Raw genomic sequence first — 144,179 nt, forward strand, 5'->3', positions numbered from 1 at the left:
CCCAAAAGATGGAAAGAGAAAATTCAAGAGAGATGCCTACCTTTGGATGAGGGGAAAAAGCTGGACAGTAGAAAGTGCAGGGACACAGGGGGAGGGGTGTGGACACAGTGGGCAGGTGCTAGAGAGGACAGGATGCAGAGGGAATGATGGTGGACATGGAGAGAAAAGAAATGTCAAATGGAGACCTTCGATCAGATCAGATCAGATGATGACTGGGAATTGAGTTGGGGAGTGTTTGGAGGGGAGACTATGGATGGGAGAGATGGAGAGAGACTTTTGAGGGGATAGTGAGGATCTGGCAATTCATAGGTAAGAGTGAGAGTGTGTTGATGGGTTTGGAGAATGACTGAGGGTGTAAAATGGGAGGGGGGAAGGCTGAGATATAATGTAAATGACCTGGTAGACAGGAGAGAGGATGAAGGTTGTAAGGAGGGGTAATGGAGGAAGGAGATGGGTCTCTGAAAGGGTTGAGTAGGGGTAGAAATGGGTGGTGAAAGAGAGGCAATATGAGTGGGGTAGACAGTAAGAAATTAAAAGCATAGCATGGAGGCAAGAGAAGAACGGAGAGTCAGGGATGGAGCTGGAACTGGTAAGGGGATGAGATGTAGTGCAGGGTTAGTGAGGGCTGAGAGGGAATGCACAGATGATACTAAGCAGACTGGATAACTCTTCAGGTCTTTATCTGCCATCATCTAGTATGTTACTATGAAATGGAGGACTAAGCAGGGAGACTAAGGGAGCAAGGGGAATGCTGGAGAGGGGATGAGAGGGAGATGGAAAAAGCCAGTAGGCAGGTGATATGAAAAAAGGAAGAGACCAAAATGAGGATGAGAGAAAGAGAGAATTATGCTAAAATCAAATAGGTAAATATAAAGGCAGAGGAGAGAAAAGTGGCAGACAGATACAGAGAAGGAAAAGATAAGAGAAGAGAGAAGAAATGGAAAAGAAAACCTGGGAAATAATTTTGAAGACTGACACAAGGGGTTAAGGGGGGAGAGATGTTCTGCATGAAGGGTAAGAAGTGAGAGTTGTGCTATATCGGGGGGGGGGGGGCAAGGAGGGAGAGAGGTGTTGGACCGGGAGGTCAGTTAAGGAAGAGAGAGATCGAGTGAGTTGAGTGAAAAGAGGGAGAGTGGAGAGGGAAAGAAGTACTATACATGGTGGGGGGGAGGAGAGAGGTTCTAGGGCCTGCAGGGAAAGAAGGAGGAGGAGAGACAATACCCAGTGGCGTTCCTAGCCTGGATGGCACCCGGGGCGGATCGCCGATGCACCCCTTCCCCTGGGTGCAGCGCGCCCCCCGCCTGCGAAATGACACCTTCCGCCCCCCCGGCGAAATGACCCACCCCCCCCGGGTGCACGCCGCTGGGGGGGGTGCCGCGGCGTGCACCTGTGGGCTCCGACTTCGCTAACTTCGCTCGTTCGCTGCAGCTCCCTCTGCCCCGGAACAGGAAGTAACCTGTTCCGGGTCAGAGGGAGCTGCAGCGAACGAGCGAAGTTAGCGAAGTTAGCGAAGTCGGAGCCCACAGGCACGCGCCGCGGCACCCCCCAGCGGCATGCACCTGGGGCGGACCGCCCCCACTGCCCCCCCCCCTTGGTACGCCACTGATAATACCACAGCAGAAAATGAGTTAAATGTTGCAAATATAGGGAAGGGAAGAGGGGAGACATGCTACACATAAAGGGAAGGGAAGAGGGGAGACAGGCTGAACATGAAGGGAAAAGGTGAGACATGCTGCATATAAAGTGAAGGGGAGAGGGGTGACATGCTGCACATAAGAGAAGGGAGACAAGCTGAACATGAAGGGAAGAGGTGAGATATGGTGCATATGAAGGGAAGAGAAAGGGAAAACAAGATAGATTTGAGAAGGAGGCAGAGAAATTGATGAAAGCTGAACATTAAAGATCAGTGCCAAACAGACATAGAGCAGGAGGTGAGAAAAGAAATTGCAAATGGAAAGGAGGCCCTGGAAAAGAGTTAAGAGCACAGACAGAGGAAAGCAAACCAAAGATTGGGAACAGGATGATTGGAATAATAAAATCACCAGACCACAAAAGTAGGAAAAATGAATTTATTTTCAGTTTAGTTTAGTGAGTGAATGATGCAGATGTTGAAAATTTACATCTGTTTGCTTTATTTTGCACAGTACAGGAGGTCATGCATTTCTTTTTATTTCTCTGGTGTTGCAAGACATGCAGAGTCTGGTATCTCTGCTCTCAGTTTTTGTTTTCATGTTTTTTTGCGTTTCTCTATTTTGTATCAGGTGAGAGTCATGTTTGCATATGCAACTAAGGTGAAGGATTGTGCAGGCATGTGATGTCTGTGTTGGAATCTGTAATAGTCTGTCTCGCTCCAGTTTCCCAGTAGTAGTAGGTATATTGGTGTTCTAATGTATTTCAGTAGCATAATTAAATTAAATAGCTACTTCTGAAGGTTACAGATATGGGTGGGGATGAAGGAGATTACTTGCAGGGATGGAATGGATCTTAGCAAGGACAAGCGGGTATGGGTGGATTTCAGTGGTGCACCTTGTAAGTGTGCTGCAAGATGAAAAAGTTTTGAAAATCACTGCATTACAGAGTATGCTTAGACAGTTGTGCACATAAATTCTAATTATGCCAATTAGTGTCAATAATTGCTTGTTAATTAGCAATTATCAGTGCTGATTGGCTTGTTAACTAATTAAGTTGCACCCAAAAATCCAGAGTATGACCGGATATGCATACGCAACTTAAGTCACACCATATAAAATCTGGGGGTTAATGCTTTGGTAGGGTTACCACATTTGTGGACACAAAAAATAAAAATGGTTGCTACCTTTGCTTAAGAAATATCCAGTGGTATTCCTAGGGTGGCTGACACCCGGGGCGGATCGTCGATGCGCCCACCCCCGGGTGCAGCGTGACCCCCCACCCCCAGCGAAAGGCCACCTCCCCCCGGCGAAAGGACACCCCCCCGGGTGCATTTTTACCTGCTGGGGGGGGGGGGTGCAGCGCGCCTGTCGGCTTCGCTCGTTCCATGCTCCCTCTGCCCCGGAACAGGAAGTAACCTGTTCTGGAACGAGCGGAGCAGACAGGCACGCGGCACCCCCCCAGCGGCGTGCACCCGGGGCGGACCGCCCTCACCGCCCCCCCCCCCCCTTGGTACGCCACTGGAAATATCTAATCATACCAAATGTGTAAATGTCTTTTACTTAATGAACAAACATCAATGACTGGTTTATAATTCAGCAGTAGATCATCTACTTTTCAAAATCGTCCAGATTTGATTTTGACTGAGTCTGAGCCCAAGTGTAATTTTTCAGAAGAGTGGATATCACTCAACAACTTTGGCTGGCTTCTGAGATATGTGTGAAAGTGTTTGCATGACATATGCATGAAGTTATGCTGCATGAACAATATTCCTTTGACAGATTCAACCAGCAGGAAAACAGAGAGGATATCAGCAGTGCCTTTCTCTCTCTTTAGCACCCCCATGTGTCCAGACCAGTGGCGTAGCTACGTGGGGCCTGAGGGGCCCCGGGCCCCCGCAGATTCGCCCCTGGCCCCCTGCCGACGACCCCCCTCCCGCCACCAACCCTCCCCCACCATCGCCGCCAGCCCCGCTACCGCATGATTTACCTTGATTGCTGGCGGGGATGCCGAAACCCCGCCAGCCAAGAGTGTTCTTCAGCGCTGGAGTTAGTAAACTCTGGCGCCTTCATTCAAGAAAGTTCGTCTGAAGGATCAGCTGGTTTTGACGCCTTACGTCCTGCACCGTGCATGTAGCCCCGTGCAGGACGTAAATGCGTCAAAACCAGCTGATCCTTCAGACGAACTTCCTTGAATGAAGGCGCCGGAGTTTACTAACTCCAGCGCTGAAGAACACTCTTGGCTGGCGGGGTTTGGGCATCCCCGCCAGCAATCAAGGTAAATCATGCGGTAGCGGGGCTGGCGGCGATGGTGGGGGAGGGTTGGTGGCGGGAGGGGGGGGGAGTTTAAGAGTGTCGGCGCGATCGAGCGGGAGAAGGGGGGTTGCCGGAGGGGGGGAAGCGGCTTAACAGTGCCCCCCCATCTCGGGCTCTGGCCCCCCCTCCTGGCAAGGACTGGCTACGCCCCTGGTCCAGACTGACTAATAGACCAGAAAATGGCTTCTCTTTTGAGAGTAGAGGTGTTGGTCATAGGCACATCAAAGAAAAAGAAGATGTTTTCCTAAATATTAAAAAAAAAAACCTGGAGGACATATATGAAGAAGTCCAAAAGGAGGACATGTCCTCTTAAAATGTTTGGTAACCCTAACCTTTGGGCGTTAGCAATATAAAGTTTCAGGATTCCAATTCCCTCCCCTCCTTTTGCTCAACTGAGTGAGCATTTGTTCACTGGGTCCTGCATCAAAGAGATAGGACTGTTCCTAAGTCACCTCTAAACTCTGCTAAATTAGTTCTGGCATGAGAACTGTAGGCAGATAAGAGAGACTGGCAAAAAAGCTGCCCTAAAGTTATTCAGATGACTTTATCCAGATCTGTTCAGCTTGCAGAATAGGAATACACACTCATTTGAAAACAAAGTGAAAAATGGAATGTGAAAGGCTGTTTTGTTTCACATTGATATCAACTGAAATGAAACACAAGTAGCAAGTGAAATATTTGTATAGTTTAAATTTTATTTCATTTGCCATTCAAGTCTAATGGTTGTTAAAAACTATGGGGAAACAGAAGCTCTGCAGATTTGTTTTCAACTCAGTCAGTCTGAAGACATTAATGGGAGATGGGGAAAGGAGCTGAATCTATTTTTTGCAAGCAGTTTTCCAAACAGCCAATCCCAGCTTGTCTCAAAATGAAACAAAAGTAGAAAGTATACAGCCAACATTTTGCAGTCAGTTATTTGTGTGAGAGCTAGAGAAAGGGCTGTCTGTTATCAAGCACTTTCTGCAGGGCTTCCAGAAGCTGGAAGGTGCGAGATCTAAAATTAGCTTGCAGCTTTGTTACTTTAGACTGATTCCGTATGAGAGGTCATTTTATAAAGCTTTACCCATATATAAAGCCTGTTTTACAGGCAGGCAAGGGCTTCATAAAAGTGTGGCTGTATACATGCATAAAAGTTAGGAATATGAAAAGTATGCCCACTTTCATACGGTCTTTTCATAGGCATTCCTGAGCAACATAATTGCTACAGACTTGTGTATTTGATAAAGTGTGCATTCACACGCAGAAGGCAAGTGCACGTTTTCAAAACAGGCGGAAGTTAGTGCATGGGCATTCGCATGCTATTAGAGATGGTTCTGGGAACCTGTTTTTTTTGAAGGGCACATAGGAGCCTCTATCATTAAACTTGTGAACATTACAATCTATATAAATAAAATCCCCCCTCAGAATTCTGAAGCTCACTCCATCTGTGGCAGTGAAGCCCTGAACTCCTGTCCTCCTGGTAGGCTAGGCTACTATTGGGACTACTCACCCTCAGTACTCAGCCACGCCCATCTGCTCCCTATAAAACTCACCCTCAACGTTCTATTGGCTTCTGACGTCACTGAAGCCAAGGTTCGTATGTTCGAAGCTCTGAAGCCTCGAAAAACACAGTCTCTGGGCCCCGCCCTCGCGTCAAACGTTATGACGTTGAGGGTGGAGGCGGAGCAATTCACCGCCCTCGTGTCAAACGTTATGACGTTGAGGGCGGAGGCGGAGCAATTCACCAACATCGACGACGAGTGGGGGGTGGCGGGGGGGGGGCCACAGGAAAGCCTTGCTAGCGCCCGTTTCATTGGCTCCAGAAATGGGCCTTTTTTTACTAGTAATATATAATGTATATTCCATTACATCTGCCAAGCATAGCATGCAATGCTTATCTCAATAAGTGATATTCAAATGGTAGAATGGACTGTTTCATCTAGCAAGCTTGTAAAGTCAAATAGTCTCACGGCACCGATGCTTCACCACTGTGTCAATAAAGCCAGTTCCTCATGGTGTTCCCTGACTCAGTTGGATTTCATCGATTACTTCATCAGGAGGAATCACCTATTCGAGTAGGAACAACTGAAAAATCAAATCTAACTCTCTAACATAGCACCTCAGTATAAGTATTGAATGAAGGTGCTGTTAGATAGACCTAATTTCTCCTTTTATAACTTGTGGAATGTTCAAAAGCAATCCCTAGAGTGGGTGGGATCCTGGCACCTCCATAAGCACTGGACCTTGCTTCAGTAGGCCATGCACCTGTGGAATACGGAGAGGACCTCCATCCAGCAGTTGAATCAGGTCTGTGTCCCATGATATCTGTGGCCAATCTCAGGCTATGAGAAATATTTGACCCTTGTGCAATGCAATCCTTTTCAATACTCGGCCTACCATGGGCCAAAGTGTGAAGACATAAAGTAGATGTGTCTCCAGCCAGGGCTGCGGTAGGGCATCGATCCCCATCGAGCCCAGTTCTTTCCAACAGTTGAAGAACTTGGGCACTTTAGGCATTCCTTTTTGTCACTATCAAGTCCAGAAGCAGAGAACCCCATCAGTCCACTATCATCTGAAACCCTTGGCTGGACAGTTTCCATTCCCTAGGTCCTAGGAGTGCTTGAATGTGGAGTCTGCCTCCACATTCAAGCACCCCATGACATGATCTGCTGAAAAACAGAGAAGATCTTTTTGCACCCAACTCATGAGGGAGGCTGCTCACACCCCTCACATTGCTGGTAATGGCACTCCCTCCGTCGGTGTAGGGCTGGGGTTCCCTTCAACAGCATCTCTGCTCTGCCTCCTTGCTCCATGGGGATTGGATCCCCATGACTGGTGTTCTGGTTGTCCATCTCTCAGCCCTTAACCTATGGGCTCTCTGCCCCGCCTCCTTGCTCCATGGGGATTGGATCCCCTTGACTGGTGTCCTGGTTGTCCATCTCTCAGTCCTTAACCTATGGGCTCTCTGCCCCGCCTCCTTGCTCCATGGGGATTGGATTCCCATGACTGGTACCCTGGTTGTCCATCTCTCAGCCCTTAACCTATAGGCTCTCCCTTGCCTCCTCTGCTCTTTCCCTATTGGATGCCTGGTTGCTTCCCTTGCTCTCTCTCCTTCTCAGCTGTTTCCAGTGAATGCCTAATGCCAGCACTATTTCTGTGGAACCCTTCCCTGCCTCAATGCTTCAGCTTCTATTTTGGTAGGTGTTACTTGCTCTGTAGTTTGCTTCTTCTCTACTTTGTCCCTCGTTGCTGACTTTGCCTGTACCTGGATTACTCTCTTGCCTGCTGCCTGCCTATTGACATTGCCTGTACCTGGACTACTCTCTTGCCTGCTGCCTGCCTACTGACTTTGCCTGTACCTGGATTACTCTCTTGCCTGCTGCTTGCCTATTGACCTTACCTGTGCCTGGATTACTCTCTTGCCTGTTGTCTGCCTATTGACTTTGTCTGTACCTGGATTACTCTCTTGCCTGCTGCCTGCCTGGCCGATACGTTCACCACCCTGTGTCCAGCTCTGTCTCGTAAGTCCTGCAGGCCACCCGCACCTAGGGGCTCAACCTCTAGGGAACGGCGGTCTGCGCAGGTGAAACCCAGGGTTGTCCAGCCACCAAGCAAAACCTGGTCTGAGTACCGGGCTCAGCAGCGCACTACTTGGTATAAGAAATCCCAAGTCTGACAGCTGCCTCCACCACCACTGGATGACTGTGGGCCCTGCCTTGCTTGTTGATGTAAGCCATCGTCATCACATTGTCAGACCGGGGCCCCCACCAGAAAGGGAGAGAAGCTGCATTATTTATTTATTTGTAACACTTATACCCCGTGCTTTCCCACTTATTAGCAGATTCAATGCGGCTTACCTAGTATAACAGGTTTACAGGTTTATGCATTCCGCAACTGCCCTGAGCTCCAAGCGATTTATCAACCACTGAGACTCCTGTTCCATTCAGGATGCAACTTGTACTGAGCTCTCCAACCTGAATTGCTGGCATCCATTGTCATCACTTCCCATTGTGTTATTGGAAAGGGAGTTCCAATGGTCAAATTCCTGAGCAACAACCAACACTACTTATTCTAAATGGCAACCAGTGTCTAAGGAAGATGAAGGTCATATTTCAATAAAAATTGAATGTGAATGCAAATCGCTTCTGCATATGTATACCTATGAAGTAACACATGTATGACTTGATTTGCACACACAACAGGATCTTGCATGCATACAACAGAATAGATTAGCTTAGTGTGTCAGGTACAGTCCTAAATTGGTTTTCTTCTTTCTTACAGAACTATACATTTTCAGTTATGTCTCATTCTTTCATTTCATTTACACATTCCTCACCTGTAGGGTCCCACAGGGCTCTGTACTATCACCCTTATTATTCAATATTTACTTGAGTCCTTTAGCTACTGTTATCCATGATTCTGGTATGTGTATATTACTATGCAGACAATATTCTACTGGCACATTATACTGATTCTGTTTACTCAGAGGTAATGGAGCACTGTTCAACTTAAATCTCTAATTGGCTCATGGAATGCTTAATCCCACTAAGACAGTTGCTTTTTGGTTAACAGGTTGGCCTTTCTGTACTACTTTTTCTCAGATTTGTTCAGGACCCCTGTTCAGCTGGTAAACTTCTTTTGATATCTTGGAGTCATTCTAGATCAGCACCTCTCATTCGAACAATACATTTCTTCAGTAGTTAAATGATATTGGGGAATGTGAAGTATTTATTGCTTTAAAATATTTATTAGCCGCACAATCCCACAGTACTTGGCAGCGAACAAATTAACATCCATAATAAAAATACAAATCAACTTAAAAACATACACAAACATAAAATACAAACCAACATATCATTTATAATAAGTAAAAAAAAAAGCCCTACTATCAAATCACTTTGATTATGTTTTGGAAATGGAGCGCCCCTTTTTACGTAGAATCCAGACTTCACTCCCATGTAGAAAAATGTGTTGAATGTTACAATCATGTAGTTATAATAGTAGTTTTATGGGGTAACTGAAATTGGCATAGGGTATGTTCTTTATGCAAAGAAGGCCTTTAGGGGTTTTTCTTGTAGTGTCTTTTATAGATAATTTTAAAGATGTGGGGACGGGAGCTATGATTTAAAGAAATATCACTTTTTCCATACCTAGCCAGCTGTTCTTCCCCTGTTGTCACCCCAAATACTTCTTCTTAGAGATGTCATTGGCCGTTTGTGAGTATAAAACACTTTTTACTCCCAGAAAAACCTTTTAAAATTAATGTTTGATATACAAATAAAAATTCACCTCAAGCGCATTTTGAAATCTGAAAATCAAAACTTTGCAATCAGTTCACAGGAGCTGCTACTGACATGAGATTCACATTTCTACAAGACAACCCCAAGTGACACAATTTAAAATAAATACTATAAAACATATCCTTACTGTGATATTATGTGTTGAACTAACAAGTTGAGGCTTGTGGTGTGATGTAACCTGTCTCCTGCAGTTCCAGAGTCTGTTTCCATTTACACTCTCATTGACTTTCAGAGATAATCACTCCAGGGAATGTCCCAGGCACGTGCTTTTCTTTCATGCCCAGTTCGACAAACCAAAATGAACAAACCTAGTGATGAAACTGATTTTCCACTTTAAAATGTTTACTTTTCATTCCCTTCAATTAATATGTTGTGATTTACAAAGGAAAATATACAAGGAATGTATTTTTTTATGTGAGGAGGGGGGACAGGACTGCAATGTTCTCTTTGTTTTATTAATGTTTATTAATTAGCTAACCCAAAGTGACTTAAGATACTGTATAAAAGATTTAATTACAACTGATCTCTATTTGACTACAGAAAGATGAGCCTTCAGGGGAGGAGTCAAGACTGTACGGCAGTGTGGAGCTCCACAATGTGGAAAGTAAGGGTTTTCCCCTCGGAGTCCCTACCGGACCCTTCTTCTCTTCAGTAAGGTCCAATGGACACTTTTATGGTGTGTGGAGTATCTGAACCCTAGGGATTTGGGAAGTCACCGGCTGCCTCTACACCACTGCCAGGAAGAATGGCATCGGGTTTCAGCTCAGAACTTACTTTGACCCCTGATACGTGGTCATCTCTACCTCAGCTACTAATGGGAAGTCTCGAGACTGGGAAGGAGACCATGACTGCTACTGTTGAAGGTGGTGTGCTGAAGGCAAAATTATTTGAGATACAGCTTCAGAAGCCATCTACGTTACCTTGGAATCGATATGTACTGCTGTTTCTGAATTGGGTAAGGTGCTTTCTGTACAGTTTGCCTTAATGTATGCTACTGTTTAAATCAAGTTACCCAAGTGACTCAATCCTTACAGGAACAAAATGATACGATAAAGAATGTTCAAATCGTAAACTTTGCTGTTATGAAAGAGAACATGGTATTAAGGAGGAAAGTTGAAAATCTTGAGAATTCCGTTACTCTAATCTTCGACTGATTAATTTCCCTAGTGGAAACTAGTCTCTCCTAGAGACATGTTTTCTCATTATTTGAAGGAGATTCTTTTAGTTCCTGATAAAGCTTTGCCTCCAATTTCTCAGATTTATTATTTACCTACTGCAAAAAAAAAAAAGAGTCTTTGAAACCTATTTGGAAGCCAACATCCTTAATGCTTCTGACATTTTGAAATCATCTGAGATGGAGATTCTGATTAAAACAACTTTGATTATTACTCTTCATTACCATCAGATCGTGACTGGTTGTTACATTTATATTTTAAGAAGAGATAAGTGCTTTTCTTGGGATGTCAAGTATGGATTTTTCCAGAATTGGCCAAAGAAACTCAGAGGAGAAGAAGAAATTTCCTGTTAGTTTAGACCAGCTGTTTTGCAGTTGGGTACACTCTTTTTTCTAAAGTTTCCATGAAAATGTGTAATAACATTAAAATCTATCAAATATGTATTCTATGAACCCTCTCAGGTCTCCGCTTTTGTTAGCAGTAGGAAGGTCACCATGAGTTCCCCAGTCAGAGATGTATCTACCGTTCTGCAATAATTTATTATACCTGAATGAGTCCTGTGCTGTTAGATTGCTTTAAGTTGTCTGGATATATTAGATAGGATATTCTTTCTTTCAGTTTTCTTGTGATTTTCACTTGCTCACTCCCCCACATTGGCGTGGACTTAGTAAGGAAGGTAGTATTTATTTTTGTCAATTTAAAATTGTTTGATCTTCTATTGTTATTTTTTTCATATTTCTGTACAAGTGATACTCCTTGGAAATTAGTATAATTTCAATAAAAATGTTTAAAAATGAATCAATTGCTATGATTGGGGCTCTTTCTTCATTTAGAACTTCTATCCATTCAGCTCAGTCATCAAATATAGTCTTCAGCCACAGAATAGACCCCCATCTGGAATCCTGTAAGCCTGCCCCTTGGGTCTGGCCACCAAGTTTTGCCATTGTACAATGCTAAAGACTTGAAAACTTTTCTTAAAAGGACTAGAGTTCAACAAATAAAGTGATTCTCTTACCCCGCAAAGACCCCATCACCCATAAGCCCCCCTCCCCAGGCACATCAGTCCCAGATAGTCTAAGAGGTCTGGGATAGGAGCAATCTCCAGTCGCTTCTGTCTCTGCCGAAGCCAGATTCAAAATGGCACCAGCAACTGCTAGCAGTATTTTTTCAGTCCTACTGCTAGGGTTCAACACTGCCATATAAGGGAGTTTTTCTGTATTTTTATTTTACTAGAGAAATGGTGGGCACGTATATGCCTTTTTCCAGTCAGAATTTGGCAGTGTTACAACACAGTATGAAATCAAACTCACACTGGATACTCTCAGTCTAACAGACAAAGTAAGTGGATGATTCAAACTAAAATACATGTTCCAAAAAAATGGGGCAGGGACAGGGAGGTGAGGAGGAGGGAAGAATTTTAAGTAATGGTTGTTAATTGGGGAGTTATTGTTCTTTGGCTGAAGACTGTAACTGGGTCCCATGGTTATATTTGTTAGCTGGAATAAACAAAAAAAAGTTAAAAAAAAAACCATTAGTTGAGGAACAAGGATGAACTGTAGTCTTACAGGGGTGTTAGTCCTAGTTAGAACACATTTCAGAAGGAAGAGAAGACATCTGAAAAGATACTGAACTGTTGTTGAGATTACACATGTAGTAGGCTGCCAGAATGTTCTTTCCTATCTAATAGCAGAACATTCTGGACCTCTGCTCAAGGAAGATGCCAAACAAATCTGACAGGAAGATCTATTCTGAGGAAATGCCCCAATAACACTGAAACTTTAACTCAGTGTTTTATACTTCACTCCAAGAAATAAGGGAAAATCTTCCTCTCTGGCAGAGGTCCAGTATGAAGCACACACCAATATATCAGCTTCTGAGTAAATGCTAATTCATTTAATTGGTGTTCCTTTATTTCTAGCCTTTGAATGTTGACTTTCTGAAGGGAATTAGTCCATTTGTATGGTCAACCCAGGCAGGAAGTATCTGGGGAGGTTCTTTAAAATTTTGCCAGCAAACAATGGTCTCTTATGATTGTTTTACTGTCCCTTTCATGACCAAATCTCCATGAACAGAATATAACCTTGCGTGATAGGTGCCATTGTGCAATATTGTGCTAATTAAGAGCACAACTTGTGCGATATCACCATTTAGCAATTGATTAATTTTGACAAGTAGTCCATCCCTATTGGCATAAGGGATCTTGACCTGGCTGACCTGAGCAATTCCATCCCAAGACCGAGGTAGATCTCTCCCTTGGCAAAGATCCCAGAATAGCAAATAAATAATTAAAAAAGCACTAAGCTGGAAGGGATAAAGCCCTAGAGATAAATCAGACACTGATCTCACAGCTAAATTCACCTTATCAAAACGCAAGGGCTGGGGAGAACTTGCCCTTTGCCAGTGACTATATTGGAATTTTTGTTTAATTGCACTTTGACAGCATGGAAACAAATTAAATCGACCCATGGGACCAATCCCTGCCTCCTTTTCTCTTGTCAATAAAATTAAGATTACTTGATTACACCTGATTCTTGCCATGCCCAGAGGATGCAGATTGTTAATAATGTCTGCAGGTCTGTACTGCTTTAGAATTCTTACTGAACAGTTATGTACCTTAATATCAATAAGGAAATTACATTATATCAGATATTATAAAATGTCAGAAACATACTGGGCACATAAATGCTATAGTCTAAGATGCTCCATGGACTAAAGAAATGTATATGCACACCAAGCACTGCTTAACAATTCACTGATCTTAGAGTGATGGAGCTGATAAAAAAAAAATTGTCAAAGCATACTTCCTGAACTGCATTTTAGGCCAATTCTCAGAGTGAATCATTATTTATCCACTTAAATGGCTTTGAACAATATTCTCTCCAAGGGAAACAGGCAGTTCACAAATTCTGGGATCTTTTCTGTATGCTAAATTATAACTCTTCATTTCTAGCTTTCAATTTATGGATAATGCAGACACTTTGTAAAAGGTAAGTACTTTAGATCACCTCAGACACCAACTAGAATTGTTTCAAAAGCAGAACTGTGATGGTAAAGAGCAGAAATTCTCCACAATTCCAGCTCTCATTCTTTGCGATGGATTAATATTTTGATGTATGTCAGAAATAGCTCAGAGGACCGCACTGAACTGCAACATACTCACATAGCTATGCAAGCATGAAGGGGTCTGTGCATCTCTCCGAGAAGAATGTACTGTGATGTTCTGAGTCATGAGTAGCCTGAGCCATTCGCTATGGTACTCCCTTCTAGCAGTAGCAACGATGGGAATTTGATGTACACAACCAGTGGTGTAGCTATGGGAGGCCACAGGGGGCTGGGCCCCCCAAATTGGCTGTGGGACCCCCGGTTTGGCTGACGTGGGTCCCCAACCCCTGCCAGCTAAAGCGTTTGTCCCACGCTGGTCTCACATTGCCTGGTGCCCTGTCCTGTTTTCAGTCGCTGTGCACACTCGTTTTAATGAAATTGAGCATGCCACTACCCAAAAGAGTTCAGTGCAGATAATACTAAAGAAAAACAGGCAAACCCTGTGACTGAACAATACAGAATCAATTACAGCGTGTACAATTATTAAGCTAAAAATTTATTTAAAAGAAATATTTTTTAAAATTTCCTAAAAACAACATAACTGGTGGTTCTTCTTATATGTAATGGAATGGAATTCCATATGGCAGGCACCTGATATAAAAAGACTGGCCAAAAATCTAGTCTTGGACTTAATCCTATTAGGAGTAGGAAAGTAGAGTTGAAGATTAAATCGAAGGCCTTTAGTTTCGATAACGGTTTGAACCCAGCAGGATAGATAAGCTGTTCCATGCACAGCTGTTCCAGTTAAGTTCACTAACTGATGCAGACTGCATCTTTGATTCTACAGTCTCTGGGCCATTACTAGCAACCAGTATACAGAGCCCTTGCTGGAGAAGAGATTTTTATTCAGTTTTGCACACAGCAGAAATATACTGCATGGGGATGGGAGAGAGGCTGATAAGTGGCAATGAAGCTGCTTGGTCCCGCACAGTGCTCTGATAACCAATGGCTGGTGGTAACAGTAAGCAATCTGTGGCAGAGACTAGCCCTAGAGCACAGATCTGACTGGGCATATAAATGAAGCATGAATAGTGATATCTGTTGAATCTTTTTTTTTTTAACTTACTACTCCCCTGGCATGCAACCTCAACTAGGATATCAGTTCACTCCATGCAATCTGAGATGCAATGCAGGTACATTCCTTGTGTATCTATAACTGTCTTTTAGTACAGAATGAAGGGGGAAGAGCACTCTTTTCTCCAGCTCACCTTTCTCTCTAGATCCTCACAGTTGACAGTCTCTTAGAGCTGGCACTTCTCAGACTCCTATTCATGGGAACAAATCCTCACTCTCTCTCTGCCCCTTTTCTATCTCTTCCAAAAACCCTGCAAAAACACCATGGGGTTATCCAAGAACCTTTATGAGCATAGGGGGTGGAACTTGATATACTACCTTTCTATGGCTACAATCAAAGCAGTTTAAATATTGTATACCGGTACTCATTTTTGTACCCAGGTCAATGGAGGGTTAAGTGACTTGCCCAGAGCCATAAGCTGGGAGCTGCAGTGGGAATCAAACCCAGCTCCCCTGGATCTCAGGCTCATGCACTAACCGTTAGGCTACTGCTAATGGCATAGTTCCTGGAAGTGATGCCATTAATCAGAGAGCATCAGGCATACTCTGATTGGCCCACAGTATATCAGCTGAGTTCTGGAGCATCTGCATGCAACTGTTTGATTTGGATTATAGAGTTAATTATTCACCTTTTCTAGTTATCACTTTGCCCAAGTGGACTTACAATCTAATTTGTGGATGAGGCAATGGAGAGTGAAATGACTTGCCCAAGATCAGAAGGAGCATCATTTGGTTTTCAGCCTGCTGCTTTAGTCATTATGCATGATGTCATTACCAGAAAAAAAAACAAAGCTGCTGAATGGCCAGATCTTGAAAGTAATTCACATAATGGCAGGCAAACAGCAGCTGAATACAGTTCATGGTATCTGCCTATTAATTTTTAGTCTTTCGGACTAAGAAATGGGCTTTGTTCATCCTTACAGAAGAAGGCGGACACTGAGGGAACCAAGAGCGCGAAGGGAAGGGAGACGTCGGCAGCGCTCCGCTTTCACTGACGCTGATGCGACCGGAAATAAAAGATTTAAAGGCCCCAGGGCGCGGAGGAAAGAGCAGAGAGGCATGGATGGGAGGGCATGGATGGGAGGGCAGAGAGGCATGGATGGGAGGCAGCAGCAGGGCCCAGGGAGAGGACAAATTGCTGGAAGGGGAGGGGAGAGAGGAGTATTGCTAGCTATGAATGCAGCAGGGAAGGGCAGAGAGGGACAAAGATGGACATGGGGGCCCAGGGAGAGGACAATTTGCTGGAAATGGAGGGGAGGGGAGAGAGGAGGATTGCTGGCTATGGATGGAGGAGGGAAGGGCAGAGAGGAACAAGGATGGACATGGGGGCCCAGGGAGAGGACAAATTGCTGGAAATGGAGGGGAGGGGAGAGAGGAGGATTGCTGGCTATGGATGGAGGAGGGAAGGACAGAGAGGGACAAGGATGGACATGGGGGCCCAGGGAGAGGACAATTTGCTGGAAATGGAGGGGAGGGGAGAGAGGAGGATTGCTGGCTATGGATGGAGGAGGGAAGGGCAGAGAGGGACAAGGATTGACATGGGGGCCCAGGGAGAGGACAAATTGCTGGAAATGGAGGGGAGGAAGATTGCAGGCTATGGATGGAGGAGGGAAGGGCAGAGAGGGACAAGGATGGACATGGGGGCCCAGGGAGAGGACAATTTGCTGGAAATGGAGGGGAGGGGAGAGAGGAGGATTGTTGGCTATGGATGGAGGAGGGAAGGGCAGAGAGGGACAAGGATGGACATGGGGGCCCAGGGAGAGGATAATTTGCTGGAAATGGAGGGGAGGGGAGAGAGGAGGATTGCTGGCTATGGATGGAGGAGGGAAGGGCAGAGAGGGACAAGGATGGACGTGGATGGGAGGACAGGACCCAGGGAGAGAGAAGAAATTGCTGGAAATGGATATAGAGCAAGAAATGAAGAAGAAAGGAGGAAAGTAAAGAAATAAATGGAAAGGAAGCCCTGGAAATGGAGTTAAGAGGACAGATAGCAGCAGACTCAGATACTGGGCCAGCATGATCGGAAAAAGAAAGTCACCAGACAACAAAGGTAGAAAAAAATCATTTTATTTTCATTTTAGCGTTTGGAATATGTCCACTTTGAGAATTTACATCTGCTATCTTATTTTGCAATGTATAGCAATTTGTTTCTAAGAATATTGCTGACAATTCCTGTCAGTGTAGCAAGTGGTGAGTGATCATTTTCACCAGGGGGGGGGGGCGTGATCATTTTCACGGGGGGGGGGGGGAGCGCCAACTGATAGTCTGCAGGGGGGCACCAGAGACCCTAGGCACGGCCCTGTATCCACACAGGAAGCCCATTTCTAGCATGGTCATAAATTCATTCTTTTTCTATTTCTTCAATATATGGCTGTGCGCTAATGTTAATATTAGCATGTAGCCATTACAAAAAAATAACATGGGAGCACTTACTGCCTTCTCTTAGTGCCTCTGATAAGCTTCCTCCCCCCCAAAATATAAACAAATTAATGCCATGCACTTAGTGCATCCTGTGTTAGGCCATGTTTTCCTTTTAGGTATGCATTAGCATCTAACGCAGCTTAGTAAAACAGCCCCAAGCCCTGATGTAAGGACCAGACTTTTGGAATTCCTGTCACAATAGCAAACAGCAGCAGATAAAGACCAAGATAGTCCACCCAGTTTGCTCAGTAGAGATCCATCCAATTTTGCTAGATGCACACACAAAATTTCTTATGCAACTCAACAACTCCTCCCTATGTCTTTTCTACCTGTTCTCTCAACCTTTTCAATTGTTGAATTCTACATCTGTCTGAAGCATGCCTAAAATCAGACATTGTGAAGGTCTCTACCATTCCTGTTAATGGGGCCATATCAGGTGTAGCCATCTTCAGTACTGCTTCCTGCAAAGCTAATATCCACATTCCCTTCTCATTTAAGCTTTGCAATGATCTCTACAACCACTAAGGTTAGTGATGCTGTGGAAAAACTTAAAGTGGGTTTCAACAAATTTATACAAATTTAAGATGTTATCATATAAATTAATTACTTCTGGAGGTTTCACTTGCAATTATGCCATTTTCATTAGACAGTTATCATGTTGGGCCATGCCATGTACCTTTGTAGGGTTCAGTGGTATCATTTTCTTCAATACCAAAACCACCCCATTTATACAAATGAAAGGAATAGGTACTTCACTATTCAGTAACTCCAGAGGCTGATTTGAAGAGCAGCGAAGAGCCACTAAGAGTAGGCTAATATGCGGAGCAGAAGATGAGAACCAGGGATGCCAGGGTTCATTTCTCCCTGACATTCCATGTGTTCTTAGGCAAGTCATTTAAGCCTCCATCACCTCAGGTAGAAATTTAGGGGTCAAGTCTATAAAGTGGTGCCTAGAGGTCAGTACCACTTATGCGCATCAATGGTGTCATTAATTTGACAGTTGCCTAGCAGGCTTATTTTCAAAAGAGAAGGGCGCCCATCTTTCGACACAAATCGGGAGATGGGCGTCCTTCTCCCAGGGTCGCCCAAATCGGCATAATTGAAAGCCGACTTTATACTTCCTCAACTGATTTCCGTCGCGGGGACGACCAAATTTCACAGGGGCGTGTCGGAAACGTAGCGAAGGCGGGACTGGGGCGTGCCTAAAACATGGGCGTCCTCGACCGATAATGGAAAAAAGAAGGACATCCCTGACGAGCACTTGGGCGAGTTTACTTGTTCCATTTTTTGCTACAACCAAGCCTCTAAAAGGTGCCCGAACTGACCAGATGACCACTAGAGGGAATCAGGGATGACCTCCCCTTACTCCCCCAGTGGTCACTAACCCCTTCCCACCCTAAAAAAAAACTTTTTAAATATATTTTGCCAGCCTCTATCCCCGCCTCAAATGTCATACCCATGACAGCAGTATGCAGGTCCCTGGAGCAGTTTTAGTGGGTGCAGTGCACTTCAGGCAGGCGGACACAGGCCCATTCCCCCCTACCTATTACACTTGTGGTGGTAAATGTGAGTCCTTCAAAACCCACCAGAAACTCACTGTACCCACATGTAGGTGCCCCCTTCACCCCTTAGGGCTATGGTAGTGGTGTACAGTTGTGGGGAGTGGGTTTTGGGGGGGGGGGGGTTGGGGGGCTCAGCACACAAGGTAAGAAAGTTATGCACCTGGGAGCAATTTCTGAAAACCACTACAGTGCCCCCTAGGGTGCCCGGTTGGTGTCCTGGCATGTCAGGGGGACCAGTGCACTACGAATGCTGGCTCCTCCCATGAACAAAGGACTTGGATTTGGTCGTTTCTGAAATGGGTGTCCTCGGTTTCCATTATCGCCAAAAATCGAGGACGACCATCTCTAAGGCCGACCATTTCTAAGGTCGACCTACATTTTGCGATTTGGACGTCCCTGACCATATTATCGAAACGAAAGATGGACGCCCATCTTGTTTCAATAATACAGGTTTCCCCACCCCTTCGACGGGATGTCCTGCGAAGACGTCCTCAGGAAAACTTGGGCGTCCCTTTCGATTATGCCCCTCCATGTGTACTAGGCCCTGTTTTATACGGTAGTGCCTAAGTGTCATAGCCCTTAATTGCAATGGGGGCAAACACATGGGTGGAGCATAGGCAGGCCATAGCCGTGCCTCCCAGTTACATGCCTGGTTTATAGAATACTATAAACTACATGTGTCACGTGGCACATCTAGGAGCACCAACTTATGCCTGCCATTGACATGGCGTAAGGGGGCATGCTTACATATGGTACTCTATATTGGAATCTTGGCACTAAGTTGCCATTTTAGAATTTGTGCTAAGTGCATGGCATTGGGGTAACTAGACTGAGGCACTAATTTATAGAATTGACCTTTTACCTATGAGCCCTCTGTTGCCTGCCAAATACCTGTTGTACCCAAATGCAACTCACCTGGAGCTACTATTGAAAAGACAAGAGCTAACGGCCAGATTCTATATAAGACACCTAAAAATCCACACAGTAAACATTTCCAGCAAAGCGTATTCTATAAGTGGCACCTACATTTATGCACAGTATATAGAATACACTTAGTTGATATCTCAACGCCTAAAATTACACACCTCCATTTACACCAATGAAAACGTGGTGTAGATTTACAGGCACTGGGCCATATTCTATAACTATATGTGTAAATTTCGGCATGCCTACAAAACGCCCATTTTCTCACCCATAATCACACCCTTTTTGAACTGCGTGCATTAGAATTTAGGCACAGTTCTTTACAGAATATGCTTAAGAGTTGTGCATGTAAATTCTAATTATTGCCAATTAGTGCTCATTATTGTTTGTTAGGTGCTGTTATCAACGCTGATTAGCTTGCTAAGCCAAGAAAAAGTTACTCTCGTTGTTATGGAATAAGCTTAGATTTCAGGACAGAGCGATAGGCACATGATATAGAATCCGGCAGTAAATCCAAATGAATAAATACAGTCACTCCTGGAAGTCCAAGGCGTATCTGCCTCAAATGTCGGCATGTAAGAGTGATATCAGTAATATGTGAGGGGGAGGCAAAACATCTTTTCACTTGGCCCACCTCTAGGTCCTCTGTTACCAAATCCCAGTTGAGGAAAATACAGTAGAGTTTTGCATTATTCATTTTGTAAAATGTTCTTTGGGTTCAGGCTGGTAGTGACAGTAGTTTCATTGGCATCTCTCCCTATAATTACTAGAAGTTTCTTCTGCCATTTTGGACTTATTATACTGTACCAGCAATCAGGGCCGTGCCTAGGGTCTCTGGCGCCCCCCTGCAGACTATCAGTTGGCGCCCCCCCCCCCCCCCCCCCCGGTGAAAATGATCGCTCACCACTTGCTACACTGACAGGAATTGTCAGCAATATTCTTAGAAACAAATTGCTATACATTGCAAAATAAGATAGCAGATGTAAATTCTCAAAGTAGACATATTCCAAACGCTAAAATGAAAATAAAATGATTTTTTTCTACCTTTGTTGTCTGGTGACTTTCTTTTTCCGATCATGCTGGCCCAGTATCTGAGTCTGCTGCTATCTGTCCTCTTAACTCCATTTCCAGGGCTTCCTTTCCATTTATTTCTTTACTTTCCTCCTTTCTTCTTCATTTCTTGCTCTAGATCCATTTCCAGCAATTTCTTCTCTCTCCCTGGGTCCTGTCCTCCCATCCATGTCCATCCTTGTCCCTCTCTGCCCTTCCCTCCTCCATCCATAGCCAGCAATCCTCCTCTCTCCTCTCCCCTCCATTTCCAGCAAATTGTCCTCTCCCTGGGCCCCCATGTCCATCCTTGTCCCCCTCTGCCCTTCCCTCCTCCATCCATAGCCAGCAATCCTCCTCTCTCCCCTCCCCTCCATTTCCAGCAAATTGTCCTCTCCCTGGGCCCCCATGTCCATCCTTGTCCCTCTCTGCCCTTCCCTCCTCCATCCATAGCCAGCAATCCTCCTCCCCTCCCCTCCATTTCCAGCAATTTGTCCTCTCCTTGGGCCCCCATGTCCATCCTTGTCCCTCTCTGCCCTTCCCTCCTCCATCCATAGCCAGCAATCCTCCTCCCCCTCCCCTCCATTTCCAGCAATTTGTCCTCTCCTTGGGCCCCCATGTCCATCCTTGTCCCTCTCTGCCCTTCCCTCCTCCATCCATAGCCAGCAATCCTCCTCTCTCCCCTCCCCTCCATTTCCAGCAAATTGTCCTCTCCCTGGGCCCCCATGTCCATCCTTGTCCCTCTCTGCCCTTCCCTCCTCCATCCATAGCCAGCAATCCTCCTCCCCTCCCCTCCATTTTCAGCAATTTGTCCTCTCCTTGGGCCCCCATGTCCATCCTTGTCCCTCTCTGCCCTTCCCTCCTCCATCCATAGCCAGCAATCCTCCTCTCTCCCCTCCCCTCCATTTCCAGCAAATTGTCCTCTCCCTGGGCCCCCATGTCCATCCTTGTCCCCCTCTGCCCTTCCCTCCTCCATCCATAGCCAGCAATCCTCCTCTCTCCCCTCCCCTCCATTTCCAGCAAATTGTCCTCTCCCTGGGCCCCCATGTCCATCCTTGTCCCCCTCTGCCCTTCCCTCCTCCATCCATAGCCAGCAATCCTCCTCTCTCCCCTCCCCTCCATTTCCAGCAAATTGTCCTCTCCGTGGGCCCCCATGTCCATCCTTGTCCCTCTCTGCCCTTCCCTCCTCCATCCATAGCCAGCAATCCTCCTCTCTCCCCTCCCCTCCATTTCCAGCAAATTGTCCTCTCCCTGGGCCCCCATGTCCATCCTTGTCCCCCTCTGCCCTTCCCTCCTCCATCCATAGCCAGCAATCCTCCTCTCTCCCCTCCCCTCCATTTCCAGCAAATTGTCCTCTCCCTGGGCCCCCATGTCCATCCTTGTCCCTCTCTGCCCTTCCCTCCTCCATCCATAGCCAGCAATCCTCCTCCCCTCCCCTCCATTTTCAGCAATTTGTCCTCTCCTTGGGCCCCCATGTCCATCCTTGTCCCTCTCTGCCCTTCCCTCCTCCATCCATAGCCAGCAATCCTCCTCTCTCCCCTCCCCTCCATTTCCAGCAAATTGTCCTCTCCCTGGGCCCCCATGTCCATCCTTGTCCCCCTCTGCCCTTCCCTCCATCCATAGCCAGCAATCCTCCTCTCTCCCCTCCCCTCCATTTCCAGCAAATTGTCCTCTCCCTGGGCCCCCATGTCCATCCTTGTCCCCCTCTGCCCTTCCCTCCTCCATCCATAGCCAGCAATCCTCCTCTCTCCCCTCCCCTCCATTTCCAGCAAATTGTCCTCTCCGTGGGCCCCCATGTCCATCCTTGTCCCCCTCTGCCCTTCCCTCCTCCATCCATAGCCAGCAATCCTCCTCTCTCCCCTCCCCTCCCCTCCATTTCCAGCAAATTGTCCTCTCCGTGGGCCCCCATGTCCATCCTTGTCCCTCTCTGCCCTTCCCTCCTCCATCCATAACCAGCAATCCTCCTCTCTCTCCCTTCCCCTCCATTTCCAGCAAATTGTCCTCTCCCTTCACGCGATTCGCGAACCGCTTAGCACTGCTTAAAAAAAAAAATTACACATCAGCAGGAACAGGCTGCTTCAGCCAATCCCAGGGGCCTTCCTTCAGCGTGTTCCGCCCAAGGGCTGAAGGAAGGCTCCTGGGATTGGCTGAAGCAGCCTGTTCCTGCTGACGTGTAAATTTTTTTTTAAGCAGTGCTAAGCGGCAGCGCGGTTCGCAAATCGCGTGAAGGGGGGGTGGGACGACGCGACGGCAACGAAGAGGAGAAACAAGAGAAGTGCTGCGTGTGCCGGTAAGCTGCTCAAAGGCACAGGGGACGCCGTCAACACTGCCAGGTGGGGACCGGAGCCGGTTTTAAAGGTCATGGTTGGGCTGGGGAGGCTTAGCCTCCCCAAGCCTCTTATACGGGGCGCCTATGCCTCTGCTCTTTCCTCCGCACCCTGGGGCCTTTAAATCTTTTACTTCCGGTCGCAGCAGCGTCAGTGAAAGCGGAGCGCTGCCGACATCTCCCTTCGCGCTCTTGGTTCCCTCAGTGTCCGCCTTCTTCTAGAAGGCGGGACACTGAGGGAACCAATGAGTGCAAGGGAAGGGAGACGTCGGCAGCGCTTTCACTGACGCTGCTGCGACCAGGTAAAAGATTTAAAGGCCTCGGCGGCGCGGGGCGAGAGTAAGCACCGCGGCGGCGCCCTCCAGAGGTGGGCGCCCCCCTGCGGTGCTTACCCCGCTTACCGCATCGGCACGGCCCTGCCAGCAATTTACATAAAAAAGACTGCCAGGTGCTACTCATTCTTCCCAGCTGCATGAAGGAGTAAAAAGACAAGATTAGGAACATGCCACGTATGGTTAGCATTAGTGAGGAGGCCAAACCTTAAGCCCTATTTGCCTTTTTTCATGAACTATTTGCTTTTGGGGGTGAAACTGAACATAAGCTGCGGCAGCAATTTCTTGGCTGTTATCAGATTACAGCCTAGCATACATTTCACTTATTTATTTTCACTTTGTAATAAAATGGAAGCCAAGGGACTATAGTTTCCAACTCAGAGAATGTTTTTTTGCCAGAAATATATTCAGCATAAGCCAATTTTCAATAAAAGAAATAAGCTTCTGTAAGCTGAAGGTGGCAGCTGATGCGTGCAGAGCGCATGTTTAATTGTGAGGATCATTTGACTGTGTTCGGTGGATTTCAGACAACTAATGCTGTATAATTGGGAGCAGTCATTTATAAATGGAGAATTTGAGGACACTTCAGCTGTAAAAACAAAAGTAATAGAAATTTTAAGAACACGACTGTGGAAAACAGTAAATAGAACACTTTCATTAGGGATGTTTCTAGTGATTAGAGGTTCCATTTTTTCTTGGGGCTCTCTTATTCGATCATAAAACTAGCCATACCATCTAGCCAGTGGTGTGCTGGTAAATGTTTAACAACAGGCTCTCTCCCCGGTCCACCTCTGCGCCCCCCCCCCCCCCCCCGTCCACCTCTGCGCCCCCACCCGTCCACCTCTGCGCTCCTCCCCGTCCACCTCTGCGCCCCCCCCCCAAATTACAGAGCAGGTTATAGCCGGGGAGAGAGCCTGGGGGGGGGGGGGGGCAATCTAATTCATGTTTAATGTGGGATAAAATGCCATAAATAAGTAAATAAAAATAAACTTTTAATGTTGAGCACCTGATTCTCAAAGTGGACATATTCCAAACACTATAATGAAAATAAAATGATCTTTTCTACCTTTGTTGTCTGGTGACTTTGTTTTTCTGATCATGCCGGCCCAGTATCCGATTCTGCTGCTATCTGTCCTCTTAACTCCATTTCCAGGGCTTCCTTTCCATTTATTTCTTTTCTTTCCTTCTTTCTTCTTCATTTCTGGTCCTCCGCAGACTTGACTGTCCAGTGGATCCAGCTTCAGCCTATTTTCTCCATCCATGTGCAGTTATTCTCCTCTCTTCCTTTTCCCTCTTCTCATCTCATTCCTCACTCTTCCCTCCCTTCCATTCATGTCCAGCATTTCTTCTCTCTCCCTTCCCTCTCCTCCATCCATGTCCAGCAACCCTCCTCTCCCCCCTGCCCTCCACGCACCCATGTCCAGCAGCAACCCTCCTCTCCCCTGCTCTCCATGCACCCATGTCCAGCAACCCTCCTCTCTCCTCCATCCTCCCATGTCCAGCAACCCTCCTCTCCCCTCCATCCACCCATGTCCAGCAACCCTCCTCTCCCCCTGCCATCCATCCACCCATGTCCACCAACCCTCCTCTCCCCCTGCCCTCCATCCACCCATGTCCAGCGACCCTCCTCTCCCCCCTGCCCTGCATCCACCCATGTCCAGCAACCCTCCTCTCCTCTCCCCTGCCCTCCATCCACCCATGCCCAGCAACCCTCCTCTCCCCTGCCCTCCATCCACCATGTCCAGCAACCCTCCTCTCCTCCCTGCCCTCCATGCTCCAACCACCCATGTCCAGCGACCCTCCTCTCCCCCCTCCACTGCATCCACCCATGTCCAGCAACCCTCCTTTCCCCTCCATCCACCCATGTCCAGCAACCCTCGTCTCTCCCTGCCATCCCCTCCATGATCCACCCATGTCCAGCAACCCTCGTCTCCCCCTGCCATCCCCTCCATGATCCACCCATGTCCAGCAACCCTCGTCTCCCCTGTGCCCTCCTCCCCTCCATCTGCCTTCTTCCAGCCCCCCCCCCCCCCCCGCTGCCCCGGTCGTCCATCATCCGTCTTCCCTGTGCTCCCCGACAGACCTGGTTTCCTCCCTGTGCCGCTGCTTGCCTTTAAAAATTTTATTTTCCTTCGAGGCGCGCCGGCGTTGAAGGGAAGGCAACAGGCTTAGCTCGGTTTCAGCCTTGCGTTCCCTTCCTGTTCCCTCGCATCATGGCTCCACCCTCGCGCATACAGGAAATACGTCAGAAGAGGGCGGAGCCATGATGCGAGGGAACAGGAAGGGAACGCAAGGCTGAAACCGAGCTAAGCCTGCTGCCTTCCCTTCAACGCCGGTGCACCTCGAAGGAAAATAAAATTTTTAAAGGCAAGCAGCGGCGCAGGAAGGAAACCAGGTCTGTCGGGGAGCACAGGGAAGACGGATGATGGACGACCGGGGCAGCGGGGGAGCAGAGGCGAGCCAACTCGTACTGGCCAACAACCGGCTCCCAAGATGCCAGTAAATTTAACAAGCGGCTCTTGCGAGCCGGTGCGAGCTGGCTCCAGCACACCACTGCATCTAGCCCAGTATCCTTATTCTGTTTCAGTGGCCAATTCAATTTGCAAGTACCTGGCAGAAACCTAAGTAGTAGTAGCAACATTCCTTGCTAGCACTCCCAGGGCAAGCAATGACTTCCCTATGTCTAGCTCAATAGCAGACTATGGACTTTTCCTCCAGAAACTTGTCCAAATCTTTTTTAAACACAGGTGCGCTAACTGCTGTTACCACATCTTCCAGCAATGATCTCCAGAGTTTAACTGAGTGAAAAAAATATTTCCTCCTGTTTTAAAAGTATTTCCATGTAACTTCATTAAGTGTCCCCTAGTCTTTGTACTTTTTGAAAGAGTAAAAAATCAATTCACTTCTACTCGTTCTACACCACTCAGGATTTTGTAGACCTCAATCATCTCTCTCCTCAGCCATCTCTTATTCAAGCTGAGCCCTAACCATTTTAGCCTTTCCTCATACGAAAGGAGCTCCATTCATTTTGGCCTCTCTTCTTTGAACATAAGCACATAAGCACTGCCACGCTGGGAAAAGACCAAAGGCCCATCAAGCCCAGCACTCCGTCTCCGAAAGCGGCCAATCCAGGCCCCAAGAACCTGGCAAAACCCCAAAATTTAATAACGATCAATGGACTTTTCCTTTCTAATTCCACTATATATTTATTTAGGGACCCTTTTACTAAACCTTGTTATGCACTAATGATTGCTTAATGAAGGAATAAAGCTTACTGCAAAATGCATGAAAGCATTTTGTCCCAATTATTTTAGGATGGGGCATATCATGGGTGGGGAATGGGCATGGAAGAATTATATGGCTAGCATGTTCATATCAGCATGCACTAACTGGAAAACACCGACAACACAAAAGCATTTAGTGCCCCCTAAACATGAGGCAGTATGTTCTCTTGCATTATTATTATTATTATTTGCAAGTCCCCTGTGCTAATGGAAAACTTAGTACAGGACCTGCAAAAAACAAACTGAAAAAATCCTTAACATAATGCCACGGTACATCTAGCACGCAGAAATGTCCCACATTAGAACACACTAAACCCAGATTTTGCTACGACTTAGTTTTGTTTGATCTAGTTGGTGTGAATTTTCCCATTTTAGTATGCATTAACAACCACTAACATTCAATTTCTTTTGAATACCACACTAAATGAGACAAATTTCCTTCTTGTTTCAGTGTGGTTTTCAGATAAAAGCACATCCTTAATTTCTGTGGCCAGATAAAATGTGGTTCTTGTGCAGAGACCTTTGTTGTCAGTCAGTGGTGTAAATTGTACTCATGCTGCTCCCACAATGAGAGGGTCTGGGCAAGGAAGGAGGGACTTGGTGGCCCAGTAGCCCACCACCATGATACAGCATCGGCATTCAGATTCACTGGCTCAGGAAAATTCTTCTTGGTTGGTGCCAAGTGACTCCCCAGTCCACTAGCAATCCACCAACAGTAGCAGCAGAATGATTTCACAAAAAGCAAAATTCAACATGTGGTCTATGAGTTAACATGATCATTGATCCTATGGCAGCAGCACTCATGGTAGGGATGGGGGAGGGGGGGGGAACAGGATAACTGTATGGTAAAAGGGGTGGGGCTGCCCAGAGCCTGTGAGTGTGCTTATACTTTTTTTCAGCAGTAGCTCCAGGTGAATTACATTCAGGTACAGTAGATATTTTCCTGTGTCCAGAGAGCTCACAATCCAAGTTAGTACCTGAGGTAATGAAGGGTTAAATGAATTGCACAAGATCACAAGGAGTAGCAGCTGAAGATGAACTGGGCTTCCCTGGATCTCAAGTCATACTGCTGTAACAATTAGGCTACTCCTCCCGATTCACAAGCCATGTGCTGAATTTTGCTAATGTTTCAACCACAGTGCCTCTGTTTTGGGCACATCACACAGGGGCTGACTGATGCTGATCAGCTAGCCTGATTCCACAATGAATTTGATTCTTATTCTGAGGTATGAAGATGCCCAACTACATGAGACAAGGACTGGAGAAGGGGCAATGAGGAAGAAATGGAATGGAAAGGTTAGGAAGGCAGGAAAAAAAAAGAAGAGAACTCAAGAATGAGCCATGGAGGGAAGGGTAGGAGGGACAGAAGAAGTCCTAGGAGGATAACATGAAGAGATTAAAAAGGTGAGAAGGAAATGGCCTAGGAATGGACCTTAAATGGTAGGAGAGAGAGAGAGGATACAGGAATGGGTTCGGTGGGGGGGGTAGATGATCCAGGAATGGGGCATGGAGGTTATGTAGTATAGGATGACGAAGAGAGGAAAGTAGCCAGAAGGGGCATGGGGGTAGGTTAGGAACATGTAGGATTGAGAATGGTAAGAATGGCACATGTTGTCCTTTAGATTGTAAGCTCCTTTGAGCAGGGACTGTCCTTCTTTGTTAAACTGTACAGCGCTGCGTAACCCTAGTAGTGCTTTAGAAATGTTAAGTAGTAGTAGTAGTAGTAGTACTTATAGCTACTACTGTATTAACAATGAGAGAAGGAATCTTCAAAGGGGACCATCTCCCTCCTCTTCTCTAGAAGTGCTTTTCGAGGACCTGAGATTTGAATTTACTTCACTGCTTGCAACGCCCAAAAAATGCTTGCACCTTGCTGCACTCTCAAAATCCACTAGGAGTTGGGGGCAGAGCCTGGCTCACTAACAGATGGCAGTATAATTCATTTGCTTCTCCACACTGCATTTCTTTAATTCTACAATCATTTAGCAAACCGAATCTTTACACTTCTATTTTTTAATACCAGCAAGATAAATGATGGCATCTAACAAAAACAATAAGTTGGAAACCCCATACATCACAGGAACCAGCAGTAAAAGGCTTAACCAAGATTGTCCCACACCAATCAAAATGGTGCCTATCCATGAGCAGCAAGACTTACTAGAACCAGTGATGGCTGAACTTGCAGCAATCAAAAATATGCCGCAAGACAATGCTTCCAGCATGGCAGCTCGCAAGATGGAAATTGCAGAAATACACTGCAAATTAAAATCCTGCTTGGACCGCACTTCTAATTTGGAGACTATCCAGCTTATAATCGAAAGTGATTACCGGCCATCTTCTGACACAAATCGGGAGATGGCTGGCGATTTCCTAAAAGCGGCGAAATCGGTATAATCGAAAGCGGCATTTTTGACAGCATCTCCGCTTTCCTGACGCTTCGCCGGCGAAGGTTCAAGGGGGTGTGTCGGTAGATTAGCGAAGGCGGGACATGGGCGGGCATGGGCGTGGCTACCAGATGGCCGGCTTTCGCTGATAATGGAAAAAAAAGCGGCGTTAAGCAGTATTTCGCCGGCTTTACTTGGTCCTTTTATGTTCACGACCAAGCCTCAAAACAGTGCCCCAACTGACCAGATGACCACTGGAGGGAATGAGGGATGACCTCCCCATACTCCCCCAGTGGTCACCAATCACCTTCCAAACTAAAAAAATAAAACTAAAAACCTTTTTTGCCAGCCTGTATGCCAGCCTCAAATGCCGTACCCACCTCCATGACAGCAGAATGTGTTGTATCCTCCGACAGCCTTTCCCTGGTTGCGATGTGGCTCTCGGGCGAGTGTGACACCTTTTCTGTTAGGTGCCCTGCAGACTCACATTAGCAATGCATTGTGGTGGGTGTAGGGTACTGGGCTCTACTCCCATGGTGCTTTTCCCCCCTGCTAACTGGGTCAGAGTGTGCCCTGTTTTGTTTCCTGTTGTAGTCCATGTGGTAGTGGCCATTTTTGTAAGCCAGTTTTAGTTCCCTTTCCTGTGTTATCCACTTTAGAGAACGTAGCTCTTACCTTGAATGGTGCTGAAAGAGGGCATTGTACACCATTGTGCCAGCTCTGACCTACTGCTAATCTTAGTACCAGGGGACTCTTTGCCAGTGGGCACAACCTCTGATCTGCAGTTAACTGTGAGTAAACGTGCTTATTTCAAGAAAGGACTTTTTCAGAGAGATTAGTCTTCAGGTGTGAACTGGTGTGCCAAAGTTATACAGCAGCAATAAGTCCTAGAGGCTGTAAGCAGGTCCCTGGAGCAATTTTAGTGGGTGCAGTACATTTGTGGGTAGTGGGTTTGGGGGGGGGGGTTTGGGGGGCTCAGCTCCCAAAGTAAGGGAGCTATGCACGTGGGAGCTTTTCTGAAGTCCACCGCAGGGTGGCTGGTTGGTGTCCTGGCATGTCAGGGGGGCCAGTGCACTAAAACTGCTGGCTCCTCCCATGGCCAAATGCCTTGAGTTTGGCCGGGGTTTGAGATGGCCGACATAACTTTCCATTATCGCTGAAAAACAAACCCGGCCATCTCAAACCCGGCGAACTCCACGGCATTTGGCCGGGCCAAACCGTATTATCGAAAAAAAAGATGGCCGGCCATCTTTTTCGATAATACGGTTCCGGCCAGCTGTAGTGCTGCCGCCAACATAGATCGCCGGCGATCTATTTGGCCGGCGACATTCGATTATGCCCCTTCACAGTACCGGATGTTGAAGACTCTATACACAGCTATAATCGGGAGCTGCTGAGGGCCAAGTTGGAACAATCTTCGTCTCCTCATCATACCTGAAGGTGCAGAGGACTCTAACGCAGTTGCTTTTATTGAGGAAATGCTGCCTAAACTTTTATAAATTAAATTCAAAATGCTGTTTGAAATAGAAAGAGCCCCTAGGGTTCCTGCCTTCAGATTGACATCACATAAGGGACCCAAACCGTTTATTATAAAAATACTCTGGTACCAACGACTTTGGGAAATGCTTATGAAGGTTAAACAAATTCCTAACCTGCAATGGTATAGTTCTAAAATTCTACTTCTAGATTTTGCCAAAGACACCGTGATTAAGCATAAACAATTCCTATCTTATAGGCTGCAGCTCCAACAACTTGTAGCGTAATACTGACTCTTCTACCTGGCCATTCTTACACTTTCAAAAATCAATCACATACATTTACAGACCCCACAAAAGTGCAGCAATACTTAGAGGAAATTCAGTCTCTAGGTCAATGAAATAGAAGGATGTTATAATGCCGTTGTATCGCTCCATTGTGCGACCACACCTTGAGTATTGTGTTCAATTCTGGTCGCCGCATCTCAAGAAAGATATAGTACAATTGGAAAAAGTGCAGTGAAGAGCGACTAAAATGATAGCGGGGATGGGACGACTTCCCTCTAAAGAAAGACAAAGGAGGCTAGGGCTTTTCAGCTTGGAGAAGAGACGACTGAGGGGAGACATGATAGAGGTATATAAAATAATGAGTGGAGTGGAACAGGTGGATGTGAAGCGTCTGTTCACGCTTTCCAAAAACACTAGGACTAGGGGGCATGCAATGAAACTACAGTGTAGTAAATTTAAAACAAATCGGAGAAAATATTTCTTCACCCAACGCATAATTAAACTCTGGAGTTTGTTGCCGGAGAACGTGGTGAAGGCGGTTAGCTTAGCAGAGTTTAAAAAGGGGTTGGACGGTTTCCTAAAGGACAAGTCCATAAACCACTATTAAATGGACTTGGGAAAAATCCACAATTCCAGGAATAACATGTATAGAATGTCTGTACGTTTGGGAAGCTCGCCAGGTGCCCTTGGCCTGGATTGGCCGCTGTCGTGGACTCGATGTTGGGCTTGATGGACTCTTGGTCTTTTCCCAGTGTGGCATTACTTATGTACTTATGAAGCAGATGCTGCCATATTTACTATACAATGTTTATCCTGTAAGCCTCAACCAGCACAGGCGTGCTTTGCCTTTATAGATTTCATTGCTACATCTTGCTGAAATCTGAATGTCTACCTGTTTTATCAGGTCAATTCTTAAATGCTGACAAATTAGTATTGATAGAAGTATTATTTGGAACTGTAGAGCTGTTAAATGATCACTTTTCTTTCTATGAATAGGTTTTCTTAAATGCAGCTAGAGCCCTGCTCATGATTTGCTCCATGTGTTCATCCGTAAACTGTGCATAGTTATGAGGATGCGGTTAGAGTAGTATAATGCTTATATGTTCATATTAAATAATTCAAAAATAACTACATTCTTTTCTTTACAGGGGTCCTATTATAAAATTAAGCTAAGAAACAAATCTGTAGCCACAGCAGCACATATACAACCTAAGGGGTCCTTTTACTAAGACGTGGCAAAAAGTGGCCTGTGGTAGTGTGGGCGTATGTATTTGGTGTGTGCGCCGGGTCAAATTTTATCATGTCTGGGAAAAAAGGGTTTTTTTTTCAACGGGCCAGGAAAAGGGCCTACGGTAAAATTGAAACCAGCGCACGCCTATTTACGGCCTGAGCCCTCAAGGCCAACCATTGATCTAGCGGCAAGGGCTCAAGCGCTACACATGTGGTGACCGGTCAGCATGCACCAACTGCCGATTAACCCCAGAAACGCCGCACGTGGTATGAAATAAAGAAATAATTTGTCACAGCATTATGGGCACATGCCAAATCTAAAATTACCACCAGTGGGCATGCTAGCCTGGCGGTAGTCTCATTTTGGCACATGCTGTATGTACATAGAGCCTACCGCACCTTTGTAAAAGGGTCCCTAACTGCAGAATATCATTCCATCCCCTTAAATTTAGAGGAGTGAAACACATTAACTTGTGAATGTTGTATAGGAACTGTAATATCTAATAAATTTGAATGATTCTACCACTGGTACCAAGGAATACTCAATGTATATTAATGTATCATGGTATCACTCTATAAATATAAATGGCTTGAATCATCCTGTTAAGTGCAAAAAGATATTAAAATATCTTAAGAAAAAAGATGCTGACATCCTATTATTGCAGGAAACACTCCTGAATCTAAAAGATAATAATAGATTCACTGCAGATTGGATTAAATACTCATTCTTTGATCCTGCAATTAAAAAGAAAGGAGGTGTTGCTGTTCTATTCAGAGATTTACCTAATCTGGAAATTATAGCACAGCATTCTGATGATGCTGGTAGGATCCTCAAAATTGATTTTTTAAATTAATGATACCTTACTATTTCTGACTAATACATACGCACCGCTAGTGACAAACATTTTTATGCAACTCTACAAACCCATGATTGGAAAGAATGCTGCAGTACCAACTATAGTTGCAGGAGATTACAATCAAGTTACTGACCCAATAATGGACAAAATTTCTTCTCCGAAAGATTTTAATATTAGCAATCCTGTTAAAGAAATAATCAGTGACTGTGGCCTATCTGATATATGAAGAATTTATAATCCCACTGCCAAAGATTCTTCCTTTAATTCTCAGGTTCACAATTCCTTTTCAAGAATTGATTACTTTTTAATCTCCAAATCCCTCATTGGCACTGTAAAAGCCACATCTATAGAACCTATTTTAATATCCGATCATGCAGGCGTATCCTTAGAACTCGATCTAGTTCTTCATGGTCCAGAAATTAAACCTTGGAGGTTTAATAACAGATTACTGATTGATGGTGACTTCATTAAAACTACTATTGAAACTGTGACTGAATAATTTGATTTTTAATAATGATCCTGACTTAGCCTGGCATGTAAAATGGATGCCTTTAAGGCCACCATAAGAAGGCACATAATAGGATTCACGAGAAAGTTGAATAAACATCAGAATATAGAAGAGAGACAATGTGAAACTGAGATTAAGAGACTTGTCTCCTGCCTGAAGGAAACTCACACAGATAAGACTTGTTCTGGCTTTATTTCTGGCTATCCCTACTCAGAGCTGAGGGTTTGGGCACCTCTCCCTTCAATCCTTGTCTGTCCTTGTCACTGCATTTATATCTTTCCAAAAAAGAAAAAAAAAACCCTGTTTTATCTGCGCTGCAAATATTGTGATCTGATTGCTGTGTTTCAAACTGGTTTATTGATATCTGTTAATCTGAGAACTAAATTTAATAACTGCCAGAAAGTATTAGATCTCTGAGAACTAAATTTAAAAACTGCCAGGAAGTATTAGATCTCTTTATCTTTTCCTTAAAGTGTGCTGGGCTCTCCCCCTCCCCCACCTGGGTTTTCTGTAGACAATTGTAAACTAAGGTGTGTCTAAAGCTTCTGCTGAGAGAGCTGGGCAATTTTAACCACCAGGTCTCTGCTTGTCCCCTGCCTGAAGGAAACTCACACAGATAAGACTTGTTCTGGCTTTATTTGTGACTTTATTTCTGGCTATCCCTACTCAGAGCTGTGGGTTTGGACATTTCTTGTGCATTTCTTAACCTTGACTTTCCCTTATCCCAACCAGCTGTGTAGATAATAGGCTTAATACAGTTGTAGAGATAGGTTTTACAGCAAACACATTCCACAGGTTTTAAGTTTAAGTCCACCCACCCCAAGACTGACACTTCCTAAATAACTTTCCTAGTGGAGTTTGAAAGTTAAATCAACTGGAAATTCTTTGATCAGACTGTATTAGTTCTGGTCATACCTAGAGAACTTTTTTGATACAGCACTTGGCTGACTCACTGGGATTTATAATCCCACCCACCCCATGGTTTTCCAGTCATAAATAGACAAGCCAAAACTCGTTAACTTTACTCCTCAGTCACACACAGGCAATCTTGCAGACTGTTAACCCCATCATAGTACACCTGTTCATACCCATTTCAAACAGTCAGGATGACTTTTATTCTCTGTAATAATTGTGGTGCTTTAGTTTCAAGGCCAATCATCTGGAGACTTAAGTCTTGTCCTATCTGTCTTCAGCTTGCTAGTTTAAAACAGGAGCTCAGTAAAGTACAGCAGGAATTGGATGCACTTAAAGCAGCTTCTAGGACTGCACAAAATCATACTGCACAGAATCATACCAAATTCTCACCATTGCCTCAAAGGATAAAATGACCTAAGAATAGATGGTTCACAGTAGGCTCAGGCAGACTTCGTTATTTGACACAGAAGCATCCGCCCTCACAAGCGTTGCCCCTACAGAATTAGTTTGCTCCATTACAGCACTGTGATGTTCCTGAAAATAGAACTGAGGTGGAAGAAAAAGCAGTGAAGGTGGAACAAAAAGATATGAAGGTACACAAAGAGAAAAGACACCCCCAAATCACTAATGTTGAAACACATACCAGGAAATGTAGATGGAAAGCGATGACCACAAATGCTCGCAGTCTAAGCAATAAAGTTCATGACCTTCAAGCCCTGATGTTGGAGGCAGACTTAGATGTTGTTGTAATCATGGAGACATGAATGGGATGCAAACATACCAGGCTATAATCTATTTAGGAAGGATAGAGATGGTCGAAAAGGTGGAGGAGTAGCTCTGTACGTGAGAAATGATATCGCAGCAACTGAAATGACAGGGGCCTGGGGAAAGGAAGAAGCGATATGGATCACCTTAAAAAGAGATAATAGAACCTCTGTCCACGTGGGTGTTATCTACAGACCTCCGACACAATTGGAGGAATTAAATAAAGATCTGATCACGGATATTCAAAAGTTGGGAAAGAAGAGAGAGGTGCTGTTGCTGGGACATTTCAATCTGCCGGATGTAGATTGGAAGGTTCCATCTGCGGAATCGGAAAGAAGTAGAAAGATCGTGGATGCTTTCCAAAGTGCTCTGCTCAGACAAATGGTGACGGAACTCATGAGGGAGGGAGCGATGCTGGATCTGGTGCTCACAAATGGGGATAGTGTGTCAAATGTTCGAGTGGGTGCCCACCTGGGCAGCAGTGACCATCAAACGGTTTGGTTTGATATGACAGCTGAAGTGGAGGGCGGCCATACAAAACTCAAAGTCCTGGATTTCAAGCATGCTGACTTTAGTAAAATGGGGGAATACCTGAGGAAGGAGCTGATGGGCTGGGAGGACATACGAGAAGTGGAAGGGCAGTGGTCCAGGCTGAAAGAAACTATAAATAGGGCCACAAACCTTTATGTAAGGAGAGTACATAAAAGCAAGAGAAAAAGGAAAGCAATATGGTTCTCCAAGCAAGTGGCTGAGAAAATAAAGGCTAAAGAGTTGGCGTTTCAGAAATACAGAAAAACTCAAGAAGAGGAACATGGAGAGGAATACCAGATGAAACTGACAGAAGCCAAGAGAGAGATACATCTGGCGAAAGCGCAAGCGGAAGAACAAATGGCTAGAAAGGTAAGGAGGGGTGACAAAAATTTCTTCAGGTATATTAGTGAAAGGAGGAAGACTAAAAAGGGAATTGTGAGACTGAAAGATGCTGCGAACTGCTATGTAGATAATGATGAAGAAAAAGCAAATTTGCTAAATAGATACTTTTGTTCTGTTTTCACAGAAGAAAATCCCGGAGAAGGACCGTGATTGGCAAAAGCAGGAATGAGAATGGAGAGGATAGAGTGTGTATGAACTTGAAAATCTAAAGGTGGACAAAGCCGTGGGACCGGAAGGGATCCACCCCAGGATACTGGGGGAGCTCAGAAAGGTTCTGGCGGGTCCTCTTAAAGATTTGTTTAATAAATCCTTGGAGATGGGAGAGGTTCTGTGGGATTGGAGAACAGCAGAGGTGGTTCCTCTTCACAAAAGTGGTGATAGGGAAGAAGCTGGAAACTACAGGCAGGTAAGCCTCACTTCGGTTATTGGAAAAGTAATGGAAGCAATACTGAAGGAAAGGATAGTGAATTTCCTGGAAGCCAATAAGTTGCAAGATCCGAGACAACATGGTTTTACCAAAGGGAAATCATGCCAAACAAATCTCATTGAATTCTTTGACTGGGTGACCGGAGAATTGAATCAGGGACGTGCTGTAGACGTAATCTACTTAGATTTCAGCAAAGCTTTTGACACGGGTCCCCACAGGAGGCTCTTAAATAAACTGGACAGGCTGAAGATAGGACCTGACGTGGTGAACTAGATTAGGAACTGGTTGCCGGCAGACGCCAGAGGGTGGTGGTTAATGGAATTCGCTCGGATGAGGGAAAGGTGAGTAGTGAAGTGCCTCAGGGATCGGTGCTGGGGCCAATTCTGTTCAATATATTTGTGAGTGACATTGCCGAAGGGTTAGAAGGTAAAGTTTGCCTTTTTGCAGACGATACTAAGATTTGTAACTGCGGAAGCTAGAAGAATGGTCTAAGGTTTGGCAATTAAAATTCAATGCGAAGAAATGCAAAATGATGCACTTAGGGAGTAGAAATCCACATGAGACGTATGTGTTAGACAATGAGAGTCTGATATGTAAGGACGGGGAGAGGGATCTTGGGGTGATAGTATCTGAGGATCTGAAGGCAACGAAACAGTGTGACAAAGTGGTGGCCATAGCTAGAATGTTGCTAGGCTGTTTAGAGAGAGGTGTGACCAGCAGAAGAAAGGAAGTGTTGATGCCCCTCTATAAGTCATTGGTGAGGCCCCGCCTGGAGTATTGTGTTCAGTTTTGGAGGCCGTATCTTGATAAGGATGTAAAAAGAATTGAAGCGGTGCAAAGAAAAGCTACGAGAATGGTATGGGATTTGTGTTACAAGACATATGAGGAGAGACTTGCTGACCTGAACATGTATACCCTGTAGGAAAGGAGAAACAGGGGTGATATGATACAGACGTTCAAATATTTGAAAGGTATTAATCCGCAAACGAACCTTTTCCAGAGATGGGAAGGCAGTAGAACTAGAGGGCATGAAATGAGATTGAAGGGGGGCAGACTCAAGAAAAATGTCAGGAAGTATTTTTTCATGGAAAGAGTGGTGGTTGCTTAGAATGCCCTCCCACGGGAGGTGGTGGAGATGAAAACGGTAACGGAATTCAAAAATGCGTGGGATAAACATAAAGGAATCCTGTTCAGAAGGAATGGATCCTCAGAAGCTTAGCGGAGATTGGGAGGCAGAGCCGGTGGTGGGGGGCAGGGCTGGTGGTTGGGAGGCGGGGCTAGTGCTGGGCAGACTTCTATGGTCTGTGCCGTGAAAATGGCAGATACTAATCAAGGTCAGGTATACGTAAAAAGTAGCACATATGAGTTATCTTGTTGGGCAGACACGTAACTCACCCAATCTCGCAGTACTGTTATTCTAAATAAGCTCCTCAGCATTAAATATAAATATAATCAGATACATAGCAATAAAGCGAGGAAAGATATTTTCTTGCAATAAGCACACTGTTATGCTGCCTCCAATAAGACTGGCAGGATGTTGGCAACTTACCTTCAATGTAGGAAAATTAGAAGCAGAATTGCAGCTTTAAAGGATGACAATGGTAAAATATACACCTCAGAGACATGGAGGGGCATTTTGATATGACATCTAGGAAGTCCGTTTTGCTTTTGCTGAAGGATCATTTATGATTTTACTTCCAAAACCTGGCTGTGATAATACATCAGTTTCCAGCTATAGGCCCTTAACACTAATAAATGTAGATGCAAAAATATATGCCAATGTGTTGGCGATGTGCCTTTCATCAATCGTGGTCACCATTCCTCACATAACACTAGATTAAGACTACATCTGATACTCTGCTAAATCACTTGATCATCTGGCCTTCTCAGTTTCTTTGGAGAAGGCCTTTGATGGAGTGGAATGGAATTATATGTTCGCCGCACTTCAGTGGTTTGGTTTTGAAGGTCAATTTATTCATATGCTACATACTTTATATGCTGCACCCATGATGTGGTTATTTGTTAATGGCACAATGTCCTCACCTTTTAACCCTCTTTAGGGACACACGATAAGGGTGCCCACTATCACCGCTAGTATTCAATGTGGTTCTTGAGCCTTTATTGATTGCAATTAGACAGCATACTGATAGAAAAGGCATTACATGTAAAGAACATGAGTTTAAATTATCAGCTTATGCTAATGACGTACTCAGACAAATCTCCTGCTTCCCTTTTGAAACTAGTAGAACAATTAATGAATTCTCGGGATACAAGATCAACTGGTTGAAATCTGAGATAATGCCACTTAATGCTTATAGCCAGAAGGGCCTCATTAGCAATTTTGATTTTAAATGGATTTCATCTGGCCTTATATATTTGGGTATATTCCTCTATTAAAATCTGCATGAAATTCAGGGTAAAAATGAAGCAAGAGTTTTGAAGGCGGTTACAGAGCTATGTGTGAGTGGTCCCCAAAATAAATCTCATGGTGGGGTCATGTTGCTACTATTAAGATGTCAATAGCACCAATTGCATTTTACAATATGATTCCCATGCTTTTTACCAAATAATTGTATAATTCTTTGGATAAATGTATATCTAAATTCCTGTGGTGAAACAACCCCTTCCCTCCCCCCCAGAATAGCCTTATCCAAACTACAGCTTTCTAAAGACACAGGAGGGGGTTAAACTGCCTAATTTCTTTGAATATCATAAAGTAAGTATATTGCGACAAGGAATGTTATGGCACAAAAATCACTCTAACCTTCTAATGACTGACTTTGGAACAAGAACTGGGAAAACCTGCCACAGTTGAACAGTTAATTTCTACTACAGTGGGAAATACGTTGAAAACAAATCCTATACTTTCCATATCATCAAGCTGATCAATCCATAGACTGGTGGGTTGTGTCCATCTACCAGCAGGTGGAGATAGAGAGCAAACTTTTGCCTCCCTATATGTGGTCATGTGCTGCCGGAAACTCCCCAGTATGTTCTCTATCTCAGCAGGTGGTGGTCACACACAGCAGCAGCTCTGGCTAGGCCTCCAAGCCTAATCCTTAGGTTTTGTTGAGGCCTGGGGTTGAGGGCTCTTTTGAGCAAGTGCAAACCTGGTGGTGCCAGGTCCCTCCTTTTCTCCCCCCTCCCGCTGGCTCCGTTTAAAAAAAAAAAAAAATTTTAAACGTCTTTAAAGGCGTTTAATTCGACGTTTCTTTAAACGTTCATTGCAGCTACTCACTGGGACACCAGTTCGTTACAGCTCGGAGCGGCAAGCAGGTAATTTTACCTTTTTATAGCGGGCAGGGGGTTCCCTGATTCTTCTCCTCGTGGCATATGGCGTTGGAGGGCGAGGGCGCAAAGGGTCGCTCCCCGGATCGCTGGAGCGCTTCTAGAGGGGATGCGGGGGTTTTACAACCTGATTCGCCCTTGATGGGTGACAGTTTAGTGACCGATGAATGTCCCGGTCGTTCCTCTGGCGTGGCGGTTTTTTCCCGCCATAAACGCCCATCCCCCGCTCCTCGCCTCCGCCATCTTGGCCGGCCACGCGGCTCGGACGGCTTCTTCGTGGGCCGCCCTTGAGGTTGGAGACATTAATGCCATGAACGCCCTTAATTTGGGCGACGGCACAAGCGGCTAAAGTTAAGCGCCGTTCTTCCCGCGCGGCTCCTTCGCGGAGTTTCGCGCCGGACACCATTTTGGATGCGCAGCATGTCTCTCCCCCGCTATTGCGAGCGCCGGTTGAGAGTGCGTCTAGGGCTGTTGCCCAGGCTGCGGAAGTGCACAGTCTGGGGGGTTTCTCCCCCGAGTTTGTTTTGCTGCTGCATCAGGCTTTCCTCATGCAAAACGCTGCCCCTGCTCCCTCTTCTGATAAAGAGGTTGAGGTTCCCAGAGGTAAACGCCCTCGGGTTGATTTCCAGGCCTTGGAGGACTTTGTCTCCTCCGATGTAGATGAGGGCAGCGTGTCTGAGGTCTCCCAACGGTCCTTTGCGGATTCCTTGGAGGAGATAGATCCCCGCTCGGATGGAGCGGATGACCCCTCTGCAGCGCGGCTTTTTAGCCCAGAGGATTTGCCCAACCTGTTTTTACAGGCCATGGACACTTTGAAGATTTCCTCTCCAGAGGACGTCTCTCCCTCAGCCCCTGTTGGCTCTGCCATTATGCTGGGGACGAAGCGCCCGCCTAGATCCTTCCACGTGCATGATGCCATGCACACCTTAATTGCGGCTCAATGGGATGTCCCGGAAACGAGCCTTAAAGTGGCTAGGGCTATGTCCCGCCTCTATCCTTTGGCTGTGAGTGAACGTGAGGCCTATCTGTGGCCTACCGTGGATTCTTTAATCACTGCGGTGACTAAGAAAACGGCGTTGCCGGTGGAAGGTGGCACGGCCCTAAAGGACGCCCAAGTCAGAAGATTGGAGGCGGCCTTAAGGTCGTCCTTTGAGGCAGCTGCTTTAAGTTTGCAGGCCTCAGTTTGCGGCTCCTATGTGGCCAGGGCGTGCCTGACTATGGTGCAGCGGGCTTCCCCCTCGGATCTTTCCTTGAGGGCTGATTGGCCGGCCCTGGAATCGGGCTTAGCCTATTTGGCAGACTTGCTGTATGATGTCTTGAGAGCCTCAGCTAAAGGCATGGCTCAGACAGTCTCTGCGCGGCGGTGGCTTTGGCTGAAACATTGGTCTGCTGACCACGCCTCTAAATCCCGCCTGGCTAGATTGCCTTTTAAAGGCAAGCTGCTCTTTGGGGTCGAGCTGGACAAAATCGTGACCGATCTCGGCACGTCTAAGGGCAAGAAATTACCAGAGGTCAGGGCTCGGGCTAGTACTCGTCCCGGTACCTCCAGAGGACGGTTGCTGGAAGCCCGTCGGTACCGCCCCGGGCAAGTCGGGTTCCTCTGCCCCCTCTTCCTTCAAGAGGAATTTCTCCCCCAAGCAGCATTCCTTTCGCAGAGACCGCCGTCCCGGAGGTGCTCCCTCCGGTCCTCCCCCAGGGTCTCGTACCCAATGACGGGGCCTTGGTCCACGCCCCAGTGCAGATTGGAGGACGGCTGTCCTCGTTTCTGGGCGAGTGGACCACTATAACTTCAGACGCGTGGGTGCTGGAAGTCATCAGAGACGGCTACAAGCTAGAGTTCTGCCAACCCTTAAGAGACGGGTTTGTACTCTCTCCCTGCAAGTCTCCGGTCAAGCTGTGGCAGTGCAGCAGACCTTGGACAACCTGATCCGCCTGGGTGCGGTCGTTCCGGTGCCAAAAAATCAGATTGGCAAGGGACGTTACTCCATTTACTTTGTGGTTCCAAAGAAAGGAGGTTCTGTCCGGCCTATCCTCGACCTCAAAGGGGTCAATCGGGCCTGGAAAGTGAGGCACTTTCGCATGGAGACTCTCCGCTCTGTTATAGCGGCAGTGAAGGCAGGAGAGTTCTTGGCTTCCTTGGACATCAAGGAAGCGTACCTGCATATTCCCATCTGGCCTCCTCTCCAACGCTTTCTGCGTTTTACAGTCCTGAGACGACACTTCCAGTTCAGAGCCCTCCCTTTCGGGTTGGCTACTGCTCCGCGGACCTTTTCCAAAGTAATGGGGGTCATAGCGGCCTTCCTGCTAAAGGAAGGAGTACAAGTCCATCCTTATCTGGACGACTGGTTGATCCGAGCCCCCTCTTATGCAGAGTGCGGCAAAGCTATGGACCGGGTAGTTGCTCTTGTGAGCTCCCTGGGATGGATCATCAACTGGAAGAAGAGCCAGCTGCGCCCGACTCAGTCCCTGGAGTATCTGGGAGTTCGATTCGACACCCAAGTGGGCAGAGTGTTCCTGCCAGACAATCGGATTGTCAAGCTTCAGGCTCAGGTGGACTAGTTCCTAGTAGCCTCTCCTATTCGGGCTTGGGACTACGTGCAGCTGTTGGGCTCTATGACGGCCACGATGGAAGTGGTGCCCTGGGCCAGGGCTCATATGAGACCACTACAGCTATCTCTGCTGCTGCGCTGGACTCCGATGTCGGAGGATTATGCTGTGCGCCTTCCCGTGGACCCAGCAGTGCGCAAGGCGCTGAGCTGGTGGACGCAGACAGACAAGTTGTCTGCAGGATTGCCTCTGGTGACCCCGGAGTGGATTGTCGTCACGACAGACGCCTCTTTGATGGGCTGGGGAGCCCACTGCTTGGGAAGGACAGCGCAGGGGCTCTAGTCTCCTGCAGAGGCAAGTGGTCTATCAACCTCCTGGAACTCAGAGCCATTCGGTTGGTGTTATTGGAGTTCATCCCGATACTGGTGTTGTAGCCTGTACGGGTCCTGTCGGACAATGCCACGGCTGTGGCCTATATCAACCGCCAGGGAGGTACCAAGAGCGCCCCTCTAGCCAAGGAGGCTATGAGTCTTTGCCAGTGGGCGGAAGCGAACCTGGAGCAGCTTTCAGCGGCCCACATTGCCGGAGTCATGAATGTCAAGGCGGACTTTCTCAGTCGCCATACCTTGGAGCCCGGAGAGTGGCAACTATCTGCTCAGGCGTTCTTGGACATCACGAAGCGCTGGGGCCAGCCGAGCCTAGATCTGATGGCGTCATCGGCCAATTGCCAAGTGCCGCGCTTTTTCAGCAGAGGACGGGACCCTCGATCCCTGGGGGTAGATGCTCTTCTCCAACAGTGGCCGACACAAGAGCTCCTCTATGTGTTCCCGCCCTGGCCCATGTTGGGCAGGGTGCTAGACCGGGTGGCAAAGCATCCCGGCAGGGTAATCCTGGTGGGTCCGGATTGGCCCAGACGTCCCTGGTATGCGGTCTTGATCAGGCTCTCAGTCGACGATCCTCTGCGGCTGTCAGTGGAGCAGGGCCTGTTACATCAGGGTCCCGTGGTGATGGAGGATCCCTCTCCCTTTGGTCTTACGGCCTGGCTATTGAGCGGCAGCGTCTGAGGAAGAAGGGCTTCTCAGACAAGGTCATCGCCACTATGCTGAGAGCGAGGAAGCGCTCTACTTCTACTGCTTACGCCAGGGTTTGGCGTATCTTTGCAGCAGGGTGTGAAGCAGGCTCACTTTCTCCCTTCACTGCTCCAATTTCTTCAGTGTTGGCGTTCCTGCAAGAAGGTCTGGAGAAAGGCCTGTCGCTCAGTTCCCTTAAAGTCCAGGTAGCGGCTCTGGCTTGCTTCAGGGGCCGCCTGAAGGGTGCTTCCCTGGCTTCGCAGCCAGATGTGGTGCGCTTTCTCAAGGGAGTTAATCACCTGCGCCCTCCTCTGCACTCAGTGGTGCCTGCGTGGAATCTCAACCTGGTGCTAAGAGCATTGCAGAAGCCGCCTTTTGAACCCTTGTCGAGGGCATCTCTGAAAGACCTGACGTTGAAAGCAGTCTTTTTGGTGGCTATCACTTCAGCCAGAAGAGTTTCCGAGCTCCAGGCGCTCTCATGTCGAGAGCCTTTTCTGCAGTTCACTGAGGCAGGAGTGACTATTCGCACAGTGCCTTCCTTCCTGCCCAAGATTGTTTCTCGCTTCCATGTGAATCAGCAGCTCTGTCTCCCTTCCTTTCGTAGGGAGGACTACCCAGAGGAGTACTCTGCTCTTAAATATCTGGATGTGAGACGAGTCATCTTCAGATACTTGGAAGTGACCAATGATTTCCGGAAATCGGATCATCTGTTTGTCCTGTTTGCAGGTCCTCGTAAGGGTCTGCAGGCTGCTAAGCCTACAGTGGCAAGATGGGTCAAGGAAGCCATTGCAGCGGCTTATGTGGCCGCGGGGAAGGTGCCGCCTATCCAGCTGAAGGCTCACTCCACGAGAGCTCAGGCGGCCTCGATGGCAGAGGCCGGATCCGTCTCCTTGGAAGAGATATGCAAGGCGGCAACTTGGGCTTCGGCTCATACATTCTCCAAGCATTACCGTTTGACTGTGGCTGCACGGGCGGAGGCCCGGTTTGGAGCTTCAGTGTTGAGGTCAGGGATTTCAATGTCCCGCCCTGGGTGAGTACTGCTTCGGTACATCCCACCAGTCTATGGATTGATCAGCTTGATGATATGGAAGGTAAAATTATGTATAATCATACCTGATAATTTTCTTTCCATTAATCATAGCTGATCAATCCATAGCCCCTCCCAGATATCTGTTCTGTTTTTATTCTGGTTGCATTTCAGGTTCAAGTTTAGTCTTCAGTTATTTCAGAAAGACTTCGTGTTCAAGTTCTTTCACTTGGATTCTTCAAGAGTTGAGACGAGTTTGTGTTACAGTGAGCTGCTGCATTCCTCTCCCCTCCGTTTTACGGGGCTGGATTGAGACATAAATTCTGCCGGCACTCCCTCCCGCTTCGTGCGGCTGTAGGGCAGCTTTGTACCCCTCCCGCTTCGGCGGTGTTAGGGTCAGTCAGCTCCTCCCGCGGTTGCGGTTGCAGGATAAGCCAGATCCCCCCGCATCGGCGGGTGTGGTGTCCCTCCCCCGCTCCGCGGGGATGAGCTGGACGGATTCCCCTCCCCCACTTGTGTGGGGATGAGCTGGGTTAATTCCCCTCCCCCGTTTCGGCGGTGGTGAGCTGGGCAGAGTGTCCCTTCGTGGGTGTAATTCTCTAAGTGCTGAGTCCTGCGGATGGAGCTTTGATATCGACATACTGAGGAGTTTCCGGCAGCACATGACCACATATAGGGAGGCAAAAGTTTGCTCTCTATCTCCACCTGCTGGTAGATGGACACAACCCACCAGTCTATGGATTGATCAGCTATGATTAATGGAAAGAAAATTATCAGGTATGATTATACATAATTTTACCTTTGTCCACGTGCAAGGTCATTAATCATATAATAAGCTGCACTTCAAATTAATAGCACCACTTATACTCCTCTATGGAATAATCCCATTATAGGGGTCCTTTTACTAAGGTGCGCCGAAAAGTGGCCTGTGCTGGTGTAGACGCATGTATTGGACGTGCACAGGTTTATTTTTCAGCGCACCTGCAAAAAAGGCCCTTTTTGGGGGGCTGAAAATGGACTTGCGGCAAAATGAAAATTGTTGCGCGTCCATTTTGGGCCTGAGACCTTACCGCTACCCAGGGCCGGTCTTAGCAAGTGTGGGGCCCTGTGCAGACCAATTTGATGGGACCCCATCCTAGACCCGCCCTACCCTAGCTCCACCCGCACCCTAGCTCCAGGGCCCGGCCCCCCTCCGAGCTCCAGGGCCCCTCCCTCCTTCCCAGCTCCAAGGCCCAGCTCCAAGGCTCCTCTCCTTCCGAGGCCTCCCTCCCTCTGAGGCCTCCCTCCAAGCTCCAGTCCCCCTCCCTCTGAATTTTAAAAGTTACCTCGTCGGGTTACAGGCAGCGGCAGGTAGCAGCAGTGAAAAGCGTGTGAGCTCAGCACTTCAGGAGCCTTCCTTTTTCTCTCTCAGCTCTGGTCCCGCCCTCATTTCCTGTTTCCACGAGGGCGGGACCAGAGCTGAGAGAGGGAAGGGAAGGCTCCTGAAGCACCGAGCAGCTCGCACACTTTTCACTGTTGCTGCCTGCCGCTGCCTGTAACCGGGCGAGGTAACTTTTCAAATTCAGAGGGAGGGGGACTGGAACTCGAGCGGGCGGGGGCGGGGCGGAGGCACGCCGCGCGTGGCCCCCTTGAGCGCAAGGCCCTATGCAGTCGCCTCGGTCGCCTCGCTTTAAGACCGGCCCTGCCGCTACCCATTGACAGCGGTAAGGTCTCACACATTAACTGGGCGGTAATTGTCAGCACATGTATAATGTCGATTACCACCCGGTTAGTGCTGCATGCTGGAAAATTTTCAACATGCCTACTGAATGCGCGTACAAAATGAAATTACCACCTGGGCCACATGGTAGCTGGCGGTAGTTCCAAATTGACGCACATTGGGCACGCATGGAGGGGCATAATTGAACAAAAACGCCTATCTCCATGGGCGTTTATCTCCGAGAACGGGTCCGTGAAGGGGCGGACCGAACCGTATTTTGGGAAAAAATAGACGCCCATGTTTTATTCAACAATGTGTGAGCTGGGCGTTTTTGTTTTTCAGCGATAATGGAAAATGAAAGCGCCCAGCTCAAAAACGAATAAATCCAAGACATTTATTCGTGGGAGGGGCCAGGATTCGTAGTGCACTGGTCCCCCTCACATGCCAGGACATCAACCGGGCACCCTAGGGGGCACTTTTACAAAACCAAAAAAACAGGTAAAAGAGCTCCCAGGTGCATAGCACCCTTCCCTTGTGTGTTGAGCCCCCCAAATCCCCCTCAAAACCCACTGCCCACAAGTCTACACCATTACTATAGCCCTAAGGGGTGAAGGGGGGCACCTACATGTGGGTACAGTGGGTTTGGGGGGGTTGGACGACTAATAAGCATTAAGCAGCACAATTGTAACAGGTAGGGGGGATGGGCCTGGGTCCACCTGCCTGAAGTCCACTGCACCCCCTAACAACTCCTCCAGTGACCTGCATACTGCTGCCAGGGAGCTGGGTATGACATTTGAGGGTGAAAATAAAAATTTGTGAAACATCATTTTTTTGTGGTGGGAGGGGGTTAGTGACCACTGGGGGAGTCAGGGGAGGTCATCCCCGATTCCCTCCAGTGGTCATCTGGTCATTTAGGGCACTTTTTGGGGCCTTATTCATGAAAAAACAGGGTCCAGGAAAAGTGTCCTAAATTCTAGCTAAAAACGCATACTTTTTTCCCATTATCAGTGAAATGCGCCCATCTTTGTTCGGCAGATAACCACGCCCCAGTTCCGCCTTCACCACACCTCTGACACGCCCCCATCAACTTTGTCCGCATCCGCAACAGAGTGCAGTTGAAAACGTCCAAAAATCGGCTTTCGATTATACCGCTTTATTCGTTTTTGTGAGATAAACGTCCATCTCCCGATTTAGGTCGGAACTTGGGCGTTTTTCTCGTTCGATTATAAGCAGGATAGGCATCTACGCGGCTTAGTAAAAGGGCCCCATAATAATTAACAACTCTCCCATTGTTTAGGTGGAATGGATATCCAAAAGAATATACTGTATTAAGGATGTTATGTCACATGGCAGATTACTGTCTTTTTTCAGACCTCAGTTCAAAATATGCTTTTCCTTTTACTGATTGTTACAAATGAATACAATTAAGACATATTCTTAAATATATGGTGCACATTCAAAATATGAGGAAGAAACTTCCCACACTTTACTCCCTTTGCTCTCATGTGACTATATTGCAACACGAAACTTCCAATTGGTATAAAATATTATCTGAAAAACCAGACTACAAACGATTGCTGCATTAGCGAGAGATTTGGTCACAGGAGATTAAAACAGTCCTTACCGATGAACAATGGATTTACTTTTGGTCGCACCATATTCAATACACTTTGTCTGCCTAAATTACACAATCTCTATACTTTCTTGGGTACAGAATGATATGGACACCAATAAAATTACAAAAACTGGATCCAACGCTCTCCAATAAAAAGGCATGCAGTGGTCACTAACCAACTCCCACCCCGAAAAAAACAACTTTAAAAACTTTTGTCTTTTTTTTTTTAGAGTATGAGTGAAGGACCTTCTTCACTAGGCCTCCGCCCCTGCGACGGCAGTTGAGGACACCCTTTGCTATTTATTTATTTACATATTGTTCACACCTTTTTCAGTAGTAGCTCAAGGTGAATTACATTCAGGTACACTGGATATTTCTATGCCTCCATCCCTGCAGCGGTAGTTGAGGATGTCCAATATGCCTCTGTCTAAAATGTGGATGTTTGTGAGAAGGACATCCATGCCTGCTATGCCTCTGACACCCCTTTTATTTATTTGGATTTTGGATCAGAAGTAGCAACAGGGGGATTTGAACCAGCCACCTCTGGATTGCAAGACCAGTGCACTAACCACTAGGCCACTCCTCCACTCCACTCCCTTGAAATTTGGCCATCCCTGTGGGGGTGGGCAGTTGAGGATGTCCAAATGTCTGAAAGAAGGACGTTCACGCCTTCGTTATGCCTCCGCTGACACACACATACCTCCCCCCCCCAGGACCCTGCATACTGCCCCCCCCCCCCCCCACAGTGATGGCCAAATTTCAAGGGAGTGGAGTAGAAGTGGAGGAGTGGCTGGAGCACTGATCTTGCAATCCAGAGGTGGCTGGTTCAAATCCCACTGTTGCTACTTGTGATCCAAAATCCAAATAAATAAAGGGGGTGTCAGAGGCATAGCAGAGGCATGGATGTCCTTCTCACAGAAACATCCAGGCATGGATGTCCTTCTCACAAACATTCACATTTTGGACGTCTTCAACTGCCGTTGCAGGGACGGAGGCATATAGAAGGACGCCCTCAACTGCTGTTACAGGGACGGAGACATATCTAAATAAATAAATAGCGAAGGAATTCCTCAACTTCCGTCGCAGGGACGGAGGCATGGTGAAGAAGGTCCTTCACCCATACTCTAAAAAAAAAAAGTCAAAAGTTTTTAAAGTTGTTTTTTTCAGGGCGGGAGGTGGTTAGTGACCACTGGGTGAGTCAGGGGAGGTCATCCCCGATTCCCTTCAGTGGTCATCTGGTCATTTAGGGCACTTTTTTGTGGTTTGGTCATAAAAAAAAAAGGACCAAGTAAAGTCAGCCAAGTGTTCGTCAGGAATGCCCTTCTTTTTTCCATTATCGCTTGAGGACGCCCATCTGTTAGGCACGCCCCAATCCCGCCTTCACTACGCCTCCGAAATGCCCCCGGGAACTTTGGTCATCCCCGTGATGGGAAGCAGTTGGGGACGCCCAAAATCAGCTTTCAATTATGCCGAATTGGGTGACCCTGAGAGGACTCCCATCTCCCGATTTGTGTCGAAAGATGGGCGCCCTTTCAAAAATAAGCCTGTTAGTATGATAGGTTGTCTGACTGTAATATTATTTATTTTGTATTGTAAAACTGATTTACAGTCTATCCACGCTGTACTACATGTTTTCCACATGTTTTTCATATTTGTTTAATGTTTGCTTCTATTTTGCATAATTGTACTTAAAGAAAAACAATAAAAGGTTTTCTGGACTAAAAAAAATTCACTAGGAGTTGACGGTATACCACATCTCAAACATGAACTGTGATCATGAATTGGGTCAGCTTAAAGAATGTTTTTTTCAGCCAGTATTCACTACAGCGTAGATAAAAAAACAATAAGTACTTGTAACAGATGATGGTAAATATGGGCAACAGCTGCAGTTTTTTTTTTTAATTGATTTTTTTAAATGTATGTTCTGTTGTGGATTTATTTTGTGAAATATGTGTTATATGCATTTTTTTATTTAAGTATCATTATCAAGTTTAGGATTTTATTCAATGTTTAGTTTTTAGTAATTTATATTGTGATAGGTAGTTAACTTTGGAACACCATACCAAGATACATCCGAGCAACCAACGAACTTCTACCCTTCCGAAAACTGCTGAAAACATACCTCTTCAAACAAGCCTATCCGAATGACCCAACTTAATTTACATACCTAAACTACACCACAAATCCACCCCACTAACAATAACCTTACCTCATTCCTTCCCCCACATTTCCCCATTTTATCATTCTCTATTCAACTTGTTATCCCTGTAAAACTTTGTAACTATACACTGTGTTATCTTTGTAATACCTAGCACCTATTCATTGTTAGCCGCACTGAACCTGCTACTGAGCGGGAAAGAGCGGGGTATAAATGCTACAAATAAATAAATAAATTGATTATGTAAGTTATTTGTTATCCATGTTGAATGTAATCTCGCTAGTGAATATTGTTATGTTTATGTAACTTCCCAAGGGTTTGCCTTGATTTTCTATTATTGTAAACTGCTCAGAACCATTTTCTATAGAGCGGTACGTAAGTGCAATGTAATGTAATGTTGAATTTTTAGAAATAATGGGCTATAATATTTTTAAATAAATAAAGAACTAAGTGATAGAGATCACTCATTCCTTTGACACTTCACTGTCAAAAAAAGGCACAATCCAGTCCAGACATTTGTTCTGAACCAAAAAAATTTACTTAAAATCTTCAGATGGGGAAAAATTAATGAGAAATTTCAGAGAAAAAAAATGTTAGTCACAGTTCTGTTCTCCATTGCTGCCACCTGTAGATAGAGAAACTCCATTTCCTAGACCCCTCTGCTCCCAGCATCCCGCCCTCGCGGAAAGGAAATGACATCAGAGGAAGGCGGGACGTTGAGAGGGCAGGGAAGCGAAGGATGGAGGCGAGCCTGCCTGCTTGCTGCCTTTACTGCCGCCACCCGCCGGTTCGCCGCTGCGACTTCGGTAAATAGAGAGTGGAGTGGAAGTGAGTCTATCTAGTCCACTGTAAGTAAGGAAGACATTTGATTAATCTCTGTTTCCAGTCCCCTGCTCAGCCGTCACCGTTCACTCAAAACACAGCAAGCAAACCTGTGAGCTGCGCCGTAACCTCCGTTCACAGGATAAATCCCTCCTGTCAGTACCCTTCTCCACCATCGCCAACTCCTCGCCTCACCCTATGCTTGGAACAACCTTCCTGAGCCCTTACGCCAAGCCCCCTCCCTGCCCGTCTTCAAGTCTTTGCTTAAAGCCCACCTCTTCAATGCTGCGTTCGGCACCTAACCCTTACCGTTCAGTGAATCCAGACTGCCCCAATTTGACTGCCCCTATTGGACCGACCGTTCACTTGTCTATTAGATTGTAAGCTCTTTGAGTAGGAACTGTCTCTCTTTGTTAAATTGTACAGCGCTGCGTAACCCTAGTAGCGCTCTAGAAATGTTAAGTAGTAGTAGTAGTAGTTGTCGTTCTTTATTGGCGGTCCATCTGTAACAAGTAGGGGAGCTGCCGGCTCTCAGAAAAAAAGGTGTCGGTACACTGTACCGGCGCGTACTGGCACAAAAAAAGCACTGGTTACATTTGATAACTGGTGAACAGCTATATATGTCCTGATCTCCGCAGGTACTTTCTAGGAAGTATGCAAATGTTTAGTTACTGTTATAACTGATCCATATTTCAGTTACCTGTTATTGTAATTGCACTATTTTGATCGACTGTTCGATTTTTAAAACATAATAAACAATATTTAGTTTATTGCCTCTCCATCTGGACTGATAAAGAATCCTGGTGGTTTGTGTGTTGGGTCTGTGAGTGCTTTCTGGGAACTGTGGGACCACTGGGAGTCTGGATCCAGTAACCCAGAAATCACTGGGGATAATTTGAGAGCGGTAGACTCGCTCAGAGGTGGTTGTGACCCAATCAGTGGGAGGAGGGTGCTAGTGTACAGCATGAGCGGCAGGTGCAGGCCGACCTGAGCTGTGCTGGGGATAGATCCTCTAAGTGGCCATGGGATAACCCCAGGTGGGTAGCTAGGCGTTTCATGACAGTCATGCTCACCTTCTCCCGTTGCATAGCCACACAAAACCTGGCACCTAAGAAACACACCTTAGTTAGCCTCATGGTAGAACTGCTCCTACTCATAGCTATAGCAATAAAGGTAATGACAGTTGCTGTAGATCAGAGAACATCCATGTTATTCCTGTGGGGATTTGCAGCTTTGTGCTTTTCCCTGTTCCAGGGCTCTACAGTCAACTAAGTCACTGCCCAATAACGTAGTTAATTAGTTCTTGGCTACAGATCTTAGGCATTTTTTATATTTTACCTAGGAGTTCATCAACATGAACATTACACCTCAGCTTCCTAAAGGCACATTAAGGTATACCTGCAAGCAAGTAACTTATTTTAATCGCACAATAAATTTTTACTGCTTACCGTGATTGGGTTTTGCTGTCCGTACTGGAGTGTAGTGGTTTTTGGATGTTCGAACGGGGGTGTTTTCTTTGGGGGAGTTATTGACTGCTGTGATGGTCTCTCTTTCACAATGTGCTATTGGAATCGGGCCTTGCTGTCGCAAGATATCCGCCAAAGCCCTGAAAGAGAAAAAAATATTGCACAATAAATCACAAAGCATGACTTCTTTCATGTAACACTCAGATATGACAAAGAAAGACCATTACATCATGAGCTGGATTCAGTACATGACTCCCTAAGTTAGGCGCTGTTAAGAGCCGTGCTAAGTGCCAATTCTATAAAGATCACGTAGTGCTAAGAGACCTTTACAGAACAGCGCTTAGGGCAGATTGCCTTGTCCAGCTATTATTTATTTATTTATTTATTTGTTACATTTGTATCCCACATTTTCCCACCTATTTGCACCTATTTGGACTATTCAGTCAGATTTTGGCCTGATTTTATGTATACACTAAAAAGAGGGAAACCCTATGAATTTAAATGAGGTTCAGCTGGTCCGAAAACAAAAGAAATTGTTAAAGATATATAAATATAATATCAGCAGCATCTAGCTACACATTTGCTTTTGCACCCCAAAGGTCTTTTTCAAGACCAGCACTTCAATTACCAGTTACTCTATCCAGTACGCCTTGTATGTTTACTCTTTGATACAAAACACTCAGACTCCTGAGGAAGGCACTTACAGTGTCGAAGCAAGGTACCTTGTAGAGTCTCTAATCATTATATTATACTTCCAACTTCGAACGTCTCCGGTTTGTTCATTGAAGAGCCTGGTTCTGTTCCCACTCCTCTTTTGCTCCTGTTGTTTGGGCATATTGCATGAATCTTACCCATTTACCTCTAACAGTATGGTTTTACACCCTTTTGAACTTTGCCTTCAAAGTTCATTTCAAATTCCCTTATGTTAATTATCGACTATTGATATCATCCAATATTCAGCACTTGATTGATGTTAATACCTTTTTTGAGAAACATAGAAACATGACAGCAGATAAAGGCCAAATGACCCATCCAGTCTGCCCATCCTCTGTAACCCCCAATTCTACTTGTTCCTAAGCGATCCCACATGCTTATCCCATGCCTTTTTAAATTCTGGAACAGTCCTCGACTCCACCACCTCCACCGGGAGGCCATTCCACGCCTCCACCATCTTTTCTGTGAAATAATATTTCCTTAGGTTACTCCTTATAAGAGAAGACTGGATACTGGTGCAACATACAGGTTGCTGGCAACTTCACGCCAGTCATGATCAAAACTAGGAAGAATTGCTTCCCCCATTGACTTTAATGGAAAACGAAACAAACCATAGAATGAAATATTGGAAAATGAAGTGACAGAAAAGGTCAAGTGAAACAAAATGATGAAGAAAGATGCAAATGTTCTGCACGCACAGCCCTACAATTTAACATCAATGCCTGCTATTATGTTTGACTTACAGCTGCTTTTCAGAAGGACAGGCACCTTTCCTTTTACCCAGAGGCTACAGCACATTTGTTAAAGTTACTAAGGTGCGTCACCTTTTTCTGTCTATGCTGAGGCTCATCTGCCCTCTGCTTGCCAGGATTCCTAATCTATCCATCTCAATCTGTAACCTACTTACTCTCTTAACTCCCACAACAATTAGTGGAAGCAGTGATTTCTCAAACTTCAGATTTTGTCCCAGGGTGATTCCCCTTGATATAGACCTTCAGGTTAATCATCAACAGCCATAAAGAAGCAGGCTCCTCAAACTTCTAATTAGCGTTTTATGTTGTCAACCTGTCAGCTAAAAGAAAATGCAAATAAATAGTGTCCCGAGTAACTGCTGAGTTCTCAACCCCCTCTGGAATTTGTCTCTTTTATTGAGTCCAACCTTTTCCAGCTTAGTGTGCTGTTTGTAACATAGGCAGCCGAGACCCCTCGGGCCTCTTGTTTACTGCATTTACCCTTCACTGAATAAAGACTTCACACATATTATTTGTTGATTTGGCACAACTTGGCCGCAGCTTTATTTAATTACAACAACATATCTTAACCCTGGGCATACCCAAGCCGCTTTCAGCCTCAGGCTCAATAACCCCCAAGCCGAGTCCGCCGCACTAGCAAGACTGGCAAATCTTGAACAGGGCTCCCCGCCGCACAGCAAGGGAGCTGTATGATAACCGCAGCTGCTAGCTGCCTAGCAAAATGTTAACCGGCTTGGGTACCCCGCCCAAGCTGCGACAATTTCTACTTGTGTACATTATGCTTTACTGGGGAGGGGGGGATGGGTGCACACAGCTGGCCGTGGCGACCGGAAGAGGTCGACCTGGCTCTCAGCATGGGCTTTTAAGCCCCTCCGAGGCTCCTCCTGTTGCCCAGCGGGGGAGCCTCTGGCGATGGGGGCTTGTCCCTTCCTTCGCCTCGCTCGCCCCCCGCTGGGCTTGGTGCGCATGCCCGTCAGGGCACGGCACCACGTTATTTTTGGCTCCGTGAACCCTACGGGGCACTGCGCCTTGCATTTTACCATGTAAAAGAGAACTGGCATGTGCTAGCCCTGGAATCTAGTAAAGTTGTGGCTTGGACAGGGAACAGGAGATGGTGTTCCTTTGGCTTCTGTGGAGAGTGCTGAGGTACCAGGGAGAAATGACCATACAGCTCTCAAGAAATTATGGAGGTTATTTTAGTAGCATCTCCACATGTTAACACATATGTGGATCATATAAATATGTAATGATTAAAGTTGCTATTACATGTAAATGGAAAACAAATCTATGTTGGGTTTTGCATCTGCTGTATGGCACATACCTGAGATTTAAGCAAAAGGATGAAACCTTTGTGACCTCCCACCCCACCACCACCACCAATTTCCCTTCTGGCACACAAGATGCAAGGAGGGAATCTTAACAGCAGCATTAGAAAATACTTTTTAACAAGGTGGTAGAATGCTGGAATGCTCTTCCACAGGAAATGGTGGGGCTAAACAGTGACAGAATGCAAAAAGGCATGGGATAAATATAGAGGATCTCTATATGGCATTAGGATTCAACTCAAAGCAAAACATACATGACTTTTACAACTTTATTTTAAAAAAAAGAGGCATGGCTGGGGGGGGGGGGGGTATCCTGCATGGAGTGGCAAGTTCAACCCTGGCCACCTACCTGGCCAAACAATGGACCATTGTGGTCTTTACCTGCTATCATTTACTATATTATTATGTTAGAAGGTCAAAAGGAGGCAGTTTATCAAGAATTATAATAAGAAATATCAAAACCTACTAGAAAATAAGGATTGAAATCTCCAGCTTGTAAAACAAAAGGTTGCAATATAGGGGACAAGGTTAAGCATTCTCATTTTCAGTGCTGATGGACTTCTTCAGTACATCTCAACTTCTGTGGACACTGCTAATTTTTACCCTGTCACTCACTTGTATTGAATTGACCAATCCCATTACTCAAAAGACATAACATTTGCAGTCTTGGACTACATATGCAACAATATTTACTACATATTTTCTTTCAAGGACAATAAGAATATAGATGTGAGATGCATGACACACACTGTCAAGATACATTTAACTGAACACAAGAGCTGAATACACACTAGCGCTGTGTCTGATTCTATTGTGTCACAACGTTTACAGTGGTTGGTAACTGAATCCATGCCTGACTGGTGAGATGGGATAGAGTAGCCCTTCTCACAGGCACGAACAGTTCTGAATCTTTGAACTATGGACCATCAAACTGTGGGGTTTAAATGATTTTATTGAGTGGAATTCTATCATTTAACAATTAAGTTTTCCTCTTTATGTTCTAGCTGTCCCCTTTTTTTTTGTGCTAAAGTTGTTTTAATGATGCATCAACGAAGGTTACCACAATAGGGTCCTTGTTGAAACATGGGCGTTATCAACTGTTTGCATGGATAAGCACTTTGAAATACAGATGTCAGCATCAAGGGCCAGACTCTATAAATGGTGCTGAAAATTCGGGGCTGATAAAATTTGACATGCAACGCTATCCTATAAAGGGTGCTTTGGGATGAGCACTCAACTTTGGGTGCCTAGTTCAGAACTAAACTTTGGGTGTGAGGACTTATGCCTCACCCTGGTATACATAAGTACATAAGTATTGCCATACTGGGACAGACCAGTTTCCAACAGTGGCCAATCCAGGTCACAAATACCTGTCAAGATCTCAAAAAAAGTACAAAACATTTTATGCTGCTTATTCCAGAAATAAACAGTGGGGTTTCCCCCAAGTCCATTTCAATAATGGTCTATGGACCTTTCCTTTAGGAAGCCATCCAAACCTTTTTAAAACCCCACTAAGCTAACGGCCTTTACCACATTCTCTGGCAACAAATTCCCAAGTTCAATTACACATTCAGTGAAGAAACATTTTCTCCGATTCATTTTAAATGTACTATTTTGTAGCTTCATTGAATGTAAATCCTGGCACACAAATTGAGCGTGGATCCCCGCTATTCTGTAACTCTGCGCACATGTTTTGCGAATGCCCATGACCCACTCATGCCCCTCCCATGACCATGCTTCTTTCTGAGTTGCATGCAATCCAATATAGGCCCGCATTGTTACAGAATAGTGCATAGCCAGATTGGTGGCCAAATCATAATTAGTGCTAATTAAGTGCTTATTAGCTCCAATAATTAAACCATTTGAATGCATTAACTAATTATTTTGGGCACTGATCTGGGATTGGTGCTCAAGTTTTAGTAACCTTTATAGAATCCAGAGACTATTATATAAGTGCTTGGCTCTTCACTTCATCATATTGTATGAATTACATTTCATATTTATTATAGTGGACTATGATGACAGGACAATGACTGTTATACTATTTAATTTATTGAACTTGTGGATACTTTTATGAGGCACACACAGCATTGTTGTTGTTTATATAGGGGCCGATGATGGTTTCGTTGAGTAACTAATTAACAGCTGCTATTAGGCAGTGCTTTCATTTATACATAAGCTCTAGCACACCTCAAGGATTTAAGGAGTGGTTTGGTTTCCGATGGTCCCTTTCATACAACTTATTTCACACTGAATTTGTGTTACAAATTACTTTGTCTCTCTGTTACCATCACCGAGAAAGTTCTATTAGTTGGTACAAGAATAAATATGACAGCAGGAGTGTGAAATTTATGAGATCCAGTATTCTGCAAACATAAAAACTGAAAAGAAAACTAAAGTGAAATGAAATGAAATGAAAAAAGTGATACATGAAAAAGTCATCCAGAATGGCTGTTTACACACTGCTCTCTGAATTGGAATGACAAAACCATAACCGATCTCATATTTTACACAGAAGATACCAATCTACAGGTAAGTAACTTTGTTTTCCTCCATTCTGTTATGAAATGTTGTTTGCACTCTGCTGACATTTATCACATTTCTGTTATATGAGTGTTCTACTGTGCTGTTTTAATGCGTATATTTTGACACATGTTATTCCTATTGCTAGGATTCAATCTGTCTATCTCCAGGTTTACCTCATTGATTGTATTTATACTTATATTTAGTCATTATTATTGTTATTCTGTTAACAAAGTGAAGTTTTATGTCAAGGTATACGTGTTGTACACCCCATGGGGTGAATCTCTTCATAAAAGTGGTTAATAAATCTCAATACGTATATCAATAATGCCTGCCACAAGACCATCCAGGAATTCTTTACTAACATTATGAAAAAGGGCAACAACTACAGACAGAGCATTGTACACAGTGAAAGCGTCCACAAAATTACAAGCCCTGGAAAAGTGATGATCCAAGGAAGCAAAGCCAACCTGTAAAGGTTTGAGCAACAGTTTAAAACTCTCAAAGAAGCTGTGCCAGTCAACAAAAATTATATAGAAAACTGCTTGTCCTGCAGATGAAACACCTGGGGCAGGGCTGGAAACAGCACAAACTACCAGCGTTGATAATCCACCACAAAATATGGTAAGTCCCATACAAAAAGAGAAGACTATGACAGAACCAACCCACTGCAGTAAAATCATGAAGTGATAAAATCCTGAAGGATTGTCTGGTTTCTTTAGAGATGGATTTGTCAGATTCTAAGAATATACAGGGAGCTAACAGAATCCTGGAAAGAATTAGAAAATAAAACTGTGAAAATTAAAACATGTGTTAGCCATATATGAACAAAAATTACAAATCTCAGACCTAACTGAAAAACTGGATTAAAAAAATCTAAAGCATCAAAGAAGAATTTTGGAAGATGCAACTAGGATTTAAAACAGCGTGAAAAGATTTAACCTACAAGAAACTAACGACTGCACAAGAAATCAGAAAGTATAGAAAAAAATCTTAACTCAGAGTCTGCATCTCAAATGGAAAAAGAAGAGGTGGAACTGCTGAAACTGGAGTGAAAAAAAATCAGTCTCTAGACCCACATGAAACTTAAACAACAAACTGTGCCAGAGAGTAGACAGCCCAGTCACATGGCACGGAATACAGCTCATCTGAGAAATAATAAACAGACCCTGCTTCAGAGCAGACAATCTGGCCTTGGTACACACAGCAGAGCACACCAACAATTCAGCCAGCAAACCCTGTGACAGCTCATTTACAAGACTCTGAAGAAAGCCAAGCTGAGACCCAGCAAACCTTGACTGCAAAGGAGAAGGTAACCCAGTCCCAATTGACTGATTACTCAGTAAATAGTAAAGGGAAAGGAAGAAGAGAATGTTGTAACACCATGTGCTTCACCAGACCCAGGGCCAGCCCAGTAAGCCACCAAACACCTACTTAACACATTTTAAGAGCTGCCTTAAATCTAGGCAGGGATGTCTCAAGATGAAGGTACTTGGGAAGGGAATTCCAATGCTGAGGCATACGTAGAGTTGAGCATGGAAAGCAGAAAGGAATACAACCAATTTGTCTGTACTGGAGTGGGGTAGACGGGATGACAGCTTGATGCAGGGAGGCCCACTAACATAGCCTTAAAGGCAATAGCAAGGATATCAAACTTCACCCTGTGAAGCCAGTGGTAAAGAGTGAGGTGATGTGGTCACTTACTCATGCATTGTGAAGAAGCCTAATGGCAATGTTTTGCACTCACTACAAATCTTTTGAGAGTAGGATGTCACACAGATGACAAGTGACAAAAGCATGAATCAGTGTATGAACGGTATCTTTGGTCAGAAAAGCCCAGATTGATATTATTTGTTGAAGGCCAAAGGAACACAATTTCACTGCAGAGGTTATCAGAGACTCAAAAGAAAGATTGGTATCAATAATCACTCCAATGATTCTAACTGAAGGGTCAACATAATTTCTTGTCCTAGACAGAGTGAGGAAAGAGTAGGAGAAACATTATCCTGTCAGCCATAGAGTTCAATATTTCCTGGGGTTTAGAGCCTTCTGGTTTAAAGAAAAGCCAATCAGCCACTTGAGATCAACAGGGATTAAGTGGAGTGAGATTAAGGGCCATGGCATCAACATAGTAGAGCAACTGAATGTCATCAGTGAAAAGGAAAGGGCTAAAACTTAAGGACTAGATTATTGTAGCAAGGGGCTAAGAAACAAACAGTACTGGAGTCAAAACAGATTCCTGAGGAGCTTCAGCTGTTAGGGCAAAAGGGTTGGAAAGCAAGGTGTCAGTCTCTACTTGAAATGAACTGACCCAATCCAAGACAGAACCCCCAATCCTAAGGGCTGTGAGCTGAACTAGAAGAATTTGTAATCAACAAGATCAAAAGCTGAGGACAAATCAAGAGAATCCAATTGAACCCATGTTCTTAAGACATATTAAAAGGGCCCTTGCTTATGGAATTGAGCATGAGCTCCCAAATACACCCCCAACCCCTAGACACTTCATGGAACAGACCCCACTCCTAAAGTCATCCTTGGCCTCCATCAAGACCCCCACCTCCAAAACATCCCCATAGCCCCACCTTAGCCCACCAAAGACCCCCCCCCCCAGGACCTACCAGAGGTTTCCCTGCCAGCTAGCAGCTGGGTCAGGAGTGATCCCCAGCCATTCCTGTCTTGTCAGGTGCTGGGTTTAAAATTGCACCACTTGATCCCTAGAGTTTGAAAGCTTCACCCTTATTGGTAGTATCATGAGTGGTATTTTGAAACCAGTGTCTGACAGGGAAGGAGCAAGTGGGGATCACTCCCACCCTAGCCACTAGACACCAGAGAAACAACTGGTAGGTCCCAGGGCATGAGGGACCTTGCTGAGGGGCGCAGTTGTGCCTTCCAGGAATGGGTATCTTTCAGGTGGGAACTTTCTTTTCTGGGTGGTAGAGTGCATGCGGGGGGTGGGGGGGGGGGTCTATGTCCTAATTATATAACCATCAATCCCTTTTTACAAAGGATGCCTTCAGGAGTATTGACTGCGCATTAGCAGCCCAAAATTGCTGGGGAGAAGAAAGATTTAGCATGTGACGTTGATCACAATTTGTGTTATTCATTTACCATAAGAGTTAGTAACCTGCTGTATTGATTTACCGCAAATGTATGACTCCTGCAGTAAATTAAGCTGCAGTAAAATGGCAGTAATATTTAACACCCTTAACTTTAGCAAAAATGATAATTGTCATAAACCAGCAAAGCGGGTTCAGGCAACAGACAACATGGAGGGGCATTTTCAATATGAGGTCCAAGTCCAATTGTACACTCTTTGGTGAAAAAAACATCTAAAATTCACATCCTCAACATAGCTATTTTTGAACCGGAAAAATGTATATTTTTTGTTTTGAAAATTATTTCCAAATATTTTTGTGCTCAGTATTTATTTCTTTAGGAACCATTTCAAAAAAAAAAAAATTCTAGAGAAAAACATACAAAAAGAAGCCCTAGGGATGGCTGTGGGGCACCATTTCTAGTAAACTGGCTATAAAAACATCCCAGCAGAGCAGAGGGGCAGCCTAGTGGTCAGTGCAGTAGACTTCACATAAAGGAACCCAGGTGCAAATACCACCTTAACACTCTCATTTTGTATTGTGAGCCTTCCAGGAACAGCTAAAAATCTACCGTACATCACTAGAAAAGTTTCCAGGTCTGCAGGTGCCTCTTGCTTAGTCTATTGGTTCTCACAGGTCTCCCACTTAGCCATCTCTCTGTTCTTCAATCTGTTCAAAATTCTCCTGAACGACTAATATTCCACCAGTGTTGTTATGCTCATATTAGCCCTCTCCTCAAGTCACTTCACTGGCTTCCTATCCATTTCCGCACACAGTTCAAACTCCTCTTATTAACCTATAAGTGCATTCACTCTGCAGCTCCTCAGTACCTCTCCACTCTCATCTCTCCCTACATTCCTCCCCGGGAACTCCATTCACTGGGTAAATCTCTCTTATCTGCACCCTTCTCCTCAGGCAGCCAGTCAGCCAGCCTCCTCACTGCTCGCTCCCGTGCTGCATAGGCGGGAACACGCGGGAGGCGGGGCGCCTCACGTAGGGAAAGCACTGCAGGCTCAAGGCTGGCTAGTAAGAAGAAGAACAATTAGGACAGGGAGCCAGGAACAGAGACTCCACTGCCCATAGGCGCCCGGTATAAGAGGCTTGGGGAGGCTAAGCCTCCCCAAGCCGAACGATCGGAGGCGGCGCCTGATGACGTCACTAGTTTCACGTGGCACACCCCCCCCCCCCACGACGACACCGACACACGCGACCCAGTTCCACCCTCCCGGGGCTCGGACAGACTCACCGACGATGCGATCAGCTGATTGCAGTAGTTCCGCCCGCTCGGGGCTCTCATTGGCGCTCCGCGGTCCTGTGCCTCGCCCCCTCGCCCTCAGGCAGCCAGTCAGTCAGCCTCCTCGCTGCTCGCTCCCATGCTGCATGGAGAAGGAGAGCGGTGGATGGCGTCAGTGGCGGGGGAAACCCACCTCAAGAGAGAGAGAGCTGGAAGTTAGGATTGATGGGGGAGGGAGAGACGGGCAGTTGGGAGAGTCCAGGACGCGTGTGACTAGTTCTTATCTCTGGATCGTAGTGTGAAGGGCTCAGGTGCTCCTCCATAGCTAACTTGAGATAAGACATTCACACATCAAAGGCAGGTACCTGGGATCATATTGTCTGATGTTTATAATATGCAACTTTTTGTTCAGGAAAAGGATGGTGTGCATAGCAGAGCAAAATTGGGAATTCAAAGGATGGCTGCTGATAGGTTTTAACTTAATGTTGCTAAAAAAAAAAAACAGGTTCTTTTTCTGTCACGAACTAAATCTGACTTGTTTTTCTAGTTTGTTTGTTTTTTTTTTTGCTAGAAGAATGTTCAGTACTGATTCTTTTTTGAAATTCAGTACCTTGGTGTTCTGATTGATTTCTCTGTGTTTCCAAGGTCGTTTAAAAACATACTATTAAAACTGTTTTTTTTTTTTTAAGCTACGTCTGCTTTGCAGAATACTGTCTTTTGAGAATTTTTGTAGAATTTTACAGTTTTGTTGTTCTTCCACATTGTGACTACTGCAGTGTATTGCTTGTTGGCCTTCTGTCTATATCCTGAAGATTGAGTATGCATATGTGATATGCACCTTATGCTATGAGTTTATCTTGTTGGGCAGATTGCATGGATCATACAGGTCTTTATCTGCCATCATCTGCTATGTTACTGAAAGCTTTGCAAATTGCTCAAAACTCTGTTGAACGTTTAATATCTCATATTTGAAACTTTGACTGTATATTCTTAAAACTTTATTTTTATTTATTTAACACATTTATATCCCACATTTTCCCACTTAGTTGCAGGCTGAATGTGGCTTACACAATACCGAAGAAGTAGGCTCCGGTTCAATAATACAAATACATAGTATAGTAATAGCATGTAAGAAACATAAGTATAAAGCAACAAAGAAATAAAGAGGGGGTGGTGATAGAAGTCTAGTACGGTCCATATTTCGCTGTGTCGCAGGAAGTAGAAAGTTAATTTGGGTCGGGTTAGGAAGTTTATATTTATTTACTTATTTATGACATTTTATCCCACATTAAACATGAATTAGGGTGTTTTGTGGCTCTACATAAGAATTGTGATGATATTATCCCTTGTTTCATATTGTTGATGGTCTGCATTTTCCGTATGGGTGGTATATTGGTGTATTAGGTCTGCCCAGTGTAATATTTATGGTACAGTAAGGTTCTGAGTGTGTTTTTGCACAAAGTTGTGCATAGTGTTTTGCAGTTGAACGATTGTGGTTAGTATATGCTTTGAGCAACCACTTTATTCTTTGACATATGGTACATATCTAATATCTAAATTTAATAAAAGGTATTAATTGTGACTTTTATTTTTATTTTTTTTCTGTGTGTTATCAGACAATTCTGGATTTAAGCTCCACCCCTGGCCCCACCCCTAACCCCGCCCCCTTTAGCCTCCCCAAACAGTTGGGCCACCGACCGCCTATGCCACTGCCTATAGTGAACACCTCATTTCCCAGCAGATGGTGATGACTTCCTGACCTGCACTGAGCACAGATAGCAACAGAATCAGATACTGGACCAGCATGATCAGAAAAAGTCACCAGACTACAAAGGTAGAAAAGATCATTTTATTTTCATTATAGTGTTTGGAATATGTCCACTTTGAGAATCAGGTGCTCAACATTAAAAGTTTATATTTATTTACTTATTTATGGCATTTTATCCCACATTAAACATGAATTAGGGTGTTTTGTGGCTCTACATGAGAATTGTGATGATATGATCCCTTGTTTCATATTGTTCACGGTCTGCATTTTCCGTATGGGTGGTATATTGGTGTATTAGGTTCTGCCCAGTGTAATATTTATGGTACAGTAAGGTTCTGAATGTATTTTTGCACAAAGTTGTGCATAGTGTTTTGCAGTTGAGCGACTGTGCTTAGAATATGCTTTGAGCAACTACTTTATTCTTTGACATATGATACATATCTAATATCTAAATTTAATAAAAGGTGTTGTGACTTTTATTTTTATTTATTTATTTTTTCTGTGTGTTATCAGACAATTATGGATTTAAGCTCCACCCCTGGCCTCACCCCTAACCCCGCCCCCTTTAGTCTCCCCAAACAGTAGGGCCACCGACCGCCTATGCTCACAATTTCTACCATAAGTGTACTAGTTAGAGTGAGATTTGGAGCTGGGTCCCTTTCTCTACAGTCCTCTGCACTGACCACCAGCCTACTCCTGGGACCAGCTTGCTGCTCTAATAGGAATGACCATAATATCTAAGGCTGTCACAGAGCCTGGTATGTACTGTCACTGTCAAATCTTTGGGGGGTGGGAGGGGATCAGTGACTCCTGGGAGATTAAAGGGTCATGCCTTAATCCCTCCAGTGGTCAGCTGGTCAGTTATGACACCTTCCTGCTTATTTTCAGAGATCGCCGGCCATATTACTACTACTACTACTATTTAGCATTTCTATAGCGCTACAAGGCGTACGCAGCGCTGCACAAACATAGAAGAAAGACAGTCCCTGCTCAAAGAGCTTACAATCTAATAGACAAAAAAATAATAAGTAAGCAAATCAAATCAATTAATGTGAACGGGAAGGAAGAGAGGAGGGTAGGTGGAGGCGAGTGGTTACAAGTGGTTACGAGTCAAAAGCAATGTTAAAGAGGTGGGCTTTCAGTCTAGATTTAAAGGTGGCCAAGGATGGGGGCAAGACGTAGGGGCTCAGGAAGTTTATTCCAGGCGTAGGGTGCAGCGAGACAGAAGGCGCAAAGTCTGGAGTTGGCAGTAGTGGAGAAGGGAACAGATAAGAAGGATTTATCCATGGAGCGGAGTGCACGGGAAGGGGTGTAGGGAAGGACGAGTGTGGAGAGATACTGGGGAGCAGCAGAGCGAGTACATTTATAGGTTAGTAGAAGAAGTTTGAACAGGATGCGAAAACGGATAGGGAGCCAGTGAAGGGTCTTGAGGAGGAGGGGTAGTAATGAGTAAAGCGACCCTGGCGGAAGACGAGACGGGCAACCGAGTTTTGAACCGACTGGAGGGGGGAGAGGTGACTAAGTGGGAGGCCAGCAAGAAGCAGATTGCAGTAGTCTAAATGAGAGGTGACAAGGGTGTGGATGAGGGTTTTGGTAGAGTGCTCGGAAAGAAAGGGGCGGATTTTACAGATGTTGTAAAGAAAGAAACGACAGGTCTTGGCAATCTGCTGGATATGAGCAGAGAAGGAGAGAGAAGAGTCAAAGATGACCCCAAGGTTTCGAGCTGAGGAGACAGGGAGAATGAGAGAGCCATCAACAGAAATAGAAAACGGGGGGAGCGGGGAGGTGGGTTTGGGGGGGGGGGGGGGAATGAGAAGCTCGGTTTTGGTCATATTTAATTTCAGGTGGCGTTGAGACATCCAGACAGCAATGTCAGACAAGCACGCTAAAACTTTGGTTTGGATGCAAGGTGAGATATCAGGGGTAGAAAGGTAGATTTGGGAGTCATCAGCATAGAGATGGTAGGAAAAGCCATGGGATGAGATTAATGAACCCAGGGAAGAAGTGTAGATAGAAAAGAGGAGGGGACCAAGAACAGAACCCTGAGGTACGCCGACAGGCAGAGGGATAGAAGTAGAAGAGGATCCATCTTCCGGCCATCTTCCGACACAAATTGGGAGATGGCCGGCCATCTCCTGAACCCAGCCAAATCGGTATAATCGAAAGCCAATTTTGGCCGGCTCCAACTGCTTTCCGTCTCAGAGCTGGCCAAAGTTAAAGGGGGCATTCCCGCAGGGTATGGAAGGCAGGACGGGGGTGTGGTTATGAGATGGCCGGCTTCGGACGATAATGGAAAAAAGAAGGCCGGCTCTGACGAACACTTCGCCGGCTTCACTTGGTCCATTTATTTTTAGGACCAAGCCTCAAAAAAGTGCCCCAACTGAGCAGATGACCACCGGAGGGAATCAGGGATCACCTCCCCTTACTCCCCCAGTGGTCACCAACCCCCTCCCACCCAAAAAAAATTAAAAATCATTTTTTTTGCCAGCCTCTATGCCAGCCTGAAATGTCATACCCAACTCCATGATAGCAGTATGCAGGTCCCTGGAGCAGTTTTTAGTGGGTGCAGTGCATTTCAGGCAGGTGCACCCAGGCCCATCCCCCCCACCTGTTACACTTGTGGTGGTAAATGGGAGCCCTCCAACCCCCCCCCCAAAACCCACTGTACCCACATGTAGGTGCCCCCCTTCACCCCTTAGGGCTATGGTAGTGTTGTACAGTTGTGGGTAGTGGGTTTGGGGGGGGGGATTTGGGGAGCTCAGCACACAAGGTAAGGGAGGTATGCACCTGGGAGCAATTTTTGAAGTCCACTGCAGTGCCCCCTAGGGTGCCCGGTTGGTGTCCTGGCATGTGAGGGGGAACAGTGCACTACAAATGCTGGCTCCTCCCACGACCAAATGCATCGGATTTGGCCGGGTTTGAGATGGCTGGCATCGGTTTCCATTATCAGCGAAAACCAATGCCGGCCATCTCAAACCCGGCCATCTCTGACATTTGGCCGGCCCCAACCGTATTATCGAAACGAAAGATGGCTGGCCATCTTTTTCAATAATACGGTTTGGGACTGCTCTTTGCGGAGCCAGCCATATAGATGCCCCTCCTTTTTGTGACTTACTTGTGATTGAAACAGGTCCAGAAAAATACATCCCAATTTTTGCCCTAGACGTTTTTATCTTGTTCCATTATCCTGGGAAAACATCCAAATTCTGGGCCCACCTAAATCCCACCCAAAACACGCCCCCAACATACCCCCTTTCAATTTAGATGACCTGCAGAGAAATCCATCCCAATTCTGAGTTTTGAAGATCGCAACTTGGACATTTTCCCGTGAAAAACATCCATCTGGCACTTTGTGCCGCTTTAGAGACGTTTTTCACTTTCAAAAATGAGCGCCAAAGGTGCCAACTTTTCAAAATCATTGGGGGTGCTAAACACAATACAAAATACCCCTCCCTGAGCAAAACGAAGAATAGTGGAGGTGATCATCGCTCTTTGGCATCCTATGACTCACAAGACTATGGTTTATCTATGGAACCACTCTCACACCTTCTAAATTGTCCATTGTATCCCTGTCACACAGAAGTTTCCATCTCAGAGATGGAAAGGCTGGAGAAGAGCATATATACTTGGGTGAGAAGATGCTTCCTCCTGTATTTTCCACTTGATGATTTTTGCAAGGCACTTAGGGCCCCTTTTACTAAGCCGCGTGGGTGCCTATGCGCGCCCAACATGCGCCAAATTGGAGTTACCGTCCGACTATCACGTGGCTCTTGCGGTAATTTCATTTTTGGTGCGTGTCCGATACACGCATTTGAAAAATATTTTTTATTTCCTGGTGCGCGTAGCAGACGTGCGCCAAGAGGCATCTGACACGTGTAAGTCATTACCACCCAAATTCTTTACCGCTAGGTCTATCGTTGGCGGTAAGGTCTCAGACCCAAAATGGATGCGCAGCAATTTTGATTTTGTCGCACATCCATTTTCGGCAAAAAAAGGCATTTTTTTGTAGGTGCGCTGAAAAATGATTCTACGTGCGCCCGAAACCCATGCCTACACTACCGCAGGCCATTTTTCAGCGTGCCTTTGTGAAAGGACCCCTTATTTAACAATATGGCTTTGTCTCCACTGCAACACCTATCTTAGGGACCCTTTTACTAAGGTGCGCCGAAAAATGGCTTGTGGTAGTGTAGGCATGGGTTTTGGGCACACGCCAATCCATTTTTCAGCGCGCCTGTAAAAAAAACCCTTTTAAAATTTTTTGCCGAAAATGGACATGCCGCAAAATCAAAATTGCCGCACGTCCATGTTGGGTCTGAGACCTTACCACCAGCCTCTGATCTAGCGGTAAAGTCTCAAGCAGTAACCGGGCAGTAATGAGCTAAGTGTGCCAAATGCCACTTGGTGCGTGTCCGATATGCGCAGCAGAAAATAAAAATTATTTTTTGGACGGGTGCCAAAAACATAAAATTACTGGAAGAGCCACACGGTAGCCATACGGTAACTCCATTTTGGTGCGTACTGGGCACGCGTAGACGCTTACACAGCTTAGTGAAAGGGCCCCTTACTGACTATTCCTTCCATCTGACACAAAACACATCCAGTGCTATGTTTCAACATACTCATGGCATTCATTTGGAACTTGTGGGTGAATCTTAATTTCCATTTTGTTGTAGCAACTGATTAGCTCAGACATTAAGTGAAATATGAAATTACAGATGTGTCTAGAAATTTGCATTAGTGGATTGTACTGGATTCATTTCAACTCTTTTGTGACTAAACTATTTAAGAGTCAGCATGTGGTACGTGTCCATAGCCTTGGTGTGTTAAGTTTAAAGAAGTTTGCTGGTAAAAGTTTTCTAAATACTCCTTTCCATCCCTTGATGGGAACTGATTGTGATGGAAAATACTAATTGGGTTTGTTTGGTGCAGATGGAGTATCACAGCTTGTGTCTGCAGCTTCACTTGCTCCTCATTACCTCTTGAAAGGTTTTTTTTTTTTTTTTTTGCCTAGCAGTATTTTTATCGAAAACATAGATGGCTGAATGAATATTCTCTTTCTCCCTGAATTATTCCTGACAAATGGCAAATAGAGAGAGATTGGTAGGGAATAGCTAACAATTACAAGATTTTGGTTTAATAAACAATAACATTCTCGGGATACGGTATTTTGAAGCTTGCCTCACTGCATAGTCACCATGAATTTGTAATGTTCTACCTAGTTTAAATTGATCTTCTAGTGGTAAAAGGAGCTTCAAGAAAAGTACTCCTGGAAATTCTGTGCAAATATTACAATTCTGCACAAGAATTTTGAAAACTCTGTGCATGATATTTTGAAACTCCACACAGTTCTAAATATTTTATTTGAAATTTTTATGTGCAGATTTCCTCCATCATAATGCTTGACTTCCAGGCCATTTTGACCGCTCCCCCCCCCCCCCCCCCCCCCGCCCTCAGCAGTATCACTCTCCAGGTTCCACCCACTCTAGTTCTCACCCTCAACTCTTTCCCCTCCCCTTTTAGGATCAGCTCCTCCTTTTTTGCCCTCTAGTTCCCCTGCCATGAACCTACTCCTCTCTCTGTTCTCTACCCTCCTCCAGCATGTTATTTTCAGTTTTCTTTCCCTAGCTGTCAACAAAACCCCTTGTTTTGTCTGTTCTCAGTTCTCAAGTTCTCTAGGCACATATCCCTACCTGTCCTTCTCCCTCCCCCCCCCCCCCCCCACCTCTTTGGTGTAAAAGGATGCAATTAGTTTTAGGTGCTGTGAAATCAACTAAGCTTATTCTATAATTGGTGGCGATTTTTTAGGCGCCATATATAGATTCTAGCCCTCTGTGTAAATAGTGAGCACTTTTTTAAAGAATGCATGCTATTTGCACATAGAACATGCTCCCTATAGAGCGTACATGCATGATGGAAAGAATTTGCACGTTGTACCAATATCCCCTGATTCTATAAATGACAACCAAAATTATGTGTGCAAATTATTATGCGTAGCCACTTTGTGCATGCAACTTAATTGCTTAACAAGCCAATCAGTGCCGATAATTGGCCGGTAACAACTAATTATTGGTGCCAGGGGCATTTTGGGGCATTCCAACATTTTACATGCATGCATACAGAAATCAGCCAAACTGTGCTGAATTTAGGCTCTTGCATTTACACCTGCTTTTAGTGGGTGTAATTGTTGGCACCTAAAGCTAGACGCAGTTTATGCCCTAAGTGCTATTCTATAAAAGACGCATATCTATATAAATAAAATCCCCCCTCAGACGTTCTGAAACTCACTCCATCTGTCCTGAACTCCTGTCCTCCTGGTAGGCTAGGCTATTCGGACTACTCACCCTCAGTCTCAGCCACGCCCATCTGGGCCGTAGGCCACGCCCCATCTGCACATAAAAAGCACCCTCAACGTTCTAAAGCACACTCTGAGGCTTCAACAGTTCGTATGTTCAAAGCTCTGTAACCATTTTTAAGCACACTACATCTCTGCCCCGCCCTGACCTATCAGAGAAGGGAGGAGTGTCACAGCTGCACCGCTCTGACCTATCAAAGGGAACTGAAACAGGAAAAGGGAGGAGCGTCACACCGAATGACGGACCTATCAGAGGGAAGTCAAATAGAAGAAGGGAGGAGCATCAGAGGCCAAGGGGACGGCCGTATCTAGGTCTCATAGGTTTCCTTGCTTTCTTTTCAGTGTATTGCAGCTGCAGCCACTTAGGTAAGTCTAGCAAGCCTGTCAGCTACTGAATAAAGAAAGCAAAAGATAGCATGTGGGAACTTGCTCCATTTTGTTCTCTGGAATGCAGTGATTATTATACAAATGGTCTTGCTTTCATTATTTTGGTAGGGGCTGCCTTCATGACTGTCCACAGTCCCCCCAGTCCTGACACCTGACAGGGGGGACAGGGAAGGGCACTCACTGTCTCACATACGCACTCACACACACTCATTCTCACATACATACACGCTCTCTCACAGACACACTCACACCCACTCTCTGTCACACACACACACTTGCACATTCTCACTCTCACACAGTCACTCTCACAGACACTCTCTCAAACATACACACTCCGCGCAAAACCTTGCTAGCGCCCATTTCATTTCAGCCAGAAACGGGCCTTTTTTACTAGTCATTTATAACATAGCGCTCACCCCAAGATTCTATATAGCACGCCCAGAGATCTGCTCTGAAATCCAGGCATATTCTATAACAACACGTGCAACTTAAGTGGCTTTGCATTGATTACAGCACTTAACAATCAATAATGAGCACTAATTGATAATAATTAGAATTTATGCGCACAACTCGCTAAGCCTATTCTGTAACGCAATGCACCTAACTTCTAATGCATGCAGGCAAAAAGGGGTGTGGTTATAGATGGGGAGACGGGTGTTTCATGGGCATTCTAAAATTTATATGCGTAGTTATAGAATTCGGCCCTGTGCACCTAAATCTACGCACCAAGATTTACACCTCATTTTCACTGGTGCAAATGGAGGCACATAGTTTTCGGCACTGGGATATCGACTAAGCATATTCTATATACCATGCCTAAATCTAGGCGCCACTTATTGAATACGCTTAGTCGAAAATGTTTTCCATGTGGACTTTTTAGATTTCATATTTATTTATTTATTTGTTACATTTGTATCCCACATTTTCCCACCTATTTGTAGGCTCAGTGAGGCTTACATAGTACCGGAGACGCCTTTGCAGGCTCCGGTGTGAACAAATACAGGGTGATGTTGTGGTAAGATCAAGTTCATGTGGCACAGCCACATTAGGGAATTGGAGAACGGAAGAGTTGTGTTATGTCCATTACGTGCTTTAGTTTGGTTGTGTTGCAGAGATTAGGCATTTAAGTTGGATCGCTAGGGTATGCCTTTTTAAACAGGTTGGCTTTTAGTGTTTTCCGGAAGTTTAGGTGATCGTAGGTAGTTTTCAAGGCTTTTGGTAATGCGTTCCACAGTTATGTGCTTATGTAGGAAAAACTATATATATTGAATCCCCCCCTCAGCATGTAAAAATTTTGGCACTGATATTTAGGTGCTACTTATAGAATTTACCCCATAGCATTTACTTTTTAAGAAAAGTACACACTATCTCCCTAACTCTAGAATGTGCAACTAGCATGCAAATTTGAGTATGCAAGTTATAGAATAAGGTCAGCTGTGTGCATTATCTTAATTTAATAATGAGCTGATAACTGGTGCTAATGAGAAATATTATCAAATAACTACGTTTTCTCTTGGTTTCATATAACAGCATGACATCAACTACTACTACTACTTGACATTTCTAAAGCGCCACTAGGGTTCCGCAGCGCTGTACAATTTAACATAGAAGGACAGTCCCTGCTCAAAGAGCTTACAATCTAAAGGACAAATGTACAGTCAGTCAAATAGGGGCAGTCAAATTGGGGCAGTCTAGATTTCCTGAAAGGTCTAAAGGTTAGGTGCTGCAGTGATGAAACAGTTACAGAATATGTACTGTGATAACCATACACTGTTTTATAAAAGCCAAAAGTACCATCTCAAAAAAGCAAAAAAGAAGGAACGACTCTATTGAAGTGGATTTCATTAATATTTAAATTAACAGTATCAAACAGTTAACAATACTAAAATAAAAAAAAACAGACAAATACAAAGAGGAACATCATAACAACAGCTATAGTATGTACAGAGAAAAAGAACATCCCCCCCCGATGTTCAGCCAGTGACAGTCAGCATTTTTTCAAATGACGATCATCGCCAGCTAAAGTATCCCCTGTTATTCAATGCTAGGTCATGTCCAGGTGCCAGCACTGAATATTGGGGGCGGGCTGCATGCCGACACTTATGTGGCCCTGGTCGATATTCAGCTAGGGCCGCATAAAAGCCCTCAAGCCCCCCCTCTGTCAATTTCCCCTCTTTCCCTCTGCCTCCCAGTACGCATCAACACCCCCTCATCCCCCCCCCCCCCCCCCCCACCGCCATGCAGGCAGGCATTCCCCTGGGCCTACCTTTATCCATGGTGGTCCATCAGGATCAGTGGGAGCAAGAGTGCAGCCCTCTCACTCCTGCCCATTGCAGCACTGTCCTAAAATGGCTGCCGTGAGCTATCATGGCAGCTCGTGGTACTTTATGTAGTACTGTGAGCTGCTGCAAGACATCACGGCAGCCATTTTACAGAAGTGCCGCAAGGGGTAGGAACAAGAGGGCTGCGTTCCTGCCCCCAGTGACCCTATTGGACCACCAAGTAGGCCTGTCTGCATGGCTGGGGGGTTTCCAGGGGGGTCTTGATGTGGTCTTGGAGGGGGGAGGGATAGAGAGAACATTGGTGGGGGGGCTTGAGGGGGCTAAGGAATTTTTTTTTTTAAAGGAAAAAAAAAGCTATGCCGGTGAGATTAGAAATAAACTACATGGGATTAAGAAGAGTGACTCCCTTAATCCCTCATGTAAAGCCCTGGCAGAAACAAACACTTTTTAAAAATCTTTGCATGATTTCAGCTGGTGTAAAACCTAATGTGGAATTTTTTCCCTGTGCGTGTGTATTTCCTTTGTAAAATGGGGACTTCATGCGTAGATTTTAGTCCCACCCATTGTATGCCAAAACGCGCCCCCTTGAAATCTCTGCATGTTGTGGATCTGCATAAGTAAAGTAGCAGCTTTCTGAAATCAGTATTTACACATGCATGCAGTCAGCTGCATAATTATCTGGATAGCTGCCTGGAACTTTGACGCATACATATATTTTATTTATTATAAAACTTATAGACTGCACCATCCACAGTAAGGTAGAGGATAACAAAATAAACATGATATAAGAACAAAAAACTTTCCGCCCAATATTTAGTGCTATTTAACTGGTCAGAACAGATGCTGACCAGTTAAATAACGCTTGCTGGCTACCTGTCAATATTAAGCAGAGGTGAACTGGCTATCCTCTTCTGCATATCCATGGTTAGTGGCTGGCGGATAACTGGTTACATCACGCGATATAATCGACTATCCATCGATTTTTAAACTGAGTTTGTGGTCATATTTGGCTGAGTCAAACCCTGCTATACCTTCAGCCAGTTTAAAGATAACTGGCTATGTCTGAATATCGACATAGCCGGCTATCTTCAAATCGGCTGAGAAAACCCACATATTCAATGCTGGTCAATGGAAACAGCCTAGCTTTGAATATCCGGGTTCAGCACAGACCACAGCAGACAGCCCAGCTATCTCCCCTTGTCCAAATATCGGGACTATTTTCTGCAGTCCGAATATCAGGGTCTTTGAATATATACAGTGCGTCTTTTCTAGCAAAAAAGGTGCCGGTACTCAAATGCTAGGCCACCCTTCAAGGGTGGGGTGCTCACTGAGGGATCCACCCCACAATAGCCAGGCCCCCTGCAACCAGTCACAGAACCTATGACAAGGCAGAATTGGTGTGTAGAGCCTGAGCTCTTTCATTAAAACTTGCGGTTCTTGGGTCAATTTTAGCAGACAATGGAAAAGGTGCCGGTACTCAGGGCCGCCGAGAGGGGGGGACAGGGGGGACAAAATTCCCGGGGCCCGGCACCGCAGTCCCACCCGCCACGCCACCGGGCCCCTTCCACCCGAACCCCCACCAGAAGAAGTGCTGTCTTCTGACTCATCTCCGGCGTGCGAGGCCCACACAGACTCACTCCTCTCGGCTGATCTTCACTGTACGCTGCAGGGCTTCTGTGCGTCTGACGTCCTGCACATGCAGGACGTCAGACGCACAGAAGCCCTGCAGCGTAAAGCGAAGATCAGCTGAGAGGAGCGCGTCTGTGTGGGCCGCACATGCCGGAGTCAGAAGACAGCACTTCTGCTGGCGGGGGTTCAGGTGGAAGGGGCCCGGCCCGGTGGCGGAGGTGGGTAGGACTGTGGTGCCGGGCCCCCTCAGGGGGCCGGCAGTGGGGGCAGGGCCAGGGGCCCGGGGGCGGCCTTGTCCCTTGTCCGGCCCAGTATCTCGGCGGCCCTGCTGGTACTCAGTACCCCAGAGTACCCCCACAAAAAAAGCCCTGAATATATATATTTAACAACTATGGCTGGCATTTAAAAAAGTAAATACAGTGACTGCCATAGCTGAATATTAACCCGTTTGTTTTTGTCTGCTATAATACACTTTTCCTGCAAATAGTATTATTGTGATTCATATGAGATAGCATAATCACATTTAAATGTCCCATGCACACATCACAGAGCATGCAGATAAAATAAAAATGAGCTGTTAAAGATGGTATTTCCATTTGCAGGAATATATATCCCTAGCATAAGCAGAGCAAGGTAGAGCAATAATGGACCACTTCTTTCAGCATCCACTGTCCTTATCTTTGAATTAAGAAGGCCATTTAATACTGTGCACGTAAAGATTTCTGTAGAAATGTCTCCACCAAAGCCTCAGTGCAGCTACGTTTTATTTCATAACACAAGCTCTTTTGAGAGATCAAAGCACATATTTGTAACGTAATACATTGCACTGTGAATTTAGTTGGGGGAAACCCATGCCATCGTCTTTGCTTCCTCCTTAGCTCCTTTGATTCTTCCACCACCGCTAATTCAGCCAGCTCTCTGAGGAACACAATGATTGCCAGTCTTTTTTTTTTTTTTGTACTTGTCATAACATTGCTTTATAGCAGCCAGAAAGTTGTATGCACATGTACATGTATTTCACAGTTTCCTGGAGAGAACACAAATAAATTAATCCCTGTTTTATAGAACACTGGCAAATATGCAAGGTGTAATGACAATGCAGATTCCCAAAGCAGTGTTATATAACCGAGAAAATTATTTCTCTGTCTTCACAAACATTTTATCAGCGTTTTATTTCGCTTTTTATGTTTACGAACAAATACAATAGACTAACTATTAATAACTTTCATAACTCTCATCCTCAATATGTCAGCTTCTGCTTGGATATATTTTACATTTAGGAATGAAAAACAAACTTCTAAGTGTAAGAATGTAAATAATTGATTCCCTCCTCATTATTTTTTTTTCCATTTACAATATGGAGTTTTGTTCCCGAAATCGTAAGAACACATCCACATTTGGATCATGGGTGGAACTGATTGCTTTCTAGACCTTCTAAATTTACCTGAACCCCCCCCCCCACACACACACACACACACACACACTAGCTCTTTCGGTTCAAGCTCAGAATTTGAAGAGAAGGAAAACAGCTGAAATATAATCCATCATTTGCCATTTTTGACTCCTCTTCTGTCACATATCAAGGATACAATTTATAATGTTAGCTTTCATGGAAACATGTGTGTCAAAATTCACCCTGTTCTGGTCAGCAATTTTTTTTAAACATTGGGAGCCTTGGGCTTTTTATACCCAATATTCAGCACTGGGTCACACCCAGATACCAGTACTGAAGATCTCAGTATATTGCAGCCACTGGGACTTATCCGTGTATTGGTGATTCTCAGACTGGGAAAACTTAGGACAGCCATTTTGCTTTCTTAACTTTATCAGGATAGTTACTTAGTTAATATACTGTATATTGTCACTAACCAGGTAACTCATGGCTCTGTCCAGACTCTGCCTGTGTACCTCCCTATCACTGCCAGGATAGTACTGAGGCAGTCTGATTGGACTTTAAGTAGCACTATAAGTGTATGACCTGGTAGAGGAGTTCCTACCAAGATAAGTTCCTCTGAATATTGAGCCCACAGAATATAATGGCAGATTAAAAACCATATGGCCTATCCAGTCTGTCCATTTATACCAACTACTAAGGTCTACAATCCCTCTCTCTCTCTCAGAGATCCTCTGTGCTTGTTCCATGCTTTGACTTCAGATACAGTCCTTGTCTCCACTGCTTGAAACATGTCCCACACTGGGCCGGTCTTAGCAATTGTGGGGCCCTGTGCAGACCAATTCAGTGGGACCCCCAGCTCCTTACCTAGCCCTGCCCCTTAATCAACCCTGCTCCACCCAACCTCGCCTAGCCCCACCCCTGATGATTCACTTCTACTCTCTGTATTCACCATCATCTTCTCACTCATCTCCCCTGAGAACCCTGATGGTTTCTTCCACATGGTTCTACCATGCCAAGCATCTCCCTTCCCGCTTCCTTTCTACACTTGTCTACCCTAACATTTCCTCTCATTCTCTACCCACAACTGTAGACCATCTCACTGTCCTGCCCACCCCTCTCTCTCCTCCACCCCTATAGTCCAGCATTTCCTTGTCCCCTCTCCTTCCCCTCCACCCCTATGGTGCGAATAACCATAGGTGCCAACATTCCAAAATGATTGAGGACCTCAAACACAGTACAAATTGCTGTTCCCTCAACACAGTGAAGGAGCTGGCTCAGTAATTGGGGACTGTCATCACCCACCAGCACTCACAGAACTGGCTCCTATTTAAACACCCTATATGGGGAGAGAGACAGAGCTGCCAAGTTACCCATTCTAGGAGGGAGACTTTTTGGCCAGTCCTAGATTTTTGTAAACCCCAGCCTAGTGCATTATGGGACCTGCAACACAGATTTCAATGGATGGAATCATGGAGTACAAATACTGCACAATTTTGGAATGTAAGCTTAAAACCAGGACTGGCCAAAATGTCTCCCTCCTAGAATGGGTAACTTGACAGCTCTGGAGTGATTGCAGACCAGTTTTTGGGAGGGGGGAGGTATCACAGCCTATGCCACCTAGCCTAGGTGTACCTCCAAAGGAGGTATAAAATGACAAATCTAACCTCCTTGGTTGAGAAGCACTGCTCTAGAGCACTTTTTCCTCTGCTAGCAACCCAACATACTCAACAGCCTGCATCTAAATCTATAAAAAGAAACACAAAAAAGGCAACAGTCTACTTGCTACATAAAAGTCTATTATAAAAAGTAGACCGATACACATATATAAAAACAAAGAAATAATTTATTCAAACCAAGATAAAAGCAGTAGCCGATGTGGCCACGTTTCGCCCTCAGACTGCGTCAGAGATAAAAGTACAAATACAAACATAAAAATAGTGATTACATCATCTCAAGTTGAGATGATGTTATCACTATTTTTATGTTTTTATTTGTAGTTTTACCCCTGACGCAGCCTGAGGGCGAAACGTGGCCAGGTCGGCTACTGCTTTTATCTTGGTTTGAATAAATTATTTCTTTGTTTTTATACATGTGTATCGGTCTACTTTTTATAATAGACTTGCATCTAAATCTGTTACATCAGAAAGCATATATTAAACAATCAGGTGCAACTTCTGTGCGCCTGCTACAAATAAGAATTCAAATCAATTAGGAACTACCAGAATAACCAATCGCCAGATAAAAAAACCCTCCCGCTGAATTTTTAAACTACGGCCCAACTTCAGGACAAAAAATGCTTAGTCTAGCAGTGGCAGCTGTAAAAACCCTCCAATTACTAGCTCCAAAGAGGGGACCAGGTACTCACAGTGGTTTCGTACCAGCAGTAGCAATGGGAACAGGCTGTCTAGGCCGACCAGCCCTTCCTTCTGTAGCTTCCCACCCCTCTGTTGTATGAGAGTGATCTAACCACCAACAATTCTTCTGTTCCTCTTCTCCTACTCCCTTCTTTCTTCCTCTTGTCCAACTTTGGCATCCCTCTTGCTCAAGTGACACCTATGGACCAATCACAAACTGTATACTTCTGTCCAGCAGAATTCACAGTCATGAAAAGAGGCCTTGTTATTAGCAAAGAAACTCTTATCAATCACAAGGCGGATGGTAGCAAACTCTCCAACACTGGAGACTTTTGCATCTGTGAGGTAAGCTCCTCCGCACTTCCCAAGAGATAAACGGAGGCTAGTTTGCAGTAAACAACATATCCTTGGATGAAGTCATCATGGGTATGCCAAGCAGTGATTTTCCATTGTACAAAGCTGGTTTCTGATGGTTTCCGATGTATTCAGGGCACAGATTGTAGAATCCATATTGGTTGGTTCAGGCTTGGCAGGCCTCAGACCAGTAAAGGTGAGATGGCAAGAAAATGTACCTACAGATCTTGCCAGGTACTTGTGACCTGGATTGGCCACTGTTGGAAACAGGATTGTGGGCTTGATGAACCTTCGGTCTGTCCCAGTATGGCAATACTTATATACTTATGGCCCGGTCGGTCCAGACAGCTTGTTCCTATTACCGCTGCTGGCACAGCAAAGAAAAATTAGGTTTTTGTAGACCGGGGGGGGGGGGGGGGGGGACTGGACTCATGGAGAGGGAAGGGACTGGTGCTGGATTTGCCATGCAGGTCTCCAGTGCGGGGCCCCTGGGAGCAAGAGACCCTGTGTGGCCACAGCAGTTGCTCCTGCCTAGGACCTGCCCTGGTCCCAAGCATTCACCATAAAGAAATATTTCCTTAGAAATAAACATCAAACGAGATGTGGGTACTCCATTGTTCAGGTTAGAGCATTAGCATTGCAAACCAGGTGTTGTACATTTGTTTGAAACGACAAGGGAAACTTCCATCCGGAAATGACAGGAAAAAATCCAAAATGTCTTGTTTTTTTTACAGTCATTAAATTTCTGCTCCCCCCTCCCCAGTATTGCTAGTAGCTGTCAGGAATGAAAGAGCCTCAAACCAGTGGCCCTTCAATTGCTGAGCACTTGTCTTCGAGGAGATATTCTGCCTGCCTCTTAGGACTTTAGCTGGAGCCAGCTCATTCCTAGCTGTGTCTTGTATTTCTGGTAATCTTAGTTGCTGTTTCCTGTTTGGCCCAGCAGGGACCAGATTAGGGCAGGCTTGGCTATTTCTGCCCTGCCTCTGGAGTTTTTCCCTGCTGCTTCAGTTTTGTTTTGTTGATCAACCATTGATTTGGTTCTGTTTTTGCCTTGATTTAAGTAATCTCTGTTTGCCCTTTTGTGTTGGATGCACTTCCAGTGACATTAAAGTGTAATTGTGAAGCGCTGCGTACGACTGGTAGCGCTATAGAAATGATTTGTAGTAGTAGTTTGAGCAATCCTAGTTCTCACCTTGTTCTTTCTAGTATACAAGCCTGGCAATCCCTCTCTAGTAGATGCCACATCCTGCCTAGGGATTCTGTGACAGAATGTTTCAGTCACCTAAATTTTAAAAACTGATAAAAGGACTCAGTAAAATTTGAGTGCTTGCAGTAACTTAAGCAGAGCTACCAAGTTACCCAGTTTCTGGAGAGAGACTATTTGGCTAGTCCTAGTTTTAAATTTACATCCTAAAGCAGTGTGGCCTTATTACCTATTGAAATCAATGCAGCAGGACTTCTAATGCAACAGAATGAGGTTGTCAGAAATCCACATCTGGCCTACAGTTTCCCTCCTGGAACTGTTCTAGAGACTTACTCCAAATACTATTCTTTGGCTATGTTCCTAGCACTAAACTCTGAAAAAGTTATTCTGGAACCCTTGTTAAAATTGAATTTGTAGACTTATAGCCCTGAATCCTTGTGTGAAATTCACCATTACTATTATACTATCACCCCCCCCCCCCCCCCCTGATATTCAGCCGAAGGCGATAAGCATTTTTAAAATGCTGATTGTTGCCGGCTAACTTATCCCTTGATATTCAGTGCCAGGTCATGTCTGGGCACTGGCACTGAATATCGGGGATTTTTGGGGTTGGGCTGAATATCGGGTCAGCTGGCTCAAGTAACTTTTTTTCTTTACTAAAGCCCCCAAGCCTCCCACCAATGTCCCCTTCTTTCCCTCCCCCCTCCCAGTCCTTATCAAGACCCCATCCCCAAGACATGCAGGCAAGCCCTCCCTCTGGGCCTACCTGTATCCCTGGTGGTCCAGTGGGCTTGTTGGGGGCAGGAGTGCAGCCCCCTCTCTCTTGCTCCTTGTAGCACCAGTCTAAAATGGCTGCCCTGACCTTGTGGTACTTCAGTACAATGGTTCTGGAAGCAAAAGGGTATTGCGCTTATCCTCACCCTATTCCACTGATATCCCCAGTAAGTGCCAGGACGATCAGCTATCTTTCTGGTGGGGGGTGGGGAGGTGATACATTGTGGTAACGCTGGGGGGCGTGGAGGACAGAACAGGTTGAGTGATGCTCTTAGGGAGGTGTGGGTTGTCATCAGGGTTTTAGATTGTGATCAGGATAGTTGAGTTGGTTTGCCATGAACTATTTTTTATTTTGTTTGTTTGGGGCAGCAATTGCAGCCACCTCTTAATTAACAAAATTGCCTTGAAAAAAAACTTTTATAAAAAACAAAATGAAAAAATAAAAACTGCACACAACATGAGAAACCAAACAAGTAATTTTTTTTTTGCCTGCACACCCCTACCCCCTAAGTCTATAATCTTGCTTCCCATTTTTCCACTTATCCCCAGATTCTATATAGTGCAACTTAAGTTGCACATGCAAATCTGGTTGTATTCTGGTTTTGCGCGCACAAATTAATTAGTTAACAGGCCAATCAGTGTTGTTAATTGCCAATTAACAAGCAATTATTGACATTAATTGGCATTAAAATTTATACACACAACTGTTTAAATGTTTTCTGTAAAGTAATGTGCGTAAATTCTAAGGCACATAGTTGAAAAAGGGGTGTGGCCATGGGTGGCTCATGGGCATTTCTAAAAACTAACACTGTTATAGAATACACCTGGTCTACGCCTAATTTAGGCATAGATATTTACACCAAGCTTTACTTGGCATCACTGCCTGTGACTAGATTTAGTTGTGTGGACAGGTGCTAGCCGTATTCTATAAACTGTGCCTAAATATAGGTGCACTTTATAGAATACGCTTAGGTGGGGTTTTTTTAGTGCCGACCATTTAGGCATGATATATAGAACCTAGCCCTTACTGAGCAAAATTGTGCACGCAGGTTATAGAATATTGCCTATTACATGCGGAACTTAATTGTTAAATTAGGTGCTAATTGGCATTAATAACAAATAATTGGCAATAATTGGCACTAATTTTCAGTTATGCACATAACTACATGTGGGGGGGGGGGGTAGATATCAAGCTGTGTTAGGGGTTTAAGTCCTATTATTTGCACCTTAATACGACTTAAAGAGCCATAACAGAGCTTGACTTAATTTACCATGGTGATTAAGACACCTTGGATTACATAACACGGAGATGCAAAACATGCAGATGCATATAAAGCAGCTCATTACTATGTAAGCACCAGAGAGCGACTTGCAGTGTGCACCCAATGCATACCCCAAGTCACATTATGGCTCAGAAATCAAGGTTTAAAAAGCCCTAGCTTAAAACCAGGGTTAATTTACTGCCTGGGAGCACTGGGCACAAAGCTGTAGCCTTGCAGGGCTCTGCCATTCCCTTCACCCCACAATCACTTCCTTTCACTCCCCCAATCAATAGCCACATCCCCTAGATCAATCCTTCTCCCCCCCGTTAATCCTTGCATTGCCCAATCAATTCACCTACCCCCCCCCCAGTCAAGCTCCACATCCCTCTCCCTCCCCCCTGATCAAGCGCCCCCCCCCCCAAAGCTGCCTAAGGGACCCCCACTATGTTACTCCCTGATGACCAAGTGGTCATTGGGAAGGAGCGATGCCCAGTCACTCCTGTGCTGCCAGCACCTTCCTCAAAACTGTGCCCCTAGCAGTCAACTCATGCAACTACCAGAGAGGGTCATGTTTCATTAAATGCAAACATGACACCTAGCCAGTGGCGTTCCTAGGGGGCGCTGACACCCGGGGCGGATCGCTGATGCGCCCTGCCCCCCCCGGGTGCAGCGCCCCCTCCTCCCCCGGAACAGCGCGACACCCCCCCCCCAGCGAAATAACCCCCGGGTGCAGTGCGACCCTGGGTGCACGCCGCTGGGGAGGGGGGTGCCTTGCTTGTCGGCTCTTCGTTTCCATGCTCCCTCTGCCCCGGAACAGGAAGTAACCTGTTCCGGGGCAGAGGGAGCATGAAAACGAAGAGCCAACAGGCGTGTGGCACCCCCCCAGCGGCGTGCACCCGGGGCAGACCGCCCCCACTGCCCCTCCCCTTAGTACGCCACTGCCCCAGCAATAGTAGCAGTGGTCATCAGGCAGGAGGGATCCTCAGTTGCTCCTGCTTTGCTGATGCCTTCCTCAAAATAGCATCCCTAACAGTAGCCAGGCACCACTACCGCTAGGGGCTTGATTACTAAGGCAAAATGGAAGTATTTGGGTTATAAGATTCAGTACTTATTTTAGCAATATGCATGTTTGAAAAACAGCAGTTATTACACTTGGAAAATATGCATGCATCTCTTGGCCACTATGGTAACACGTTCAGAAGACCAGCTACTGATTCAATCATTTGTGTAATCCTTGGAAAGAATCAGAGCTCCCTGGCTTTTATAATGCTTAATTTTTCTGGAGTAGGGGCCTGAATTCAGCATGCCAGAAATGCTGCAAACACCCACACATAACAATACGCCCACACAAAGGGCAGCATGCCTTCAATAAGGATGAAATAGCAGGCGAGAGAGATGAGGTTCAGGGAAGCAGTGTCACCTGACATCATTGCACAAAATTCACACAGGAGCATGTCCAAGTGAAGACTCCAGCTGCAGCCTGCTTTGTATTGGCTTTCCTTTAAATCCTCATCAATAACATTTCATTAATAACTAATTTCTAAGCTAACATTGTGAAGGAGTAGCCTAGTAGTTAAAGCAGCAGGCTGAGAACCAGTGAAACCAGTTTCAAATCTTGCTTCTCCCACTGATGCTCCTTGTGATACTGGGAATGTCACTTTATCCTTCACTGCCTGAAGTACAAGCTTAGGGAGCTACTTACTCAATCATGTGCTTTATTTGCAAATAATACAACTTATTCTCTGAAAGAAAATTGAGCCTAAATTCTGTTAAATAATGATCTGCAAAGCAGTTCATTATTATGGAAAATGAATAGCACAGCTCATGTTAAACTTGCCAAGCTGTGTTATTCATTGGAGTAAAAGGACAGCCTAGTGATTAGGACAGCAGGGTTCAAATCCCACTGCAGCATCTTGTGATCTTGGGCAAGTCACTTAACCCTCCATTGCCTCAGGTACAGACGTGAAGGGCAATTTTATAAATTAGCACCTAGAGATAGGTACCGATTGTGCATGTAAGTTACAGAATAATAGTACTTATGTGTATAATTAGCGCTACTAATTGGCCATTATGCACGTAAATGCTAGGTGCTATTCTGTAACATATGCATCAATGTATCTTAGGAGGGAATTCTATGAATGGCGCTCAAAATTCAGCACTGTAAAAATCAGCACTAAGTGTGATTCTATAAAGGGTGTGTGACCTTTATAGAATCACGCTTAGGGCTAAATTCTATATGTGGTGCCAAAAAAAGCACTATTATATAAGCCGAGCTTAAAGTTAGGCACAGTTTATAGAATATTGTTTACAGCCGGGAATTGTGTCTTAACTTTTGGTATGGCCAAGTGCAGCAACTGAAATGTAGCGCAAATGGATGCTCCTTCATTAGGCGCGTATTCAAGTTTATTAAACATTTACTATCCCACCTAACGGGAAAATCATCTAAGTGACATACAATCTAAAATCAGAAAAGGATTAGACAAATGAGCTAGACAGCAGACAGTAGGGAAGATGGGGAGAACTTCAATTTTCAAAGGAAAGAGGAAGGGGGTAAAAACAAGAAGGTATTCTGCGCCTAGGTCCAGACACACAACGATTCCACCGATTCCATGAATAATGTAGAATTACTATAGTAATCATGTGAAAGAGGGGAACTCAACTCAAAAGAAGAAAGTTTTAAGCTCTGATTTAAATACAGTTATAGTAGAGCACTGTCGCAGATGAACAGGTAATGAGTTTCAGAGGTCAGGACCCTGGATTGAAAATATAGCATGTCTGGTATGTTCATGGTGAATATCTCTATAAGTGGGCACGTGAAGATGATGTTCTTGAGCTGATCTGAGGGCCCAGGAAGGAAGATAAGGGACTAAGTAGCGTGCTAGATATGGGGGTTCATCAGATATATGAGTGCAGCGGGTTGTAGACCTGGGAAGCCAGGAGGTTAACATACTGGGGAACCAGGTTCAATTCCCTCTGCAGGTCTGTGTGATCCTGGGCTAGTCACTTAGCCCTCCATTGCCCCAGGTACAAAATACTTAGGACCTCTTTACAAAGCTGGGGCAAAAGGGGGCTGGCGCTAGCATCAGTGCATGTTTTAAACAAACACCAAGGCCCCCTTTTACCACAGCTGGTAAAAGGGAAGTCTCGCTTTCCCACAGGAAATGGCCGGGCGGCAAGTAAAGCACTTGCTGCACAGCCATTTTGGGGTGGGGGAGTCCTTACCGCCACCCATTGAGGTGGAGGTAAGGGCTCCCCCATTAACCTGGAGGTAACTGGGCAGCACGCGGCACTGCCCAATAACCGTCAGGTACACTCCGGCACTACAAAAATAAATACATTTTTGTAGTGCTGGAAATGACAGCACGCTAGGGGTGGGAAGTACTGCTGGGCTGCTGCAGTAGCCCAGCGGTTCTTCCAGTATAGCGAGTGGTAAGCCAGCATTGAGCTTACCGCCACTTAGTAAAAGGAGCCCTTAGATTATGAGCCCATCAGAGACAGTTCAAATACCTGTATAGTTATGTGTAAACCACCTTAATTTGTGCTTCAAAAGAGGTGGTATATATCAAATTGATAAGCTTAAACTTAAAGCTTAAAAAAAAAAAATAAAAACGATAAAAATCACCCAACCCACCATAAAACTATGCAATGCTTTAATCTTCACTATGGAGAATGCTAGAGGGGAAAAACACGATAACTATGGTATCATATTGGTAAGGGTCAGCCAGTCTATGCAGTGATTCCGGAAGACATTTACAAAGTACTTCATGTGAAAGCTGCTCAAGACATTTTCTTTTTTTAAACTTAAAAAGTCATGGGCTAGAGAATGATTATTTACTTTTTCCAAGAATACTAGGACTAGGAGACACTGCTTCAAAATAGTAAGCAACAAATTTAGATGAATGTGCTGCCAGAGAATGTGGTTAAGACTAGTTGTATAGCAAGGTAAATTCCCAGGAACAGTGGCTAGAGAGGGTTCATGTGAGCAGATATTTGTGCTTTGACCCAAAGAAATGACCAATGTGATGCTCTTAATAGGGTCAGTAAAAGGAAAAGTGTAGTTTAATTAAATGATTGTATAAATTATTCTTTGGCTTTGTTGTCTTGCATACATGACGAGAACAGCAAGAACCTACCTAACCCTTCACTACTCCAATTACATAAGTAAGTACATAAGTAATGCCACACTGGGAAAAGACCAAGGGTCCATCGAGCCCAGCATCCTGTCGACAACAGCGGCCAATGCAGGCCAAGGGCACCTGGCAAGCTTCCCAAACGTACAAACATTCTATACATGTTATTCCTGGAATTGTGGATTGCAAAGGTATAAAATACAAATCTTCACATGCTTCCAGCCTCTTGTTTATAGGCACACAACTTTGGAAATCACTACCCAAAGACCTGAAACTCACAGAAAACTACCTACAATTCAGAAAAAAACCTGAAAACACATGTTTTCAAGAAGTCTTTCCCCCCTGTATCTGCCTAATCGTACACCACCATACAACACGAAAAGTTCAGAAATGGAAAACAATACTATTAACCTCTCTCACAATATGCTAATATATCAACCTAAGTGTTTATTGTACTTCTGTATTATGTACTAGACTTCTACAAATCTAAATTTTGTAACCGCCTTTTTAGCAATATGTAAGCCACATTGAACCTGTCATACGGAGGGAAAATGTGGGAAACAAATGCAATAAATAAATAAATAAATGCATTCATTTTCTTTGACCTGCCTCATTAGATGAAATGGAAATAGATTTTACATCTGTTTCTTGCCATGTTCTTCAAGTACAACACTTTGTTTTGGGATCCACACATCCTGTGTGCTGTGTCTTCATTGTGTAAATAGAAAGGGAAGGAGGATGGGGATGGGACTTGATATACTCTGTGGTTACAATCAAAACAGCTTACCTACAGGTACTTATTTTGTAACTGGGGTAATGGAGGGTTAAATGACTTGCAGAGAGTCATAAGGAGCTGCAGGGGGAATTGAACCCACTTCAGCAGGATCAAAGCACACTGCACTAACCACTAGCCTACTTCTTCACTCCAAATAAGCACTAGAATCTGCACTAAAGGGCTTTGAGTAACTGTAGGACTAGGGGGCACGCAATGAAGCTACAAAAAAAGTAAATTTAAAACAAATCGGAGAAAATATTTCTTCACTCAACGTGTAATTAAACTCTGGAATACGTTGCCAAAGAATGTTGTAAAAGCAGTTAGTTTAGCAGGATTTTAAAAAGATTTGGATAGCTTCCTAAAAGAAAAGTCTATAAGCCATTATTAAGATGGATTTGGGAATAAGCAGCATAAAATGTGTTGCACTGTTTTGGGATCTTGCCAAGCAGTGGTGTAGCTATCATGGGGCCACGGGGGCATGGGCCCCCGTAGATTTGGCCCTGGACCCCCCTGCCACGACCCTTTTGACCCCTCCTCGCCGCCAACCCTCCCCCGCCGCCGTTGCATACCTTTGCTGGCGGGGGACCCCAACCCCCACCAGCCAAAGTCCTCTTCTCGGCCGCGTGGCATTGCTTGCTGAATGATCTGATCAAGTTTCTGTGCGTGTATCTGACGTCCTGCACGTTGTATGTGCAGGACGTCAGACGCACGTACAGAAACAGATTCAAACTTGATCAGATCATTTGGCAACACCACGCAGCCGAGAAGAGGACTTCGGCTGGTGGAAGTTGGGGTCCCCCGCCAGCAAAGGTACATGGCGGGAGAGGGTTGGCAGTGGGAAGGGGACGAGAGGGTTGCGGCGGCGGTGGAGGGGGGTTCAGCGGTGCCGGGGGGGCTAAAATGTGCCCCCTCACCTCGGGCTATGGACCCCCCTCCTGTCGAAGTCTGGCTATGCCCCTGTTGCCAAGTACTTGTAACCTGGACTGGCCACTGTTGGTAACAGGATGCTGGACTTGATGGAACTTCGGTCTGTCCCAGTATGGCAACACTTATGTACTTATATATGTACTTACATACTAATCCTAACTATATCTGGTTAGTCAGCTGGGCTAATGGTTTGAATAACATCGCTACTGGATAGTGTGGCTGCTCACAGCTCTAGCTGGATTTTCTATAGCACCCGTAGCTAAGATAATATTCATGCACCTTTCTGATCTCATGTGCAACTTTCTTGAAATTAGCCCCCTTACTTTCTTACTCCTGTTACTCTATCTGATCTCTCCATCTTTACTTACACCCTATGCTATTAAAATGTTTTATTGCATAGTATGTTGACACTGTACGTAGTATATTATGGTATACCTTGTATTGTTATTTGAATGATTTTACTGATGTAATTCTACTACTACTACTTAACATTTCTAGAGCGCTACTAGGGTTACGCAGCGCTGTACAATTTAACAAAGAGAGACAGTCCCTGATCAAAGAGCTTACAATCTAATAGACAAGTGAACGGTCGGTCCGATAGGGGCAGTCAAATTGGGGCAGTCTGGATTCACTGAACGGTAAGGGTTAGGTGCCGAATGCAGCACTGAAGAGGTGGGCTTTAATTTTCTATTGCCTATGTTTGACTTATTCTTGCTATACACAGCCTCGGAGTGAATTCCTCAAAAAGGTGGTAAATAAATCCTAATAAATAAATAATAAACATCTGCAATCCAGATACTGACACTGAATATGCAGATTTTATTTAGCCACCATAGCTGAAAATTAAAAAAAAAAAAAATACTGACCGTAGCAGCCAAATATCAGGCTGTATATTCCTCAACCCTTCCCCCATTAATAAAATAATCCCAGAATTCCTGCTGTATAAATTAAAAACTCTTGGCCAGCATTATCTTTGGATAATTTTTATATTGCTCTGATAAAAGACACCATGACCTGCAGGGAATCCAGTCTCCTCTGGGAGCCATAGATTTTACACTGAATTTTCAAAGCAAATTGTCTCGGGTTTTCTCTCTGGCTGTTTGATCTAAAATGAGATGGCAGTTATTTTTCATCTAAGGTTCTCCTATTAAAAATAAAATACAATAAAATTACAGGTAGTCTGAGTAATACTAAACCTGAGTTTTCTGCATTAGGTAATAAGTAGTCAAGCTTAGATTTGAGTTCAGTACATGGAGCATTATATTTTTATTTATTTATTTTGATTTTGCTCACACCTTTTCTATAGTAGCTCAAAGTGAGTTATATTCAGGTACACTCAGCGGTGTACCAAGGGCGGGGCGGGGCGGTGGGGGCAGTCCGCCCCAGGTGCATGCCGCTAGAGGGGTGCATAGAGCAGCCGCGCGCCTGTTGGCTCTGCTGGTTCCCTGCTCCCTCTGCCCCGGAACAGGTTACTTCCTGCTCCGGGGCAGAGGGAGCAGGGATCCAGCATAGCCGAGAGCCGCGTGGCTGCTCCCAGCAGCCAAAAATGCACCCGGGGGGGGGGGTGCACATCTGCGATCCGCCCCGGGTGGCAGCCGACCTAGGATCGTCACTGGGTACACTGGGTATTTCTCTGTCCCTGGAAGGCTCACAAGTTTGTTCCTGAGGTAATGGAGGGTTCAAATAGGGTTTTAATAGATTAGGTTGACAAGAGACCTGAATCTTCTTCAAACTTCAATGGCTGTGTTTGGAGCTGGAGGAAGGCTATGCTAAAAGCATGTGCCTAACTAGAGTAAAGGGGCCCAATATTCAGCCAGCAGCGGGCAGCACGTTTGGTGTCTGCCGCCAGCGTTAAACCCAGATATTCAAAGCTAGGCCATATTCGGTGACGGCGACCAGCGACCGGCATTGAATTTGGCCACTAAAATGTTAACTGGCTATGCTGATATCAACACTAACTGGTTAACGTTTTAGTGGTCAAAGATAGGCCTGCTATTTAAGCTTAATATCTGTGCCTAACTGGCTATGTTGCGCAATATAGCCAGTTACCCCCCGGATTCTATATAGTGCGCTTAAATTTAGGTGACCAAATTGGCAAGAATTCTATAACACTGCGCATAACTTAATTGGCTGAACAAGCTAATGAGCACTGATAGCACTTAACAAGCAATAATAAGCACTAATTGGCACTGATTACAATTTAGGCGCACAACCCACTAAGCGTATTCTGTAATGATGTGCGCCGAACTTCTAACACATAGAGGCAAAAGGGGGTGTGGTTATGGGCAGGGAAGTGGGCGTTTCATGGGCATTCTAAAATTTAGGCACCTAGTTATAGAATATGGCCAACTGCTCCTAAATCTGAGAGTTACACCAGGTTTTCATTGGCGTAAATGGAGAGGTGCAGATATCAGCACTGAAATATCAACTAAGCATATTCCAATCCGTGCCGATTATAGAATATGCTTAGTCGTCACTGATTTCAACCCCAGTTTTTTAGGCGCCATATATAGAATCACCTCCTTAGTGGCTAACCAGGATATTCAGCGGGAGATAACTGGTTATCTCCCACTGAATATCCGTGGTTAGGCGTTTAAACCCTATTTAACCAGCTAGGAGCCATTTCTGGCCAGTTAAATAGTTTTGAATATATGAAGGATAGTCTGAAAGCTCAAAATCCTCCTTTTCGTACAAACACTCCCTGTGACCTTGCAATGTTACTTCTTCAGGTAACCACTCGGGTTATCAGCTTTCTTGGGAAAGCATTTGCACAGCACCCTGGTTTAGGATGCTACAGGCATCCTGAAATGCTGATTATTAATGAATCCTGTTCTGTTCACACAGGTTTGTGCTTGCATATTTGTGTTATACTGCCACCCTGTGACCCATGCTGCCCAGATTAACAGATCTGTAAGGGTCATTTAATCTTTAATCTTATAGATCACAGATAGTGCATTCGACCACATTCTCTCTAGTCCCATTGGAGTTTGACGCTCACATTCTCTGGCTCAATGTGCACTTTCACCCCATTGGTCATCCTTAGAGAACCCGCATCAAAACATGGGTATTGGAAGACTGCACCTCAATACTAATCAATAACCAAAAAAGTCTTCCACTTGTGCCAGTATTAAATTAATACGCTGATCCGGCGGCGACATTTTGAATTTCTGCTTGCTATGAGCAGCACTATGAAAGACAACAGTGCTGTACTATTAGTTCCTGTTGAAGCTGAGATGTTCAGCAAAATGGGTTCTGTTTGGCAAATCATGCCAAGGGATCCTATTACTTAGGGGCGCTAACGATTAGTGCATGCTAAATTATAAGATGGCCATAGGAATATAATGGGTGTCTTAGCGTTTAGCATGCGCTAAATCCGTTACTGCACCTTAGTAAAGGAACCCTAAGTGTGGCTAATAAGTTACATTTTGTATAAGGCAAGTCAAGCTGCGTGTGGTTGATAAATCACATTTCACATCACATTGCTTAAATGGAGTCAAATGTAGCTGTTAAATTTCTTTTGGCATTGCTGTTGTAAATTCAGTTAACTGGAGCAGTTTAGGTTCATTAGCTAAACGCTGCTATATTTAAAAGCAAAATTACTAGGGTGGGCATTTAGTGCAATATTAATGCGAATACTTGTTTTTTTATTTTAACTATGATTAAAATGTTTAATCATGATCAAAATTGTTAACTCCTGTCTGCTATCCAGCATTGTTTTCTCTCCCCTGCCTGTTCTATTTCACTTTGCCATAACATAGCAGAAGGAAGGCACTGGGGTCAGTTGTAAGTAGCATGTGGGATTCACAGCCAGAAACCCTATGAAAAGCCAGATAAATGTTAAGATAAATGCAGGGGGGAGGGGAGGAGGGAAGGCTAGACCTGTGTGCTTGGGGGAGGGGGGTCAGCAGCAGGACAGAAGAGAAATGGGTGTCTGTGTGTCAGGGGTAACAGAAGGGGAGACACTTGGTGTATGTATAGGGGAAAGATGCAGTAGGACAGGAGAAAGGTAGGTACCTGTATGGAGGAGAGGGGGAGCAATATGCTATGGGGAGAAAGTGTGTGCGTGTTACTTTTCATTATACTCAGCAGGTTTGAAACATTTTCATGCAGTGGGAATTTAGGAGTACGAAGCCATCAAGCCCAGAGGTACGACTAATCATATGATTACAATTTTTAATACCACATTTAATTTTGCTTAAAAGTTTTAATCGTTGCCCGCCCCTAATTGAATAGCATGTTGTGAAGGATAATCAGCCACGCTGAGCATCTGTATGTAAGGATGTTTGGGTCAACATAAAAAAAAAAATTGGAAAAGCATGTGCCCAAAATGCATGCCATGATTAAGTTCCATTAATCATGCAATAAAAAATTTGATTGCGATTAAAATATTTTATCATTTCCCACCCCTAGAAATTACACTTAAACGCATATTTAAAAGTGATTGTTAGAGCCAGGAAAGTATTTAAGGAACCTAAAATAAAATTTTTAAAATGTATAAATTCAGTACAATTGGGAGGATTTTTCAACATTGCTAATTGAAATTTGGAGCCTGTTATTGAACGTTCATAAAAAAACATCCATATGGTTTCTGAGATCCTTTTTCATCCTTTTGTATACATATATTACTTTAATGCTGGCATGAGTCGGAGACTTTTTTGATTATTCATCCTTAGATAATCCCAGTCGTGATAAGATATTGTCCCCTCCAGTTAGAGATTTCCACGTTAGACACAGAAGGGTTAATATTCAGTGGGTGGCATTCAACTTTTTAAAAAATGATGACTGTGGCTGGCTAGATTAGCCCCAGATATTCAGCACCAGGCCATACAAGGACCCAGGCACTGAATATCCAGGGCTAAATTTCCTGCTGAGAGCTGCTGAAGCTTACATTGGTCCTAGCCTATATTTAGCCAGGGCCAACATAAGACAGTTGAGGTGGTAGAGACAAGGATTGTATCTGAATACAAGAAAGCATGGGACAACTACAAATCTATCATCTCCTCTCCCTTAGAGATCCTCTGTTCTTGTCCCATGCTTTCTTGTATTCAGATACAATCCTTGTCTCTACCACCTCAACTGAGAGGCCATTTCATACATCTACCAATCTTTCTATAAAAAACGTATTTCCTTAGATTAATTTACAGCCTATCTTCTTTTACCTTCATCCTATGTTCCTTGTTTCCTGAACATCCTTTCAATTGAAAGTGAGCTGCCTCTTGTGCATTTAAGCCATGGAGGTATTTAAAGGTCGGAATCTCTAAGGTTGTCTTTTCTCATTTTTGCCTACTATATTTGAGTATTCTTTTAATTAAAAATGATTTAAACATAAAGTTGGGTTTATGAAAATTTAGAGTCACCCAGTCAAAGAAATTAATCAGATTTCTCTGATAAGATCTAACACTAGTAAAACCATTTCTCTTTTTCATTTTATATTTGCATTAATTTTGCTATTTTTTTTGCATTCAAATAAACCTCAAATGAAGCAAACACCCCCCCCCCCAAAAAAAAAAAAACCAATCCCCCAAAATGATAAAGAAAACATAATTGAAAAATGAAAGTGCTCACCCCATGGGGTAGTGAACAGAGCCATAGAAATGCTTAGATGCAGAGGGTTCAGTAGAGGACTGGTTTTTCGAAGTACTGTGTCCATTTCCAAAGCAAAGGGCTATGAAAATCATCCATAGTCTGCCACAAAAGCCCCATGAAATACAACTCAAGGACCTAAATACACACACACACTAATGAAGGGAAGGGAAGATCATAAAGATATTCAAATACTCAGAAATAATGGACAAGATACATTTTCTTAGAACAATTAAGTTTTAGAACAAGGGTTACAAAATAAAGCTCAAAGAGGGCAGACACAGAAGTGAAACTCCTTTATGAGAAGACATATTCATGGAACAGCATGAAGAGCAATTTAAGGAAATATTTCTTTACAGAAAGGGTGGTGGATCTGTGGAACAGTCCAGTGGAAGTGGTGGAGATACAAACTGTATCTGAATTCAAGAAAGCATGGGACAAGCACAGAGGATCTGTGAGGGAGAAGAAGGGTCAGTCGAGCTTAGTGGTTGATATACAAAAGAGGCATATTTTCAAAGCACTTAGCCTTCCAAAGTTCCATAGGTTTCTAAGGAACTTTGGAAGGCTAAGTGCTTTGAAAATATGCCTCCATATGGTCAGGCAGGATAGGCCGTATGATCTTTACCATCATTTTCTATGTTTTTGTGGCTTTACAGTGGTGGTACTGGAGACCAAAATAGTAACAGAATGCAAGAAAGCCCGGGATAGTCACAGAAGATCCCCAGTCATAAAGAAGATATGATAAAGCTAGACAGGAACAGGTGTCTTTGCTAATGCAGAAGGAATGAAATTGGACAGACTAGACAGATCTTACGGTCCTTATCTGCCTTCAGATTCTCTGTTTCTATGAGATGGTAAGGCCTGCTATCCAATAATATAACTTGTGGTCCAGACAAGCAAAAAAATAAAGGCAGATCCTTCACATTAGGATACACGTGACAAAAAGAAATCAGAGAAGAGTGTTTTGGACCAAGTCTACTTGCAGGGATGAGCACCCAACCTCATACAGTGAATCACTTGTTCTTAATAATTATGCTTTGGAAAAGGACCTCACAGAGGTACTACATTACTAATGATATTATACAGCAACAAGAGTCCCAAAGTGCAGCAGTCACACATTACTACCTTTTATACATAAAGTAGAGGCATTGCCCCTTAAGATCTCTCTTTGTCTGAATCTAGGTTTTATTTCTCACGTTTCTTTCAGCCTGACCTCCTTTTGGTTCTCCTGTGGTTTTATTTCTTATATTTTCATGGGGAAATAGAGAGTCTGCTGGGCGCTTTATATCATAGTCATGTACCCCGAGAGCATTCCTCAGCATTTTTTATGCACTTGCATGAGCTAGCACTGGGAAATGACGACGCACAACATCTCTGCACTGTAATGAAGCTGGCTCAGCTACTGTGGGTAGGGACAGCTTATGAAATCTGTTCTCAATATTCAGCCTTTGAATGAAAGGAGAACAAAGATGCTAGAGTTGCAGCATTAGCAACTAAAATCTTCCATGTAGTCAGAAACCTGGGACAGAACTGAGCTCCCCCCCCCCCCCCTGCAAATCCCCCACTGCCCCTACTGCAGAACAAGTATAGCAGGGACAACAGTGCATTCTATGCTCATGCCTTGAGCCCTCTAGTCCTAGAGATGAAAAGCTATGTGTCATTGTGTTAATCCGCTAGGAAAATATAATCTTAATAATTGTTCAGAAAGTGATTATGCTTCTACATAAATAATTTACACAACTCAGCTGGAGCAGCATGTCTAATTCTAGAGGCTACAAGTCCAGAAGGATATGATTAGCATCTGTCCAGATGAGGACATGAGCCTTAAGGACCTAAGTATGAACTGTACGATATTAAACCACTATGTTCAACATATAGGAAAAATGCTAGCTGCCGTGGAGGGGCATAATCGAACGTCGCCGGCAATCTATTTTGGCGGCGGCGCAACAGCTGGCCGGAACCATATTATGGAAAAAAATGGCCAGCCATCTTTTTTTTCAATAATACGGTTTAGGCCGGCCAAATGCCAAAGTTCGCCGGGTTTGAGATCGCCGGTTTTGTTTTTCAGCGATAATGGAAAAAAATGCCGGCTATCGCGAACCCAGCGAAATCCAAGGCATTTGGTCATGGGAGGAGCCAGCATTTGGTCCCCCTGACATGCCAGGACACCAACTGGGCACCCTAGGGGTCAGTGCGGTAGACTTCAGAAAAAGCTCCCACATGCATAGCTCCCTTACTTTGGGTGCTGAGCCCCCCAACCCCCCCCCCCCAAAACCCACTACCCACAAATGTACAACACTACCATAGCTCTTAGGGGTGAAGGGGGCCACGACATGTGGGTACAGTGGGTTTTGGAGGGCTCCCATTTACCAGTACAAGTGTTACAGGTAGGAGGGGATGGGCGTGGGTCCGCCTGCCTTAAGTGCACTGCGGTACCCAGTAAAAGTGCTCCAGGGACCTGCATACATGCAGGCCTCTAGGACTTGTTGCTGCTGTATAACCTTGGCACACCAGTTGAGACCTGAAGACTAATCTCTTTGAAAAAGTCCTTTATTGGAATAAGCACGTTTACTCACAGTTAACTGCAGATCAGAGGTTGTGCCCCACTGGCAAAGAGTCTCCCTGGTACTGAGATTAGCAGTAGGTCAGAGCTGGCAGAATGGTGTACAATGCCCTCTTTCAGCAACATTCAAAGTAATAACTAAGTTCTCTAACGTGGGTAACACATGAAAGGGATCTAAAACTGGCTTACAAAAATGGCCACTACCTCATGGACTACCGGAAACAAAACTAGACACACTCTGACCCAATTAGCAGGGGGAAAAGCACCATGGGAGTAGAGCCCACTACCCTACACCCACCACAATGCATTGCTGATGTGACTCTACAGTGCACCTAACAGAAAAGGTGTCACACTCACCCGAGAGCCACATCACAACCAGGGAAAGGCTGTCAGAGGATAGAGCACATTCTGCTGTCATGGAGGTGGGTACAGCATTTGAGGCTGGCATACAGGCTGGCAAAATATGTTTATAATTGTGTTTTTTAGTGTGGGAGGGGGTTGGTGACCACTGGGGGAGTAGGGGGAGGTCATCCCCGATTCCTTCCAGTGGTCATCTGGTCAGTTGGAGCACCTTTTTGAGGCTTGGTTGTGAAAATAAAAGGACCAAGTAAACCCGGCAAAATACTGATGAACGCCGCTTTTATTTTTCATTATCCGCAAAAGCCGGCCATCTGGTAACCACGCCCATGCCCGCCCATGTCCCGCCTTCGCTTTGCCGCCAACACGCCCCCTTGAACTTTCGCCGGTGAGGTGACGGGAAAGCGGCGATGCTGTCAAAAACACCGCTTTCGATTATACCGATTTGGCCGCTTTTGAGAGATCGCCGGCCATCTCCCGATTTTTGTCGGAACATGGCCGGTGATCACTTTCGAAAATAAGCCTGATAGTTACAATGAAACAGGACACCTGATGCTGGTACCTGGATACTGACCATCACTGAATATTTAGTTTCTGTTGCAATCTGAAAGGGCTATCTGATTAGTGGTGAGATTGGATTGGATTGGATTTATTAATTTGATATACTGCTTAATACAATTGTGTTAAAATGGTATGCAATAAAACACTTCAAAATATAAAAAATTAATTTTTTTATATTTATTTAAATCTGCATTATCCAGATTGCAATGGACTTAGATACAAATCAACTTATGCATCCAGCTTTTCGTACATTACACAACCGTGGAACGCTTTGCCCAAAACCATAAGATCTATCCACAACTATCTTAACTTCAGGAAATTACTGAAAACCAACTTGTTTAAGAAGGCCTACCCCCAAAACCCAAACTAATCTTCTAGTTCCTGCGACACAGGAAAATATGGACTGTACTAGACTTCTATCACCATCCCCTCATTATCTCTTTCTTGCCTTATACTAATGTTATTACATGCCTATGAACTTACTATGTATTTATATTATTGAACCGGAGCCTACCGCTACGGTATTGTGTAAGCCACATTGAGCCTGCAACTAAGTGGCAAAATGTGGGATATAAATATGTTAAATAAATACATAATAATAATAATAATAACATCATTATACAGTGACAATAAAATTAGATACAGTATTAGAATTTAATAACTTTAATAAAAATATGAAACAGTAGAATTTAATAACAGGTTCCATAACAGAATAAGTTTCAAAAATCCAAGTTTTCAGCACCCTGTGAAAGCCAAAATAGATAGTTATGCCACTAACATTGGATGGTAATGTGTTCTATAATAAAGGTCCTGTGTAACTCAGGAGTCCTTTTTCAAAGGCACGCTAGCATTTAGAGCACACACTAAAAATAAGCACGAGCTAAATGGTAGACGCCCGTATATTTCTATGGGCGTCTCTAGCATTTAGCGCGCACTAAAAGTGCTAACTTCCCTTTGAAAGGACCCCTAAAAGCTCTTTTTCTTGTAGTAGACAGCTTAACAATTTGAAGTGAAGGAAGTTGGAACAAACAGTGCTGAGAAGAGCGTAAGACAAAAACGTTGATTATCCTGCTTAACTAACACATCAGACCATTAAACGAATAACAAACCAGATAAAGTTACCACAGCCTTTTTACTACCCTGTTTACTAAGCCACACTAGTGACTGCCATGCGGCAGTGCTGATACAGCGCACTGAAAGTAAACGGGCTGTGTCGGCATTAGCGCACAGAGGCCACTAGCGCGGCTTAGTAAACAGGAGGGGGGGGTAGTGTCTTAATTTTATCCAGGTAGCTATCCAGTTAGTGATCTGAATATTGCTGCTAACTGGATAATCTCTGGCTCTTCCCAAGCTCTGCCTTCTGACTACCTTAGTACTGTCCAGATAATGCCGAGACAGTCAGAGGAAATATTTATTTCTTTATTTAGTGGCACTATCTGGTTAGCACTGCTGAATATCCCTCTTGCTGGCACTTTTCCACTTAGCAGCACCTGTTTACCAGGTAAGAGCCTTTGAAAATCTATCCCTGAGATCCTAAAGGAGAGGAGAGATGGGATGATATAACAGAGCTTCATGAGGTGAGGCTCAGAGAGGTCAGACTCTGGAGTAACGTAAGGAAATACGTCTTCACCGAAAGAGTGGTAGGGGTGAACAAACATGTGGATATAGGTGAGTTGGTTGACTTGGGGAAAATCCACTATTTCTGGGATAAGCAGTATAAAATGTTTTGTACTTTTTTGGGATCTTGCCAGGTATATGTGACCTGGATTGGCCACTGTTGTAAACAGGATGCTGGGCTTGATGGACCTTTGGTCTTTCCCAGTATGGCAATACTTATGTACTTATGTAGTGGTAGATGCATGGAATAGTCAACCAGTAGACACAATAACAGTACCAGAAATCAAGAAAGCCTGGGATAAGCTCGGAGGATCCTTAACTGTATAGGGAGAGAAGATCAAGGGGGGTTCATGGCACTAGAACTCAGAAGAGAAATGGATATTCCAGTTATTATCTGCTGTCATAGTCTGTACTTCTGTAATTTGTTTCACTGTAGAAAATAAATATGTAGAATGAGATTGGGAAAATGCATTTTACTGTATCCCTATAGAGGACAGAGATTTAAAGGTGAGCTTCAATTCTTTTTCTTTCAGCTCTGGGATACTGTATTAGCAAGGAGTTCAATTTTAGCAAACATTAATACAAAGGCAGCTTTTGTCTAGGACTAAATGAGTGGAGGAGCAGCCTAGTGGTTACAGCACTGGTCTTGACATCCAAAGGTAGCCATTTCAAATCCCACTGCTGCTCCTTGTGATCTTGGGCAAGTCACTTAACCCTCCATTGTCTCAGGTGCAAGCGTAGATTGTGAGCCCTCTAGGGACAGGGAATTACCTAGTGTACCTGAATGTAACTCACATTGAGCTACTACTGAAAAGGTGTGAGCAAAATATAAATAAAAAGAGTTACATGCCTATTACAGAGTAACACACCTCTAATAATTAGAGTGTATTACCAACCTACTAGAAATTCACCAGCCTAAACCAATCTCTTTCTCTGCCCCCTGCCAATTTTTTTTGCCTCCAGTCCTAACTTAAGATGTCTCAGCCCTTCCACAGTCTGACTCAGATTCCATTTTCCCCCTTGTACTTCTCAAGCTTCGATCTTTTATGATTCCCTGTGGTCCCATGGGTTTAAAAGGATCACATGCTGGCCTTCTCTTTCTTGCAGGATAGTCATCTCTATGTCTCCCTCTGGGATTGCCTCCTTGTGACTTTTTTAAAGTACATTAATTTGAGGGTCTGCAGGGCCCCCTCACAACTGGAGTTGCTACAGTACAAACTCCATGGTCCCCTGACAGACAGATTCAACCAATGACACTAAGACCGCTACTGCTGCTTTTGTGAATGTTACTAGTAAGAAGTGATCCAGGCGTCTCATTATATTTGTGGTTAAGAAAAAGGCAATAGTTAGACTAGCCATGATCAGGTAATACCCACAGGTAGCTTATAGCTGCAGGGTTTGCAATAATAATCAAAGCAACACAAAACAGAGACTTTTGCTTTCATTATTGTCACAGGAAAAAATATCCACTCAAAGTTCCACCTGCTTTCTGTACAGGAAATTTTGAAAGCAAAAATAAGCATGTAGATGCAACTATTAAAATTTGTAAGCATACTTCCTGCCTCCCAGCCTAAACGTGCCACAGGAATGCTTCCTATACCTCATGAATTAACTAACATCCGCAAACTTCTGAAGACCCATCTCTTTGACAAGACATACCACAACGACCGACACATGTGAACTTCCACACACGTACCCAGAACTGTCCTACAAAGTTTACTTGTTATTCTACTATCATGTTTTATCATTATCATGTTACCCAAGATCCTTCTGTAATACCAAATGTATAATTTTTACATATTTCCACTATTCATGACATATTGTAAGCCACATTGAGCCTGCAAAGAGGTGGGAAAATGTGGGATACAAATGTAATAATAAATAAATAAAAATAGAAAAGTATGCACAGTTCTACCTGCATACAAGGTGCAGAAAAATCAAAACTGTCCATTTCAATGGGGAAAAAAAAAGAACATTTTAGTAGCAGAAAGGCCTGTGATGGCTGATCCTGTTCTTCATTATGTCCAGTGTTTCTTTTCAGATTTTTGCAGTCTCTGGGTTTGCAGGCACTGAGAGCGAGAGTAAATGAGTGGGTGCATGTGTGAACATCTGTCTGACGTCCTACAACTCTGGAGTATTTAGTGAAAAGCTGGTAACAACCTGTATCACAATGGGCACTGCGCGTTTCCACAAAATGGAAAAGTGAATTCCCTAAAATGGCAAGAAAACGTCATTGATTCTAAAATTCTTGTATTAATCCTTCTGTATATAAATCCTCATTGATAATGTTTATTTCAGGGATTTTCATTTATATGATTAAGATTAAAGAGCAAACATCATCTCGTGTTCAGGCAATGACTGGACCAGATGTACTGAAGCTTTACGTTTGGTTTCATGACTTTTGACAAATGCATTGCATATCTGGCACGTACTTGTTTTAATCCCAGTTCCATTTAACCTGGGTAAATCATTCTCTCTCTCTGCATCTCAGTTCTAATCCCAGCTCTGCCTCACTCTGTGCGACTTTTAATAAATTATTTTGTCTCCCTGTGAATCAGTTTATTACTCTAGAATTATTTATCACCAATAATAGTAAATAGTCATAACAATATCGCTGAGGTTGTCAGGTTCTTCCAGTCAGGGATCTGCCTGATAGAGTTTTAGTGACAATAAATCCTATCTCATTAGCAATCTTTGGAGATGTAGGTACTCTCATATATATAGATAGATCGATAGATGTGTGTGCGTGTGTGTTTTGTTTAAAATAAATAGTATTTAATTGCATTTTCTTTATCACAAATAGTATTATTTATAGATTAACACAGGAAACAGCCACTTTGACATACACTAATTTATCATGTACTGAGCACATGTCCAGAGAAGCAAAGGTTTAATGAAATCTAACACAATGAAACATGTGCAATCCAGACTGAGTATATGAATAGCCCCAGCCTTACAATGTCTGCATGTGTGATTTCCTCCCTATTAAGGACATCTTTTCATTAACCATACTCAAAGAGGTAGCTGCCACCCCCTTTATTACTCTGTAAAATAATCAGTGGTCTTCGTCATAATGCATATTGGGACAGACTTAAAGATCCTCAATATGTATACTTCGGAAGAAAGACAGAAAATGGGAGATGTGATAGGAATATTTAAATTTCCTCCACGGTATAAATATACAAGAGGTGAGTCTCTTTCTGTTGAAAGAAAGCTCTAGATCAAGGAGTCTTTGGATAAAGATGAAAGGGAACAGGCTTGGGAGTAATCTAAGGAAATATTTCTTCACGGTAAGGGTGGTGGACTTGGTGGAGACAATGGACCAATGGACATGGTGGAGACAAGGATTGAATCTCAATTCAAAAAAGGCTTGGGACAAGTACAGAGGATCTCTAAGGGAGAGGACGAGATAGTTGATTGTATAGGTGGGCAAACTGAATGGCTCATATGGTCTTTATCTGCCATCATTTTCTATGTTTCTATATTTCTATGCTGACTAGATCTAGTTTACAGTATCTGTTAACAAGGCAACTTTGGAACCAATTATTTCCAATTGATTAAAAAAAAACAAAAAAGGAACACAAAAGTGAAAATATACATTATTATGGGCTCAATAATAATCCAAAGTTGGTTACATTTTGGTGCAATTAATTTCATTTTGGACTAAATTTAATAAATGGCATCTAAAAAATCAGCACCCATAAAATAGTGCTTAGCACTATTCTATAAATGGCGCTCAAATTTCACTGCGGTTTATAGAATAGCATTGAACATTACATTTTTCCTACTCTCACTTGTATATTATGTATTATCATTTTATTTACCCTACCTACCTGTTATTCTTGTACATTAATTGTAACAATATGCTGAACCTCTTACTCTGTTAATGGTGATGCCATTGCTATATAATGTAAGCCATATTGAGCCTGCAAATAGGTGGGAAAATGTGGGATACAAATGCAGCAAATAAATAAATAGCGCTTAGCACTGGAAACCAGGACTACTTTTAGGCCTGACCATTTACATCAACAAAACCTTGGTGTAAATCCCTGTGCTTAAACAATCCACCCATAACCCTTCCGTGGACACGCCCCCTTTTTGGATCCAAGTGTAAATTTACACACGTAAATTTTAATTAATGCTATTTAGCACTGATAATTAATTGATTGTTAATATTCAATTACTGGTGCCAATTGACTAGTTATTCAATAAATTGCATGTACAAATTGCATATGCACTCAAATTTGTGCACACAATTTTTAGCAACTTTTAGATAATTTAAGTGTTGATGCCTTGTAAGCTTTTTAGATTCTCCCAAAATAGTTAGGAATTTTATTTAAAATCCCTTTTTTTCAATTAAAAAACATGATCATTTTATTTATTTATTTATTTATTTTTGCTGCATTTGTATCCCACATTTTCCCACCTCTTTGCAGGCTCAATGTGGCTTACATTATGCCGCAATGACAATTGTCATAAGCGGTATGATAAGAACAAAGTATTGTTACAATTAAGGTACATTAGATATCAAGAAAACTAGAAATAAAGAAATAATTAATACATATTAGATATGCAGAATGTAAGATAGAGTATAACAGTGTGTAGATATATTTGCTCTGTTTTCCCAAACTGTCTAAATGAGAATTCTATTGGTAGGAATTTTTTATTGAGAGGGTGGTGGATGTAAACTGGTCTACTAACCCTAAAAGATATCAACCAAGTATCCCAACAGAATGCAAGATGGGAACACAGAAGTGGCAGTAAGGGTGGAAATGTGTAATGACTTGAGGTAGAGATGGAGTAGTGGACTAGAACCTAAAGGCAATGGGGCTGAAAGGGGAGACTGGGAGAAGTAGATTGCCACTATAAGGGAAATTCTTTATATGGCACCTTAAAAATCAGCGCCGTAAAACCACACAGTTAGTGCGATTCTATAACCATGTAAGCCGCATTGAGCCTACCATGAGTGGGAAAGCACGGGGTACAAATGCAACAAAAATATAAAAAATTAAATAAATAAACTACACCTAAAGTTAGACATAGTTTCTAGAATACGCTCACATGCCATTCTTGTGCCTAAAATTTAAGCGCACCCATTTAGGCCACCTACAACCAGGCCTAAATACCTGGGCCTAAGTTAGGTGCAGATCGGGTGTATTCTATAATAGTGCACATAGTTTTTTTAAATACCTACAACCCGCCCATTCCACGCCCATGGCCATGCCCCCTTTTCGACTGCATATATTACAATTTACATGTACCGTGTTATAGAGTATGCCTAGAAAGTTATTCATGTAAATTCTAATCACACCCAATTAGCGCAGCTAATTGGTTAAGTACCAATTATTGGCACCGATTAGTTTGTTAATCAATTAAGTTGTGTGCACAATTTGGCCACATAGCCAAATTAGCACACAGAACTTAAGGCGCCATGTATAGAATTTGGGGGTATGTGAAGATATTCAGCATATTACCATGTATGTTACTAAGTCAGATTATTGCCAAAACAGATTGGATTTTCTAGGATCATTGTTACAAATTAAGTTACAGTTTAGGAAAACGTGTGTACTTTAAAGAAATAGGGGCCCTTTGACAAAGTAGCGATAAGTACTAATGAGCGTTTACCACATGCTAAAAAGGCATCCCGCGGTAGTTCTGGGATCAGTGCATGCCAATTCCATGCTAAAAAATATAAAATATTTTAGCGCATGGGCGTATTTGCAGGCAGAGAATAGGTTTGCCCTGCACTAATTGTGTAACATGGGTAAATCGCCATGTGCTGCCCGATTAGCGCGGGAGCCCTTAGTGGCAGTAAGGGCTCATGCTCTAATTGCCACAAGCTAATTGGGAAATTAGTACACAGCCATTAGGGGGAAATAGAAATTGCAGCCATTTTACTGCCATGCTAAAAGTGGACTTAACACATGGGAAACCCACGCGCTAAAAGTAGCTCAGGCCAGCTTTTAGCGTTGTTTAGTGAAAAGGCTTCAAAGTTGGCAATCTGGGCTAGTCTGGAGGTTCACTGACAGTGTTGTGATAGCCATTCAGCCTTGGTTTGACTCCTGAGCCTGGCTTCTGTTGCTTGGGCCAGCTGGGTATGGGGAAGCTATAGAGTCAGCATTCAAAGTTCTTCTGCAGGGAGGGAATCTTAGCTATTATATAATACTAACACCTTGTGGGCAGACTCAGAATGCACATGCACTAGGTTCTAGAAAAAAAAACACCCTGTTCTGTTGCACCTCAATAAGAGTTTCCACTGCAGTGGCTGGATAGGAGAAAGGAGAGAGAGAAGAGTGTGGGAGGGGAACCCCAAAGCAAGTTACAATTTAAGGCTGGAATTTAAAATTTTTGTCTCTTACCTTAAGTAGTTTAGGACACAAGTCCCACATATCAGGGACATTGAGGAAATAAATTCCAGGACATACTTCCTCTTGTATAACCCATCAATAAAAGGAGTGTAGGTTGGCTAGAACCAGATCTAATGCCCTGTTGGTCTGGGTCTAGAAATTGGAACTACTCACTGAAGAAACAGGGAATGGAGAAAACCTTTCTTAAATTTAGAAAGCATCTGAAAGGCTTCCAGCAGCACAGATGAAGTTTATTTGTTGCTCCACAAAGAAAGTTTGGGGTTTAAATTTATCATCTGGTTTGTTATCCTTTTAATGCTACTGGCTCTGGATTTACCAAGAAGTATTTACAGTACCTTCGGAAAGGGATTCAATGAGCTAAGTGGATGAAAGCAGAGTCATTCTTTGAATGTGAAGAAGTTCTCAATACTTGTCATAGTGTGTGATGGTTTTGGTGCTATATGTGGTATGCATTTGCATTTATGATAAGTTTTGCTATTATTATTTTACTTATGTTTAATTATGTACATTACTCTGAGAATTATGAAATGGGTAAAATAAATCACTAAAAAGTTCATCATGGAGACATACCCCAGCAACAGCTGATTCCAACTAAGCTGGAATTTGAAAGGATCAAGAGGAAGCTGGCATTCCAAAAATAAATCAAAATAAGAGATGGAATCCTTTAAATTCCACTAAAGAAAACTGGTCTAGGTGTATTTAATGAAAAATATATCAATGTAATGCCTTGTCTTCAGGAGTGATGCCAGAAATCAATGCTAGAGAGATTACTCTTGTATAAATAAGTGGAATTTTGGAATGGTGGCTGAAAACAGGGTTTTTTTTTCTCATTTTTTAAAATTCACTCCCTGCTGTTCCTGCTACAATAAATTCTCACATAGGAATTCTCTTGGGAGCAGATAGAATGTTGTGAAAACAGAACGTTCTGATAACCAGAATTATTTACACAAGAAGGAACATGCTGGGGCTGTAAAAAAGCAGATTTTCTAAGTAGAATATTCTTATAGACGGAATTACACAAGGAAGAACAGGCAGCTAGTGGAAAGATGCTCATGCCAATAGAATCACATCCATAGAGGGTTCAAGACACAAGTAATCATATCTGTCCAGGAGACAGGATCTTTTGCAGGCTGTAATCCATTTTACTGGACCAGCCTGAGAATTATCTGGACTACAGATGCTGGACAGCATCTTTCAGGACTACACCAATATCTTTGAGGAATCTATAGGTTTGCTGAAAACTCACAGACAATAACAGCTTTGGATAATTTTTACACTGGGCTGAGACAAGGTATCACCGTCTACAGAGAATCCATGAAAAGAAGAACGAATCTTGGGGGAAGCAAATATTCTTATTAAGTGCACTGTTCCTATAAAAGGAATCCTCTATATAGGATGGGATGTACTGGCACTGGAAGTAAAGAAAAGGAATTCGCTCTGTGTCAGGACTGCGACAACAGGAATTTTCAGAGACGAATCCTTGCCATAGGTAGTTTTGTTTAAAGAGAGTGCTCTTTTCAGAACTATAATTCTCTACCAAAGTGCACTGCTTCTAAAACACTAGGACGTTTCAGTTAAAGTTTCTGCTTGCAGAAGGGAGCAGAACAAATCCTTGATCCATTCAGCAAACTGTGCATTTAGGTTTTACTTCATGTATTTTGGTAAGTGCCTAAGCAGTCATCAGTAGGAGTATTTCTTTCACCCTTATTTCGTTGGGGTAGATATGTCAAAAGTTAAACTCCAGTCCTACCCTGGTGCCCAAATTGCCCTGGCTTTTGTCCCATTAAGATGTACGGATGGTTTCATGGATAAAACTGGAGTACTTTGGGTACCACAGCAAAACTGTGATGCAACTGCCTCAGAGTCTTTGTTTATTGCAGATCTTCTCTGCATTTCCTGAACTTTCTTCTCTTACTGCTAAGAAAATCTTGGGGAGGTGGGGGGGGGGGGGGGGGGTTACTGACAGCTTCTACCTTTTGAGTTCTTCCTTCTTAGTCTCCCTGAGCTCTGCTGGGACACAGACAGACTCTGAACATTCAGTGGAAAAGGGAAGCAGAAACTGTTGAAAGAGAGTGGCAGGTAGAGAGAAGCAGGAGCAATACATGCACACCAAGTAAACAAAAAGGTTCAAACAGGGTCAGTGCAAGGGTCTTAGGCACCCTAGGCAAACCTTCAGCCTTAAACCTTTTCTCCAATTAATGTTTAGCTCTTTTAACTACTCAACAATCGTGATCACCCCAACACCACCCTCCCAGAATAATCTGGGTAAATGAACTATTTGACCACCCACCCACCCACCCTGCTAGTGAAAGCATCTCCTGTCAGAGCCTAGGGCAGGGACAGGCAACTCCAGTCCCTGAGTGGCACAGGTAGGACAGATTTTTCGCATATCCATAATGAATATGCATGAGCTAGATCTACATACAATGGAAGTATGCATGCAAATTTTTCTCATGCATATTAAAGATCATGGATTTAATATACCGCCTTTCTGTGGGTACAACCAAAGCAGTTTACATGTACTCATTGTGGATATTCTGAAAACCTGACCTACCTGTGACACTTGAGGACTGGAGTTGCTTATCCCTGGCCTATTGCTGTGCACTGATTATAGTGCTCTTTGGCATCTTCCAGAAGCTGCTGCCCTAGGTGGCTGCCTAGTCCCGCCTAATTGTTGGGCCTGCTCTGGGTTCAAAGCAACATCAACATCATAGAAAAGTGCAAGGAACTAAGAAACAAGGGTGATGTGGAATAAAAGAACTTCACTACATATCTAATAGCAATTGATAACCTCTTACTGACATTTTTAAAAAAGTCATACATGATTCATGGAAGTCATACTTGATTCATGTTACTAAGCTCTAACCATGAGCAAGATGACTCTTGAACATCATACTAGCTGCAACTTCTCATGAACTGAATGCAGAGCCCAGAAAGGGCATCAGTGCTTGAGGCTGGACAGTATCTGTAACCTCCCCATTCCCACCATACCTGTGGATGTTCATTTCTCGGGGTGGGCGTCTTGCTTTGTCGTAGGCCACTTTGGCAAAGACCCCAGCAATAATGATAAAAGCGATGACCCCACAGGTGATGTAGACAGTGGTGTTGGTCTTATCCTTTTCTGGATCATATGTGTCCTCTGTGTCCACCATGTTGGGGGTGGGGGTTTCATTCCTCACGGGCATCTTGCACGCATTCTGATCCAGCCTTTTGCTTTTGGTGTCACAGCAGAACCGATAAGAACAGGTCCCACAGCAGTACCTGTGTGAGGTGTTGTTACAGTCAAACTCTTTGTCCCATTGTCCACTGACATCAAAGTATCCCATGCACTTGTCATAGGTGACAATGCTGGGGGGTCGGACCTTTCTGGTCACAGCCACTGCAGGCACAGCGGTATTGTTCACATCCTTCCCCTTAGGGTGGCCTCCTGGTCTTTTGGAAGGTCCTAAGTTTTTGTTACTCTTTGTCCTTGTTCCCACTGCACAGTTATTCAGCAGGTTCAGAGGATCCAAATAGATAAGCAGAAGCAGAAAGTGATACCGCCCCATGGTGCCTTTTCTAGTTTCTATACCCTTTTGCCTATTCGTTTGGCGAAGGGACGCAGATCAGACCCTTGTTCCTGAAGGAGCAACAAGTTTTATCCTCAGTTGCTGTGGATACAGATGGAATCTCCAATCCCCGTCCCCTCCCGGAGATCTTTCCTTTTTCTCCCCTTTCAGCTGGTTTCCCAGGTTCTCAGACACGAGATCCAATCCATCTGATCAGTATCCATAAGACCATCGTATGGGGGGAATATCTATTCACTGATCCCCTGAGACGTGTGAACCCAACGATAGTAGAAGCAGCAATGGTTAACAAAAACCCCTTAATCCTGTAGGTTGTAGAACTTCAAAGTTTGAAGGCAGGGGGAAATTCCAGTGGATAATTCCAGCAAGAAGAAGCCAGGCAGCAAAACCATGCTGGAAAGAAGAGAGGGAAGGATAAGGGAGGCAGATTTTCAAGGACTGATCCCCGTCATTATGTAAATACCTTGAGTTTTAATCAAGCCTTGTACATCATGTCCAGGGGTCCTGTGGTGGTTAAAAAAAAATGGCAGATGAAAGCTGAAATGATTAAGGACCCTGATAACAAGCCATGCACTCTGCATGAGATTTACACTGTAAAATTCCAGTGTCAGAGACCCAGGGGAAAGAAGAAAAGATCAGATTGAAAGAAGCACAGCCCACAATTGGTAAAGTGCTTCTGACAGTCTGCAGAACAGAGGCACAGGGAACTACAGAAAACAGGGAAAAGACCACCTAAATGGAAATCAGAATTGATTTCCTGATTTCATTGTGCTAGTTGGGTGTAAAAGGCAAAGTGTGGGTGGCTGGGTGAAGCAGCATCATCAGACCCTTGCAGCTGGGCTCCTGACAGCTCAGCTTTGGTTGCATGCCAGGCAGAAAGCCTGGCCAAAAACTCCCCTGGCAAATTGTGCACAGTGCTATGCACTCATCCCAGGCATGGACGCCTCCAGACACTGGTGCAATTGCTCTGACACACCAGTTGCCAGCCCTCTCCCCTTTCTCCCACTTAGAAAAACTACCAACACTTGGTTCTCTAGCAGAAAGCAAGAACGTTCCATATCCAGCTCCAAAAACATGCACACTTGCACCAAAAGAAATGCATGGAAAAGCACCTGCCTCCCGAAGCTGCTTCTGCCTGCCCTGGCTTCTAACAGCAGCAACATACTGCAGGAGGATGGGAAAAGAGTAAAACTGGAAAATAATCATGCAGCTCGAGGTCTGTCCCAGAACACTAAGGGAGAGGGGGGGGGAGGGTTGTTTGGCTCCCCCATTCAAAGCTTACTTACCATCATTGCTTCTGACTGCAGAGGTTCTGATGGTGTCAGGCACGCTCCTGAATGAAGAGAGAATCCTGCTGCCTGCACTACAGAGGGAGAGAGAGAGAAAGGGAGAGAGGAGCTGTGTAAGGTCCGCCCACATCTTGCTTCACTTCAACACTAGCATCACTAATGAATAAGGCATTAGTTAGTATATGGTTAAGAGAAGGATCCCTGCTATTTTGTGCAGTGTTTTATATGCCCCTGTGCCAGCGGTACCTTGAGGGCATCGCCTGCAGAAGTACATTTTGCATCCTCCCTCAGGGCAGCTGCTTGCACGAGGCTTTCATTCTCAAGGCTTTGGACTGTAGATCTTACATGCCTTATCTGCAACTGCAAACCAAAGGATTCTCTCCTCTGCTGACTATTAACCCCTTGCAACTGCGAGACAAACGGAGACCCCCCCCCCCCCCCCTCCCGAGAACCTGGATGCAAGAAAAGGGCGGGCATTAGCACTCCTGAAGGGAGTTAAGCATCTGAGTTGCTCTGTCGCCCCTGCCCAGGAGATTACTTCCCGGCTTCTGGTTTGCCGAGCTGCAAGAGTTATTGCTTGGTTTTAAGAAACTGTTAAAACTCTGTGTCCTGTAACTCGAGTACCTTGAGGAGCTTTGTATGAACACAATGTCTTGGCAGTGGAGGTAAGGGATGGTACTACCCAAGAAGCAAAAAAAATTCCACAAACATAATTAAAAACAGAAAAGTGGTAATAAACCAATTTCAAATTTCAGAATGTCACATGTATCCCATAAAAAGAAATGTAATGTCCAAACGCCATAATCAGCCTACTCTGCCAGAAAAGGCTGGAAATGGTAGGAATAAGTAGATATTTTTTTTAAACCCCTTCTGAAAGGATATTTTAAAAACAGACACCTCTTATAGCACTTTAAAAATAGTTGTTTACTTATTCCTATAATTTCAAAAGGTTTATTTTAACACAATGATGTCATGCATAAAAAAAGTGGGACATTATAGTTTTGAGGTCCCTGCCCCCCCCCCCCCTTTTCCTGGATTCTTAAATAAAGAGAAGCATATTCCAAACTCCAACAAATTATAATATTCCATTGCGTAATGAAAGTTCTTGTAGGTGACATTTTGAGTGGCAGGTGTACTTACAGAACATATCCTACAGACATGCAGAAGGCCAGTGCTCTGGTAATGTTTAAGCACTCATCTTTAGGCAAGTGTTAGCTCTGGAAATAGCAGGCAATTCTGTATCTCAGAACAGCTCCCAGCTGAAGGAATATCTATATAATAATTGATCAATGTGCCTCCCTGGATGTCTGCTGGCTGGGTTTGTAACAGCATGCAAATGAGCTGACGTCAGCTCGCCTCCAGTGTTCTCTTCCCTCTCAGTGGCCCACTCTTGCGGAAAGACGAAATAATGTCAGAGGAGGGCGGGACACTGAGAGGGAAGGCAAGGGAAGGCTTGAGGCGACATGAGCCGAGCCTGCTGCCGCTGCAACCTGAGGTAACATGAACGGCTTAAAGGCAGGGTGGCAGGAAGGACAAGAGGGCTGCTGGGGGAGATGACGGTGGGCAGATGAGGGCTGGGGTTCAACTCCACCTTGGGTGCTTAAAACGGAGGTAGGTGGGGGCTGGGGTGCCTCACTGGACATGGATTGGATGGGAGGGGAATCGCTGGACATTGATGGGATGGGATGGAAGGGGAGACTCACTCGACTTGGAGAGGAGGGCAGGGCAGGGGACAGAGGAGAAATCGCTTAGACAAGAGTCACTGGCCATGGATGGGATGGGAGGGGAGGGAAGAGGAGAATCGCTGGACATGGATGGAATGGGAGGGGAGGGGAGAATCACTGGACATGGAGGGGAGGGCAGGGGAGAGAGGAGAAATTGCTTGGATGAGAGCCTTCCTAGGACCCATTTCATTTTTGACGAAACGGGCTTTGTTGCTTGTCTGTAATAATGAATACCAGAATTATTAATTGTTGAAAATTGTAAACTAAAGAGAAATGTTTGGTTCCACAAAATAAATAAATAAATAAAAATTAGTGATTGATGGTATGGTAGGTTGCTAATTACCCTGACCCCCCCCCCTTTTTTTCATTTATGTTTGCTGTAGCTATTCATGACTTAAAGAATAATATATATGTGTTTATGTGTGTATAACCATACACATACATTTAAATTTTAAAATCTTGAATACTCAAAAATCAAAAAATAGTAAAGCGCTAAAACAATATAATACCACACAATTTGCCCTAAATCATAATAGTAACTCCAGAGATTATCTATAAGTAATATATTAAAAAAGGAAATCTCAATAGCCAGGAGTGTCTACATAGATTGTCTTCCCCTTTAAGTGGCCCTTATCACCATTTTCTATTAATCCTCTGAAACAAACCACAGTGGAAAAGAACTCCGAATCGTAGAAAAAAAACACTGTCAGACGTTGGTTGCAGCTCAGTGTTTTCGTACTACTGTGGATATTACATATATTCAACAGCCTGGACTTTGACTTTACTCTTTAGTTAAGCGTTTTCGCCATAACATAAGAGATTTACCTGACCCCTGAGGAAGGCCTTTGTGCCGAAACACGGCCTTGTCAGGTCGTCTTTCTGCTGTTTACACTAAAGACTTCTTAATATCCTCCTTGAATCTACCTCACTTTTTTGTTTACTGCTCACATTCACCTGACATTTTTTTCCTTTTTTTGCTTGACAGGCGAGTGTAAAGCATGCAGAGCAAGGAACTATCTGCACTAATGCACATGGTTCAAAGGATGCGGAATGGGCTTTCACTTTTCTTCTGGGCAGGGCTTTTTTTGAGGGGGTACTTGGGGGTACTGAGTACCGGCACCTTTTCCATTGTCTGCTAAAATTGACCCAAGGACCCCAAGTTTTAATGAAAGAGCTCAGGCTCTACACACCAATTCTGCCTTGCCATAGATTCTGTGACTGATTGCAGGAGGCCTGGCTATTGTGGGATGAGTCCCTCAGTAATCACCCCACCCCTGAAGGGTGGCCTGGCATTTGAGTACTGGCACCTTTTTTGCTAGAAAAAACACGCTGCTTCTGGGCTTAAAACTAAGATCAGGGTTCAAAATAGGAAAGGTATTTTTGGGGCCATGCAACAGAGCATTAACATGCATTAACAGTGTAGCTAGCATGGCTAAACTAATTTGGAAAAGGTTTTAATGGAGAATCTATGCTAATGTGGTAATAAAATGCTAAAAGCATGAAAAAATAGCTCAATACCTATTAGCAAAGTGAAACCTTATGCACCTTAAAATGCATACTTTTTCCTATGGAGGATGGCATTAAACTAGGATCATCAGGGATAGGTGAACAAAATGCAGAGGGAAGCAAAAACTTTCAGATACGTAAAACTTGGAGGTCCTTTTACTAAGGTGCGCTAATGGATTTAGCACGCTCTAACAATGCAGCAGGACTTGTTTGTTCACTCCTACCCTAGCTGAGATCAAATTTAACCATCTCTCTGACCTCATGTGCAACTTTCTTTAACTAAGACACCTTACTTTCTAAATCTTCTTATTCTCTTACCTATCTATATATGCTCCATCTTTGCTTATACCCTTCACAATCAATTAAAATGTTTTATTACGTATTGTGTTGATATTGTAAGTAGTATACTATGCAATACTTTGTATTGTTATTTGAATATTTTTACTGCTGTAACTGCTAATTGCTCATGTTTGATCTATTCTTACTGTACACCGCCTTGAGTGAATTCCTTCAAAAAGGTGGTAAATAAATCCTAATAAATAAATAAATTAGGACCCCTTAATGTTTGTATAGAAAAGGAAAAGAAAGGGCAGCATCTGGAAAGCTGTGTATGTTAATGTCCATAGTATGTAAATAAAGTTCCAGATCTGGAGGCTGTAGTAGATGAGGCTCATAAGTACATAAGCACTGCCATACCGGGAAAAGACCAAGGGTCCATCAAGCCCAGCATCCTGTCTCCGACAGTGGCCAATCCAGGCTTCAAGAATCCGGCAATCCCCCCCCCCCCCCAAAAAAAAAAACTTAATTCTTAATAATGTTCAATGGACTTTTCCCTCAGAAATCTATCCAAACCCCCCCCCCCCCCAGCTGCTGTCACTACATTTTCCAGCAGCAAGTTCCAGAGTCTGACTACATGCTGAGTAAAGAAAAACGTTCTCCTATTTGTTTTAAATCTACCATATTCTAGCTTCATCTTGTGTCCCCTGGTTTTGTTGTTGTTTGAAAGTGTAAACAAACGCTTCACATCTGTCTGCTCTAATCCGCTCATTATCTTGTAGACTTCTATCATATCACCCCTCAGCCGCCTTTTCTCCAAGCTGAAGAGCCCTAACCTTCTCAGCCTTTCCTCATAGGGAAGTCGATCCATTCCCTTTATCATTTTCATCGCCCTTCTCTGCACTTGAATTAGCAGGTGTCGTGGAGATATGTTCACGTAGAATAAGTTATAATGAGTTCAGGAACGACAGGGTAGGAAGAAAGGGAGGAGGAGAGGCACTAAGGCGCCCTCTTACTAAGCTGTGGTAGAGCTACTGAGCATATAGCTTGCGCAAAATCGACCCTACTGCTGGGGTAGCACAGGTGCCCGGCAGTAGTTCCAAAGTTGGCATGTGCAGTTTCCCGTGGTAGAAAATAATTTTCTATTTTCTACCACAGGGAGACGTTCCCAGTGGTAATTGGCAGCTCCGCCACATTGCTGCACACTGCCCGATTACTGTCCGAGTAGCACGTGAATCCTTACTGCCTTCAAAATAGGTAGTGTAAGGCCTCAGGCAGTAAATAGGCGAGTGCTATTACCTTCAAACTTTGTACTCTGGTCCACAAAATAATCTATGGTGAAGCCCCGGGTTATATGATTGATTATCGGGAGGCGGGGCTGGTGGTTGGGAGGCGGGGATATTGCTGGGCAGACTTATACGGTCTGTGCCCTGAAGAGCACAGGTACAAATCAAAGTAGGGTATACACAAAAAGTAGCACATATGAGTTGTCTTGTTGGGCAGACTGGATGGACCGGGCAGGTCTTTTTCTGCCGTCATCTACTATGTTACCATCCTGCTTATAATCAAAAGAGAAGAACGCCTATATTGTGACCCAAATCGTGAGATAGACGTTTATCTCCCAAAAACTAATAAAGCGGTATAATCAAAAGCCGAATTTGGACGTTTTCAACTGCACTCCGTCGCGGATGCGGACAACGTTGATGGGGGCGTGTCGAAGGCGTGGTGAAGGCGGAACTGGGGCGTGGTTATCTGCCGATCAGAGATGGGCGCCTTTCGCCGATAATGGAAAAAAAATATGCGTTTTTAGCGAGAATTTAGGGCACTTTTCCTGGACCCTGTTTTTCCACGAATAAGGCCCCAAAAAGTGCCCTAAATGACCAGATGACCACTGGAGGGAATCGGGGATGACCTCCCCTGACTCCCCCAGTGGTCACAAACCCCCTCCCACCACAAAATATGCCGTTTCACAACTTTTTATTTTCACCCTCAAATGTCATACCCACCTCCCTGGCAGCAGTATGCAGGTCACTGGAGCAGTGGACTTCAGGCAGGTGGACCCAGGCTCATCCCCCCCCCCCCACCTGTTACACTTGTGCTGGTAAATGGGAGCCCTCCAAACCGCCCCCCAAACCCACTGTACCCACGTGTAGGTGCCCCCCTTCACCCCTTAGGGCTATAGTAATGGTGTAGACTTGTGGGCAGTGGGTTTTGAGGGGGATTTGGGGGGCTCAACACCCAAGGGAAGGGTGCTATGCACCTGGGAGCTGTTTTACCTTTTTTTTTTTTTTTTGTAAAAGTGCCCCCTAGGGTGCCCGGTTGGTGTCCTGGCATGTGAGGTGGACCGGTGCAGTACGAATCCTGGCCCCTCCCACGAATAAATGTCTTGGAGTTATTCGTTTTTGAGCTGGGCGTTTTCGGTTTCCATTATCGCTGAAAAACAAAAACGCCCAGCTCAAAAAAAGATAAACGTCAATGTTTTTTCGAAAATACGATTCGGTCCGCCCCTTCACGGACCCGTTCTCGGAGATAAACGCCCATGGAGATAGGCGTTTCTGTTCGATTATGCCCCTCTACGTTACTTGATCTTCCGGTGAGGAACAGAATCAGATCATCTCGTAATTATATGAATCTTCATTATCCCAGTTGCATTGGTCTTAAATACAAAACCATCTACGCATCTAATTTCTCCTACTTAGGAACCCAGATGTGGAATGCATTACCGAACTGTGTGAAAACGCTGCATGATCATCAAGACTTTAGGCGCTCTTTAAAGACCTCTCTGTTTTGTAAGGCCTACCCTACTGCTGCTATTCACTAGACTCTACATTATATTGCCTCAAAGGACCATTTTATTCCTTATTATTTTGCACCTTATTTTACACATGTACCCCTCCCTTACCTGACCCTATTTCTTATTGTCTTGTAAGCCACATTGAGCCTGCTTGGGTGTGGGAAAATGTGAGATACAAATGCTGCAAATAAATAAATAAATATTAGCAGACAGCCATTTACTGCCCTATTTTTAAAAAAAGACCTTTTCTGACTGCAGTAAAAAAATGGCCCAGCGCGTGCCAATTTCACACGCCAAAACTAGTGCTGGCCACTTTTTACTGCAGCTTGGTAAAATGGCCCCTAAATGTAAAAATTTATATCAACAACAAGAAAGATTCTGTCTCCCTCTTTTTGTTGTTGAATTGCTGCTTGGAAAGTCCTTTTTTCCTCTGGATTTTGCTGCTGAAAATTAATAGAGCAACGGAATTGTAGGGCTTAGGAAGTAATCAGAAGAAACCATGGGTTTATCTGGAATGAGGGAATAGAACATATGAACTTAACATCTGCCACATTATGTCAGATCAAAGGGCTATCACGCTCAATAACCTGTTTCAAACAGCGGCCAATCCAGGTTCCAAGTACCTTGGAAGGATCTCTAAAAGTAGAAAGATTCCATGATGCTCACCCTGCAGCACAGGCATACATAGCTTGCCTGGGCTTTTTTGAGTGGGGGAGGGGCAACGAGTATTATTTTTAACTTCAAAAGCAGATTAAAACAAAACAATACAATTAAACAAACTCTCCAACTCCTGCAGAGAAACGAGAGCTCAAGAGAGCATTGTAAGGAAGAGGGCAATTGAGAGGAGACAGCAGTGAATAAAGGCGGAGGCACAGAGAGGAGAAAGTAGGAGGCTGTGCAGTTATCAGAGATCCCCAGGGGGGAGGGAAGGAACCAAGGAAGAAAGAAAATCTGTGTAGCCCAAGGCCTCAGCCTCTAGTGCACTCATAACAAGCTGCTAAATTAGGGGATGAAAATGATATGGAAACAAGTACATGAGCTATTTTACTGCTTTGGGCCTCTCGTGTAAAAGAGCTCATGCAAAATGTGTGGTTTTTCTCTTTAAAAATGGGTGCAATCACACTTGAATATGTTAAAAGTCTAGGTTCCTCCTCATGCCCATATCAGAAAGGAGGGAGAGGAAGGAGGTAGGGAATTTTTCTCCATTGGGGGAAGCTAAGCTTCAGGACACTACTAGTAATACTGTCAGGAACTAATTTTCACTCACTGCACAGTATTGTTGCTCGAACAGTAAAAGATTTCACTGAAAATAAAAAGTTTTAATGGTTGTGATCTCACATACGGTATATATCTTATCCCTTATACCCCTGGAATAGAGGAGTAGCCTAATGGTTAGTACTGTGGTCTAAAAGCCTGGGGAACCAGGTTCAACTCCCACTGCAACACATTGGGACTCTGGCGAAGTCACTTAACCCTCCATTGCCCCAGGTACAAAATAAGTATCTGTATACAATATGCAAACTGCTTTGATTGCAACCACAGCTGCAAGCTATACCAAAACATTTCACAGGACCCCACAGTCATTCACAAAGGAAAAATATTCAACATAAAGGAATCTTTCACATGCTTATCTTCCAATGTGGTATATATCATTCAGTGTAAAAAACGTAAGGAAGGATGCTATATTGGAGAAACAGGCCAGATGCTTAAGACAAGATTCAATCTGCACAGACATCACATGAAGATAGCTGGTGCCAGTCAGGTTCCCACCCCGGTGGGCCAGCATTTTACAAGACCAGGACACTGCACCAGTGATTTCATAGTTAGAATCCTGAAAGGTAACTTTAAAACAATACAGGAACGTAAGACCTTTGAAGTCAGAATGATTGAATATTTTGACACCCAACAGGCAGGACTTAACAAGGATCTGGGTTTTCTAGCCCATTATAAACCATAAAATTGTATTTCTCTGTTTATCACCCTCCTCTCACCTGCCCACACCCATCCTGTTAGAATATCAATGAAATGCTTTGATGTCCCCATGCATACCTCCGGCCCACTCCCATCCTCCCACCCTGTCAGACTGTCATAGTAATGCTTGAATGTTTTCACTTATATACACTGTCAGCTAGCACATTTGCTTATTTCCGATCTGACGAAGAAGGGCAACCTTCGAAAGCTAATCAAGAAATGTATTAAGTTATGTCCAATAAAAAAGGTATCATCTTATTTTCTTTTCCATGTTTTATTTTGTTTGATTTCTATTGCAACCACAGAAAGGCAGTAGGTATATCAAATCCCTTCCCCTTTCTCTGGGGATCTGCCTGCTTTAACCTTCTCCAGGTAAAAAGCAAGACACTTATATCAGGATTACTCAGAAGAAGAACCTTATCTTTTAAAATTCAGGATAAAGCTTCTAAGCCTCTGTAATTCCTGCTCTTCACTAACTTGGTTTTCAGCATTTACGAAGTGGCAGTTTCTTTTCTGGAATTCTGCTGGAATGCCCACAGAGCTTGCAAATAAATTGACTCCTTAAACTGTCATGTTGTTTTCTCTTTTTCCATATTACACCCAGAATTCAGTTAAAATATATATTTTTTTAGATTTTTATCTTCTTTTACATCTTGATTTTTGCGTACCAGAAATTGTAATTTTGTTCTCCTTGACTGATTGTTGTCATTAGCCTCTTTAGTTTCTCAAAAACCATACCGGATCTGAAGGCTTAAGGAATGTTCTAACAAACGCCTCCTACACATTTCTGCATTTTTATTTTTTTCAAATAATACAGTCAGAAGTGAGAATGAAATTACTAAGGTTCCCACGTTGTGCCATTACGATAAGTGAAGTGGGCTTGTGTTTTGCTGATTGTAACACCTGGCGACCTGAAGCAGAATCAGCTGGAGGTGGACTAAGAAACCGTGATCAGCAAGTGAAATTTTCTGCTGTATGCCAAAGGGTTGGCATTCATCATGGTTTAAGTGGGCAGCAAATGCTCCTGCCCACTTAAACCATGCTGAGTGGGCCGGCTGCCGATATTCAATGGCAATTAATCGGGCCGTGCTGCTGAATATTGGCTCTGACCACCCAGGCACAATCCAGGAAACGCAAAGGGCAGTTTAGGGGGTAGAGCTGAGGAGGAGCCGACACTTAGGCAAACATGAGCTACATTCAGTGCCAGCACCCACATAGCTAAGTGGCCAGATAGGACCACACAAAAATTTGTCCCGTCTCTGGCTGCTTAGCCACATGAACATCATCACTGAATACAGACTGGTGCCCACATAGCTTCCAAATCCTCAACCCAACTCTGGACCCCCCCCCCTCGCACATTATCCTTGATCCTTTCACTCATATCCTCCAACCCCTCCCCCCAGTTGCCACCTTCTCCCCCCCAATCTCCTGGATCCCCTCACTCTGATCCCCAACTCAACCCCTGGTTCTGATCCCTCTTTTAAGCCCCTCCCTAGAATTGAAGCCCTGCCCTCTATTTGTAATGCAACACTCCCTTAACCCCCTGCCACATCTGGGACTTATTTATTTCATTTCCACTTTCTATACTGCTTAAAACAAAATGGCGTACAATAAAACAAGCAAAGTAAAAATAGATAACAAAAACAATTAAAAGCAACATAAACAATCATTAAAATACATAAGCAAAAAATACTAGATCTGATGACATCATGACATACTGTTGCAAAAAAACTGTTCAAAAATTATCACAGTCCTACTAGCAGAAAAGCCTCAGCAAACAGAGGTCTTTAAAAGTCACATAAACTGCAAAGCCTCTGCACATAAACGCAACTGTCCCTTCAAAGAGTTCCATAACGAAACCCCTGCTATAGAAAAGGCTGCAAGCTTAGTGTCCTAACCTGAAGGTGATCCTTGGTTGTGTAGTGGGACAGAGCAGAAGCAGTGTATTGGGCAATCAGAGTGAGGGGATCCAGGAGATCAGAAAGGAATTGGATGAGGGATTGGCAACAGGGAGGAGATCAGAGAACCTACCATATATTAGCTGCTGAAAACAGGCCCCCTTATTTGGGTCCCAGCTATATCCACATAAGTCTTGTATCCGGCTCCAGGCTGAATATTGGCCGGGAATTGGGCCTTGGGTTTGACCAGAGTACATTAGTATGAAATGAAACCAGATCCGCTATGTTATGTTTTTAGATAGGAATCCATCTGCGGGTGACAGCTGGAAGTGTTGCCTTGCAGCAGGTTGCTTGGATGAAGGTTTTGGGAGTGCTTGGTCAGCGTGATGTCTCTCAAGTGGTACGGCAGGTTTATTTAAAGCTACAATTGCTCAGGAAACTGAGATCGTATTTCAAAGATGAGTTGTTTAGGACAGTAGTGCAAGCATTATTGCTATGTTCATTAGACTATTGCATGCATTATTTGAGGGGTTACCTTAAAAGTTGATTTGGAAACTTCAAGTGGCTCAACATTCTATGGCAAAGACTTTTAACTAAATGTAATAGGTGTTCCGATGTTTCTCAGCTTTTATCTCATTACATTGGTTACCTCTATGGGAATGAAGTATGTTTAAAATGTTGGTTTTAACTTTTTAAATTTTTGAACTGTTATTTCCCCCTTTACTTTGTCCATGAATTCAAGTATATATATTCCTGGATAAGTATTGCCACACTGGGACAGACCAAAGGTTCATCAAGCCCAGCATCATGTTTCCAACAGTGGCCAATCCAGGTCACAAATACCTGGCAAGATCTCGAAAAAGTTCAATACATTTTATGCTGCAAATAAGCAGTGGATTTTCCCTAAGTCAATTTAATAATGGTCTATGGACTTTTTCTTTAGGAAGCCGTCCAGACCTTTTTAAAATCCCGCTAAGCTAACCGCCTTTACCACATTCTCTGACAACAAATTCCACAGTTTAATTACACATTGAGTGAAGAAACATTTTCTACGATTCATATTAAATTTACTACTTTGTAGCTTCATCGCATGCCCCCTAGTCCTAGTATTTTTGGAAAGAGTAAACAAATGATTCACGTCTACCCATTCCACTCCACTCATTAATTTGTAGACCTCTATCATATCTCCTCTCAGCTGTCTTTTCTCCAAGCTAAAGAGCCCTAGACACTTCAACCTTTCCTCACAGGGAAGTCGTCCCATCCCCTTTATCATTTTCGTCGCCCTTCTCTGTACTTTTTCTAATTCCACTATATCTTTTTTGAGATGCGGTGACCAGAATTGAACACAATATTCAAGGTGCAGTCGCACCATGGACCGATACAAAGGCATTATAACGTATGTACAAAAGAGCTGAGGGGCCCTTTTACAAAGTGGCGGTAAGCCCAATGCGGGCTTACCACATGCTATTCCAGAACTACCACCGGCCCAACGTAGCCGCTGGTGGTAGTTCTGGCTCCAGTGCACGCCATTTCTGGCTTGCTGGATTATTTTTCAATAGTGCAGCGTTAACCCAGTGATAATCGGACATCGCTGCGCGCTGCCCAGTTATCACTGGGTTTCTGCAGCAGCCCTTACCCACACCACAATGAGTGGCAGTAAATGCTGTTTCTGCAGGAACCCTTACCCACACCACAATGAGTGGCGGTAAATGCCCTACGCTGCATGGCTGCATGGTACTTAGTTGTACCTGGAGCGATAGAGGGTTAAGTGACTTGCCCCGCATCACAAAGAGCTGCAGTGGGAATCAAACCCAGCTCCCCAGGCTCAAAGTCTGCTGCATTAACCACTAGGCTATGCCTTGACTGTGTGTTAATGCAATCATGACACACAGGAGCAGGAGATGACAGACTGACCGGAGGAGCAGTCAGACACAGGCAAGGGAGTACCTCCTTGGACACAATGACAGGAAAGTGCGAAGGTGGCACCAATGTGGGGGGGTGGCCCGAGTGGGGGGAGGGGCGAAGCATGGCGGTGGTTCAGGTGGGGAGGGGCAGTCCTGCCCTGGGCCCAGCTGTGTCGCTCGGCAGTCCCTAGCCTGACATGCCCAAACTTGCCCATCACAGCACTGAAACGGTTTTAGTGTCCGCAATGAACTCATTCAAACAAGCAATTGCAACTGGTAACAACATACTCCTCCTACAATTTGACATGTCCAGTGCCTTTGACATGGTTAACCATGGAATACTATTACATATACTAGAATACTTTGCAATAGGAGGTACAGTTCTCAAATGGTTCAAAGGATTCCTGACCACAAGATCATACCAAGTAACAACGAACGCGGATAGATCACCCCCATGGACACCTGAATGTGCAGTCCCCCAAGGATCCCCCCTCTCACCAACCTTATTCAACCTAATGATGATACCTTTAGCCAAACTCCTAGCCAATCAAAACCTCAACCCTTACATATATGCAGACGATGTCACAATTTACATCCCATTCAAACATGATCTAAATGAAATCACCAACGAGATCAACCAAAGCTTCCACATCATGCACACCTGGGTGGATGCATTCCAACTAAAACTTAACACAGAAAAAACACAATGTCTTGTACTCACCTCACAACATAATACAAAAAACATCTTCACCATAAACACACCATACTGTTCTCTTCCGGTCTCACAAAACTTGAAAATTCTTGGAGTTACCATTGATCGAAACCTCACTTTCGATACCCTCGTGAAGAACACGACAAAAAAGATGTTCCACTCCATGTGGAAACTCAAAAGAGTAAAACCTTTCTTCCCGAGACACGTCTTCCGAACCCTGGTACAGTCAATGGTAATATGCCACCTGGATTACTGCAATGCACAGTATGCTGGCTGCAAAGAACAGACTATAAAAAAACTCCAAACAGCCCAGAATACTGCCGCCAGACTCATATTTGGAAAAACTAAATATGAAAGTGCAAAACCCCTAAGAGAGAAACTTCACTGGCTCCCACTTAAGGAATGCATTGCGTTCAAGATCTGCACAATTTTACACAAAATCATTCACGCAGATGCACCAATCTACATGTTAAAATGTCACAAAATCGTCCCGCAAATTTCTCAATCTGCACTTCCCCAGCTGTAAAGGTCTAAAATACAAGCTGGTGTATGCCACTACCTTCTCTTACATGAGCACGCAGTTATGGAATGCATTACCCACAGACCTGAAAACAATTGAAGAAATAACTAACTTTCGCAAATCTCTGAAGACATATTTCTTCAACAAGGCCTACAAAGAGAACCTATAACCCCAACAACCCACCTCACCAATCCATCCAGTTATGAAAGTCCACCTTCTAAACTTACCCGCCCAATCACTTCCTTCTTCTTCCGCTTACTTAATCTCTACACATTACTAATTGTATCTGATATCCTGGATTGACAATGTCATAACTAAACTATGTAAGCCACATTGAGCCTGCAAATAGGTGGGAAAATGTGGGATACAAATGCAATAAATAAATAAATAAATAAATAAATAAAATGCTCCTCCTAGGCCCATGTCCCCCTTGCTTTTGCACACTCTCTTCTCCATGGGTCCAGTCTCTCTCTTTCTCTCTCTCTATTTTTCTATCCCCCACAGGTCCCAATATCTCTTCCTCTCAACCCCTTCCAGTTCCAGTATCCCTTCCTTCCCTTCCTCTCCCTTACCAGATGACTGCCCTTTAAACTTGCCCAAATTTGCTGGCAGCATCAGTGTTGAAGACATGCTGTTGCCTGCTGTTCTTAAACAGGCAGTTGTGTCAGAGGAGGAGGAGGGACATGGCAGAGGGAAGGTCCATAATGCCCCATGGTAGCCTCTCTTCAATACTGCTGATGATGGTGAATTATGGCAAGCTTAAGGAATGGTGGGCAAGGGGGGTGGAGAGTGTAAGAGATGCCAGGTCATGGGAGGGGAGCAAGAAAAAAAAGAAGGGTAGAGAGATGCCAGAATGCAGGGATGGGGATCAGGGTGCACCAGTGTGTGAGAGGAGGGCACCTAGGCTTGTGAGCTGGAGAAGGGGCCCATATGTGTTTGTCACATGCCTAATACGTGTGACTTGGCATGCCTGCGTAAACTGGGTTCAACCTAGGAGCAATGACGCCAGAATATTCCTCTCTAAAGTCATAGAGCACACATGTCTGTGGCTCTTGCTACAAAGGGGCTGCCCCAAAAGCCAGAAAGAAAATCACAAGGGAAAGAAAAATACTTCAGATTCAGTGATTTATAACTTTAGTTTCAAACAATTGATAATTAGAAGAAAAAATGCACAAATTGTCAAATTATGTATGCTGAAGAAATATTACAGTGAAAGTTTTAAATGCCTGGGCTCCTCAAGTTAATCCTTACCCCCCCCCCCCCCCAACAGAAGATCCACACTGGGGGTTTTGGTGAATGACTAGACTCATAGGCGCCCGGTATAAGAGGCTTGGACAGGCTAAGCCTCCCCTGCTGTGCTCTGAGAGGTTTAAATTGTTGATTTACCTCCATCCTCACAGCAGGAGCTGCAGTGAAAGCCCGCTAGCCTTGTGTAACCAATTGTAGAAATTGGTTTATAGTTTGTGTTACCTTACTGCTGGGAGAGCGGGGGGGGGGGGGGGGGGGGGGTTGGCTGGGCTGCCAGGGAGATATTTAAGGAGGATGACTTCCTGACCTGCACTGAGAACAGATAGCAGCAGAATCGGACAACCAGACAACAAAGGTAGAAAAGATCATTTTATTTTCATTATAGTGTTTGGAATATGTCCACTTTGAGAATCAGGTGCTCAACATTAAAAGTTTATATTTATTTACTTATTTATGGCATTTTATCCCACATTAAACATGAATTAGGGTGTTTTGTGGCTCTTCATGAGAATTGTGATGATATGATCCCTTGTTTCATATTGTTGACGGTCTGCATTTTCCGTATGGGTGGTATATTGGTGTATTAGGTTCTGCCCAGTGTAATATTTATGGTACAGTAAGGTTCTGAGTGTGTTTTTGCACAAAGTGGTGCATAGTGTTTTGCAGTTGAGCGATTGTGCTTAGAATATGCTTTGAGCAACCACTTTATTCTTTATTTTTTATTTATTTTTTTATTTTTTTCTGTGTGTTATCAGACAATTATGGCTTTAAGCTCCACCCCTGGCCCCACCCCTAACCCCGCCCCCTTTAGCCTCCCCAAACAGTTGGGCCACCGACTGCCTATGACTGGACTCTTTACTGATTGTGAGTCCCTTCATCAGAAGCCAGGCCTAGGGTAGGAGTTACAATATAATAAGGGTGAAAAAAAATCTGTTAATTCCTAGAATTGGGCGGTCCCTGCCAAATGACAGTAAACCAGAACCAAAGTAAGGAGAGTTGAGAAGCACTGGTATAGTTTTGACATAATTAAAAGAGTCTCTTGTGACAGCCTCATACTTTTCAAGTTTAGGAACTCTGTGTTACAGCGTCTCTTTTTACTGACATGAAGGGCTGCACTTCAAGTACAGCCAGATGGCAAAAGATTTCAGCCTTAGAGAAAGGATCATAGGAATAGGCCCAGAAGTGCATGTAAAAATCTCATATGCTGATACAAAAAACAAAAAAAAAAGGTTTTGCTCAACAACATGCTGTGTTTCCTCTTACATATTTGGATTTAGGTCATACATTTTTATTAGTAGCTTGGACATAGGAGGTATTTCCCTACCCCTCAGAGGGCTCACAACCTAAAGGGGTCTTTTACTAAAGCTTAGCTCGAGTTATCTGCTGCAGGGCCCGTAGGAATAAAATGGGCCCTGCTGCAGATTACTCGAGCTAAGCTTTAGTAAAAGACCCCCCTTTAAGAGATCCTTTTACAAAGGCGCGCTGAAAAATCGCCTGCAGTATTGTAGGCATGGGTTTTCGGTACATGCAGAATCACTTTTCAGCGCACCTGTAAAAAAGCCCTCTTTTTTTGCCGAAAATGGACGTGCGGCAAAATCAAAATTGCCATGCACCCATTTTGGGTCTGAGACCTTACCGCCAGCCATAGACGTAGTGGTAAAGAATTTGGGTGGTAATGACCTATGCGCGTCAGATGCCACTGATACGAGTGCCAGAAAATAAAATTCTGGTCGCCGCATCTCAAAAAAGATATAAAAGAATTAGAGAAGGTGCAGAGAAGGGCGACATTTTTTTTATCTCTCCTCTTTTTTTCTTTTTCTCCCCTCTATTTCTCTGTTTAACTATTATATGTATATTTTTTCTGGTTTGGCGTTAGCCTTTCCAATCTCTTGTAAGCCACCTTGAGCCTGCATTCTATGGGGAAAGGTGGGGTATAAGTGCTCTAAAGAAAGAAAGAAAGGGAATGGAACGACTTCCCTATGAGGAAAGGCTGAGAAGGTTAGGGCTCTTCAGCTTGGAGAAAAGGCGGCTGAGGGGTGATATGATAGAAGTCTGCAAGATAATGAGCGGAGTAGAGCGGGCAGATGTGAAGCATTTGTTTACACTTTCAAACAACAACAAAACCAGGGGACACAAGATGAAGCTAGAATATGGTAGATTGAAAACAAATAGGAGAAAGTTTTTCTTTACTCAGCATGTAGTTAGACTCTGGAACTCGTTGCCAGAGAATGTAGTGACAGCAACTGGCCTTACGGAATTTAAAGGGGGTTTGGACAGATGCCTGAGGGAAAAGTCCATTGAACATTATTAATTTATTTGGGGGGGGGGGGATTGCCAGGTTCTTGAAGCCTGGATTGGCCACTGTCGGAAACAGGATGCTGGACTTGATGGACCCTTGGTCTTTTCCCAGTATGGCGGTGCTTATGTACTTAAATATTTTTCAGACACGTGTATCCGACGAGCACCAAAAATGAAATTATCGCAAGAGCCATGCGGTAGTTGGGTGGTAACTCCATTTTGGCGCACGTTGGGCGTGCATAAGCGCCTATGCGACTTAGTAAAAGGGGCCCTAAGCGACTTAACAAGCATTACAAGGAGCTTCACTGGAGTATGAACCTTGGTTTCTCTGGTTCTCAGCCCATTGCTGTATCCCACTATTCCTTTTATGTGACTTCTGGAATAATAAGTGATACGTTACGTTCTGCTATCCTGGGAGACAGATGCTGGCATCATTCCATACTGTTACAAGTATTGATATACGTCCTTTGATTTTTTTTTTTTTTAAAACCTCTCTAAATCTCCTTGTTTTTTTCAGATGAGTACCCAGCATACCTTTTGGCAAACCCACCAGGATTTGTTGAGGCTTGGTTAAATTCAAGGCGTATTTTCAAAGCACTTAGACTTACAAAGGGTTTCTTTTACAATGCTGCACTAGTGATTCCTGCGTGGTTAATGAGAGGAAGCTCATTAGATTCCTACGGGCTTCCTCTCATTTGCAACATAGGAATTGCTAGTGCAGCTTTCTAAAAGAAGCCCAAATATTCAGACTGCGGGAGATAGCGGGTCTGCCTTCTGTGGTTCGTGCTAAACATTGATATTCAATGCAGGGCCATTTCTGGTGACCGGCATTGAATATCTGGGTTTTTTTCGTGTGGCTTGAAGATAACCAGTTATGTCAATATTCAGGCGTATCTGGTTATCTTTAAACCGGCCAAAGATATGCCAGGGTTTGACATGGTTAAAAATGACTGCCAAACCTGGTTTAAAAATTGGCAGATAGCTAGTTATATTGCATGATATAACCAGTTATTCGTCATCCGCTAACCGTGGATATTCAGCAGAGGATAGCTGGTTATTCAACACTGAATATCTGCGGATAGCCGGTTACGCGCTATTTAACTGGTCAGCGTCCATTCTGACCAGTTAAATAGTGCTAAATATCAGGTGGTGTATAACTTTGTAAGTCTAAGTGCTTTGAAAATGAGCCCTATAGTCTAATAACATCATGCAATCTGGTTGGTTTTCCTCTTCATTTGGGGATATTGTTCTGACACCTATTCCGAAAGCCAGAAGACTGGACTTATCACAAACATCAAAGTTTTAGACTGATCTGAAGCGCTCCTTTTTAACTAAGCTTATTGTGTTTCTTGTGGCTTCTCAGCTTTCAGAATTTATTCAGCAATAAGACTATTATCATCTCGACACGAGTTCAGGAGGTTTCACAGTACAGACACAATGCTAATTGCATTATAGTCAACTGTTCTTTTTTTCCCATGAAGTTTTTATTATGGAGTAACAACAGTCTAGCATCATGGTATTCATTAAAAAAGAAAAAATACAAAGAGGGGCATAATCAAAATAAGGGGAGGTCATCCCCGATTCCCTCTGGTGGTCATCTGGTCATTTAGGGCACATTTTTGTGGCTTGGTCGTAAGAAAAAAAGGACCAGGTAAAGTCGTCTAAGTGTTCGTCAGGGATGCCCTTCTTTTTTCCATTATTGGTCAAGGACGTCCATGTGTTAGGCATGCCCCAGTCCTACCTTTGTTACACCTCCGAAATGCCCCCGTGAACTTTGGTCGTCCCCGTGATGGAAAGTGGTCATCCCCGTGATGGAAAGCAGTTGAGGACACCCACAATCGGCTTTCGATCATGCCGATTTGGGCGACCCTGTGAGAAGGACGCCCATCTTTCGATTTGTGTCGAAAGATGGGCATCCTTCTCTTTCGAAAATAAGCCTGAAAGCTTGTAGATAATCCTCTAGGGGATGCCATATTTTGCCTTTCTTGAGGAGCGATCCGACTGCAACTGTAGGTGCCATTTCTAACTTATGATATCCTAAGACTGAGTACCAGCAAAAATGAATGTTGAGTTTAGAGGAATCTTCCCAATTGCTTAGGGTCATGTGTTGACCTATTGCTATTAGAAAATCCAAGAAAGTTTTATGATGATCTAAGAGATCTTGTTTTAGTGCACTTGATTTAAATGCGATAAGTTGTGGAGAAAATGGAACATTGAAGTTGAGAATTTTGGTTATAGTAGACCATATTTCTGCCCAAAAATTATAGATATGAGAACATTCATACAGAACATGAAGTAAAAGTTCCAATTTGAGATTTACAGTGCCAGAATAATAGATTAGATTCTGATAATAGGATATAGGAACAACATAGATTGTAAAAAGTTGGCCGCAGGTAAAGGACACATGAGAGTATACCATTGTTTATAATGTTTAGATTTAGGTATCTTATAAGATGTATCCGATTCCCAAGAAGATCTTAGAACAGATGTTGACTTGTAATAGCTTGTCAAGAGTAGTTTGTATATATTTGATGCTATGTGTCCACTTGAGAACAATAGTTGGGTTGATTTGTTTATTGATGGTTCCACAGGAATAATAGTGCATAAGAGACTGGATACTTGGATAGCATTTTTAAGTTGCAGACTTTTAAAGAAATGAGTATTTGTCCTGTAGCTGCTGAAAGGAAAGGAGTTTAGTACTATTTGGATAGTCCAAATACTTCTGTCAGACCAGTTTCCAAAAACATTTATTTTTATGTATTTTAATGTTGGAATTATTCCATAGTGAAACTTGAGTTGTATTACAAGTGGGATATTCGAGAGGTTTATCCAGTTCTAATAAAGTGGATTGGGTGCTGAGGAGAATGGGGTTTTCTTTTTGTGACATAGATGGTATTGCAGATAATAAAAATTGTTTAGGAATTAGGTTGAGAAGGGAATGCTTTACTTGAAGTATGTGGATTGTGTATGGAGCCAATAACAGCCCTGTTAGGCTATGAAAGATTTATGATACAATAACAAAATCAGGAAAAAAAGTCTTCAGGGGCTTTAAGTTTAATAAGTGAGATTTTGGGAGGTATCGATTTCCAAAGGAAAGAAACTAATTGCTTTTTGACCTGTGTGCAAAAGGATTTGGAAAAAATGATTGGAATCAGGATTAAAATATAGTTTAATTAGGGGAGACCATTATTTTAAGGGCTTCTAGTCTACCTCACCAGGATAAATGAAGTGGATGCCATGATGATATTAATTGTTTGAGGGAATGTATGGTTCTGTTTCCATTGTGATGAAAAGTTTCAGGCAGTGTATTGAAAAGCTCTATACCTAAATATTTGAGCTTGGAAGGGGTCCATACCAAATCATATGGTTGGATCGAGTCTGATGTGTTGGAATGTATTGTATTTTGCATGCATTGCCTGTCACCTATTATTTCTCTGTGATTACTCTGTGACCTCTGATGTGAATTACTTAGAGAGGTCACACAGCTATGCAACTTCCTGTGGGGGTTAGATGCAGCAGATGCAGCACATGGAGCACATGGAGCTCATGTTCTCTCCTAACCTGAGAGGATCTATGGTGGTGTGAGCATCCATTACCATCTAAGCACATGGAAGGAGCTGATAATACAAATGTATAGTAATATGTATATATAAGCCTGTCTGATTATAATCTAACTACAAACTGTGAGTAAACAGATGTTTTGTTACTTCAACTTTAAAGTGACTCAGCAGTGAATTATTCTGGGGTGAATGAGAGAGAGATGAAGAAAGAAATTAACATTTCTAAAGCTGAAGCTGTGTGTACTAAAATCTGCTAATTATTTACTACAAATAATCCAACAAAAGGGTTATGGGCCCAGGGCCAGGAATTGAAAAAGAAGAGAAATATTACCAGGCAGAAAAAAAGGCCACATTTTTCTCTTAAGTTTTAAAGGAAAGATTCAGTCTGTCTCTCTCTCCCCCCACACAGCAGACAGAAGGCTAAGAAAATGGCTGAGGGAAGAAATTCACCATTTTTCTATTCTCTCAAGGTGCCTAAATTAACTGAGTTTAATTATCGGCATTGGGAACTAAGATTCATATGTCTCCTTCGAGCAAAAAGATTAAATATATGCTTAGATCAAGACAGAACAGCTGAAAATATGGCTGAATGGGACAATGCAAACTATTATGTGAAGTGCATGCTTTTGGAAGCTCTCTCAGAGAAACAAGCCATATTAGTGGAGGGAAAAGATACACCAAAGGACATTTTATATAAACTGAGAACTATGTATGCAACTACATATGCAAAGCAGCAACCAATTTGGTTGGCAGAGTTGAATGAAACCAAATTAAGGGATAAAAGTAAATGTAATGATCACATTATGTATCTTATGTCTTCATTTCAAAAGCTAGAACTTTCTGGAATTCCCATGTGTGATGCATTGAAAAGAGCATTTCTTTTTACCTCACTATCAAAGAAGTTTGATGTTTTTAGGTCTGTAAATGAGGCCATTGAAGGGCAATCTTTTGAACAGGCAACATCAAAACTAAGGCAGGAATGCATAATAAATGATTCTGAGGAGATGTGTTCTCAAAGTCAGTCAGAGAGAAATGAAACAAATTTCTTGGCAAAGAACAGAGGAAGGCGGAGCTATGGGAAAACTCCACCCAAGGGCAAGCTGATTTGCTACTCATGTGGAAAGGAGGGACATGTATCTAAATGGTGTAAGGAAACACAAAACACTCCCTCTAGCTCACCTAAGCCAATGGAACTAAAGAATTTTCAAACCAGGAAATGTATGAAGGACAAAGATAAACACAAGGGCTTTCTAATGGCAGAAAAATCTTTGACTATGGTAAATAATAATTCAAATGAAAGTACTTGGATTTTGGATTCAGGGAGCACATGCCATTTAACCAATTGTAAGGATTTCTTTCAGGAAATGTGTCCAGAGGAAGGTATTCTTAAAACTGCAAACGCAGGGACTGCTAAGATCCAAGCAAAAGGTATTGGATTCTTAAAATGCAAAGTGTCTAATGAAGTTAAAGAAATTCCTGTAAGTGATGTCTTGTATATTCCCCAAGCAGTTTGCAATATGCTTAGTGTATCTACATTAGATAAGAAGGGATTTGTGATTCATTTTGAAAACAGTAAGTGCACAATCTCTAAAAATGATGAAGTGTATGCTGAAGCTTTTATGCATAATGATGTTTATAAACTGAGCATTTCAGGTGAAGCCTCACATATGGCGCAAGTAAGGAAGAATGATGGTAAATGTAGTCCGGAAATCTGGCACCGCCGCCTGGGACATCGTGATTTTAAGGTGATCCAGGATCTTTACAGTAAGCAACTGGCCACCGGCATTCAGATAAGTGCAGATGCTGGTAAAATGGAGAAATGCATAGACTGTGTTACTCAAAAAGGTGTGAGACCCTCATTTCCTGCATACACAGGAAATAGGAGTAATAAAGTACTGGACTTAATACACAGTGACTTATGTGGACCGTTTAATATCCCATCATTGGGAAATAACAGATTTGTGCTAATATTCTTGGATGATTTCTCTAGATATTGTGTGGCCTATTTGCTGAAAGAAAAAAGTCAAGTCACAGACATGCTGAAGAAATACGTAGCCATGGTGAGCAATAAATTTGAAAGAAAACCAAAGGTTCTTCAGACCGACAATGGTGGTGAGTTCACTTCACAAAGCATGCGCACATTTCTAGAACAAGAAGGCATTCAACATATCACAACAGTAGCTTATACACCAGAGCAAAATTCTGTTGCAGAGAGAAAATTTAGGTCACTTGTGGAAATGACCAGATGTATGCTGTCAGATAGCAATCTCCCTAAAAGACTATGGGGGGAAGCCATTCTCACAGCAGTGTACCTACAAAACAGAATGCCAACTAAAGGCGCTGAGCGCACACCACATGAGACATGGCATGGTAGGAAGCCAAACCTGTCACACATAAGAACATTTGGAAGTACAGCATATGCTCATGAACCAAAGCAAAGAAGGCATAAGCTGGATTCCACAACAGAAAGGGGCATTTTAGTTGGCTATGCTCCAGGACACAAAGGATATAGAATTTTGAATCTGAAAACTGGCATTGTTGGCATAAGACAAGTTACATATTTTGATGAAAACAAAAGGGTTGATAAAGGCTGGATTATCCCAGATGAGCCTTATCATCCAGAATATGAAACTAGAACCATAATAGACATGCCAGTGTATATAAATGCCATACCAAGGCAGATGTCTGAAAGCAACTCACCTGTATCTAACGAGGAACAGGCAGAGGAAGCAGACACAGAAAGGATCATTGAAGAAGACAGTACAGTTGGAGAAGGGGAATCAATTGGAGAAGGACTCTCAGATTTTGAGGATGCGGAAAGGTCAGACCAACCTGTCGTCAGACGCTCATCCAGGGAAAACAAAGGTGTTCCACCCCCAAGACTGTCTTACCTAACAAAGTCAGCAGAAGCTCAAGAGCCCTTAACATGGGATGAGATTGAGAAAATGCCAGCAGAAGAAGCTGCTGAATGGCATAAAGCTGCACAAGAAGAAATTGATGCATTGGATAAAAATAATACTTGGATTCTTACAAAATTACCTCCTGGCAAGAAAGCTATAGGATGCAAATGGGTATTCAAGTTAAAAAGGAATGCACAAGGAAAAGTGGAAAGGTATAAAGCCAGATTAGTGGCAAAGGGATATCTTCAAAAATATGGAGAAGATTTTGATGAAGTGTTTGCACCTGTAGTGAAACACACGACAATCAGAACACTTCTGAGCATTGCAGTCTCAAAAGGCATGCAAGTCAACCACATTGATGTGAAAACAGCGTTTCTTCACGGAGATATAACTGAAGACTTGTACATGGAACAACCAACAGGTTTCATAAATACAAAACAAAGACAGCTAGTGTGTAAATTAAACAAAGGTCTTTGGGGATTAAAGCAAAGTGCAGAATGTTGGAATGAAAAATTGCATGAAATATTGACAAATTTAGGATTTAAGCAAGGTGAAGCAGATAAATGCTTGTACACTAGGTGCACAAATGGACAATATGCATACATTTTAGCTTTTGTTGATGATCTGCTCATTGCAAGCAAAAGTGAGCAAGAGTACAAGGACATTGTAAAGTGTTTAAACCAGAATGTTGAGATAAAAGAACTTGGTAATGTGTCATACTATCTTGGTATAGAAATTGAGAAACAAAATGATGGTTCTTATCTTCTAAGCCAGAAGCAGAAAATAAATGAGCTTATTGAAAGTTTAGGTATGCAAGATGCCCAAGTTGTAAGCACTCCCATGATCACTGATTTTCTGAAGGATGAAACAGTAAGAGAACCTTTACCAGATAACATCCAATATAGATCAGCCATAGGTAAGCTTTTATATCTAGCTACCACCTACAGGGCTGATATAGCAAATGCAGTAGGAATTTTGAGCAGAAGGGTCAGCTCACCTACCAAATCAGATTGGACTGCAGTTAAAAGGATGGTAAGGTATTTAAAGGGTACCATTGATTGTAAATTAAAGATTTCAGCCAATAGTAATCCAAAACTAATATGTTACTGTGATTCAGATTGGGCAGGGGATCATTCTGATTATAAATCCACAAGTGGATATGTGTTTATGTATGGAAATGTACAAATTTCATGGGCCAGTCATAAACAAAGTATTGTGAGTTTGTCTTCTACAGAAGCTGAATATGTGGCTGTATCGGAAGCGTGCAGAGAACTGATGTGGATTGAAAAACTTTTGCTGGATTTCGGAATAGCTGAAAAGAGACCAATCCAGATAATGGAAGATAATCAGAGCTGCATCCGACTGTCACAGAATGACAAGGTTCAGTCACGCACCAAGCACATCGCAACGAAATACCACAACGTGCGAGAGTTGGCAAAAGAAGGGGTCATCAGTCTACACTATTGTCACACCAGTGAGATGACAGCTGACATCATGACCAAACCGTTACCCAGAGAACATTTTGTGAATCTTCTTATAAAGCTTGGACTTTGTATGAATAAATAATTGCATGACAGTTATGCATGAGAAGGGGTTTGTTGGAATGTATTGTATTTTGCATGCATTGCCTGTCACCTATTATTTCTCTGTGATTACTCTGTGACCTCTGATGTGAATTACTTAGAGAGGTCACACAGCTATGCAACTTCCTGTGGGGGTTAGATGCAGCAGATGCAGCACATGGAGCACATGGAGCTCATGTTCTCTCCTAACCTGAGAGGATCTATGGTGGTGTGAGCATCCATTACCATCTAAGCACATGGAAGGAGCTGATAATACAAATGTATAGTAATATGTATATATAAGCCTGTCTGATTATAATCTAACTACAAACTGTGAGTAAACAGATGTTTTGTTACTTCAACTTTAAAGTGACTCAGCAGTGAATTATTCTGGGGTGAATGAGAGAGAGATGAAGAAAGAAATTAACATTTCTAAAGCTGAAGCTGTGTGTACTAAAATCTGCTAATTATTTACTACAAATAATCCAACATGATGTAGCTTGTACATTTAGTGGGAGGACTTTCAGTTTTGGTTTGATTTATTTTATAACCTGAGAAGGAGGAAAATGTATTTATTAAGGAGAAAAGCTGAGGAAGAGAGGATACAGAAATGGATATGCAGAGTAGGATGTCATCTGAGTGTGCCATAACTTTGTAGATTCCAGAGTTATAAGATAATCCAGAAATTGTAGTTGCATTGTGGATGGCTAGGATTAGAGGTTCTAGCATTATATTAAATAAATATGGGGATAGGGGGCACCCTTGTCTGATGCCTCAATATAAATGATTATTGTCTAATATATGGGCAGTTGGATTTGTGTATAGAATTTTAATTTTTTTGATTAAATCTGTTTGTGCACCAAACCATTGTAAGACTTTAAAAAGGTAGTGCCATTCCACCCTGTCAAAGGCTTTTTCAGCATCGAGCGAGAGTGCATTAACAGGGTGATCTTCGGTTTTGGCTATTTGTAAAAAGATGGAAAAATAATATGGAGTTGTCTGTAATTAATCTCCTTGGCATGAAACCAACTTGATGAGGTGGTATAATTTTGTTTATTCAGAATGCAAGGATTTTCACATATATTTTATAGTCTATGTTGAGTATGGAGATGGTCCTATAAGTTTGTACTAATTGAATGTCTCTATTGAGTTTTGGAAGTACAGTTATTATAGCATCTGAAAAACGGCTTTTGGTGAATGTTCGGGAGTTAAATCCTATATGATAAAACACACCTCCAACATTCTGAAGCTGACTGCATGGCTGAGGCCTTCCTGCTCTCTGTATCCATCTCCTGAATTGACATCACGTACTTCCGGGTTCGTCACAAGCAGAAGTGACCAACCACACTAGGTTTCTCGGCTTCAGAATGTTGGAGGTGCATTCTATTAAATAGGATTGGTCAGTTCCTTGAAGCACAGCCAGAGCTATGCGTCCTGCACAGTAACGCTCAGACACCAGAGAGGGGGAGGGCCTGACACCAGAGAGAGGGAGGGAGGTATCTCTGTCACACACACTCTCTCTCTCTCTCTCTCTCACTCTCACACACTGTCTCTCACACACTCTATGTCTCACACTGTATCACTCACACACTCTCTTGGTCTCATACACTCAGTCTCACAGAGAGTCTGTGTCACACACACTCTCTCTCTCGCACACACTGTATCTGTGTGAAACACACACTCTCTCTCACACTGTCTCACATACGCACTTGCACACACTCTTATTCTCACACATGCACACTCGTACCCAGACTCACTCTCTCTCTCACACACACACACACTCGCACATTCACTCTCTCTCTCTCACAAACAGTCACTCTCACATACACTGTCTCAAACATACACACTCCAAGGAAAAACTTTGCTAGCGCCCGTTTCATTTGCACAGTAACGCTCAGACACCAGAGAGGGGGGGGGGGCCTGACACCAGAGAGAGGGAGGGAGGTATCTCTGTCACACAAACTCTCTCTCTCTCTCTCTCACTCTCACACACTGAGGGGCATAATCGAACAGAAACGCCTATCTCCATGGGCGTTTATCTCCGAGAACGGGTCCGTGAAGGGGCGGACCCAAGCGTATTTTCGAAACAATTAGACGTCCATGTTTTATTCGCCAAGTTGTGAGCTGGGCGTTTTTGCTTTTCAGCGATAATGGACAATGAAATCGCCCAGCTCAAAAACGAATAAATCCAAGGCATTTGTTCGTGGGAGGGGCCAGGAGTCGTAGTGCACTGGTCCCCCTAACATGCCAGGACACCAACCAGGCACCCTAGGGGGCACTTTTACAAAAACAGAACAAAAGGTAAAAGAGCTCCCAGGTGCATAGCACCCTTCCCTTGTGTGTAGAGCCCCCCAAATCCCCATCAAAACCCACTGCCCACAAGTCTACACCATTACTATAGCCCTAAGGAGTGAAGGGGGGCACCTACATGTGGGTACAGTGGGTTCGGGGGGGGGTTGGACGACTAAGCATTAAGCAGCACAATTGTAACAGGTAGGGGGGGGATGGGCCTGGGTCCACCTGCCTGAAGTCCACTGCACCCCCTAACAACTGCTCCAGGGACCTGCATACTGCTGCCAGGGAGGTGGGTATGACATTTGAGGGTCAAAATAAAAAGTTGTGAAACATCATTTTTTGTGGTGGGAGGGGGTTTATGACCACTGGGGGAGTCAGGGGAGGTCATCCCCGATTCCCTCCAGTGGTCATCTGGTCATTTAGGGCACTTTTTGGGGCCTTATTCGTGAAAAAACAGGGTCCAGGAAAAGTGCCCTAAATTCTAGCTACAAACGCATACTTTTGTCCCATTATCTGTGAAATGCGCCCATCTCTGTTCGGCAGATAACCACGCCCCAGTTCCGCCTTCGCCACACCTCTGACACGCCCCCATCAACTTTGTCCGCATCCGCGACGGAGTGCAGTTGAAAACGTCCAAAATCGGCTTTCGATTATACCGCTTTAATCGTTTTTGTGAGATAAACGCCCATCTCCCGATTTAGGTCGGAACTTGGGCGTTTTTCTCGTTCGATTATAAACTGGACTGTCTCTCACACACTCTATGTCTCACACTGTATCACTCACACACTCTCTTGGTCTCATACACTCAGTCTCACAGAGAGTCTGTGTCACACACACTCTCTCTCTCGCACACACTGTATCTGTGTGAAACACACACTCTCTCTCACACTGTCTCACATACGCACTTGCACACACTCTTATTCTCACACACACACACTCGCACCCAGACTCACTCTCTCTCTCACACACACACACACTCGCACATTCACTCTCTCTCTCACAAACAGTCACTCTCACATACACTGTCTCAAATATACACACTCCAAGGAAAAACTTTGCTAGCGCCCGTTTCATTTGTGTCAGAAACGGGCGTTTTTTACTAGTAATTGAATAATGTTTTAAAATGTGTCATCAATATAGAATTCAATAATTTATAGAATTCTACTGGTAGTCTCTCTGGACCTGGAGATTTGTTGGATGGAAGTTCTTTTAAAGTTCTTTTAAAGCAATTAGGATTTCATCCTTAGCTATTGTTTTGGATAAGATATTATTATCTGTTTCTTTCTATTTAGGCTGAGATATAGAAGCAAGAAATTGTTCAATCATGGTTGCCCTTGATGTAGACTCCGATTAATATAAGGTGGAGTAGAATTTGTGGAAGACATTAGAAATATCTGTTATGGAAGTGACTATATCATTGTTTTGTCTGTTGATTATGGATATTCGAACTTTAGTTTTTTTCCGGTTTAAGGTAGTTAGCTAGAAGTTTACTGCTTTTATTGCCTTCTGTATAGTAGTTGACCTGAGTTATAAAAATTTCCTGGTTGACTTGTTTACTGATTAATTTGTTGTATGTATATTTAAGTTGATAGAGAGGAGCATTTTCAATATGACGTCTAAATCTGAATTTGGACATTTTACACAAAACATCCAAATTCTGAACAGGAAAGAAGGTACTTTTCAACAACAACAAAAAAAGTATTTTTCTTTTGAAAATACTGTTTTGAAAAACATTTTGTGATTTGAACTTTTTGTTTTTCAGCCCATTTTCGAACAAAAAACATTCAAATACAAAACGCACAAAATCAAGCCATTAGGATACAGACCATAAGAAAAGTTTGAGTCATAGGAAAGCATTCATAGAGGATAACAAAGTTCAAACTGCTATAAAATCAGTCCTGTTACACTTGTGGAGGAACCCTCCAAAACTCACCAGAAACCCACTGTACCCACATATAGGTGCCCCCTTCACCCGTAAGGGCTATGGTAGTGGTGTGCAGTTGGGGATAGTGGGTTTTGTGTGGGTTTGGGGGGGCTTAGCAGACAAGGTAAGGGAGCAATGGTGAGTTGTGTACCTGGGAGCATTTTACGAAGTCCACTGCAGTGCCCCTTAGGGTGCCCTATTGCTTTCTTGGGATGTCACTTTTCCATTATTCTACCTGATGCCAAGCTTTCTATTTTTTATAACATCTGACCCTTGAGTCTATTGTTTATCAGTAGATTTGGGCTTTGAATTCAGATCTATAGATAATTAGGAGGTCTCATTATATATATCTAAATACCAGAGTGCTATTTTTCCATACTTCATAGCAAAAGTGTACATTCCCTAATTACCTGTTCCAACGCAACTGAAGTTTTTACTTCCTCAGTGCATTTAAATGATTTCATCCTTGTGTGCCCTCTCTGATGGCATGTGAGGCTTTCTTTCCAACCAAAGCTTTTACCACACTCAGAACATGTAAATGGTTTCACTCTATTGTGGATTTTCTTGTTGATTGTGAGGTCTGACTTCTGCCTAAAGCATTTACCACACTCAGGTCACTGCAGCATGGATTCTCTGGTAGATTAGTCTAGCAATGAACCATAGAATCCATTCAGAAGTTAAAACAATTACATATAGTAAATGTTTTAAAAGGGTCATTGAGGACAGCCTCACAGTCCACCAAAGAATCAATTTACATGTTCTGAATGTGGTAAAAGCTTTGGTTGGAAAGAAAGCCTCACACGTTGCTCTCTAGCTTGCCTTTAACCTCTCTTAAACACATGCAACTTGTACAATCTACAGCTGTTAAGCTTCTCATAATGCTCAAAAATTTGATCACATTACACCCCGGATCAAGCAAGAGCACCGGCTTCCCATCTCTTATTGCGTCTTTTATAAATTGCTCCTACTGGTCTACAAGGGTCTTCAGCCAGCAGCCCCTGGTTACATTTTCAAGCTGCTTATTCCCTACTCCCCTTCCCATTCCCTTCGATCCTCTCAACAATCTCTCCTCCACTTGTCTTCCCCTTTGCCTATGCTGGCCCCAAACATTGGAAAACACTGCCCCACTACATTAAATCAGAATCCTTTTACCCTGCCTTTAAAAAGCGTCTCAAATCCTGGCTTTTCAATCAGGCATTTCCCTGTTCATTTTCCTGCTGTCTGCCTGACTACCTTACCTTCTCTCCTCTTTTTTTCCCCTCTAATCTTACTCCTGTCTGCCTCCTCTTCTTTATTGTTAACTACCTAGCTGCCATATGGTGACTGGCAATATGTTGTGTAATAAAATAAATAAAGTAATAAAATTAATTATTCCCAGTAGTTAGAACCAGGATGAACGGAAGTTGAGCAAGCAGCATTGGAAAGCTGGCAAATGCTATGCCTTCTGTAATGACTGTGGAATCTCCAGCAATGCAGGAGACATGTGCCATCCTTGGGAAGCGTGGAACTTTCACACTTCGCTCTCACCAAGAAACAGCATTAGAGTGGAATGGGAAGAGTGGAGTCTGCCCTGCGCTAGTGGGATGGGAATGATATTATTTATAGTTTAATATTTCATCTACAGCAAATGACTATTTGCAGCTGTTTTTTGGGGTGAATGCCAGTGCAACTCTATTTGAGAGTGTAGAAAGCTGAAAACCCAGCTGCACTCTTTTTGTTCTTTTCATTTCCTCAGAATTGCCAACAGCTGTCACTCTCCCAAATTTCAAACTCTGCCTCTGCACCTGCTCCATGAAGCCTTCTGCCACTGAAAACACTGAAGACTTCAGCACAGTAGGTGTACTGACAGATTACGGTTGTAATGGGGGCATGGTTAGAAGCGATCGTTGTTTAGTGAGACTCTTGGGGTTTATGAAGGTTGATTAAGAGCATAGACATGGAAAATCAGATAAGGGAGAAATGATCTGCTAAGAATAATGTTAGGAAAATGCAGAACAATTTCAGGAAGCTGGTTGGACTGATGACTGTTTTTTGGAGGTGCTGTTACTTGTCTCTGGCAGTAGAGTTTAGGATATTACGTTTGAAGGACTAGTTCAGCTTCAGTTGGGACTGGGAGTATGGGGTGATGCCCTTTTTAATTCCCTGTCTATGGCACCCTGCATCTCCTGTCCTCATTATACTGCAGCCCTCCATCTCTCTTTACCTACCTCCAGAATAGCAGCAGCAACAACAGTAGCAGGATGGTAAGAAAGCACTGAACCCCCATCCTATGCAGCTGATTTTTCTCTTTCACTCTAAAGAGGAAGAGAACAATATTATAAAGAATGTTTCACATGTATATGCATTTAGACATAGAAGCATGCTTACGACAAGTAGGCGTGTACTTATATGCTACACAAGCATGGGTATGTATAGCCGTGTAGTTTGGACAGTGTATGGGCAAAATCACAAAGTATGGGTTTGTTTAGGATATAAAATTCACACCTACATTCATGTACACTTGTCAAGCAGGTGCAAATATAGGTGGCTGCATTTTAGTCACAATTTCTATGGGTTTGTGGGACAGTTTTATAAAGACACATAGAGGAGCATAATTGAATGGGGACGACCATCTCTAAGGGCGTCCATCTCTAAGGACGTTCTGCCAAAGGGGCGGGGAAACCCATATTATCGAAACAAGATGGACGTCCATCTTTCGTTTCGATAATACGGTCGGGGACGCCCAAATCTGGAATTTAGGTTGACCTTAGAGATGGTCATCCCCAGTTTTCGGCGATAATGGAAACCGAGGATGCCCATCTCAAAAACCACCAAATCCAAGGCATTTGGTCGTGGGAGGAACCAGCATTTGTAGTGCACTGATCCCCCTCACATGCCAGGACACCAACCGGGCAGCCTAGGGGGCACTGCAGTGGACTTCAGAAAAAGGTCCCAGGTGCACAGCTCCCTTGCCTTGGGTGCTAAATATCACCATTAACCAGATAAGTTAACTCCACCCAAACTCTACCCCCAGTTCACAGCACTATCCAGATAGTGGTGACACAATGATTTTCAGTGGCTCTATCCAGATAGGGCTACTGAATATCCAAAAATAGGCTTGACTAAGCCATGTATCTGGATAACGGCAGCTATTATCTGGATAAATAGCTTTGAATACTGCCTTAGAAATACTAGTACTACTACTACTTAACATTTCTAAAGCACTACTAGGGTTACGCAGCACTGTACAATTTAACAGAGAAGGACAATCCCTGCTGAAAGGAGCTTACAATCTAAAGGACAAAGTGTGCAGTCTAGATTTCCTGAATAGGGTATAATGGTTAGGTGCCGAAAGCAAATCAGATACAGAGCTGCCAAGGGGATCCAATTTTTAAGAGAGAGATTTTAGTTCACACCCCCCAGCCCCACCCCACTCTGCCTTGGTCCTGATCACTCCATCTCATGGCTCCACCCCCTGACACACTTCAATCCCATGGCCATTCCAGAAAATATCTTATTTACACCAGTGACAGCAAAGATGGGTAAGAGGAAGTGTTTCAGTGCACTTTATTACACCACTATCCAGCATCTATTTCCCCCAGGTACGTAACCGTGAGGGAGTCTTGGTTCCCCCACTTTGGACTTAAGCCCTCTCTAAAATTGCAGCATCGGTTGAATCACTGGTGGAGATTCCCAAGCCCCACCAGCCAAAGAGGTCCACTGTCTGAGCCCTCTACCGTGCTGTTTGAGCAGTTCAGAAGTCAGCGGCATGCTTCAGCTGCCGATACAGACACTCCTTTACAAACTTAGTTCATGCACTTGGAAATGGAAAATAAGATGATACTTCTTTATTAGACTAGCCTAATCTATTTTTTTGTTAGCTTTCAGAGGCCAAAACCTCCTGCCTCGGGTCAGGTCAGGACTGCTGTTATGATATTTTCTCCTGACCTGAGGAAGGAAGAGTTGGTCTCTGAAAACTAGTCAAAATGTATTAAAATCAGTCCAATATAAAGGTATCACCTTTATTTTCCATTTCGTGTTTTATTTGCATTTATTAACACAACTTCCATATTTCTTTATCCTAAACTAAAAATAAAATTCTTTTTTTCTACCTTTGTTGTCATGTGATTTTCTTTTTCTAATTCTGTTGATTCCAGTCTCTGATTTCTGCTTTCCTTCATCTTCTCTTAACTATTTTGCCAGAGTTTCCTGTCCATTCGTCATTTTTCTCTCTTCTCCATTTTCTTTCAGTTTTCTTCAATTTGTTTTTCTGTCTTTCTATCCAGATTTAATTCATTTTTACTATCCAGTCTTTAATTTCCCTCTTTATTTCATCTACCTTCAGATTTTTATTTTTCCCTTACTTTGGTTCTCCCCATGCCCCTTCCTCTGATTCCCCATCTTTCACTAATTCTATCCTCTCCACCCTTTCTATCCAGTGTCTACCTTCTTTTTCTCCTCACCCTTCCATCCAGTGTCTACCCTTTCTCCCAATCCTTGTATTTGGTATCTTCTTCTCTCTCCCCTTCCTCTATCCAATGTCTCCCTCTCTCCCCATCCTTCCATCCAACATCTCCCCTCTTTTTCTCCCCATCCTTCCATCCAGTATCTACTTTCTCTCCTGATCCTTCCATCCAGTATCTCCCTCTCTCTACCTTCCTCCATTCAGTGTCTCCCTCTCTACCCATCTTTCCATCCAGCATATTCTTTCTCCCCTTCCTTTCATCCAGTGTTTCCCCTCTTTCTCCCTCTGTCCTTTCAGCATCTCCCATTTCTCCACCTTCTTCCATTTAGTGTCTCCCCTCTTTCTCTCTCTCTATTCTTCCAGCTATCTCCCCTCTTTCTCTCACCATCCTTCCATCTAACATCTCCCCTTTTTCTCTCTCCCCATCCTTCCAGCATCTCCCCTTTCTCTGTGTCCTTCTATCCAGTGTCTCTCTTCTTTCTCTTTCCATCCTTCCAGCTGCTTCCCCTTATTTTCTCCCTACCCTTCCATCCAGCATCTCCTTGCTTTCTGTCCCCATTCATTTAGTGTCTCCCCTCTTTCTCTCCCCATCCTTCCATCCAGTGTCTCCCCTCTTTTTCTGTCCATCCTTCCAGCCAGCCAGTTTCTCCCCTCTTTCACCTCTCTCTCCCTACCCTTCTATCCAGCATCTTCTCTCTTTCCAGCCCTTTTCCATCCAGCATATCCCCTTTCTATCTCCATCTTCTCTTTCTCCTCTTCCATCCAGCATATCCTCTTTTATCCATCATTTCTCCCCCCCTTCAATTCAGCATCTCCCACTCTTTCTCCCCCCCCCCCCCAACAGGAATGGCAGAGCCAACAACACGTGCCTGAACACTGTGGCCCTGTGCCTGCGTTTTCTTGGTTTGCTGCTGCTGCTGCTGCTCATCAGGAGAATCCGCAATAATGGCTGTAGTGGCAGTGGCTCAGTGGGAGAATTTCCCACTGTTGCAGGAGTGCAAAAGATGACCTGCCAAAGCAGGAATCTCCTACTGAAAGTGGGAGACTAGAGATGCAAGGGCTCTTTGGGTAGCAAAGGGCCAAAATTGCATCTCATACTCTCCTGCCAGTGGGAAACTAAAGGCATATGAAATTTGGCCACTTAGCTATGTGGGTCCAGGCACTGAATATTACCAACGCCCTCATAACCCTGGGCTCCTCCCTAACGCCACTCCCGTACCGCCCCTGACTTTTCCCTTTTTTTTGCCGGTGGTCAGAGGCACTATTCAACAGCACTGCTTGCTTTAGTGCTGCTGAATATTGGGAGGTAGGTGGCAACAAGTGATTTAAGTGGGAAGGAGCCTCTCATACCCGCTTAAATTGCTTTGAATATCAAGATCCTGGTCAGCAGCTGTTCTGGCCAGTTAAATTGCACTGAATATTGAAAGGCACTTTTTTTTACATTTATATACATATATTCATATTTCTTTTTTGTAAATACTTTATTTAGAAACATTGGTATGGAAGGTACAAAACAATAGAAACCAGCAGAAAACAACATGATACAGAGCAAGTAATG

At 43.9% G+C, this 144,179-nt stretch overlaps 1 protein-coding gene across 1 annotated transcript; it reads right to left on the reverse strand.

Annotated features, from left to right (window-relative positions):
- Positions 1-50,120: 50,120 nt before the first annotated feature.
- On the reverse strand, positions 50,121-107,778 carry SHISA6 (shisa family member 6). The gene is made up of 4 exons (XM_030206846.1): positions 107,222-107,778; positions 51,927-52,084; positions 51,552-51,664; positions 50,121-50,177 (listed from the first exon to the last, which is right to left on the reverse strand). The coding sequence occupies exons 1-4, from the start codon at positions 107,776-107,778 to the stop codon at positions 50,121-50,123; spliced, it is 885 nt and encodes a 294-aa protein (XP_030062706.1).
- Between the last annotated feature and the right edge of the window lie 36,401 nt (positions 107,779-144,179).

This window comes from Microcaecilia unicolor, chromosome 6 (genome assembly GCF_901765095.1).
Source record: "Microcaecilia unicolor chromosome 6, aMicUni1.1, whole genome shotgun sequence".
Classification (NCBI taxonomy): Eukaryota; Metazoa; Chordata; class Amphibia; order Gymnophiona; family Siphonopidae; genus Microcaecilia; species Microcaecilia unicolor.

Excerpts from the sequence above, each read along its gene's own strand:
- SHISA6 (XM_030206846.1), bottom strand. The coding sequence starts at position 107,778 with ATGGGGCGGTATCACTTTCTGCTTCTGCTTATCTATTTGGATCCTCTG. Across the intron at positions 52,085-107,221 it reads CGAGAAATGAACATCCACAG|GGCTTTGGCGGATATCTTGC; the intron begins GTATGGTGGGAA and ends TTTCTCTTTCAG. Across the intron at positions 51,665-51,926 it reads GACAGCAAAACCCAATCACG|CAACTGTCATTACCTTTATT; the intron begins GTAAGCAGTAAA and ends TCTGATCTACAG.